Source organism: Schistocerca serialis, chromosome 5 (genome assembly GCF_023864345.2).
Source record: "Schistocerca serialis cubense isolate TAMUIC-IGC-003099 chromosome 5, iqSchSeri2.2, whole genome shotgun sequence".
Classification (NCBI taxonomy): Eukaryota; Metazoa; Arthropoda; class Insecta; order Orthoptera; family Acrididae; genus Schistocerca; species Schistocerca serialis.
In genome coordinates, this window is record NC_064642.1 from 174,594,422 (window position 1) to 174,738,600 (window position 144,179).

Here is a 144,179-nt window from a genome sequence, read left to right on the forward strand (position 1 = left end):
GTTCAAGTGTGTTGTGGACTATCATCGACGGGGCTTTGGACCCTTTCTCTTTGATGCTACTGTCACTGGATAAGTGTACCTGGAAATATTAGGCACATCAATTTTGCCAGGTTTACGTGCGCTTTATGGAACTGATAAAGAGGTCTTCTACCAACAGGACGGGGCGCCACCACACTGCCAACTAGCCGTGCACTCCACTTTCCGACCCCCTATACAAACTCGTCTCCGTCCATCAAAACTTTCATTAATAATTTCCTCCAGATAGATATTGGACAGTGTTGGTGATAAACAACAACCTTGTCTTACACCTCTTCCCAGTTCAATTGCTTCATAATCACACATTCTGTTCTTACTCCTGCTCTCTGGTTCAAATACAAATTTCTAATTAGCCATCTATTCCTCCAGTCAACTCTACATTTCCTTGGGATTTCCATCACTTTGTCCCATTTGACACAGTTAAAATCCTTCTCAGGAACAATGTACGCAACATACACCTTCCTTTTCTTCTTCATATACCTCTCCCTATCACTCTCAGTAACCCAATGGCATCTCTAGTTCCCACTCGTCGCCTGAAACCAAATTGTTCATCTCCTATTACGCAATTCAGCTTTCCATATAGCCTTCTGTTGAGCGTCCTCAGCAAGACTTTGGCTGCATGCGATATCAGGCTTACTGTTCTATGTTCCTCACACTTTTTGCTGTTCTTTTTCCTTTCTATAGGTATTAAGATACTTTCTGTAAAGTCCTTTGGCCACTTTCCTGTCATGTATATCTGATTAGACAATTCAATCAACACCGTTTTCCTTTCTTTCTCCAGTGCCTTTAACAATTCCGGAGGAATCTCATCAATTCCCACTGCCTTTCCATTTTTCATCCCCTTCATAGATTCTTCAATCTCACTAGTTAGTGTCACATTTGCTTTCTCAACATCTGCAACTTTATCTTCTTCTTCTATACCAAGGTCTTCTTCACGAGGTCGGCTGTCTGCAGCGTGTAGCCATTCTATATATTCTTCCCATCTTCTCATTATTTCTTGGTGGTCATTCACCATTTTACCGTCTACTGCCTCTACATCCTTTAGTCGATTATTGTTTATCTTTTCCCTGGGTGTCAAATCCATTGCTTCTTTGTACATCAAATCATATTTTCCTTCTTTCTCTAATTTCTCTGTCTTGTCACACTTTTCTGTCACCTATTTCTCCTTTGCTTTTTCTTTCTCCCTTCTTAATTCATAATTTAACCTCCTGTAATTGCGCTTCCCTTCTTCTGTGTTTACAGTTTTTAATTTCCTGCCATCATCCATCTTGGTTATCATATCTGGTGTTACCTATTCTTTTTTTTACTTTTATCCTCTCCTTGACTCCAACCGTTTCCTTAGCTGCCTTTTTTATCCCATTTTTAAACTGATCCCCTCTTGCTTCTGTGCATTCAGTTTCCTGTCCTTGCATCATGATTTCAAAATATACATTCTCTAATTTTCACAATTGCCTTTGTTTTTCAGTTTCTCAAAGTTAATGAGCTCTCTCTTCTGTCCTTTCCAGGTTCTTTTCAATTTAACTAGAACCTCAGCTATTACTAATATAGGTTCTGAATAAATATCTGCCCCTGAACAACTTTTAACACTCTTTAGGCAATTTCGGTATCTTCGTTGTATCATTATGTAATCAATTTGATATCTTGTATATGTACTATAGGAATTGTTCATGATGCAAATATGCAAAGTACTTCTCAGCAACACGAAAAATGTAGTGTAACAAACACTGAAATCACTGAAGTCCTACGCATAGCATTGAGCATTTCTGCCTTGAAAGGATGCCAAATATATTTTTGAGACTGGAAGAGTCAAGCTGCTTCATTGTGACAATGCGGTTCACTGTAGGGGATCGAGGAATTCATCTAAGTCCGTAGAAGTCCATACTATTCATACTAGTATTGTCAATTCAAAAGTAGCCCTTTCTGTTACACTTTCACAACTAAACCGCTGAACCAGTTTTGATGACACTTGGTTTGGAGATAGTTTGAACATACTTTTGGAAGCGTATAGTGCAAGATACGTATTGTGTGTGTCTGTATGAATTCTGAAGGGACAAAACTGCTGAGATTTACACACTACTTGAACTAACTTACGCTAAGAACAACACACACACACCTCCGGCGGGAGGAGCTCGCAATCCGTGACATAGCGCCTCAAACAATGCGGCCACTCCGTTCGGCGATATTTATTGAGCTAAACAATATAACGCGAAATACGAAACAGTAATTACTATTTGGGAAAGCTATTTACTCTTTGGTTGTTGAACTCTGTCGTATTTGTGAAAAAGCTTTTATTGTTTGATATGTACTACAGAATACAACTCAGCGTAATGAATACAATTCTCACACGTTCCTCCATACTTCCATACTAAGTCACAAGTCTGTCGCATTTTAGCGGTTAAGGGTCAGGCGTCTCTCCTAGCTTCTGACATGCTTGAAGATTCACAATGACGATGTTTACGTATAGAACGCTGCAGGCTTTTAGTGAGGTTGCATTTGGTTATGATATATGAGCACCGCTGTGACTCTTGGAATCGCTCCCGATTACTTTCAGATTCTGGTTACAAAACTATAAAATGGAACAGAGAGCTGGTCACTTGACGGCACAAAACCTGGAGTCTTAATTAGTATGAGACGCAGAAAAGTAAGTGACCATACGATTCAAGGCGAGAAGTCAAGTTTCAAGCAATTGTCATAAAAGTGAAGATAGAACGGAAAATCGACATGAACAGAGAAAATTTTGATAATTGTACATTTCTTCGAAAATGGCTTAACGTCGAAGATGTTTTTACTTCAACAGAATAAATGAAAACCGTGTAATAGATAATATTCTTCTCGGGTGTTTAGCCGGATCATAACATCATCTTGACACAATATTTCAGCGGTCCAACAGGCCACCATCTTCAGGTGAGAGTGCTGGTACACGATCTCGCCGGAACTGACTTCTCAGCGCAATCGGCGGCCCCTATATAGGCCGCTGAAGGCCCACAACGCGTGCGCGAGAAGGTGCCGTAACTGCCCTCTAGTGCAAGTAAACATACAGCGCCCTAGTGGTGGAAACAGGCGAAATCGAGATATCGCTATCAAAAATTAAACATTATTCCGACGATCGAAACACAGACCGTTGTTTTTTAATGTCTGATAACAGCGGGTTCCAAGTCTTACTTAGAAGGTTACCCTTGTCTCTATTAATAAGATTATCAGATAATCGAATCTCTATGGATTCTTTTAAAACACAGTCCCAATAGCGAGATGCAGGGGTAACCATTTGTGTCTCGTCATACAGCATTCTACGTCCCTCGGTGAGACAGTGCTCCACCTCTGCAGATTTCTCAGGCTGAAGCAACCGTGTGTGCCGCTGGTGCTCAACACGTCGGTCCTGATTGGTCCGGATTGTCTGACCAATATAATAAGCCTTGCCACAGTGGCAAGGGATCTTGTAAACAGAGTAACATATTCCGTAACGATTGATATCCTTCTACCACAACACGTTTCTGTTACTGCTTGTACAGAAATATGTAACACCCTATTCTTTCTTCCTATTTTCTTCACAAGTTAAACGGCTAGCTTAATTATTAGGATACTTACCGCGAGAGGTAGATAAATGGAGTCCAGACATGACAAACATTTGAAACTTATTGTAATGTTCACTTGCAACACTTCCAAGAAACGTGATAAGTTATACGTGATTGCTCATTGGAAATGTGTCGCTAATACTATATCACTCAATATTACTACGTGTATGTTTCCATGATTATTTTTTATCGCTCTGGAAAATTTTAAACAGTATTTATCTCGCCGAAGTAACTGTGAATTGATATGCTTCTTCATTAACTTTACTGTAAAATCAATTATCATCTCATCCAAACCATAAGAGGCAGTCACCGTCTTGTCTCACAGTGGAATAATTGCGTTATCAATTGTGACTGTTGATTTTGAAGTAAATAAATTGTTTATTAATTCAAAAGCAGTCTTCATAACTGTTAACACAGTTCTACCACTGTGAGACGAGACAATCAGTGCCTTGATGGAAAAATGTTGGCTATGGAGCAATGATTGTACACAAGCGTCCACCTTTTCGCTCGTAACAAATCGACGGCCACGGATGTGTTTCTTTAGGGCTCCAAAAATATGGAAATAGCATGGGGAGAGATGGCCACAATTGACGAACAGCGCTATGTGGACACTTTGCAAAAACTGAAGCGTGCCGTCGAGTCCAAAAGCCCGGGATAGTTGATGGATGGCATCATTCTGTTGTAGTATAATGTCTGCCACATGTTTCCAAGGTTGTTTCGCCCATGCTGCCCCAGTTTCGTTGGGAAGGACTCACGCATCCTCCTGTAATCCCGATCTTTCGCCATGCAATTACTTTTAGAGCCCTGAAGAAAGATATTTGTCGCCGTCGATTTGTTTCGGGAGAAGAGGTGGACGCCTGGGTAGAATCATGGTTCCGTAGGCAACCACAAACATTTTTCCATGAATGAAGCGATCAACTTGTCTCACAATGGGATGAATGTATTAACAGTTAAGGCGATTACTTTTTTACAGCTTTCTCCTTTTCATTTGACTGCTCCTTACACATTAACAAGTTTTTCCTTTACGAAGGAATAAGTGGCAGAGTTTGTAAGTAGCACGGCACTTGCTGGATAGAAATAGAATTGCTGTTCGGTATTTATTAATTACTTTGGGTCTCTCACACCATCCTGGTTTGACTAATATCTAGTTTGATTCAGCACTAATACTGCAACTGTGATCTTATGTCAATTTTTAGACTTCTTAGTTTTGGAAGAACTTGAAGTGGTAGTACTGAGCCGCTTCTACGCTCTGCCGACGACCCGGTGCTTAGGGGCGGAACACAAGCCTGTATAGGGGGAAGATAGGAAGCAAAATGGCCTTGTGTTCTTTCCAAGGGAATGATCCTGACATTGACCTAAAGCGACTCAGGGAGATCACAGAGAATATACTGTGGACTGCCGGACGGAGATTTTAATCTCAGTCCACCCGAATGTGAGCCCACGGTCTTATTACTGTGCTACTCCATTCGGTGTTTCTGTGGAGTAACAGAAGCTTGGTACACAGTGTTTCTTATCTATTGTAACCATGCATTCCATGAACATGCATTCCACGAACACTCCTTGCAATTTGTTACCATATCGTGGCGAAGAAGTGCCGTAAAACGCTACACATCTAGTTTATTCACTGTTTGCTTTCATGTTTATTCAGCAGCTGAATAGTTTTAATAGAAGATGACGCTTATACAGTATTCACACAATTCCGCCAAAACTGATCCTGATACCTAACAGGATATTGAGCCTAATTCCAGATCCCAGGAAGCTGTACATGCGAACTAATTTCTGCCTGATGGGAAAATATTATTTCCCACTTGTGAGATAAATGACTAAATTAGAATTATATTAATACCTTCAGCTGCTGACGTGGGTTGATATATAATAACAGGGAGAGGTGAAAATGTGTGTCCCGACCAGGACTCGAACCCAACATCTCCTGCTTACATGGCAAGCGCTATGTCCAGCCGAGCCACTGAGGACCCAGAGAAGAGTACGACTGCAGGGACTATCTCGCTCACCACATTCTCACTTTGTATGTCCACACACTACATTCGTAGTGTCACACCACAACACACTCATTACTCGTGGAAGACATTCTTACCAAATTCCGTAAGAGTTCGGGGAATATATGTGCATCCGCAGAGAGGAAGACATGTCCGGAAGAACAGACACCGTATACATATAAGTATATAGTTCTGGCAACACCGGCCATGACCTTGTTCTTCTGTGCGGATGCACACATATTCATATTCCCCGAACTCTATCGGGACTTGGTAAGAATGTCTTCCAAAAGCAATGAGTGTGTTCTGGTGGGACACTACAAGTGTAGTGTGGGAACATACAAGGTGAGAATGTGGCTTTCGCAGGAAACGTGCGAGAGATACTTTCTGCACTCGCACTATCCGTTGTGTCATCGGTGGCTCAGCTGGCTAGAGCGTCTGCCACGTAAGCAGGATACCCCGGGTTCGAGTCGCGGTCGGGACACGCATTTTCACCTGTCCTCGTTGATATATATCAACGCCCGTCAGCAGCTGAAGGTATTAATATAATTTTAATTTCGTTCTAGACGGCTTCAGGTCATGAATGGTGTCTGCTCTTTCGGACATGTCCGGAAGAACAGACACCATAAATGACTTACACACGGGGATATCTGAAATAATAATAAGCAAATGAGTCATGTTCTTGTACCCACACAAAGGCATCTGCGACAACAGCAACATAGTGAATATTACGGATATTCTGATTTAAAGTAAAGTAATGCGTGATCAAAAGGTTTCCGTTCGAATGCCGTGCACTCCAGAATCGGTATGCCAATCAGGCAAAATCGCCGTAGTACTGAGGTAACCATCCCATCGAAGAGCCAGGCTGAAGATACCCGTTTAGTAAAACACCGTTTCCTGCTTCGTGAAATATGTACCTGGTGCCCATCCCCTTCCGACAGGAATCGTCGATCCTTCAGCGCCTTTCTTAAGGGACCGAAGGCATGATGATCGCGTGGGGAGCGTCTCGCACTTGAGTTGGCGTAACTTCTGCATCACGACATTTGCGATATGGGGACGTGCGTTGTCATGGAGCAGCAAAACCTGCTGATGCAGTCGTCTCGGATGCTAGATCAAGTGGGAGACACTCGAGGACCTGCCCTATAGTCCTATTCACACTTTCGGTCCCTTAAAAAAGGCCTTGAACAGTCGACGATTGCTGTCGGACAAGGATGTGCGGTAGGCAATTACGGACTTCTTCACGTAGCAGCTCAAGGTGTTTAAGAAAACGGATATTTTCAGCTTGGTGCATCGATGAGGTGACTGACTCATTGTGCACGACGATTTTGCCTGATTGGCTTACCTATTCTGTACGATCTTCTAGCTGAAGTCTTTAGATGCCCCTGATAAGTAGCCAGCGGCGTGGGAAAAATAAAAATTTTTACGATAAGACTGACGCAGGATTGACCCTCGTCAATGAGCATCAGAGGAGATGTTGGAAATTACAACCGTTCACGTCGATGCATCTGGGGGAAAGCATCAGTAGCGTTTTCGTTGTTCTGCTGTAGCTCTTCCAGTGAGTGAGAATCATTTGAGTGCACTTTACCCATCTATTTGCCCCACTGATAAAAATCACAGGTACGATACCGAACGATCGAGGTGGCCAGGGGACTTCACTGTTGTGAAGTGCGGTTTAAAATAGGCTGCAATTATATTTATGATTGCTGCTTCTACTAGCATACTATTTTCTTGTTTTATGATTTTTTTGGTGGGCTTCATCCAGGGTTTCAGTAGGATAGATATTCCTCCCACGGGTCGTCCTATTTCTGCATTCTTTGCCATTAGGTGATAATTGTAGAAATCTTTACGTTGCCAGCTGTCTATTAGGAATGTTTCTGTTAGAACTGCAAGATCCAAGTTTTGCAGAATGTCTGTTGGTGTTAGGATAAGAGCACTTTTTACTCGCACTGCATTCCAAAAGACCGCTTTTATTTCTTGCTCTTCTGGTTTTCTTCTTAGTTTAGTTGAGCTCTGCTCCCTCTGCCATTGATAGTTTTGGGAAACGAAATCGACGTACTTTTATGTTTTCTGGCCAGAGCTCTGGTTCTTGTGTGATTTGTAGCTTTTCGAACGGAATGCCTACTTTGAAAGTTTTTTTGTCGCCCACTGTGCGCAGTTCTTCACATTCTAGTTGTCCCAGTATTCCGTTCTTGTTAAGGTATTTCTCTACTGTAGCAGTTGTGGTGGTTCTCTTTAAGTTACCTACATATAGACACGCTGTTGTTTCTACTGCTTGCATTTCTTCGTCTGTCTTAAGGTAAGGCTTTGCCTTTTAAAGTTCTGTTTTGGTTGAGTTTTGCCTAATTAAGAACTGTTTTACGTAAGGCCTATGTTTTTCTTTTAAAAGAAATTAATGTTGTTTAGCCTTAAGTGTTGGGCTTTAAGCGATTTTGAATTCAAATTTTTTGCTCTGAAAACCTCAGATTCTTTGCGCCTTTAGCATAAATAAAGAACAGTCGTAAGATAGTGCTTGCCTTTTAAATTTCTGATTATGCTTGCATTTTAAGTTATTGGCCCTCAGCCGTTTTTAAATTAAAGTGGCTTTCAGCCGGTAATTAAGTTCCAAAGGTTAAAGCTGTGTGTTTAAAAAAAATTTTTTTGGGCTATTGTAACCTTTGATCAAATAATAAAGTTGTATGTTCGAGTGTAACTGACAGCCCCTTGTTTTACTCCCTTTCCACAATTGAAACTACGTGTCCTGTCCTGCAGGTTAAGCGGGGCATCTCACCTGCTTCAGTTCCCTGAGTGTTTCAGTGAGAGAGTACGCGAGTAAAAAATGGTTCAAATGGTGCTAAGCACTATGGGTCTTAACATCTGAGGTCATCAGTCCCTTAGACTTACAACTACTCAAACCTAACTAACCCAAGGACATCACACGCATCCATGCCCGAGGCAGGATTCGAACCTGCGACCGTAGCGGTCGCGCGATTCCAGACTGTAGTGCCTAGAACCGCTCGGCCATCCCGGCCGGCAGAGTACGCGAGTACCAAAATACGGGACATAAATGGCTGTCTCTTCTGACTGCATCGGCTTAGAAGTTTAACACTTTTACACAACCAAGCGACCATACACCTTAGTGTGTGACATAAATTTGAACTTGATATGTCTAACCGTTCCTCAGAAAATGAGTTTTGAACGGCCGGACAGTTGACAGCGGTTTTAACAGTTGGATGGTAAGACAGATAGTCTGATAACGAATGAAAAAAAGTGCCATATACAGTACTCGCCAATAAAATTGCTACACCAAGAAGATATGCAGATGGTAAACGAGTATTCAGTGGACAAATATATTGTAAGTAAGCTGTTTATGTTTTCTCTATGTAAGTAGGCTGTTTATGTTTTCTTATTGGCAACGTTACGTAGCGCTCAATATGAAAATCACTGGCTGTGCTGTGTGCAGTCTGTGGCTGCTTTGCATTGTTGTAATACTCGCCATTGTAGTGTTAGGCAGCTGGCTGTGAACAGCGCGTAGCGTTGCGCAGTTGGAGGTGAGCCGCCAGCAGTGGTGGATGTGGGGAGAGAGATGGCGGAGATTTGTAATTTGTCATGAACTGCTATATTTATATATGATGATATCAAGGTAAATACATTGTTTGTTCTCTATTAATATCTTTCATTTGCTAACTATCCCTATCAGTAGTTAGTGCCTTCAGTAGTTTGAATCTTCTATTTAGCTGGCAGTAGTGGCGCTCGCTGTATTGCAGTAGCTTGAGCAGCGAAGATTTTTGTGAGGTAAGTGATTTGTGAAAGGTATAGTTTAATGTTTGTCAGGGCCATTCTTTAGTAGGGAATTTTGAAAGTCAGATTGCGTTGCGCTAAAAATATTGTGTGTCAGGTTAAGCACAGTCTCGTGCATAATTGTTCAAAGGGGACGTTTCATATGGCGACCCTTAGCCGAGGATACCTCACTGGAATCTTCTGATTTTTTCTTGTAGTTTGTGTAATTAGTGTAGATGTTGTTTATTGCTAGCGCGTAATTGTAGAGAGAATCTCCTTTGTAGTTGTAGTTTTTCATTGTTTTACAGTAAAACAGTTGTGGCATGCATGTAGATTTGCACCAAGTATTTCGCAGCTGCGCTGGCAATTAAGTAGACATTATTTCCATTGCTATGTTATTTTATTTTGCTCTTCAAATTGTGCTTTTCTGTGTTATCGTGTGAAATATTGTGACAATTATGGCGTGTGAAAAACGTAATACTAGGCTCCAAAGTAAACTGAGAAATGACAGTGAAGACGAAAGCAGTGTGTTAGCGCCGCAGAGTAATGAATTAACTGATGTTCAAAGTAGTAATTTGATAATTGTGCATAGGGAAATGGAGCGGGCGGCAAACAATGGCGTGGACAGTGAAACAATTAGTGAAGAGGGAAGCATTATCGATCGATCGGTCGGCAATAGCTCGCCTCAGGAAGCCGAAATGACAGGACACAATTTTGCAAATACTGTAGATTCAGGTTTTGCGTCCTCACCGTTTTCTCAAATGAGTCAAGACACATTTTCCGCTTGTCAAAATGTGAATGTTGCCGGTGTAAATTCACTGCCGAAAAGCACTGAGGAACATGTTTCAGACACCAGTGCATTGTTATTACAGTTAATGCAACAAATGGGACAAAAGCTACAAAAGTTAGACACAACGCTTGAACAAAATCAGAAACAAATGGGACAAAATCTTCAAAAGTTAGACACAATGGAACAAAATCAGAGACAAACACAGCAAAAGCTTCAAAAGTTAGACACAATGGAACAAAATCTTCAAAAGTTAGACACTACACTTGAACAAACACGTGAAGATTAAACCACTGAGTTACATAACATTGAATCGAAATGTCAGAAAGTGTGTAATGACGTAAAAACACAAATTTGTGACCATTTTCAACCTATTTTTTCGCGGCATGAAAATGCATTACAGAATCACGAAGCAGCCATAAAAGAACTGCAAACCATTGTTCATGAAAATCATGAGACCTTGTGGGCTAAAATTGACTCAGTTGCATCTACCGATTCGGTTACGCAACTTGCAAAAACTCAGGAAAACTTAAAGGACACAGTAGATACTCTGAAACTTGGTTCAGAAAAACACACTGAGGATATAAGTACACTATCGGAGAAAGTAGCCGAACTTTCGGATCAGTTCACTAATTTATCTACGAAGGTAGATGATAATCTGAATGACACAAAACCGGTAGTCTTTAATGACACAGAAGAGTGCAAACAAATTAGGAAACTGAAACAAAATCTGAATCAAATTAATACGCAACACCAAAGAGAAATCCGGGAAGTACAAGATCAGCTGACACAGGTAATACAAGAATTACGTATTTCAGAGGACACTCGCGCTCCAATACGGGAAGAGGGACATAGAAATACGGAACAGCCACAAAATAATAACACAGCGCATTTCGGAAATTATGAAAGAAATTGGCAATGTGCACCGAATTTTGAGATTGAACAGCCGACACGACGTAACAATGACCGACATGCGACTCGCCGACATGATGATTTTGACTATAAGCTGTTCATTACTACACGTAAATTCAAAACATTTAAGAATTCTGGCAACGACATTCATCCACAAGCATGGCTCCATCAATTCTCTCATTGTTTTCCTCCCAACTGGTCGTTAGAACACAGATTAGAATTTATGTGTGGCTACTTAGAGAATGAACCAGCTGTAAGAATGCGATCGGTCATTCACGATTGCCACAGTGAGGGAGAATTTTACCATGCCTTCCTCTCAGCATATTGGTCTCAAGCCACACAAGACCGTGTAAAACATAGCATCATGATGATGAACCACTTTGAACAGTCTGAATTTTCCAGTCTTGTGAAATATTTTGAAGACATGTTGCACAAGAATCAGTACCTGACAAACCCATACAGCCCCTCAGAACTCATCCGCATTTGCTTAATCAAACTGCCTGAACATTTACGACATATTATTTTGGCAGGACGTTGCAAAGACGACATTGAAGCATTTCAGGGACTTTTACAAGAATTAGAAATTGACACTGACAATCGCGGAACGCGAAAGCAGGAACACAACAATTACAGGTCACATCCGTCGCAATTCCGCGATGAAAGAAGTAATAACTTGACACGACAAGGCTATTCTCACAACACAAATCGTGACCAAAACAGACACCACCCGTATGACAACCGTTGGCAGAGTAGTAATAACTACAGGGAAAGATCACCTCTCCGTGGTAATGACTATCACAGAGACAATAAGAGAAACAGACAATATGGGAACCAAAATAAATACAATCAAGGGAGACAGAATAACTTTAGACGCAACGGATCAGCGCGCAGTTACGATTCAAGGAGAAATTCTCCACCATGTGACCGACAAGAAAGAAACTATGGAATCTACCGACATGACGACAGACGATATGATCGTAACGACAGACCTGAATTGCATCAGAACTGGCGGGATTCAAACAGAGCTGGGCCCTCTCGGCAAGGCGAATTTGTAGAAGTTAGGTCTCCTAATCCCAATAACGACACGCGCCAACAAAGGAACAGACAATGACTCGCACCGCAGGCAGCCGCGTGCGCCCGCTGGCTCCGAGAAAAATAACATAAGACGCTAGCCTTGAGAAAAATTTTAGCATTCTTTACCGATGTATACAACATGATAATTCTTTGAAGTTGAAACTCTGCGTACTAGGAAGAGTAAAGGTTTACACCACATTTCACATGTAAAACCGTTTATTGAAAGATAATCTGCTTTTTAACTTTGTCTTTGCCATAAAACTTTTCACTTCACATTTCTAGTATGCTTTGTCAGATTTAGAATCTGTTAACATGTAACAATGTTTGAAGTGAAATATCCAGTCAAGAACCAAGACAACTTATTCAAACAGAAATTACGAATGCATTGTTATTGCGAACAGATGACACAGCGGTTAGTTAATGTGACAGCTACACGATTTTATCACGACGCTACTAATGAGTGACAATTTACAATGTTGCTTTTGCGGTGTATCTGTTTTATATCTGCACAGTTTTTCTGAATTCTTCTGGAAAGAAAAACATGTTTTAGTAGTAACTTTTGTGGTATAGCAACAATGAGACAGCCTTTTTTGTGGCACAACAATACGTTACTGTACAGTACTTTCTTCATCACGCCAATAAGCATAATAACTACGATATCTATACGCAAAGCATTTCACTTTTGTTTATCATGTGGTAAGTACATTGACTTCTGTAGAACTTAGCTTTCGGAGGACGATAACTACGACACTTCCACAGAGATTATGTTGCGACAAGATGCACAGTTTAGCGCTACAGTACACGTATTTGAGTGATCAATTTTATACTTCAAACATTTATTTTTAAAGATTTTTGAATTACAAAGAAAGTTTTCCGTGGTATATTTCATTCCATTGGTGTAATCTGTAACACATGAGGGTATAATTACATTAATCCTCAGGGGGGTACACGCTTACTTTGTGTACCATGTGTGTGGCAACCACAAGGAACCCTAGCTAATATGGTATTTGCTTATATAACTTTACACATCGGTACCATATTTCTCTAACACACAATTTACACAGCTATCTGATCATTTAACTGAGAGAGACTAACATTTATTTTTACTATATCAGTGACAGATGTTTACGTAAGTACACAGTTGGATAACTTCACACTTATGAAACTGTATTTGGTCTGTACTTTGTAAACTGTTCATATTTTTTCGGAACCATTGTGATACTATGAGAGCTTTGAATGATGTATTTGGTATGGATTCATGATTTTTAAAGTACGTTTGAGGCAGATGACACTTTTGACATGAGCAGAGAATTTTTTTAATTATTGGAGGAAGCTACGATGATTTTGAGATTTGACTGAGGTGTTATGATGTTATTTTTACGACGACGATGTGTATTATGCTGCTGAGGTATGTTTACAATTAATAGGCTGAGGCTATATGAGTTATTTGAATATGCTTCATATTTATAATGACGAAATATTGACGAGTGTCGATGGATACGTATATGTGTAATAAGGTAAGGAGTAATGAATAGTGGGTAGGGACTCGTGACTTGTGAAAAAGGATGTTGGAAACAAAGAAGCGTACTTTAAGAGTTATGACATGTGTGAATCATGTGTGAATGTATCACAATGCCACTGAAAATTTTTTGGACACTGTTATATTCATAGGATTTTGTTTCTACACATTTGCAAAGTAAATTCTCGACCTGTGCAATTTTGTATATATGACTGTCACTGTAGCGGAAACTGCTGTCGTAAATATTTCCGTACGAAAGTTAAGTGACCACCTGCACGTAACGCGTCGCGGGCACCCAGCTGTGTCAGACGCCTGGAGAAAAAGCCATTATTGCGAGCCCTTTTCAGCGGCACAGGTAGAAAAAAAAAAAGAAAGGGAAGGCCATTGTCCGCGCTACTGACATCTCCTTGTTGAAAGCATACAGTGGAGCTCGTAATTTATGATATTTACTGAAATGCCTAATGAAACGATGAGAAACATTTCACAGCTATTGTCTTGCTAGTTAAGAAAAATGCCATATGGCTTGCTTTATGTATTTATTTACACATTTTGTTTAATATCAAGTTTCTAGCTGCACTGCAGCATTGGTTAAAATAAAATTTAATATATGTACTAATATAAATATTTTATGCCTACAGATCCAGTAAATAATTTTATGATCTATCCAAAACAAATGAGGGAGCACAAAAAGAAATTTCCCTTCACAGGAATTGCATAAATAATTTTTTTACGATTTGGTAACTTATCTACTAGCGTAAGTTTTTGTGATGCATCACTCTAATGTTAAGATGTGACATAGGTATTAGACATGGCCATTTTAGTGTAATATTTTTTCTGCTTGCGCTATGTCATGTTTAGGTATAAGTTGCTGCTGTTTGCCAGGCATAGTGTTATTGAATTTGACTTTTGCTCATTTATGCTGCTAGCTTTCCCAATTTGCATTTTTTGCATTGCTGTTTGTGTTGATTTGTTATGTGATGCTGCATTGCCTCGTCCCTTAGTTTAATATCTGAGCTCAGTAGATTTAAGTTAGCTTAAGAGGGGGTAGACTATAAGAAACGAACTATGGAGAATAGGGGAAGAATGCTTTGAAACTTACATGAAAACGGTTTGGGCCTAAATGAGTATTGTACAATGAGCCATATTTATTTTGAAAGAAATATGAATAGAATACAGAAAGCAGGTATAGATAGGACTTTTTGGGAATAATGACGAATGAAGGGAGATCTCCGAGAAATAATGCAAAATACTGCAGTACAACAAACCCTGTCCTTTCTTTTTGTGTTATCCCACTATATATTTGTGTACCCTTGTATATTTGTTTTCTTCCTGTCTCTGTGTACTGTTTCATAGAATTTTTTTCTCTTCTAATACTAAGCTATATTCACTATGAGGAGGAATACTGTTATCCTCAAATATAAGTTGCATTAATAATATGTTATTTTCTTTGTAAAGTTGTTTACAATTCTGTTCTGTTTCAATGTTCATGTGTGAAATTAATGTTTCGAAAACTATTCTCATTATTTTATGTATGTACTTATGTCACTATTTTTGTAACACTGATGTATATGTTTATTTCTATTCCTTTGTAAAGCCTGTACTACAAATGTTATCTGTATTATTATGTTTTTTAATGATGTATTTTGTACCTTTGTTATTGTATTCTTATGTTATAAAATTGTAATTGTCACCAGTTCATGATATTATTAACATGTAAGTTAGATTTCACTGCACACGTTTCCGTTGGTCATAGTATATGGACAATATGTGAGAAGTAGAGACTGTTAGTGTTTGCACGTGTGTTAATGATTCTGCAATGGACTGGATAACAGCATTGCTGGTTCTAAGGACAATTTCAAAAACTTTGTGAGTGCACAAGTGGTGGTTTATGGACTTGCTTTATTATCCACAAGACTCTTCAACGGTGATTGTGCACCTGCACAGTCACAACAGATGGCTGCTGGCTATCTCTCCAAGGACTACAGTGGGTCTGCATCTTTGATGACCCACCAGTACCATTATTTCTACAAGGACTACAGTGGGTCTGCATCTTTGATGACCCACCAATACCATTATCTCTACAAGGACTACAGTGGGTCTGCACCTCTGGTGGCCCACCAATACCACAATCTCTACCAAGACTCCAGTGGGTCTGCTCTGTGATGACCTACCCACCAATATTCTTCAAAACTTCCGACTGACTCCGCTGTGGGTTTGCTCTGTTGTGGCCCATTACCTGTCAGCATGTCAAGAGTCAGCACTGTCTTTCCGTTGGAAGGACAACACTACTTCTTCAAGACTGCATGGAAATCCACTACTTCTGTGTGCAATTTCTTTTACTAATGAGACTTTGTGAAAAAAACCTGTAATTACTGTTATGATGAATGATCAGGACTATCTTTATGGACTGTGAGAAAATTTTAGCTTTTGACCAACATTGTATCAATAAGTGTGTGCATTTGATTTCTTTGTTATTGTAATTATGAAAAATTTTATCAAATCATTATTGGCCACTGCCCAAAAAAAAATTTGTAAAATTTTTGTGGGGAGCATGGGGGCTATGTAAGTAAGCTGTTTATGTTTTCTCTATGTAAGTAGGCTGTTTATGTTTTCTTATTGGCAACGTTACGTAGCGCTCAATATGAAAATCACTGGCTGTGCTGTGTGCAGTCTGTGGCTGCTTTGCATTGTTGTAATACTCGCCATTGTAGTGTTAGGCAGCTGGCTGTGAACAGCGCGTAGCGTTGCGCAGTTGGAGGTGAGCCGCCAGCAGTGGTGGATGTGGGGAGAGAGATGGCGGAGATTTGTAATTTGTCATGAACTGCTATATTTATATATGATGATATCAAGGTAAATACATTGTTTGTTCTCTATTAATATCTTTCATTTGCTAACTATCCCTATCAGTAGTTAGTGCCTTCAGTAGTTTGAATCTTCTATTTAGCTGGCAGTAGTGGCGCTCGCTGTATTGCAGTAGCTTGAGCAGCGAAGATTTTTGTGAGGTAAGTGATTTGTGAAAGGTATAGTTTAATGTTTGTCAGGGCCATTCTTTAGTAGGGAATTTTGAAAGTCAGATTGCGTTGCGCTAAAAATATTGTGTGTCAGGTTAAGCACAGTCTCGTGCATAATTGTTCAAAGGGGACGTTTCAATATTATACTAGAACTGACAGGTTATTACATTTTCACGCAATTTGGGTGCATAGTTCCTGAGATATCGCTCATCGTGCGGTAGCGTTCTCGCTTCCCACGCCCGGGGTCCCGGGTTCGATTCCCAGCGGGGTCAGGGATTTTCTCCGCCTCGTGATGACTGGGTGTTATGTGATGTCCTTAGGTTAGTTAGGTTTAAGTAGTTCTAAGTTCTAGGGGACTGATGACAATAGATATTAAGTCCCATATTGATCAGAGCCATTTTGAACCTGAGAAATCAGTACCCATAACAACCACCTCTGGATGTAATAACGGCCTTGATTCGCCTAGGCATTGAGTCAAACAGAGCTTGGATGGCGTGTACAGGTACTGCTGCCTATGCAGCTTCAAAACGATACCACAGTACATCAAGAGTAGTTTCTGGCGTATTGTGACGAGCCAGTCGCTCGGCCACCATTGACCAGACGTTTTCAATTGGAGAGAGACCTGGAGAATGTGCTGGCCAGGGCAGCAGTTGAACATTTTCTGCATCAAGAAAGGACGTACAAGACCTGCAACATGCGGTCGTACATTATCCTGCTGAAAGGTAGGGTTTCGCAGAGATCGAATGAAGGGTAGAGCCACGGGTCGTAACACATCTGAAATATAACGTCCACTGTTTAAAGTGCCGTCAATGCGAACAAGAGGTGACAGAGACGTGTAACCAATGGCACCCCATACCATCACGCCTGGTGATACGCCAGTATGGCGATGAAGAATACACTCTTCCAACGTGCGATCACTGCGATGTTGCCAAACACGGATGCGACCATCATGATGCTGTAAACAGAACCTGGATTCATCCGAAAAAATGACGTTTCGACATTCGTCCACCAAGGTTCGTCGTTGAGTACACCATCGCAGGCGCTCCTGTCTGTGATGCAGCGTCAAGGGTAACCGCACCCATGGTCTCCGAGCTGATAGTCCATGCTGCTGTAAACGTCGTCGAACTGTTCGTGCAGATGGTTGTTGTCTTGCAAACGTCCCCATCTGTTGACTCAGGGATCGAGACGTGGTTGGACGATCCGTTACAGCCATGCGGATAAGATACCTGTCATCTCGAGTGCCAGTGATACGAAGCCGTTGGGATCCAGCACGGCGTTCCGTATTACCCTCCTGAACCCACCGATTCCATATTCTGCTAACAGTCATTGGACCTCGACCAACGCGAGCAGAAATGTCGCGATACGATAAACCGCAATCGCGATAGGCTACAATCCGACCTTTATCAAAGTCGGAAACGTGATGGTACGCATTTCTCCTCCTTACACGAGGCATCACAACAACGTTTCACCAGGAAACGCCGGTCGACTGCTGTTAATGTATGGTGGGCTCGCGCGTGCCTGGCCGAAAGGCGAAGGTGGGATCTGGCCGCGTGGCAGAGTTGTCTTGTGACAGCCAGAGCGACAGCACCAGCAGCAGCGAGTAGTGTTTGTATAAAGCGTTTATTTTGCATTTTGTTTACGACCTTCCACTAAGGGAGGGGTTCTATTTGTGTTTATCTGCTCTGCATAGTAACTAACAGTTCTTGATAAAACTTTACGTAGTTTTCGTGTTAGATTTCTTAGTGTTTTCTTGATCGTTTAGAACAGAAAGCGCCCTAAAACCGTCTTTTGTTTGTTTCGCGGCCGTTAGCCACTAGTCACTTGAATCAGCAGTTGTCTTGTGACAGCCAGAGCGACAGCACCAGCAGCAGCGAGTACTGTTTGTATAAAGCGTTTTTGTACTTATTTGCTGCGCTTAGCTTTTAAATAGTTTTTCTGGGAAAACCTAGCGTAGTTTTCGCGTCTCGTATTTCAGTGAGTGTTTCTTGATTATCAGAGTAGCTCATCAGAAGATTATCTTGGGAATTTGTCACCGTATAGAGTAGGGTAAACATAGTCATGTGTAGGGGCTGTGGTTGTTGTGAGCGGACGCAAGGAGAATTGGCCACTCTTCGGGGGCAGGTGGAGGCTTTGTCTGTTAGGCTCATCGAGCTCGAGGCGCAGGCGTCGGCTCGTAGTGGCGTTGGGGCAACTGTGGTGAGACCTATGCCTACTTCGGTGGCCTTGGAATCACATGGAACCCCTGATGTCGCTGCGTCTTCCGGCAGTGAGCATCTTACCGGTCAGCCATCACTCCAGGGTGAATGGCGGACAGTGGTGGGCTCGCGCGTGCCTGGCCGAAAGGCGAAGGTGGGATCTGGCCGCGTGGCAGCTGCCTTACCCCTTTCCAACAGGTACGGGGTGCTTCCTAGTGGTGATGACATCGTTTCCGAGCCACCACAGGGTGCCTCGCCTGTTGGGCCAGTGGCCGATTCTCCGGCAAGGTCCCGACAGTCACAGAGGGCGGGCCTATTAGTTATAGGGAGCTCCAACGTTAGGCGGGTTATGGAGCCCCTCAGGAAAACAGCAGGTAGGTCGGGGAAGAATGCCAGTGTGCACTCGGTGTGCTTGCCGGGGGGTCTCGTCCGTAATGTGGAGGAGGCCCTTCCGGCAGCTATTGAACGCACTGGGTGTGACCGGCTGCAGATAGTAGCACATGTCGGAACGAATGACGCCTGCCGCTTGGGTTCTGAGGCCATCCTTGGTTCCTTCCGGCGGCTGGCTGATTTGGTGAAGACAACCAGCATCGCATGCGGAGTGCAAGCTGAGCTTAATATCTGCAGCATAGTGCCCAGAGTCGATCGCGGTCCTCTGGTTTGGAGCCGTGTGGAGGGTCTAAACCAGAGGCTCAGACGACTCTGCGACTATAATGGTTGCAAATTCATCGACCTCCGTTATTGGGTGGAGAACTGTAGGGCCCCCCTAGACAGGTCAGGCGTGCACTACACACCGAAAGCAGCTACTAGGGTAGCAGAGTACGTGAGGCGTGCACACGCGGGTTTTTTAGGTTAGAGGGACCCCCCTTGGGCGAAACGATAAAATACCTGACGGCTTACCAGAGAGGACATTATCATCGTTGATAAAGAATGTCCGTCCTCAGAGACCAAAAACAGGAAAAGTTAACGTAATATTGGTAAACTGCAGGAGTATCCAGGGCAAGGTTCCTGAATTAGTATCTCTTATTGAAGGAAATAGTGCGCATATAGTATTAGGAACGGAAAGTTGGTTAAAACCGGAAGTGAACAGTAACGAAATCCTAGACACAGAATGGAATATATACCGCAAGGATAGGATAAACGCCAATGGTGGAGGAGTATTTATAGCAGTAAAGAATTCAATAATATCCAGTGAAGTTATTAGCGAATGCGAATGTGAAATAATCTGGGTTAAGTTAAGTATCAAAGGTGGGTCAGATATGATAGTCGGATGCTTCTATAGACCACCTGCATCAGCAACCGTAGTAGTTGAGCGCCTCAGAGAGAACCTGCAGAACGTCGTGAAGAAGTTTCGTGATCATACTATTGTAATAGGGGGAGACTTCAATCTACCAGGTATAGAATGGGATAGTCACACAATCAGAACTGGAGCCAGGGACAGAGACTCTTGTGACATTATCCTGACTGCCTTGTCCGAGAATTACTTCGAGCAGATAGTTAGAGAACCAACTCGTGAAGCTAACGTTTTAGACCTCATAGCAACAAATAGACCGGAACTTTTCGACTCCGTGAATGTAGAAGAGGGTATCAGTGATCATAAGTCAGTGGTTGCATCAATGACTACAAGTGTAATAAGAAATGCCAAGAAAGGAAGGAAAATATATTTGCTTAACAAGAGTGATAGGGCACAAATCGCAGAATATCTGAGTGACCACCATCAAACGTTCATTTCTGAGGAAGAGGATGTGGAACAAAAATGGAAAAAATTCAGAAACATCGTCCAGTACGCCTTAGATAAGTTCGTACCGACTAAGGTCCAAAGCGAGGGGAAAGATCCACCGTGGTATAACAATCATGTACGAAAGGTACTACGGAAACAAAGAAAGCTTCATCATAGGTTTAAGAGCAGTCGAATCATAGCTGATAAGGAAAAGCTGAACGAAGCGAAAAAGAGCGTAAAGAGAGCAATGAGAGAAGCATTCAACGAATTCGAACATAAAACATTGGCAAACAATCTAAACAAGAACCCTAAAAAGTTTTGGTCATATGTAAAATCGGTAAGCGGATCTAAATCCCCTATTCAGTCACTCGTTGACCACGATGGAACCGAAACAGAGGACGACCGAAGAAAGGCAGAAATACTGAATTCAGTGTTCCGAAACTGTTTCACTGCGGAAAATCGTAACACGGTCCCTGACTTCAGCCGTCGCACGGACGCCAAAATGGAAAATATTGAAATAAACGATATCGGAATTGAAAAACAACTGCTATCACTTAGTAGCGGAAAAGCATCCGGACCAGACGAGATACCCTTAAGATTCTACAGTGATTATGCTAAAGAACTTGCCCCCTTTCTATCAGCAATTTATCGTAGATCGCTGGAAGAACGTGAAGTACCTAGCGACTGGAAGAAAGCGCAGGTCGTTCCCATTTTCAAGAAGGGTCATAAATCAGATGCGAATAATTATAGGCCTATTTCGCTTACGTCAATCTGTTGTAGAATAATGGAACATGTTTTGTGTTCTCGTATTATGACGTTCTTAGATAATACAAATCTCCTTCATCATAACCAACATGGATTCCGCAAACAGAGATCATGTGAAACTCAGCTCGCCCTATTTGCCCAAGAAATTCACAGTGCCGTAGACACTGGCGAGCAGATTGATGCCGTATTCCTGGACTTCAGGAAGGCATTTGATACGGTTCCGCACTTACGTTTAGTGAAAAAAATACGAGCTTACGGAATATCGGACCAGGTTTGTGATTGGATTCAGGATTTCCTAGAAGAAAGAACACAACATGTCATTCTTAACGGTTCAAAATCTGCAGATGTAGAGGTAATTTCGGGAGTACCGCAGGGAAGCGTGATAGGACCTTTATTGTTTACAATATACATAAATGACTTAGTTGACAACATCGGTAGCTCCGTGAGGCTATTTGCAGATGACACGGTTGTCTACAAGAAAGTAGCAACATCAGAAGACTCGTACGTACTCCAGGAGGACCTGCAGAGGATTAATGCATGGTGCGACAGCTGGCAGCTTTCCCTAAACGTAGATAAATGTAATATAATGCGCATACATAGGGGCAGAAATCCATTCCAGTACGATTATGCCATAGGTGGTAAATCATTGGAAGCGGTAACGACCGTAAAATACTTAGGAGTTACTATCCGGAGCGATCTGAAGTGGAATGATCACATAAAACAAATAGTGGGAAAAGCAGGCGCCAGGTTGAGATTCATAGGAAGAATTCTAAGAAAATGTGACTCATCGACGAAAGAAGTAGCTTACAAAACGCTTGTTCGTCCGATTCTTGAGTATTGCTCATCAGTATGGGACCCTTACCAGGTTGGATTAATAGAAGAGATAGACATGATCCAGCGAAAAGCAGCGCGATTCGTCATGGGGACATTTAGTCAGCGCGAGAGCGTTACGGAGATGCTGAACAAGCTCCAGTGGCGGACACTTCAAGAAAGGCGTTACGCAATACGGAGAGGTTTATTATCGAAATTACGAGAGAGCACATTCCGGGAAGAGATGGGCAACATATTACTACCGCCCACATATATCTCGCGTAATGATCACAACGAAAAGATCCGAGAAATTAGAGCAAATACGGAGACTTACAAGCAGTCGTTCTTCCCACGCACAATTCGTGAATGGAACAGGGAAGGAGGGATCAGATAGTGGTATAATAAGTACCCTCCGCCACACACCGTAAGGTGGCTCGCGGAGTATAGATGTAGATGTAGATGTAGATGTATAATAAATGGGTTGGAAACTTTCCTCATGTCAGCACGTTGTATGTGTCGCCACCGGCGCCAACCTTGTGTGAATTCTCTGAAAAGTTAATCATTTGCATGTCACAGCATCTTCTTCCTGTCGGTTAAATTTCGCGTCTGTAGCACGTCATCTTCGTGATGTAGCAATTTTAATGAGCAGTAGTGTATAAAACAGAAAACGCCGTATCTTTTGACTCTACTGGGGTGCACTCAGCCCTTGTGAGGCAAACTGTGGAGCTATTCGATTGAGAAGTAGTGGCTCCGGTCTCGTAAACTGACATACGGCCGGGAAAGCGATGTGCTGACCACATGCCGCACCATATCCGTATTCAGTGACACCTGTGGTCTGATGATGACGTGGCGGCCGGTCGGTGCCGCTGGGCCCTCCAAGGTCTGTTTCGACGGAGAGTTTTTGATTGTATTGACTAAGAAACTTCACTTTTTTTACATCGTCAACGGACCGTAGACCTTAATGTGTGACACGAATTTCGGCTTGATGCGTCTACCTCTTAACTGGAAAAGGGGTATTGAACAGTCGTTCAGTACAGACAGACAGACGGATAAAGAAGTGATCCTATAAAGGTCCTTTTTTTTTAACGACCGTGCTACAGAAGCCTATAAATATAGACTATGTAGACGAGAGAGAGAGAGAGAGAGAGAGAGAAAGAGAGAGAATATTCTTGAGAAAATTGAAAGGAATTCGAAAGAGGAATTCGTGAAAATGATCGTTTAGAGAAGGTGGGTAGGAAAGAAAACTAAATGCTGGCATTGCTCATAAATGAAACACGAAAGTCTAATTGTATTTACATATTGCTTAGAAACAAATACATTGCAATACAGGGTTAGATGTTGCAGAATGGAGACGAAAGAAAATGATACAGTAGTAACAAAGAACTTCATTAATGATCAGCTTGCAGCTGCGGACGTTGGGAAATACGCTCGGATATAGCTTCTAAGTTAAGCCCTGCTGAGAGAATGCCACCGGGCGAGGGCAGGTATTTGCCACCGGCAAGGGAGGGGCGAAGTAATTTGTTAATGCTGATGGAAAATCTGATACGTTACCGTCGACCACATAATGACTTTGATGAAGTATTTAGCCCCTCCGGCCATAATGCAGCCGCCGATTGGGGATCGAGTTCGATAGCCGTAGAATATCGGATCGCCGCCACAGACCGCCAAGTATCGGGTGTACGCGAGCGGAGAAGAGGAGGTAATAACGAAGCACATGTCCGGCGGGCAGCGGCCATGCCTGCGGGCCCTCGGCTGATTGGACGCCCGAGGCAGACCGGCTCTGCTGCGAGCTGTTTTGTCACTGCCGCAGTCCCAGCCTCTCTGCCGGTAACACCTGCCACTTTGCGTCGACGTCGTATTACTAAATACTTTTACGTCCGCTCAGTATATTTTACTATGAATAGAAAATTCGCATCGCTCTCTTCATCTTCCCTCTCAAACATTATTACACTGCTGGCCATTAAACTACACCAAGAAGAAATGCAGATGATAAACGGGTATTCATTGGACAGATACATTATACTAGAACTGACATGTGATTACATTTTCACGCAATTTGGTTGCATAGATCCTGAGAAATCAGTACCCACAACAGCCACCTCTGGCCGTAATAATGGCTTTGATACGCCTGGGCATTGAGTCAAACAGAGCTTGAATGGCATGTATAGGCACAGCTTCCCATGCAGCTTCAACACGATACCACAGTTCATCAAGAGTAGTAACTGGCGTATTGTGACGAGCCAGTTGCTCGGCCACCATTGACCAGACGTTTTCAGTTGGTGAGAGATTTGGAGAATGTGCTGGCCAGGGCAGTAGTCCAACATTTTCGGTATCCAGAAAAGCCCGTACAGGACCTGCAACATGCGGTCGTGCATTATCCTGCTGAAATGTAGAGTTCGCAGGGTTCGAATGAAGGTTAGAGCCACGGGTCATAACACATATGAAATGTAACGTCCACTGTCCAAATTGACCGAGACGTGTCACCAATGGCACCCCTTACCATCACGCCAGTATGGCAATGACGAATACACGCTTCCAACGTCCGTTCACCGCGATGTCGCCAAACACGGATGTGACCATCAAGATGCTGTAAACAGAACCTGGATTCATCCGGAAAAATGGCGTTTTGCCTTTCGTGCGCCCAGGTTCGTCGTTGAGTACACCATCGCAGGCGCTCCTGTCTGTGATGCGGCGTCAAGGGTAACCGCACCCATGGTCTCCGAGCTGATAGTCCATGCTGCTGCAAACGTCGTCGAACTGTTCGTGCAGATGGTTGTTGTCTTTCAAACGTCCCCATCTGTTGACTCAGCGATCGACACGTCGCTTGACGATCCGTTACAGCCATGCGGATAAGATGCCTGTCATCTCGACTGCTAGTGATAGGAGGCCGTTGGGATCCAGCACAGCGTTCCGTATTACCCTCCTGAACCCACTGATTCCATATTCTGCTAACAGTCATTGGATCTCGACCAACGCGAGCAGCAATGTCGCGATACGATAAACCGCAATCGCGAAAGGCTACAATCCGAACTTTATCAAAGTCGGAAACGTGATGGTATCCTTATCTTCTCCTTACACGAGGCATCACAACAACGTTTCACTAGGCAACGCCGGTCAACTACTGTTTGTGTATGAGAAATCGGTTGGAAACTTTCCTCACGTCAGCACGTTGTATGTGTCGCCACCGGCGCCAACCTTGTGTGAATTCTCTGAAAAGTTAATCATTTGGATGTCACAGCATCTTCCTCCTGTCGGTTAAATTTCGCGTCTGTAGCACGTCATCTTCGCGATGTAGCAATTTTAATGGCCAATAGTGTATAAGGTGCCGGGTGTGATATTATGTTTGGTAGCATGGAGTGATCTGATGGAAAAGTAGTCATCTGAATCTGATTTTTGGTTGAAAATTCAATCTTTGGATTTATTACCAGTTCCTCTTTCATTAAGGAAATTTTAGCTGTGTGCAAACAATATTCTTAAATGCTACTGTCTCTTAGAAAATGAAGACCTGACAATAACTTAGAAGACAAAGTGATCACAGTGGCGAGTGCCTCCGTGGGAACAAGGGAAAGGATTTCATAAGCTTGTGCGTGATTGAGCATGTTGCAGCAGAGATAAGCATTGCTGAGAGCAAAGAACAAGTGAGAAACTTGCTATTACTGGCCAGAGAAATTAACGGTGCTGATAAACTTGCGATTTCGTTAACCGATTTGCAAAGAACGAGAGCACAGTGAGAGACTTAATGAAGCAAGATAACGAACCCGGTGGTAAACCTAATCACGGTTGTGTAAAGAACTTAACCTACGACACACATGGCAAAGATATCAGAATTTCGGGAAAAGTTTGGTACACAGAATTATGACTACTCACAGCTATGATGCGGCCTAACTACTAGTACTGTAACATCCCCTTAGAAAAATTTATTAGTTACTGTGCTGATAAACTTCTTACATTGTTTGATTTTCAAACAGCTGAGCAGAACCGAACGTACTCAGACATTTCGCTCTTTACCTATTCTGATCAACACTAAACTGACACACAATATTTTTGGCGCAACGCAAACTGACTTCCAATAATCTCTACAAAATAATGGCCCTGACTAACAATAACATATACCTTTCATGAATCACGTACCTCACAAAAATTTTCGTTACTCGATCTACCGCAATACAGCGAGCGCCAATACTGCCAGCTAAATAAAAGACTCTAACTGCTGAAGGCGCTAACTGCTAATAGGCATACTTAGCAAATGAAAGATTTTGATAGAGAACAAACAATGTATTTACCTTATACCTTAATAGTGTTCAAAATTCATAATGTATATAAATCAGTTCATGACATCCAGTCTTCCAAATTTACTATCTCTGATGGACACACGTCCAGATGATCCGCTCTCAAAACTCTGCCATCTCTCTCCCCACGTCCACCACTGCTGGCGGCTCACCTCCAACTGCGCAACGCTGCGCGCTGTTCACATCCAACTGCCCAACACTACAATAGCAACATTCCAACAACACAGCACAGTCGGTGATTTTCATACAGAGCGCTACGTGGCGTTACCAACAAACAAACCTAAACAGCCTACTTACAGTAGTATAGCAAGCAGCTCAGCGTCACTGCCTTGTGGTACAGCTGCTCAGTGTGTCTAGGTCATCCAGACTGCAGCTCGTCCGGTCTTCAACTGCCGACCATTTGCTTCTCAACACCTACGGGAGGACACACTTTTCGGTGCACGTTCTGGCCAGTCAAAGGCCTAGTTTCTGGCCGTAGCACAACGGTCGTATTAGCTTGCTTCAAAAGCGCACCCTAGGGATCCATGGTTCGCCCGGTTTTAACAGACAGCTTTCTAGAAAGATATCGAAGCTTCTACCGTGAATTTCCAGCAGCCAATGGCAACACTCTCCCACGAATTTGGTGGGAAACTTCGTTCCATCTACATGCTCCAACTCACCTTCGCCAAGACAGCAAGGGCCCGGTTCCTGTGCTAATGTTTCTCTTCTTGTTCTTCTGTCATTACCCCTGATATTGCCCTCGTTTTCTAGGTTCAGAGAGAGCAGAAAATTTGCCTTAGCTCAAAGACAAATTAACAGAATGGACTTCACACAATACAGGGTATGTTCATGAAATAGAGGCTGCTGATCATAACGGGAAAGTTAGGATTAAATAAAACACCTACCCAAAAGATCAGTTCCCATAGGCATTGGGGCGATACAAAATGATAAAGATGACATATGAAAATGATTAAAATACCGTATCTTGTTCATACTATATACTCTAACGAAGGATTTACTCATATAACTCTACGTCTTTCAGTATGTCATTTGTTTCACTTGTAAGTAGGCTGTTTATGTTTTCTTATCGGCAACGTTACGTAGCGCTCTGTATGAAAATCACTGGCTGTGCTGTGTGCCGTCTGTGGCTAGTTTGCATTGTTGTTCGCTATTGTAGTGTTGGGCAGTTGGATGTTAACAGCGCGTAGCGCTGTGCAGTTGGAGGTGAGCCGCCAGCAGTGGTGGATGCGGGGAGAGAAATGGCGGAGTTTTGAAATTTGTAAGACTGGATGTCATGAACTGCTATGTATATTATGATTTTTCAACACTATTAAGGTAAATACATTGTTTGTTCTCCATTAAAATCTTTCATTTGCTAACTATGCCTATCAGTAGTTGGGGTGCCTTCCGTAGTTTGAATCTTTTATTTAGCTGGCAGTAGTGGCGCTCGCTGTATTGCAGTAGTTCGAGTAACGAAGATTTTTGTGAGGTAAGTGATTTGTGAAAGGTATAGGTTAATGTTAGTCATGGCCATTCTTTTGTAGGGATTTTTGAAAGTCAGATTGCGTTGCGCTAAAAATATTGTGTGTCAGTTTAAGCACAGTCATGCATAATTTTCTAAGGGACGTTACACACTTAACTGTCTCGTAGCGACTGCCACTGGTGCTGGATGAACACCTCTGTGACTCCTCCGCTTTTCCCAAACAAACTTGTGATGAAACATCCTGCTCTTCTTTTCATCTATTAATCGCACCATTTCGACGTTCCACGCACAAGATCTTTTCGAACGAACGTTTTATAAACCACTTCCACTTCCTTAAATTTTTTCCGATACTACAAAAAAATTTTTCGATTGAGAAAAATGGTCCGAAAAGTGGTGCAGGGTATTCGAAATTCAGAGTAAAATAGGAAGAAGCTGTACAAAAAGGCGAGTAATGCACAATTTATTGTAGAAGAACTAAGAAGGAACAATAAGAGTGGAAGAAAAGAGCGAAGTGCTACTGTTAAAACGGGTTTAAGATAGAGGTGTAGTCACCAAGCAGTACTGTTCAGTCTACTAAATGAAGAAGTTACGACAGAAGTAAAATAAAAGTTCAAGACTGGTACTGAAATTGAGGTTGAAACGATATAAATAATTCGCTGATGATTTTACTGTTCTCAGTGAAAGTGTTGAATGAAAAGAAGAGTCTAAAGAGTACAGAATATGGACTGAGGATAGTCAAAGTAAAGCGAAAGTAATCAGGAGCAGTGGAAATCAGACTGACTGTAAACTTGATGGAATTGGTAAGTAAGATGTAGACGAAGTTGAAAAGTTCTGCTATCATGGACGCAAAGTAAGACAGGAGCAAAGAGAGCATAAAAAGTACACTAATGAGGCAAAATTGAACGTATAGTCTTAAATTTTGAGGAAGAAATTTCTAAAATTTCCGTGTCACTGAAACATGGACTGTGTAAAAACTGCAAATGAAGAGAACCGAAATATTTAAGATGTTGTGCTGTAGAAAGATGTCGGAAATTAGACTCACTGACACGATAAAGAATGAAGAACTTCTCTGCAGAATTGGCGAAGAAAGAAATGCATGATCAAGACTGACAAGAAGAAAGGAGAAGATGCCAGGACAAGTGTTAAAGCACCAAGGAATAAATTCGTTGACAATAGAGTGAGCACCAGGTAAATCTGTAGTGAAAGACAGGTAACGGAATATACAAAATAATTAACTGAAGACGTTGAGTGCTAGTCCTACTGTGAAACGAAGAAGTTGGCACAAGAAAGGAATTCGAAGCTGGCCCCATGAAATCATTAAGAAGCCTGATGGCTAAAAAAAGAAAAACTTTCTTATGATGGTAGCCTGTAGTACAATCTAATATTATTGAGTGTTTTCCCCTATTTATGTTCAATACTCTACATCCGTTTATCTCGAGTGTCAACTGCCAGCTTCCGCAGCGAGCGTTGATATTCTGCAGGTCTCGAGCAACTGAAAACAATTTCCTAGCGTCGGGGCTTTCTTACTTACGACGAGATCATCAGTTAGCAGTCGTAGCGACATACCATCAAAACAATAGCGTTAACGGTCCCGTAACAGCTCCTTGGGCTACACCCAAGATCTGATCTAGTTTCACAAGATTGCTATTAGCGGAATATATGGTCCCTGTATGAGTCATGATTTTCTAATACTTTCAGATTACAGGAGCATTAAAAGCGTTTCAAAAATGGTTCAAATGGCTGTAAGTACTATGGGACTTAACATCTGAGGTCATCAGTCCCCTAGACTTAGAACTACTTAAACCTAACGAACCTAAGGACATCAAACACGTCCATGCCCGAGGCAGGATTCGAGCCTGCGACCGTAGCAGCAGCGCGGTTCCGGACTGAAGTGCCTACAACCGCTCGGCGACAGAGGCCGGGTAAAAGTGTTTCATAAATACACTGCTGTCAAGTGCTTAAGTCTATACTATATTCATCTTCTCGCCGATTCGTACAGGCAAACGAGAATGAACTCGCCTTTAATACTTGGATCGCTTAGTTGCTCCATCGATCTACGACAGCTGCTGCTGGAAAGGGAGCAAGTTATCTCACTTAGGCAATTAACACTGTCCAGTCACATTAATGTGGCCACCTGCCAAAAGCTTGAATAAGCATAATTTGCAGCGTGGAGACCACTGAGAGACGTGCAGGAACAAGGTCAGTGAGTATCTGGAAGTAATCGACTGGGGTGTGGAGCCATACTGATTCCAGTGTCGCGGCCAGCTGCGCTAGACTTATATACTGGGGATCCATGGCACGAAAAGCCCGATTGAGCTGATCCCACAGGTTCTCAACTGAACTGAAATCCGTGGAGTTTGGTGGTCAGAGAAGTACGGTAAACTTAACATGGTGGTGATCTTCGATCCATGCACATACACTGCGAACTGTGTGACACGTTGTATTATCCTATTGGTAGATACCACCGTGCAGGGAAAAATAAACTGCATGTGGCGTTATCATGGTCCCCAAGGGTAGATGCATACTTGTGTTGGTCCACTGTGCATTACAGAATGACGAGATCACCCAGAGAATGAACCGAGTGAGATAGCACAGTGGTTAGAACACTGGACTCGCATTCGGGAGGACGACGGTTCAAACCCGCGTCTGGCCATCCTGATTTATGTTTCCAGCGATTTCCCTAAATCGCTTCATGCAAATGCAGGGATGGTTGCTTTGAAAGCGGATGGCCAACTTCCTTCCACATCCTTCCCTGATCCGATAGGACCGATGACCTCGCTGTTTGGTAACCTCCCCGAATCAACCAACCAACTAACCAGAGAATACGCATCCCCAGCTGTCTTTCACAATTATCATCTGGGGCCCGTGGCGCACCATAGTAGCCCCAGCGCCGTTTTGGGCAGCAACTTCGTGGTATACTTTAACGATGGTTGCACGTCAACAGTTTACTGATTTAGCCGTTTCGGAAACGCTTCCACCCTTGTACCGAAACCCAGTGGTCATACACTTTTCGACGTGAGGTAAATCGCTCCGTGTAGGTATCACTACATAGACTGCACTGTTTCAATGTCCACCCAAGACGCTTTGTATACCTTCCACTCCCAGTGTAGCCACCTGCCGTCTGTGGGTGGTTGCAGCACGTGGACGTCGAAAATATCGAAAGCAGGCGGCGGTGACCGAACCACGTAGAATCATATAAATTCAGTTGACATTCCTTTCTGATTTGTCTATTCCACTATGACTTACATGAATATTTATCATATACGAATTTGTGCGGTGACTGAAAGAAGGGAATGTTTTGTGGTTCATTCTATGGGTGATTTCGTCATTCTGCAAGGCACAAAGAGTATACATCTATCCTTTAGGACTATGTCCACTCCCACATGTAGTTTATTTTTCCCTTGCACAATGGCATCTACCAGTAGGACAATACAACGTGTCACACAGCTCGCAGTGTATGTGCATGGATTGAAGATTACCACTATGAGTTTACTGTATTTCGCACTTCAGTTTGTAATGCTCAGTTTGGATGCTAGTGTAATTGCTCACCGTTTGTTTTGCACAGGACAGAAAGCTAGTTTGGGAATTCTTCAAGGTTTCGGTAGAAAATTTTGTCATGCATTTATTGCCACATTTTTCAACCACACACGCAGCGTGAGTTCCCTAAGAGCTAACGTGCCACGTAGACCCGTGAACTCAGCAGAGACTGTTGTTTCCGGTAGTCTGCTGACAAAACCTGCCACACACGCTGCTATTTCGAGCTAAAAGGAGGCGTGGGAGGGGAATCGCGTGGTTCTTGCTGGCCGTTCCTGGGCGTGCAGAGCCGAGGCCACAAGCGAGACAGCTTTATGCCATCTGCTTCCCTCTCTCGTGCGGATGGGTTCGGCCATGTGTCTCTGGCTCTATTCATCTTGACCAGTTACCAACTAATTCAGAAGTGAACCATTTACTCTCTCTTCCTATTCTTCTGCTCGTTGTGATCACATAGACAGGCTGGCTGCCCCAAAGTTCGCCTGGGGGTGAGCCCTATGTATATCGAAGTGTCAGAATATAGCACAATTCATTTTACTTAACTGTTTCAGTTCAAACCCTTCAGAATTCGATTCTACACAGAGTGCGCGAAAGAACTTGCCCTCCTTCTAACAGCAGTGTACCGCAAGTCTCTAGAGGAAGGGAAGGTTCCAAATGATTGGAAAAGAGCAAAGGTGATTCCAGTTTTCAAGAAGGGTCGTCGAGCAGATGCGCAAAACTATAAGCCTGTATTTCTGAGATCGATCTGTTGTAGAATTTTAGAACACGTTTTTTGCTCGCGTATCATGTCATTTCTGGAAACCCAGAATCTACACTGTAGGATTCGACATGGATTCCGGAAACAGCGATCGTGTGAGATCCAACTCGGTTTATTTGTTCATGAGATCCAGGATATATTAGATACAGGCTCCTAGGTAGATGCCATTTTCCTTGACTTCCGGAAGGCGTTCGATACAATTCCGCACTGTCGTCTGATAAACAAAGTTAAGAGCCTACGTAATATCAGACCAGCTGTGTGGCTGGATTGAAGTGTTGTTAGCAAACAGAACACAGCACATTGTTCTCAATGGAGAGACGTCTACAGACGTTAAAGTAACCTCTGGCGTGCCATAGGGGAGTGTTATGGGACCATTGCTTTTCAAAATATATGCAAATGACCTAGTAGATAGTGTCGGAAGTTTCATGCGGCTTTTCGCGGATGATGCTGTAGTATACAGAGAAGTTGCAGTATTAGAAAATTGCAGCGAAATGCAGGAAGATCTGCAGCGGATAGGCACTTGGTGCAGGGAGTGGCAACTGACACTTAACATAGACAAATGTAATGTATTGCGAATTCATAGAAAGAAGGATCCTTTATTGTATGATAATATAGTAGCGGAACAAACACTGGTAGCAGTTACTTCTGTAAAATATCTGGGAGTATGCGTACGGAACGATTTGAAGTGGAATGACCACATAAAATTAATTATTGGTAAGGTTGATGCCAGGTTGAGATTCATTGGGAGAGTCCTTAGAAAATGTAGTCCATCAACAAAGGAGGTGGCTAACAAAACACTAGTTCGACCTATACTTGAGTATTGCTCATCAGTGTGGGATCCGTACCAGGTCGGATTGAGAGAGGAGATAGAGAAGATCCAAAGAAGAGCGGCGCGTTTCGTCACAGGGTTATTTGGTAAGCGTGATAGCGTTACGGAGATGTTTAGTAAACTCAAGTGGCAGACTCTGCAAGAGAGGCGCTCTGCATCGCGGTGTAGCTTGCTGTCCAGGTTTCGAGAGGGTGCGTTTCTGGATGAGGTATCGAATATATTGCTTCCCCCTACTTATACCTCCCGAGGAGATCACGAATGTAAAATTAGAGAGATTCGAGCGCGCACGGAGGCGTTCCGGCAGTCCGTCTTCCCGTGAACCTTACGCGACTGAAACAGGAGGGGAGGTAATGACAGTGGCGCGTAAAGTGCCCTCCGACACACACCGTTGGGTGGATTGTGGAGTATAAATGTAGATGTAGATGTAGAAGCTTACGCCCTCAACCCCCCTGGACAGGTATCCCTTCTACACTAGAACAGTTTTCTTGATTTTTGCCACTTATCTGACGTCACTGTGGCGACTCAAAAAATCGTCTGTGTTGCGACGTACACGAAATCCCGCACCCGCCCAGTGTCCCTGCGGGCTTTGTGACCTGCGGCACCTGCAAAGTAACAGGGGCCTTGCGAATCCAATCTTCGATCTCTAAGGACCGTCATATGCGCCTACACTCCGCATAGCACCGTTCGTGCGTCCTTTCGTTCCTGTCTGCTTGGTCCGTGTCATCAACAGCGGCAGCTACCATTGAGTGATACAATGTACTAAAGTTGTTTGTTCCTTTAAGGTCGCCGGTTGTTGTCTGTCCAGAGTTGTGGACCCAGGTGTACCTCACGAACTGTGTAGAAGTGCTGAGTGGCCTTGGTAGTTATTCAGTAAGGCCTTTGTTATTATTTGGAAAGCATCTGGTAGTGTTAGCTCAAGAAAGGTTGACCGTCTCAAGAGTTTATGCGCAAGCCGACTCCGGTGTTGTTGCTTCGGTTGTATTTAATCGGCGCTCAGTCATAAGAAATTTTATGAGCAATATTGTATCACTTTTACTTGTCTTAAGCTCTTGTTAAGAGAGAACGGTACTGTTAAGTGCTGATGGCGGTTTGGTGTGCGTAAAATTTGTATAAAGCTAAATGTCACTCATTTCTCTGGAAGTGTTTTATGTGCATGGATACTAGGGGTTTATAGATGATCAGTTTTGAGCATATGGTTTTCTTAAAGACGCTATGATCGTTGTTACGGTGCTTTTCCTTAAATTATTGTAGCTTACATTCTTTTATCTGCCGAGTAAATGTGAAGGCGTATCTATGCAGGCATTTAAAATTATATTTGGCTTTACATTGTAATATCGTTTTTTTGTGAGAGGCTTTTGATGAAATTCAGTTTGAAATAAATGTATTATACCTGCCTCACCTAGCCCTTACACTCATTTAAACCTTCTTAGGATTAGTAGTAAATTCAGTAAATGTATCTGTACTTCAGAGGTAACTGAACGCTTCTCGCACTGCTCGCTTGACAATAATTTTCATAGTGTTACCTATGTAGAGATACTTTTCTATTATACTGTTACGTGGCACCTTACCTCCAGACTGTCATGCACCATATTTTATACTCTTATATGCATATGTCATGGTCTGTTTTGTAATGCTGAATCATAATTACAGACCACATTCAATACTGCAAGGAACTTCCCCGGTAATTACATCTCTTCCCTTCCCTTTATTACAGTGAGGAACCTGTTATTTTGGCCAGCCTTTGAGATCTCTTTATAGCTGGTTTAAAAGGACCAGGAGGGATAAAAAACGTGTTCAGAGCTGAAAACTGACCTTCAGAGCAGGTAGACAGCGCAGAATACGCTTCCGTCCGTCTCCGCACACTGGTAATCTGAGGTCTGTTATCCATCAAGTTCCATTGTCTGAGATGCTTAAGGAAATCCATTTGGAAACATAATATATGAAACAAGGGGCAGACGCCAGAATGATTGTAACATGACACCCACAGTTTCGTGATCTCACCATGCAAACACGTTAGTTTAAAATCCTTTCAACAGGCACAGTGATAGACTCACATGCACTTTCCTGCATGTGGATATGAGTAAGTCATTTGATAGGTCAGTGCTAGAAACCTGTCATGGTGTGGGAGAGGTTTTCTGTCTGCCTCCACACACCAGCCAGTCATTGGTTAATCACAAAATCCACAGGATTAGGCGTTTATTTAAATTATTTCCACATATGCTGACAGACTATCGATATCACAGCACTTTCTGCCAGGTGACTGATGAGACAAAACTTTCTGTCATGCAGAAGGATGTCTCCGTATCAGAACTGATTACAGAGGGTGAACTGGACTCAAAATTTCCAGTCATTACTATTAGTTAGCTAACTGCTTCCATGAAGCAATTTCGTGATTCTGCTTCTGTTTGTATTTATTTTTCTAGGTTCTTTCTTCAAACGACTAACTATTCTTGCAGTCATTGGTAGTATACATGATTTAGTTTCATGATTATGCGTGCATCTTTTTCATCCACCTGTGTCAAGGTTATTTTTCATAGTGACTATCCATTGTCCATTTATTAAATGTTTACGTACTTATTCCAATAAGTAATTCTTGTGTTTGATACTTTGTGGCAATAAACCAAATTGCTACAGTAGCCATTTGTTTCTTTTGGAGATATCCTTTTGTGGTGCAGTAGCCGTATTTTCATGCAAAATGGGGCCACCCCTTTTATTTTTTCTGTAAGATATTTCTGTGTGTGACATCGATTTGTTTTTAAAATTTGTATGATCTTATGGGGAGCTTCCCTTCTCTGTAGATCACTAAGGATCTAACTTATAGCATCTGAGGAGTATGCTAAACAGCTCATTAAGTAAAAGTGTAAGGCTGGTCAATCTGGTGTTTATAGAGCACTCCAGAGAAAGTTTAAGAAACGTTAATTGGGAAGATCTATACAACGAGGCAAATTCCAATGACAAATGCAACATATTTCTTTATAAATTTATATTCCTTTTTGAACACTGTCGTTCTAAAAAATTACTAAATGTAACATCAAACAGTTTTCAATTAAACCTTGGTTACTACAGGTATGAAAGCGTCTTCAGAAAGTAAAAGAAAATTGCATGAGGTAGCAAGAATTCGTATAGACCCAGAAGCAATTTTACACTATAAAAATTATTGTAACTTACTAAGAAAAGTTGTTAGAAAATCAAAAAATACGTATGTTAGAGATGAAAATAACAACTGCGGCAACTAAATCAAATCAGTATGGAATTTTGTTAAAAGAAAGACGGGAAAAGTAACCACTAGGGTACGTAGCATTACTATTAGAGAGAATGAGACCATCTCACAAGTAGCTAATGTATTTAACAACTATTTCTTAAGTGAAGACAAAAAATGGTGGAAGAATCAGTTTTGACAAATCCTTGTCAGAATTATTTTCATCTAACAACCTCTTGTGAAATAGCGAAAATCATTAAATCTTTGAAAAATAAATGTTCTGTTGAAAAAGATGATATCTCTAACAAGATACTAAAACAATGTGGAGCAGTTACAGCTAACGTTCTGAGTCACATCTGTAATGCATCACTAACTCAAGGTATTTTCCCAGACAGGTTAAATTATGCCATTGTCAAGCCTCTCTACAAAAAGGGGACACCACAGACGCCAATAATAACCGAAAATTATCGGCCAGTATCCTTGCTTATAGCATTTTCAAAAATGTCGAGAAAGTAATGTACTCAAGATTAGTTAGTCTTCTCAACAGTAATGGGATACTTAGTAAATCACAGTTTGGCTTTAAAAATGCTGTTCCACTGAGACAGCACTATACAGTTTCACTGCCAATATAAGAGAGTCTGTAAATGGTAAAATGTCACCAATAGGAATTTTCTGTATCTTATCCAAAGCGTTTGAATGTGTGAACTATGACATTATGTTACAGAAATTATAATTCTATGATATAAATTGAACAGCATATGAGTTGTTAAGTCATACCTACAGAACAGGAAGCAAAAAGTTTCTTTATGTGGTTTAAGTGATTTAAGGAAGTTTCCCACTTCATCTAACTGGGGTGAAATCTCATAGATGTTCTATCATAAGTCCCCTTCTGTTTTTGATCTATGTGAATGACCTCTCTTCTTATCTGAAACAGGAAGCTAAACTGACACTTTTTACTGGTGATACGAGCGTCATTATTAATCGAGTAAAAGAAACTCCAATAGAAAATGATACAAACAATGTCTTTCGAAAAGTTATTCATTGGTTTTCTGCTAATGGGCTTGCTCTGAACTTTGAAAAAACACAGTATATCCAATTTTCTACTGCAAGGAGTACAGTTCCTTCAATAAATATAACACTTCAACAGAAGTCAGTAGCCAGGGTAGAGCGTACTAAGTGTTTGGGCGTACATATAGACGAGAATCGTAACTGGAAAATTCATATTTTGGATCTCCTAAAGCGACTAGATCCAGCAACTTTTTCAATTGGAATAACTGCTAATTTTGAGGAGATAGAAATTAGCGAGATAATATATTTTGCATACTTTCACTTTCTAATGTCATAGAAAATAAAATTTTGGGGTAGCTCAACACTTAGGCAAAAAGCATTCACAGCTCAAAAGAAAGTGCGTAGAATAATGTGTGGGACTCACAGTCGTATATCTTGTCGGCACCTATTTAAATGGTTAGGAATTCTTCCAACCGTATCACAGTACATTTACTCGGTAATAAAATTTATTTTCAACAACATGGACCAGTTTAAAAACAACAGTGACCTTCATGATTATAATACCAGAAGAAAGAAAGATTTACATATCCTCTACTCAACCTATCTTTGGCACAGAAAGGGGTAAAATATGCTGCTGTAAAACTTTTCTATGTATCACCAGATGAAATAAAATGTCTGACAGAAAGCAGTAATAGTTTCGAAAATAAATTGAAATCATATCTCCTTGACAACACACCATACCATACACGACATACCAAAGAAGAATTTTTGAATAGGAATAAATAAATATATAGGTTTAATATATGCATTTTGTGCCATTTAAGGGCATGGGGTTAGGTAATAAAAATTTTAAACTTTTTTAAAAGAATAACCTTGATTCATGTGCGCATTTCTTATGCACTTGACACGACCCACATCATAACAGTTACCGTGAGATTGATCAGTGGAACATGTAACTAAGTGACCAACTAAGTAACCTAACTGCACCTCAGAATACTAACCTATTTTTATTGTCCTCTGTCCATACACTCAAACTGTCATCTCTGTTGTGTATGTTCACTCACACTTGTGTGATTCGCGGCACGCAGAAACGCTATTACAGGAGAATCTCCACTCAAAGTATCTGTAGAACAGAGTAACGGCACCAAGGAACTGAGATAGAGTACCGAAAGAGGTGGCACAGTCGTTAGCACACTGTACTCACGTTCGGGAGGACGATGATTCAAACCCGCATCCGGCCATCCTGAGTTAGGTTTTCCGCGGTTTCCCTAAAATTGCTTCAGGCAAATGCCCAGATGGCTTCTTGCAGAGAGCACGCTCGACTATCTTCCCTCCCACGAATCAACCAACCAACCAAATGAGATGGCATACGCTTGAGTCCAACAGTTCTTATAGAATCACGAATGATTAGTTTCCATTTAAACTCTTCCTTCGTTTCTTTCTCGAAGGGTTCTTAGTGTTGCGATAAGTCTCACCTGCAAGGGAATAGGTTCCGCGGGGCTCTTTTCGCACGACACAGTTTATATGACACAAGATTGAAGATTAATTAGGAAGCGTTTATCGATGGGCTCGGATCAGTTTATTGCACCGCTATTGCTTCAAAATAAAAATGAAAACTTCATCAGCTTAACTTTGACACACAAGACAAGGTTATACTTCTCAGTGCTCCAAAAACAGTGGTTATGCTCTGTAGCTACTCGTATATAATTACATTGGCACAGACTCCGAGATCTGACCTATTTGCTGCAAAACACACAATCAATGGTACCGCCCACATCTGGTTCCAAGCGATTACATTACAAGGGAAAACAGGATTATAGTTCAAAGTAACACTCGAATACGAAACGGAAACAGATAATTGCTACACATCATATAGCGAACATGATGAGTTGCAACAGGCACAAGAAAAAGACTGTCAGAAACTGAGCTTTGGGCCAACAAGGCCTTCATAGCAAATAGATAACACACACATACACACACACACATGCACCTGAAAATGCAACTCACACACACATACCATAGCCTCTGGCTGCTGAGGCCAATGTGTGTGCCTGTGTGTGTGTGTGCGCGTGAGTGCGTGTGTGTGATCTATTTTCTATGAAGCGAAAGCTCGATATCTGACAGTGTTTTTGTTGTGCCTTTCTGCGACTCAGCGTCTTCGCTATATGATGACCAGCAACCATCGTTTTCATAATATTGTTACATTATGTCCTGGATTTTTCGTTGTTTGTTGCTGATCGGAAGGCGATGTAATTTACTGAGTTCGATTAGACTTTGCTAAGTACTTCAATTTCATTAAATATTGCCTCCATTTACCAAATAGCTCCACACAGTGGTAAACGGACCGTTTCTGTACAACACTCTTTAAGTGGCAGTATGGAATACCTGCAAATATTTTGTGTTGAGATGTGCCCCTTTAAGTTCTATCTGTTTCAATAAAGAGGTTGTAATAAAACTTTACACAATGTTATCAAATTACAGTAGCACTTCATTATTCCAAATGCAAGGTAATAAATTTACTAGCTGCTGAGGTATAGAAATTTACTTAAAACTTGAAACTATCCATGTTGCATAAAGGGTAGCTTTCTGTAACACTAGTACGACATTTTATGCATGTCATAGAAGAAATCAAGGTTGCATTTCTGTCGAACAGTCAAACTGCAGCCTTTGACAACAAAAGCAAGATATACGTTATTGCAGATCTTTTTGGAACATTATTTTTCATTCCAAGTCCTTCGTTGGAGTCTACGTGATGCCTGAAACTTGTACTCGTAAGTGATTTTGTCTCTATGAAGGAAAAACGTAAAATTGCTGGTACTTACGCACAGAAAGGAATTTCCTTACTTCACTCCTTCAGAGATATAAAGAAAGCGTTAGATGAAGCATGGAATTTTTAGAGCATATTTGGTAGAATAGGCTAATTTGTTTAACGTATGTGATAACAGTCGAGTAGGTGAAGTGCCTAGTTTTGTGAGAGCAGCTACAGCGATTACCGCCGAGAGTTTCTCTCAATCAGATGAGAGCGCAGTCCCGCGTTATGCAGCCTGTAGATCGACTAGGTGGATTGAAGAATCGGAGGAGCTAGGATTCAGTTCCGATAGACTAACGATGTGCCTCTGGGGGCTACTACAATTTCGGTAAAATGTTCAATAACCGGTTTTGTTGAGGGCAATTGTGACATCAGGCAGTAGAGAATCGAACTCAATTATTAATATACTACGTGCATGGTTTTTCTGAGAGTTTTGTTAGCTACAGTAAAATTTTCCTAACTTACAGTTCTTTCGTAACATTGCATGGTATATAATGCAGATTTCGCATAGAGTCACTGGTTTGAAAAGAAATACGGTCACATGTAACATTTTGGTGAGTGTGACTAGTCAATGATATTGTGTGAACATTTGAAAAATAGTAAATGGACATTTTGACGGTTTACAGTAGGAAGGTCGTTGGTTCCATATTGTTAGTGACTATAGTTGGAGTGTCTCGCATGAGTGAACCGAATAGCGAAGGAATAAATGAACATTAACCACGAATAAATGAACATTAACTTCGAATTGTCCATCGTAAGTCTGTCCTTCATTTAGCTACCGGACCAAGGTCCAACGTCTAGAATCAACTTAAATGCAGTCTGACAATAAGAGGAGCTCTAGGAGCGGAAGAATATTCGGTGAATGGAGTGGCTTGCCCTTTGCTCTGACCTAATTTCCAACTAGCACGTGTAGGATGGCTGAGGAGACGTATTTCATCAGGTCCACATGCACTAACGACCATTCATCATCTGCCAACCGCCTTAGTGAAGGAATAGAACGCCGTACTTGAAGATCTCTTACGAACCTTGCGGCCGGCATGTGAGCACGTTACAGAGCATGCACTGCCGTCCATGGTGATCACAGAACCTATTAAAAACCAAGTACTGCGCTTTGTAATGTCCAGGGAACCATCACGAACCGCGATGATTTTAGTGTAATAATTTTATTTCTTTCAGTAACTGTCTGCACCAAAGGGTACCAGGACTTTCTACATATGGTCCAAGTGTCATGGACCTACGTTGCCCGACAGTGACACTTCATGCGAAAGTAACTCTAGTCCTTAAGTTTTGAAAGCCACTGTATATTTCGAACTCGTGCAGTAAATCAGTTGCCTTCATGTGAATATGTCGTGTCCTTAAGACAGCCCCGTAAGTTCAGTCAACAGACCCTTTCAGATGAATTTTGGGAAGATTAGCGTATCAGATACGGTATGGAGAGAAACAAGTCGCCTTCCACTAGACTACCAGAAAGCGCATCTGGCTCCTGCAAAATGATGCCGCAAGGAAGAATGTGTTACACACTACAATTAACGAAAACAGTTTAGCCAAGTCTTGCTAAACACCTCAACTAACAGATATGTTTCAGCGCTTTCTTACTGGTGAAAAGTCGTCACTGGAGCCTCGAAGAGCTTGTAAGAGCAGAAATAAAGCAGTTTTATCAAGCAGTTATTGTAATATCGTGTCGACGACAGTGGTGTCGGGATACAAGCTAAGATTACTTGCAGACCGAAAAGACCGTCTCCACTTTCCTAACCAAAGGAACCATGTTGACATTATCTTTAATCGGTTTGAGGAAACCATTAAAAATATTAAGGGAGGTGAACGGACTGGTATTTTAAACCTGTCGTTCTCGATTGAGAGAGAAACGCCTTGCGCGTCAATGTTATTATTCGACAAGTAACATAAAGTAGTTACTTGCCTTTCGGCATGTGTCGAAAGCGTACTGCAGTAGAGAGGGTTGTGTATTAGATTTCAAAATTCTTATGTACCGGTATCTACAAACGGACTACACCTTTGAGTATTCATTTTAGCTTTTTATATTACTGAATATTACGTTTTAGAAACGTTCTGGAGTTTCAAAACTATCGAAGTTCAGCACCCTTAGCTCTGTGCACGTCATACGACTGCCGCTGGCCTAGCTGTAACTGTAATGTCTCCAGCACTGCGGCTAGCCTCACTGTTACAACTAAACCTTCTGTACGCTCAAATCAACACTGAATGAAGTGTAGGGATCTGGATGATGACTATTAAAGCTTTCTAACCTGAATGGCGAAGATTGATGGTGGCTAGACATGTTGATTAAACTGGTGACGAATTTGGACAAAAATTGTCTTTTGTCGAAACAACACGAACGAGAATACTTTGTGCCGTACTGTTCACTAGTTATGAGTATATCTGGGATGACCTTTCATTGCTACATCACCGTGCGTGCGTCTGTGTAGTGTTAGTTTACAAGATGGTTAAACTTTTGCAGAAGTAAGGAAATGTCGACGGAGTCACACATTCCTGATATACAGGATGCAACGGGCATAAGTGCAGACGTTTTTACATGTGATGCCTCAATATGTGCATATCTCAGTGCGTTAGTCGTTTTTTCTTTGCGTAGAACAGGCGAACCGCGCAACCGCTACGGTGGCAGGTTCTAATCCTGCCTCGGGCATGGATGTGTGTGATGTCCTTAGGTTAGTTAGGTTTAGGCAGTTGTAATTTATAGGGGACTGATGACCTCAGATGTTAGGTCCCATAGTGCTCAGAGCCATTCTGTCTAACAGGCTTTGCACAAACACGTCATAAACTTTACGACCTGATGTTTTCTGTATAGCAGTAACTGCACCACTAAGTGGACTAGGCCTGTCAGTACAGACTAACCATTTTGTGTCTACGTACTGATACTTCAACCCTTGACCTGCTTCCTCGGAGTAAATAAGCATCAATGACTTGCTCTTGCCGCAGATTCTTGGAGAAATTGACCAACCTAAAAGGATACTACTCCTAACAGCTATAATTTATTAGTCAGCAAATGAAATAAATACTGAAGTAATGTTGTTCAGTACATTTCCCTCAGCCAACAGTACAAAATCTGCGGTTATACCCGTTACACCTTGTATCAAGAATAAAGCTGTAAGGTAATCTTCGAAAGCGAAGGTTTTTCTTTTTACTTCTGTCATCTTACTGCAAAATACGGCTTGAAATTATTTTCAGAAGAATGGAAAAACTGGCTTAAGGTGCCTCTGCGGTTTTTGTTTTTGAGAAACATAGAAGCACATGAGGTAATACTGATCCTACTGACTTATCTTACAACGTAGACTAAGAAAGAACGTCCTAATTTTATAAAATATGTAGGTGTAGAAGAAGCTTTTGACAATGTTGACAGTGTTGCTGGGATAAAATAATGGAAGCGAAACATTGTACAGAGACCAGACTGCAGTGATAAGAATCGGACATGAAGGGGAGGCAGTGGTTGAGAAGGGTATAAGACAGGGTTTTAGCCTCTTCCTGATGTCACCTAGTCTGTATTATCCATCTGCATATTGAGGAAGACGTAAAAGAAACCAGTGATAAATAAGGAAGGGATTAACGTTCAGGGAGAAGATATAAAAACTGTAAGTTTTCATCAGTGACGTTCTAGTTCTGCTAGATTGGGAAAGGACAGGGTAGATCAATTGAACGGAACGAATAATGGCTCGAAAAGATACTCAGTAGATGAAGCTCAACAGAAGTGAAACAAGGCTAACAGAATGTGGCAGACCAACTGCAATAGGAACTGGAATGAGAAATGAGACACTAAAAATAGCAGATGAAATTTCGTATCTGGTATCAAAATAACTGATGATGGCCGAAACAAAGAGAGTATGAAATACACGCGTGTGATAGCAAGGAAAACGTTTCTCAGAGAGACAACATGCTTAACAACGAATATAAATTTAAGTGCTGCGAAGCTTTTAGTGAAGGTCTCTGTTGGAATGTAGCCTTGTATAGCAGTGAAACTTCGACAACAAACTATTCAGACAGGAAGAAAATATAAGCTTTTGAAATTTCGCCCAACAGAAGAATGCTGAAGATTAGATGGGTAAATCGAATAATCAGTTAGAAGGTGTGTATGCTTGACATTCTTCAACTATGAGGACGATCTAGATTAATATAAAAACAGAAGTAAAGAATTTCAAACAAGAAAGATCACTGTTTTACAGCATTTATTTAGACCACCAGTATCAGCTAACTGAGTTGCCTTTTTCGGATCTGTAAGGAACAGATCGAAATTGTAAATACAAATGTTCATATATAATAGGATGCGATACACTTTCACATAACAAGGATATATGCAACATATATTATGCAATTCATTTCAATGTATCTCGACCATTTGCACACTACACCGTTTTGCATAATAAAAAAGATATTTCAAGAACATGAAAAGCATGCTCAATCGGCAAGTACAAAACAAACATACAAAATGCCTGATTACTGGACCGTCTGTACATGCTCATGTTCGTACAATAGCTCAATGGAGACAGATGCTAAAGTAGACAGCACAGTTTTTACGATCAGCCAACAGATAGCATTGTAGCAGTAACAAATATAGTACTTCGTACCATGCAATACATAATGGTAGAATAACATACAAGAATTATACAATGCAATTGTACAGTTTGTCTGTAGATATAATGAGAAGTGATGCAAATCAGAGTATGACGTGCTACATCATACAGTCCACGAGTTTTATGTTAAGCACAAATACACACATCAAAAAAAGTTTTGCATCACCTCGGTTTCGAGAGTTTCGGAACCTGTACAGAAAATTGGAATAGAGATCAGCATAAACATCATGTCCGCCCTTTTTATTGTTCACGAAAACAACACATTGCATGTTGTACCACCACACAGCGAGACCTTCAGAGATTACTGTACACACAGGTGCCCATACTATCCAGTAGCACGTCCGCTTGCATTGATGCATGCCTGTATTCGTCGTGGCATATTATCCACAAGTTCATCAAGACACTGTTGGTCCAGATTGTCCCACTTCTGAACGCCGATTTGAAGTAGATCCTTCAGAGTGATTGGTGGGTCACGTCGTCCATAAACGGCCCTTTTCAATCTATCGCAGGTATGTTCGATATGGTTCATGTCAGGAGACCATCCTGGCCACTTTAGTCGAGCGATGTCGTTATCCTGAAGGAGGTCACTCACAAGGTGTGCAGATAGAGGCGCGAATTGTCGTCCATGAAGACGAATGCCTCGCCAGTATGCTGCCGATATGTATGCACTATCGGTCGTAGGATGGCATTCACGGATCGTACAGCTGTTACGGCGCCTTCCATGACCACCAGCGGCGTACGTAGGCCCCACATAACGCCACCCCAAAACAGCAGGGAACCTCCACCTTGCTGCACTCGCTGGGCAGTGTGTCTAAGGCTTTCAACCTGACCGGGTTGCCTCCAAACACATCACCGACGATTGTCTGGTTGAGGAGGAGGAGGAGATTACTGTTTAACGTCCCGTCGACAACGAGGTCATTAGAGACGGAGCACAAGCTCGGATTGGGGAAGGATGCGGAAGGAAATCGGCCGTGCCCTTTCTAAGGAACCATCCCGGCATTTGCCTGAAGCGATTTAGGGAAATCACGCAAAACCTAAATCAGGATGGCCGGACGCGGGATTGAACCGTCGTCCTCCCGAATGCGAGTCCAGTGTGCTAACCACTGCGCCACCTCGCTCTTTTTTTTTCTTTCTTTTTTTTGCAATGTCCTAACCACTTTTTTTTTTTTTTTTTTTTTTTTTACGTGCGGGGCAGGCAGATGGCGGCAAGGAGGGCAGGGGTCAATTAGTCCGAGGCTTGGCCACGGTGCCGCCCTCATACCCGTCATCACTCACATTGATTGTAAAGGAAAATTGACTTTTTTAATTTTTTATTTATTTATTTTATTTATTTATTTATTATTCCTTTTTTTTTTTTGGAAAAGCATCAATATGGGATTGGAGCCAGCTCATTCGGTTGATACATAAACGGGTAAGGTTTTAGAGCTCGAACTGCTATCCAATACCTGTTCTATTGAATGCAATATGAAGCATATTACCGTACTTGCGACGGTGATCCGCGTAGTTTCTAATTTTAGCATATTCCGTTTCCATGTGTAACTGAAACTCGCTGTAATCTTCGCCCGTCAGCCGATTGAAGACACGACTTGTATATTGGCCCAACAGCCACATGACGGCATTATTTTTAGTTGGCGGAAAATATTTGACGTCTGGTCTGTGCAGTAAGTTCGTGTCGATGTTATTTTCAGAAGTCCTAGTTATAAGGGCGACTTTTTGACGAACCCATTGCCAATTGCGCATGCGGTGACTGCAAGTATATCTGTGGGGCACAGTATCCACTTGGTGACAATCTGGACAATGGGCTGTGTCGCTTAGCCCAATCGCATGCAGGCGCTCATTTGTGCTAATAATGTTGTTAACCGTTTTGTACCATGTCGACCTGACCAAGGACGGAAGTACACTGCTGCTGATGTTCGCCCACAGGACATCCCAATTGACTCCAGTGTGCTTTTGTTCGATTTTGTTCTTGCCCTCATATTGTTTCCTGTGCTCCAGAATGTCCTTGGCAGTTAAGGGTCGATGTTGGGGAAGGACCTCGCTCAAGTAGCTCTTTTCCAGATAATATGTGCGGATGTGGGAGAGCTGGTAGTCGATCGTCTGCACATTGATCGGCGGTTCTACGCTTTTCGGCGCGACTGCCTCAAACAACTTTGCCGTAAGGGTGTCAGAGTAGTTTTGGATTAAGGATGTCATCCGTTTAATGTACAAAGCCATTGCTTTGGCGTTCAGATCGGTCAGACCCATACCGCCATGCAGAGGGTCGAGGGTCACAGTCTTCACGTCAACTCGAAATATTTCCCCCCGCCACAGAAAATTGGTCAACTTGCTCATTATCTGTTTGGCTATGACAGTAGGGATTGGAAAGACCTGTGCCACATAATATGCTCGCGACAGGATACATGTATTTATAAATTTAACCCTCTGAATTTGGTCCATACTGCGATAAACGTTATCTATTAAAGCACCCTTGACTTTAAACGAGACATCCCGCCAATTTGCCGTTATCATTCTTTGTGGAGGGACCGTCAGTATCGTCCCAAGACATTTGTGTGCCGTAACATGGGTAGCCCATTCTAGGCCGACATCGTCAAGTCCCCTTATACGTAGAAATTTGCTTTTAGTTTCATTCATTTTGGCGCCAGAAGCGGAACAATAGCTTCTGAGGTCTGCCTCCAGTTGAATCACGTCATCCCTGTTCCTCACGACGATGCCGACATCATCAGCATATGCCCCAACTGCAGTTTTCTTCCCGGCGATCGTTATGCCCGTCATGTGCTCTTGTACTAGCCGCAGCAATGGTTCTAGTGAGATGACAAAGAGCAACATGGAAAGGGGGCTTCCTTGGGGGACACCCCTTGCGATGGTAATTGGTCTTGTGAGCTGGCAGTTGACGGAGATCGTGGCGGCCAGACCAGTGATCATATTGCGCACGACAGCGATGGAGTCATGCCCGAAGCCCATCCTCCGCATCGTTGCGAAGAGGTATTTATGGCTGACACTATCAAATGCTTTATAAAAGTCGACAAAAAGGAGGCCGCAATTAATGGTGCTGGCAGACGACAGAGCGACGATATCTCTATATTGTGCTGTAGTCTGAAATATTGATCGCCTATAAGCACAAGTTTGCTGTTGCCCAATTATGTTTGCGGTCAACGGCATCATTCGATTGTTTAAAGCTCTCGCGATAATCTTATAATCTGAATTAAGAAGAGAAATCGGCCGGAAGTTGTTAATCTTTTTACATCCCTTATTTTTAGGAATCAACACGATTTTACATTCTTTAAGTTCTAATGGTACAAACTTTCCCCGCAGTACGTCGTTAACGGCTTGTGTCAACTTATCACCTATGATACTCCAATATCGTTGATAAAATTCAACCGGAAGGCCATCAGGGCCCGGCGATTTACTTTTAGGGGAGCCACGAATTATTTCAAGAACTTCATCCGGACTAAAAGCTGAAAATAAGCTAGCGTTGTCGTCGGCAGTAATTGTGGAGGTTGTAAACGTAAATAACTCATCCAAATCGTCCTCTTGCGTTGCTTCTGCCTCATACAGGACGCTGTAATACCTATGGATTTCTCTGATGATCTCGTTTTGCACAGTGAGGACAGTACCGTTTTCTAATTTAAGTTCGTCCATGAATATCCGTTGTCGGTTCTTGCGATATTTAATCAGATGATATAACGCAGCCGTTTCGTCCTCGCTAACAGATCTGGCTTTTGACTTAAGTTTAAGACCCTCCAGTTGTTTTCTCTTTAAGCTTAATAATGTCGCTTTAATTTTCTTGATGTCGGACAAGCGCCTGTCTGAGCCATCTGCCTGATCATACAAATCCCTTAAGACCATGTAATAAAATTCCATTGTACGGTGAACTGCCCGAGATCTCTCTATACTATAAGATATAATTACTTTCCGTAATTTAGGCTTCGCCTTGCGGGCCCACCACTCCAAAACACTCGGAAAGTTGTGTACAGAGCGCAAGCAAAATTCCCAAGCTGTCTTTAATTCGACCTCGAGCTCGTCGTCTGTTAAAAGGCCGACATTCATGCTCCACTGATTCCTAAACCAGTGAGTGGGTTGCCGGTCTAAGTTGATGCAGGCACTCACACTACATCTACATCTACATCTATACTCCGCGAGCCACCTTACGGTGTGTGGCGGAGGGTACTTATTGTACCACTATCTGATCCCCCCTTCCCTGTTCCATTCGCGAATTGTGCGTGGAAAGAACGACTGCTTGTAAGTCTCCGTATTTGCTCTAATTTCTCGGATCTTTTCGTTGTGATCATTACGCGAGATATATGTGGGCGGTAGTAATATGTTGCCCATCTCTTCCCGGAATGTGCTCTCTCGTAATTTCGATAATAAACCTCTCCGTATTGCGTAACGCCTTTCTTGAAGTGTCCGCCACTGGAGCTTGTTCAGCATCTCCGTAACGCTCTCGCGCTGACTAAATGTCCCCATGACGAATCGCGCTGCTTTTCGCTGGATCATGTCTATCTCTTCTATTAATCCAACCTGGTAAGGGTCCCATACTGATGAGCAATACTCAAGAATCGGACGAACAAGCGTTTTGTAAGCTACTTCTTTCGTCGATGAGTCACATTTTCTACAGTGATCAGAGAAGCTGACTGGAGTGATTTCCACTTGTAGCAAATTCCTCACTATGTGACTTGACATATAGATTCTATCAATCCTGCTACTGGAATTATGTGAAATGTGCGTGTATTTCACAAGCGTGGGATACTTAACTTCCCACGCGTCCCTCAGTTTCATTTGGGAGACAAGAAAGTTTAATTCAGGGGAATAATTAAAATTGGGGGATTGGTCTTTATGGTGCAATACACAATTAAAATCGCCTGCAATGATCAAGTTTGGAGAGTCTCTCCGCAGTAAGTAAATGATATCCTCCTTAAAAAACTTCGATCTATCAGCGCGCCGAGTACTTCCAGATGGTGCATACAGATTGATTACACTGACGCCCATGATATTCACGCCTATGCCCCGTCCAGAGTCTAACTTTTCGACATCGGTTAGAGGTATTCCTTCCCTGACTAAAATCGCTGTGCCAGCACTGAATTCAGGAGCGAAATTGATTATTGCAACATAGCCGGGAATGTTAAGCTGCCATGTTGCAACCTCTTGTAAAAGGGCAATATCTGTACCAGAGTCAAACAAAAATTGTTTTAATAAAGCAAGTTTTAACTCTGACGTAATCCTATTGATATTAAGGGAAGTGATAGTATAGGCCTGTAGCATATAGGTAATGAGATGTAAAAGTATAACAAAACGATGGCATCGAGCTCAAGAGTGCCGGCTGCAGGATTAAAAAAGGTATAATGTGAGCAGCCACGAGAGGATTATTGAATCAAGAAGCGAAATAGAAACCATAACAAGTGATACACTACGAATCATAGGCCGGTTGTAGCAAAAACGACACAGCGAATGCTGCGAACCATAACCGGGTAAAAGGACAGAAAAAACACGAAGAAGCTTTGCAGCCTTAGGCGACAGCATGGAACAAACTTTGTACCAACGGAATTACTACTGTGGAGGATGGGCTTCGCCGAGTTCTTTGCTGTTGTCATCACCGGATCGTTCCCTCACAATTTCATAACTAATATTTCGGGGTACTACATCCGCTTGCGAGGAAGTGGAATTTCCCTTGTTGCGAGGAGCGGAGAGATTTGGCTGTGGATTGAGCCTTCGTCGTGTGGCGTTTTGAGGTCCCGAAGTTTTTGTGGATTCTTTGAGACGCGGTCGTGTCGTTGTCGCAGCACTGCCGCCGGCAGCTGGCAGGTTGGTAAACACTTTCACTTGTTTACTTCCGCCCGAAGCTTGTTGTCGGGCGTCAGCTGTAGCGCGTTGTTGACACAACACTTCCTCACTGTGTGCGCGTTGTAACGGCTGTTGTCCTTCGGGCGCGGCACTCAAAATTGGAGGTTCCTGTTCATGACCCGGCGTCTCAGAATTCGGCATCCCCTCAAGTCCATCCGCACTGGCTTCAAAATCGACCCGCATAACATCATCTGGTACTAAATCCTCCGCGATTGATGGTTTTGGTTTCCGGGCTGCAGGAGTCGTGTGAGATACTTCCTCATCTGAATGCTCATCACTACGTTCCAGCGGCCTTTTCTTTTGCTGAGATTCACTTTCAAGACAAACTGGCGCAGCAGTTTGCCGTCCTACGAGTGGTGGAAACGCATCAGCGGTTATGGGCGGAGTCTCGGAGGTAGTTGCCTGGGGAGCATCAACATCAGGGTGCGCAGAAGAACCAGAAGTTTCTACTGCCATTACCTCGTTAAGTGTTAATCTACGCCGCGGCTGGAGATTATTTTTTAAGACAAAAACTCGACGGGGGCAGTCCTGGCAAAGATGGCCTAGTTCATTGCAGATATGGCAGGTGGGGGCTTGACCAGAATATATAATGTGAGCCTTATAACCATCAACTGTGATGTGAGAAGGAATGTTCATTTTTACTTCCATGTCCACAGATCTAATCCCATTGAAACATTGTAATTTGTAGCGAGATGACCACTTTTCGTTGACAATTTCTTTAACCTCACCAAACTTAGAAAGTGCATCTTTAATTTTAGCGTTGTCAATCTCTATGGGCAAGTTAAGGACTCGAACTGTCTGAATCGAGGTATCGGCACGTGTTACAGTAACCATACTAGTGGTACCGTCGCGATGAACAAAAGGGACTTGTTTGCCGATTTTTTCAAGAAGTCGATCAACTGCTACTGGACTGAGAAACTTGACAAACACGCAATAACGATCAGAATCTAACTGGGTGGTGTGCACAGAATCAGAAGCGATGCATATTACCTCGGTTAGCCAGTCATGAATCTCGAGGGCGGTCGGTTGAACTCGGCGGGTATCCTTGTCAAAGCCAAAAACCAGGGTGTTTTTCCGGATGGTGGTAGACATGGCGCTGCAGCTGTATGGAATCCGGTCAAGCCCGAATCCCGTACAAGATCGGCAATTTGCTGACGAAAAGGACGACCACAAAAAAGTACAATGCACGTGAATCACTCAGTACACAGAAACACACGACGGCAAACAGTAAACACTGGCAACGACACCGACGACGCGGAGCAACCAGCTAGCACGTCCGACCGTGGCGACAGCGAAAGCCGGAATGCCCTCGGTGTCTGGTTGAAGCCATATGCGACACTCATCGGTGAAGAGAACGTGATGCCAATCCTGAGCGGTCCATTCGGCATGTTTTTGGCCCATCTGTACCACGCTGCGTGACGTCGTGGTTGCAAAGATGGACGTCACCATGGACGTTGGGAGTGAAGTTGCGCCTCATGCAGACTATTGCGCACAGTTTGAGTCGTAACACGACATCCTGTGGCTGCGTGAAAAGCATTATTCAACATGGTGGCGTTGCTATCAGTGTTCCTCCGAGCCATAATCCGTAGGTAGCGGTCATCCACTGCAGTAGTAGCCCTTGGGCGGCCTGAACGAGGCATGTCATCGACAGTTCCTGTCTCTCTGTATCCCCTCCATGTACGAACAACATCGCTTTGGTTCACTCCGAGAGGCCTTGACACTTCCCTTGTTGAGCGCCCTCCCTGACACACAGTAACAATGCGGACGCGATCGAACTGCGGTGTAGACCCTCTACGCGTGGTTTACTTACAGCTAACAAGAGTCGTTTACTTTCTTTCTGGAGAAATGACTGGAACTGATCGGCTGTCGGAGCCCCTCCGCCTAATGGGCGTTGCTCATGCAGTGTTTTTTACATCTTTGGGCGGGTTTAGTGACATCTCTGAACAGTCAAAGAGACTGTGTTTGTGATACAATATCCACAGTCAACGTCTGTCTTCAGGAGTTCGGGGAACCAGGGTGATGCAAAACTTCTTTTGATGTGTAAATGTTAAAAAGGTATATCTACAAGTGACGTAAAAATCAAAAACGCTCCCACTCATGAAAAGACATAGTGTAACAGCAGCTCTAGCTACTGATGTACACAGAGCAAGTTGGCGCAGTGGTAAGCATGCTGGACTCGCATTCGGGATGACGGCGGTTGAAGACCTCCTCCGGCCACCCGTGATTTCCCTAAATCGCTCCAGACAAATGCCGTCATGGTTCCCTTGAAAGAGCACGGCCGATTTCCTTCCCCGTCCTATATACAATCCGAGCTTGTGCTCCGTCTCTAACGGCCTCGACGTCGACGGGACTTTAAACCAAAACTTCATTCTTTGCTACTGATGTAACCTGCTGCATACGTAATTGGGTTGTGTCGTGTGGGGGACGAGACCAAATAGCGAGGTCATCGGTGTAACCGGATTAGGGAAGGACGGGGAGGGAATTCGGCCGTGCCCTTTCAAAGGAGCCATTCCGGCATTTGCCTGAAGCGATTTACGAAAATCACGGAGAATCTAAATCAGGATGGCCGGACGCGGGAGTGAACCGTCGCCTCCCGAATGCGAGTCCAGTGTGCTAACCACTGCGCCACCTCGATCGGTGCATACATTGTTACAGGAGTAATACGGCAAGAGCAATATGAAAATAACGTCATAGAATAAGCAACAATAGGTCGATTATGATTGAAGTAATAAAAGCAGAACTAACGAAGAAGAACATACTATACTGCATGAGCATAACAAGTAGCAGAATTAATGTTACTCTCTTTAATACTTGTACAGATACCGGAGTTATAGATTAAAAGCAAGACAATACAAAATGTAGGTGCTAGTATTCGGTCTGTAAAGTAAGATCGTAATCGGGATAATCAGCGGAACATGTATTTGACAACAAAGAAAAATTCAGTTGCAATCGATAATACGTTCATTCATGTGCAGCTTCGATAACTGCTTACCGCCTCTGAGGCGTGCTTGAAACAAAGTTTTCCACGTATTAACATGGAAGAGATCTCCGAATGAGCCTAACTTGGTTTGATAGATGTTTCAAAGTGAATTCTGCTTGCGCCTGACGCAGTGTTAAGAATCGGTTTCCCAAATAAAAAAAGGTTAAAATAATTTTTTCCACTTTTGGAGTAACTTTACGTAACCACCTTCTTCAAAGTCATCCATGTTTCTTACCAATTTATAGCGTGTTACCCACTTGTGTATAAGTGTCCATGATTGCGCCATAAATGTAGATGCCGCGGCATTACTCATTTTCTGATCTTTGCAATGGCTACAGAGAATCATTGCTTCAAAATGCGACGTGTAAGGTGCACTCATGTCTCTTTTTGTGTCTCTCAGACACGAATTTAGAGACAACTAATGCTTTGTGGACATTGCATGAAGGACGAAGGTCCCCTCTATTGGACTGTGAAAGATTACTATCTGCTTGTAGTACCGACCATGCTCTTACTTTACAGGCCAAACATGATGCTCGAGCATGAAGCTTTTGGGCTTGCAATATCGGTCTATGCTTTTCAGATCTTAAGATGCAACTTAGTCTGGTAAAACCGACAGACTAAATAAATGCTGTAAAATAGCGATCTTCGCTGTCTGAAATACTCTACTTCTGAAACTTCCTGGCAGATTAAAACTGTGTGCCCGACCGAGACTCGTACTCGGGACCTTTGCCTTTCGCGGGAAAGTGCTCTACCATCTGAGCTACCGAAGCACGACTCATGCACCGTACTCACAGCTTTTACTTCTGCCAGTATCTCGTCTCCTATCTCATTCTGGATACTCTACTTCTATTTTCATAATAAGGAGGTCCAGAATTGAAATGGGGAAAAGGAACTTCATTGTACAACTAGACTAAAACCAGGGATGGCTTGACAGGACACATTATGAGGTCTCAAGGAACAGGTGACTTGATAGTGGAAGGACCTGTGGTGGTTGAAAATCATAGAGGGAGACTACGAGTGAATACAGTAACAGGTTCAAACGTTTGTAGACTGCAGTAGTTATCTAAGGGAGAAGAGGTTTGTTCCGAAAGACTAGCCTGTAGATCTGTATCAAATCAGACTGAAGAGCTCAATAAACACTCGGGATACTCAATTAATGGTGCTCGTCCCTTTCGGAAAGCTACTTAGTGCCATATGCAATACAGTGAGGTGACAAAAGGCAAGGGATACTACTAATATCGTGTCGACCTTCTTTTGCCCGGCATAGTGCAGCAAATCGACATGACATGGACTCAACAAGTAATTGGAAGTCCTTGCAAAAATATTTAGTCACACTGCCCCTACAATCGTCCATAATTGCGAAAGCGTTTCCAGTGCAGCATTTTGTGCACGAACTGCCCTCTCGATTATGTCCCATACATGTTCGATGGGATAAATGTCGAACTGTCTGGATGGCCAAATCATTCTCTTGTACTGTCCGGAATGTTCGTGAAATCAGCCGCGAACAATTGGGGCCAAGTGACATGATATCGTTGTTTAGAAATATGAAGTATATGAATGGCTGCAATTTCTAAGTAGCCGAACATAACCGCTTCCAGTCAATTAACGGTTTAGTTTGAGCAGAGGACCGAGTCCATTCCACATAAACACAGCCCACACCATTATGGAGTCACCATCAACTTGCACAGTGCCTTGATGACAAATTGGGTCCACGGATTCTGGAGGGGTGGGGGGCGGGCGGGGGGGATGGGGCTGAGGTCTGCACCACACTCGAAACTTACGATCAGCTCCTACCAACTGAAACTGGGAGTCATCTGACCAGGCCACGGTACTCCAGTCGTTTAGAGCCCAACTGATACGTTCACAAGTCCAGGAGAAGTGCTGCAGGCGATGTCGTGGTGTTAGTAGAGAGACTCGAGTTGGTCTTCTGCTGCCGTAGCCCTTTAGCACCAAATTTTGCCACGCTGTCCTGATGGATAACTACCCTTATGTCTCGTATTGATGCTTGTCTGTTAGCACTGACAACTCTACGCCAACGCCATCGCTTTCGAACGTTAAGTGAACGCCGATAGCCACTGCGTTGTCCGTGGTCTACATCTACATCTACAGCTACATGGATACTCCATAAATTACGCTTAAGTGCCAGGCAGAGGGCTCATCGAATCACCTTTACAATAATTCTCTGTAATTGGAATCTCGAACAGCGCCCTGAAAAACGAACAGCTACGTCTTTCCGTTAGAGCTCTGATTTCCCTTATTATGTTATGGTGATCGTTTCTCCCTATGTAGATCGGAGCCAACAAAATATTTTCGTATTCAGCAATTAAAACTTCCGGGCTAGGAGGCCGTGGTCCAATAGTAGAAATACTTCTCCCTGATGTTTCGTTGCCAGCTGCGGGCAACATCATCTGAGGTGAGTCTACGACTCGTCGTATTTCTACTATTGGACCACGGCCTCTTAGTCCGGAAGTTTTAATTACTGAAGACGCCGGCCGTGAAAACCTACACGCTATATTTTCGTATTCGTTGGAGAAAGATGGTGATCGAAATCTCGTGATAAGATTTCCGAGCTACGAAAAATGCCTTTGCTTTAATGATGTCCACCCTAATTCCTGCATCATGTCAGTGACACTCTCTCACCAATTTCGCGATAATACAAAACGTGCTGCTCTTATTTGAACTTGCTTAACGTATTACGTTAATCCTGTCTGGTAAGGATGCATCGCGCAGTAGTACTTCAGTGCGTGAAATGTGGTATTCTCGGCACAGTTTTGACATTGCGGATCCGCAATACTGAGTTCCTTAAAGATTTTCGAGATGGAATTTCCCATGCGTCTAGCTCCTACTACTATTCCGCGTTCAAAGTCTGTTAACTCCGGTCGTCCAACCACAATCCGTTGGAAAGTTTTTCATATGAATCATTTGAGTATAAAAGACAGCTGTACCAGTGCACTTATAACACTGCAACTGCAACAGATTTACGTAGCTTGTACAATCAAATACCAAGTCTGGCTTATTACGTACTATGCCCCAACAGAACAAAGTAGTCCTGTCACGGTAAAGCCACGTATAACACTCCTGTCCGTTACTGCTATACCATAACCTTAAAGCTGTAGGCAGGTCGTGAAATAAAACAATCTTATTAAAGCAATTATGGTATAAAGCAACAGAGCAGTGTTACCCTCTGAGAGGAATTTTATTATGTTGACCGTGTTGTACCGAACGGAGGTGGCTTATCGGAAGTGAAAGTCAGAATTAAGTAAACATTTAAACAGTAACAAACAATATTTTACCTGAATGAGATTTTCATTCTGCAGCGGAGTGTGCGCTGATATGAAACTTCCTGGCAGATTAAAATTGTGTGCCCGACCGAGACTCGAACTCGTGACCTTTGCCTATCGCGGGCAAGTGCTCTACCATCTGAGCTACCAAAGCACGACTCACGGCCGCTACTCACAGCTTTACTTCTGCCAGTATCTCGTCTCCTACCTTCCAAACTTTACAGAAGCTCTCGTGCGAACCTTGCAGAACTAGCACTCCTGAATGAAAGGATATTGCGGAGACATGGCTTAGCCACAGCCTGGGGGATGTTTCCAGAATGAGATTTTCACTCTGCAGCGGAGTGTGCGCTGATATGAAACTTCCTGGCAGATTAAAATTGTATGCCCGACCGAGACTCGAACTCGGGACCTTTGCTTTTCGCGGGCAAGTGCTCTACCATCTGAGCTACCGAAGCACGACTCACGCCCGGTACTCACAGCTTTACTTCTGCCAGTATCTCGTCTCCTACCTTCCAAACTTTACAGAAGCTCTCCTGCGAACCTTGCAGAACTAGCACTCCTGAAAGAAAGGAATTTAATATTTTACCTATCTACGCTGTTCAAAGAATAAGGAAAACGGTCGCCAGCCTAATTAGGCAAGAGAATAATTGACATTCTTGTTTAAGAAAATAGGTATGAGTAACGTTAACGGGCAGACACAACCTATACTTTGCCATACGCGAGTGCGATGAACTCTGACACCTGAATACAGTATGTTCGGGTTAAAGTTGGAGCTAACATATCAGAACAAACTATTTGCATAAATATAACCTTATAACACTACACACTATTACTTTCAGGGATTATTCAAACTGAATGCTCTTTATAATGTTACTTTTTAATATTCACTGTAGAATCTTAAATTGGACATAGGTTCAGTATTACTTTTAAAACATTTTCCTAGGTGACATAAAATTGTAAATGTAGTTCACTGCAAAATCATGAACTGGTTGCGCGTTAAGTCTCTTTCAGCTAAATACTTTTCTATTTAGAATGAAAGTTAAATGGAATTCACTAACAGGTTACTTCTCACTGTCTTTTGCATATAGAAATTATTGTTTTCATAAATAGTGGTCTTTCTATTAATCGTTATCTAGCATGAGCACAATAGACAACCTATTGGTCCTGTTACGCCATTAATATGCACTTTTGATACACAAGAGGAGCCCAATATTGTACAGAATTTCACTTGAATAACAAGAGTAATTGAAACTTTCTATAATTAAGTAACTTTGTGCACTTGAACTACTTTCAATCGAGGGGGAGGGAGGGCTTAATCTCGACCACTGTAGCAGAGCAAACTAAACACACTTCCAATACACTAGAGAAACAAGTACTTACCCAGCATGAACATATAACTCTCCATAATTGCAGTTTTCAACTTTTACTACAGTGAGACACAAAATTGACATATTTGTAAGATATTGACTCACCTTTTGCAATTTACTGTAGGCACAATATGATCATTTACTAAGCAAAACCTTATAAGCCTCAGTTTTAAGAACTTTTAATTTTGAAGTTGGCAACAAAATATTAATAAGCAGTTTTAACAGAAAAATTATTTTCAGCAAGCATCATTTACTTTAGTTCACCCTCTTGCCACATTAACTTTAACTTTCTTTTTAGTATGTTCGAGAGGCATTAATTAGTAAAACACTGGGCTTTAATGTTCTTTCAATAAGGATACTCAGTAATCACTTTAGCACGGGAAGGACCCTAAGATGAAACGTGACAGGAGGATAAGAAATCAAGGTAGGTATAAGAATTCGAGTATAAGTTACCTTATACTTGCGCGCACTAAAACATCCAATGAACTGATCCTTCACTGTACATTACTCTAGTGTTCCATTACAGTGAATGCCCAATGTGGTGGCGATTGCATGCTGGTAGGAGGATTTGCAGGTAGAATTGCTGGACTCTGTCATTTCTTGGTGGCAATGATAGATACCAATTCCAGAATAGTTCCAGCTCTTTATCCATCCATCCGAGGCATTGGAAAGCATCAGGAAAAGCCTCTCTCGGAACCAGCACAGTACACAACTTTTACATGAGCAGTTGATAGATTGGTAGCTCGTCCCGGACTGACTCTTGGTTCCAGCTTTTCTACCTAGGCCAACCACAATTTGCGCGCGCTACACAGTTCCGTTCCCGAAGGGAACCACAACACTCTTTACATACAGACTAACTAAGAACCCTAAATGAAGGTCAGCAGTTTACGTAACAGCAAACAAACATTTCAAATAAAACAGAACATTTGCATATATTGGTATTTCTACACAAAAATTATTTGAACAAAATTATTCAATCTCAGAGATAACCAATGACATTAAGTGAGAAAGACAAACATATCATTTGCTCATATCGTATTAATTACATAGATCAAACTTCCCACATTCTAAAAGACATCAAAGTTTGTAATATCTCTTTATATTCGATGAATTATTCTGATAAAATTCTACCCTTGAATGACGTTTACTAATTTTCTATCTTCATACTCGCAGAATCCATGCGCAAAGTAGTTTCATACAATAGCTATGCCATGAGCGCATAATTATTCTTTGTAGTATCTCTCTGGTGGTTGTTAGAAAAAAGCTTCCGAGATTTTCTTCGAACCGATTAGCCTGAGCATTGTTTGAAGAATTGTGATCTGAATATTGAGATTTATTACAAAAAATAACTGATACGAAATTGTAAGATTAGAAGGGAAATATATATATATATATATATATATATATATATATATATATATATATATATATATATATATATATTGCTCCTTCATACAAAAGGTGTGTAACAATTTACATTTTTTGACATTTGAGAGTTAATGATATTCATCGATATATTGCGTAGTTGTTAATCAGAGGGGAACTTCCAAAAGACTGGATACGAACCTGCACTTAATAATCCAAGAGCTCCATTACTTCTTCGGAAGGTTAAACTTCATCAAAGCCAAATATCCGCTTGATCTGAGGTTTCCCGACTGATTATACAACGCTCCCAAAAATACGGGGCATTTTATTTGTACAGATTAGCAGACTACCGCAAAGCACGAGCCTGCAGAGAAGAAGAATCATCGCCTGATTTCATTCTAATAAGTAAAATTTCTGAATCGTTTTGAGTGACTGAGTTATGACTGTGTTTCCTGTTACGAATAATTGATTGCTCGAACGAATTGAGAACTACATAACTACTTAATTACATAGATAGGAGGAAAAGTTACAAGTTTATAATAGAGAAAAGAATAAACACACTCATGGTAACGATTCAATCCAACATTTACAGAAACTCAGCGTTATAACATTAAACAAAACAAAAGGCAAAATAAATCAGTACAGCATTAGAGCTATGGTGTTACACGCTGCCCTTCTATACATTGTGTACGCGATACTCCGCTATCTGTATATGTGCGTATCGCTACCCCATGATTTTTGTCCCCTCATTGTATCTCGAATGTTGACACATGTAACGTTAGCGACAACCCCGGACGGTTCAGAAGTCCGGCCCAATCACCCCCCTCCACACCTATCCATATCCTAAGCTCCGCCCATGGTATGCCGCATGTTCCAACATCAAAGTTGTTCGTATCACAGATATACCAGTCATAACAAGGGAGAAAATCAGTAGTTAGTACGAAATACAGTTTTTCCGGTACCATTGTGAAAAGAATTAGAAATATGTTCATTAATATGTGAGTTGAAAAATCATCAATAAGTAAGAAAAATATAAATGGTATCCACACTGTCCTTTTTATTTCATGAGCTTTCATCTGCACTATATCAAAAAATCTGATATTTGTTAACTGCAGTGAGCGCAAATTTCCGTCACCTCGCGTAGTGTATGAAATTCTGTTGGGAAATATTAATTGGTAGTATCGCCAAGGATGCTGTCCATTATCTCGATTGTCTAAAGTCAATGTTGTGCATAAACAAGGCAAAGTCGATGTCTTGGTTTGTTTCTGATTACCTCATTAAGACTAAAGAATATAAGAGTGGGATAATGTAGAAATGCGTAATGCAAGCAGTCAGATATTTATACAGTGACATTCTTCAATAATATTTGCCTGTGTAATGGGTGAATTTTTACTTGTGAACTCTTATGACTGCTTGCTTATAGCAGACACATGATTACTTTGAGTTCTTCTTCAGTGTTTGAGAGCTTTAGAGCTGCCTGTTGTTAAACATATGTACATAATTCCATCAAGTGTCATTCCAACTCATCTTATCGTACTTTAATGTCTGTTAGATATCGCCGCGCGGGATTAGCCGAGCGGTCTAGGGCGCTGCAGACATGAACTGTGCGGCTGGTCCCGGCGGAGGTTCGTGTCCTCCCTCGGGCATGGATGTGTGTTTGTCTTAAGGATAATTTAGGTTAAGTAGTGTGTAAGCTCAGGGACTGATGACCTTAGCAGTTAGGTTCCATAAGATTTCACACACATTTGAACATTTTGATTTTGTTAGATATCAGTTTTGACAGCAGTTGGCCACAACAGTGAAGATTAGGTACCTTGTGTATGATAACTTTATTGAGAGTGCATATCTATGTTTCATTTTGACAGTATTACACAAACTGCTAAGAAGTACTAACAGCACAACTCTGCTAGTATAATCAACCGCGGTAAAACAGAAAACGACGAACAAAAACACGACAGTTACGAGAACTACCAAAGATCATATTGATGCGCCCTTGGTTGATGTGGCGGGGGGGGGGGGGGGGGGTAGGCGTGGAGGGGGGTAAATGGGCGGGGCTTGTGTAAATGTCCGGGGCTGTCGCTAATGTATCCTTGTTGACACCGTCACGTGTTTCGTGTGGCACAGACAAGTGAGCGCGGCAGAATTGCCGACAATGGTGCAGTATCCTCGGTGACGGCGACGGTGGCGACACAGCGGACGTGGTATTGTAGGCGACGGCGACGGTGACGACACAGCGGCCGCCATGTACGACGAGGGGATGGGCTCGATGGGGCTGCCCCCCGAGTCGCCGCGCGGGGTGCGCGCGCTGCCGCCGGCCACAAGCAGGTCAGGGCGCAAGTCGTACTCCATCCGCGAGTCGGCCGAGCTGCCGTCGCCGGCCACGCTCACGACGGAGCTGGCCTACTACCGCGGCGCGCTGGCCGAGGCCATTGACCACGTCAAGAGGAAGGCGCGCTGGCCGCAGGAGGACATCCAGCTGGCCAGCAGGTGGCGCTGCCGGCTGCTCGACAACGCCTACTACTCCACGTCCAGGCTGCGCGACAAGCGCAACAGGTAAACCACTCTCTCTCTCCCCCCTAACGCCCTAACGCCAGCACGAGCAGGACGCCTCCAACACCGACTCAAAGGAAGGCCTCGGCGCTTGTTCGTGACGTCACGTCAGCTAGGCACAGTGAACGCCAGGTCTGTTGCAGGCATACTCATAATTGTGGTGTCTCCTTCTCTGAAACAGGAAAATGTGAAACTGTTGGCGGCAGTTGACCAACACACATTGTTCTGAGATTTCTGCAATCAATTAATTGTACAATTCGTTACACTTCTTAACAAATAGTGTACTCGTGAACTTAAATTTCCACCTGTTTTAAGGATTGACATAGAAAAACAACTTCATGGTCCAGCAGCAATAGAATTCGTGATTCTTTACCTTATTTGTAAATCTGAGGAAGTTACGTTTGTACTGAGTTGCTTTTACAAGAAACTGTGAACATATTGGTGCTCTTCTTTAGGTATCTTGGTTGACTATGGGGTGAGGAGCACTGAATGTTAATGAAATATCTTGCGATTGTACGCGTTGGGGGAGGGGGTGGGGGACAGAAGAAGAGGCAAAAGAGAGATACTTCTTTTATCGAATAAAATTTTTTTATCTTATAAAGTTTCTCCCTTCAGTTGGAAGAGGGGAATATTTATGTTTTCTAATGTGCATGTTTAAAAAAGTTTAAGCTCAGCAGTATTTTAGATGTATGAAGCTATTTTGTTTCCTGTTTAGAATTCCTTTCGTTGAAAACGACTGTAATCTAATGACTGGAAATAGTTGGACATTTACACACGTAAATAAGTTCACATTTCCAGTGACGGTGTCAAACGAAAATAAATAAATAAATAAAACAAACGAGTTAATTGAAAGGGGGTTGGGGTAAGTCTCTATAACAAAATGGATCAAGTAAATATAGTTACTTGAATGTAAAATTTCCGAAGGTTGCAATGGGGTAAAGCATCTTCTCATATTAATCTACGATTGTTTCGACATGATTCAGTAATACAGAACTATGATCTTCATTTGTAGCTTTACGATAGTAAGAAAATCTTTCATGTAAATAAAACTGCAGAATCCAAAACAATACCAAACATTTTGTCCAAAAATAAGAGATTTATAGTGATAAGCACGCCCAGGCGTTTCTGCCTGCAACAGACCTGGCGTTCGCCGTGCCTAGCTGACGTGACGTTACCAACAAGCGCCGAGACCTTCCTTTGAGTCGGTGTTGACGCCTCCCGTGAGTGGTCAAGTCTAGTTAGTGTGTGATTCCAGTTCTCGGCTTTGGCCCACGACTCGTATGTGACGTCACACATTTGCGATGTGAAGGATGCAGGCGGCCTGTTATTAAAAGTTATCTGTGTCTGTCTTATTGTTCTGGTGCAGACTACGCTGTTCGTTGCCGAACGTGGCGCGATGCCCCAGGATGAGGTTAAGCAGGAACCTAAGATTACAGATGAAATTGCTACGAGTGAAACGAATATCGGTAATTTACAAGAATGATAGCCTATCGAAGTCGCGGGGTCCAAACGATACCTATCGAACTTGCGATAGTAAATCGATTATTATGCTACAGGGACAGTTCCCTTTTTCCCATACCCAGGGTAAACTCTGCCAATATCACGCAAGAATATCGGTAGTGTCGCATGCGTTAACTTTCCCGTGCAAACGCAAGTTGTGGAAGTAAGGTACTGAAACAAGTACAGTTCGTCCCTTTGTCCGGGACGCCCTTTTTATGGAAGACTTAACAGATTTCCACAGCCGCTCAATATTCTCGGTGTGCACACTGGGATCATCCGAATACACGAACTCCACCGAATGGTTCACGAATTCGTGGTCGAACCCTTCAGCTTTCAGAGTCTTGTAAGACTGAAACCCGTCTGTAATATATATATATATATATATATATATGAATTCTTCACGGGTTGTCAGCCGAGTAGTATCGTCGTCTCGTAGCAACGTTTCGATGGAATGCGTCTCCATCATCTTCAGGCGAACAGACGGGAGTGCATGCGAAGTTCGCCTGAAGATGATGGAGACGCATTCCATCGAAACGTTTGTACGAGACGACGATGCTACTCGGCTGACAACCCGTGAAGACTACATATATGAAATTCGCCGAGAAAGCCTGCACTCCCGTCTGTAATAACTTTAGTACCAGGCAGTATGAAGTGTTTTATGAAACCCATTAAAGTGACCTTGTCTCGGGACAATACTCTAACAACGAAATACTTCCGGGACTCTCTTTCTATTCCACCGAATACCCAAATGGGATCTATTTCTCTTTTTGAAGGTTGTCCTCTCTGGTTCTTTCGTCCAGCTATATGAGATTCGTCTACTTCTACAACTTTATTCGCTCCACCAATTGGTACACTATCATTTGTCACTACCACGTAACAGATTTCTCGGCAAGACCCGAAGTTGTCACACACCGTATTTGGAGATAACTCAGTTTATCCAGCACGATACAAGAATTACGCTCGTCTGAATGGATAACTTGAAAGAGTCGAACTACGTATTTTTCCTGATACTCTTCCGTTTTCCGCACTCTCCGCAATGGAATTGCAACGGTATTTCAGTATCGACACTTCTCTTACGAAGTTTTACAGACTTTGCAGCACCACAGTCAACACAGTCCCTACTTCACTCGTCCGGCAGAACTCCAAATTTGCGGTAAAAAGTCAAACAACTCTCTATGCTGGATATACATGAGATCAGAGTTTTCCATGTCAGAGAATCTGCGGAAGAAACGCCAGGAACACCAGACATCACACTCGCTATCGACAGAAACCGTCTGGGTTTCCCAATCAAGTCACAAGTAATTAGGGCGGGAATGTAATGTAGACGAACTAAAGGAACGACGGAAAAAAGATAAAAATGATCACAAATAATTGATCATAACACCCGCCACGAGACTCGCGTGATCGATTTACCATCGCACGATCGATATGTATCGTTTGACCCCGCGACTTCGATAGGTAATCATTCTTGGAAATTACCCGAATAGCAATCACATTTATAACCTTGATTCTCGTAAATATTTGGCTTATCCGAATGTGGCACGATTCAAGGGGGTGAGTTTAGACAGATAAAATTTTCTCGAGCTTCTAGCCGCGTCCAGTGGTTTAAAATCCACGAGCTTTCGATCGAGTCCTCCTCGGCCATTATGAAGTGGCGGCTGTCGAATGATTATTGCTGCCGTCATTGTAGAGCCGCGCTGTTTTCAGTGACGTCAATGGTGCTCGCTCCAGCGCCGTATATGGTAATGTTTCCATTGGGCGCTTCCCGCGCCCGCTTCAACTTTCCGATGACCGGGTTCCAAGATCTGCCGAGACATATGTTATTACGCAGACTACTAGTTTTTGGAAAGTGCTTTAAAAGAAGCGATCACGTTAAAAAGTTCGGTAATTTCCAAGAATGATTGCCTATCGAAGTCGCGGGGTCTAAACGATACATATCGAACGTGCGATTGTAAATCGATCATGCGACCTGGTGGCGCGCGTTATGAGTATGTTTACAGTGGTCACTACAGCAACGACTAAAGAAGAACGTTACAAAAATACTTGTAATTAGAAAGGAGACGACTTACCATTCTCGTCGTCGGTGTTGTCGTCATGTGAAAGTCCATGTGATGTGTACGCTACAGGGACAATTCCCTTTTAGCCATAGCCTGGGCACACACTGCCAATATCACGCAAGAATATCGGCAGTGTGTCACATACGTTTACTTTTCCCTGCAAATGCAAGTTGCGGAAATAGAGGTACTGAAACAAGTACAGTTCGTCTCTTTCTCCTGGACGCCCTTCTCTTTTAATAGAAGACTTCACAGACATCCACAGCCACTAAATGTTCTGCGTGTGCACACAGGGGTCATCCAAAGACACAAACTCTACAGAGTGGTTCACAAACTCGCGGTCGAATCATTCAGCTTTCAGAATCTTGTAGGACTGAAACCCATCTGCAATGGCATTAGTATCAGGCAGTATGAAGTGCTTTATCAGACCCATTAAAGTGACCTTGTCTCTGGACAATACTCTCACAACGAAACACTTCCGGGACTCTCTCTCTATTCTAGCGAATACCAAAATATGATCGATTTCACTCTTTGAAGGTCGTCCTATCTGGTTCTTCCTTCTAGCTGTATGAGATTCGACCACTTCCACAACTTTACTCGGTCCACCACGTAACACACTTATCTGCAAAACCCGAAATAGTCACACACGGTATTAGCAGAGAAGTCGGTTTCCGATGCTGTTGCTTGCAAGGTGTAGTCTAAATCCAGCAAGATAGAAGAATTACGCTGGTCTAGATGGATAATTTGGAAGAGTCGAACCACGTATTCTTCCTGATACTCGTTCGTTTTCCGCGCTGTCCGCAATGAAATTGTAACGGTATTTCAGCATCGAAACTCCTCTTACGAAGTTTTAGACACTTCGCACCGCCACAGTCTACACAGTCCCTCCTTTCCTCATCCGGTAGTACTCCATATTTGAGACAAAAAGTCAAACAATTTTCTACGCTGGATAAGCATGGAATTAGATTTTTTCATGAGAGAATCCGCCGAAGAAACGCCAGGAATACCAGAAATCACAATCACTATCGACAGAAATCGTCTGGGTTTCCCAAGCAGCTCACAAATAATTCGCGGAGGTATGTTATTTAGAGCAACTAAAGGAATGACGGAAAACAGATAAAAATGACGATCACAAATAATTGATAATAACGCCCAGCACCAGAGTCGCATGATCGATTTACAATTGCACGTACGATATGTATCGTTTGGACTCCGCGACTGCGATAGGCAGTCATTCTTGGAAATTACCAAAATTTCTAACAACACCCAGAATAAAGACGGCGGCCTGCAGCTAAGCACAGCTTCGAATCCGGCTATCGGGAAGTAGAAGCGGGCGCGGGGAGCGCGCAATGACAGCATTACCACACATGTCTACATCTATACTCCGCGAGCCACCTTACGGTGTGTGGCGGAGGGTACTTATTGTACCACTATCTGATCCCCCCTTCCCTGTTCCATTCACGAATTGTGCGTGGAAAGAACGACTGCTTGTAAGTCTCCGTATTTGCTCTAATTTCTCGGATCTTTTCGTTGTGATCATTACGCGAGATATATGTGGGCGGTAGTAATATGTTGCCCATCTCTTCCCGGAATGTGCTCTCTCGTAATTTCGATAATAAACCTCTCCGTATTGCGTAACGCCTTTCTTGAAGTGTCCGCCACTGGAGCTTGTTCAGCATCTCCGTAACGCTCTCGCGCTGACTAAATGTCCCCATGACGAATCGCGCTGCTTTTCGCTGGATCATGTCTATCTCTTCTATTAATCCAACCTGGTAAGGGTCCCATACTGATGAGCAATACTCAAGAATCGGACGAACAAGCGTTTTGTAAGCTACTTCTTTCGTCGATGAGTCACATTTTCTTAGAATTCTTCCTATGAATCTCAACCTGGCGCCTGCTTTTCCCACTATTTGTTTTATGTGATCATTCCACTTCAGATCGCTCCGGATAGTAACTCCTAAGTATTTTACGGTCGTTACCGCTTCCAATGATTTACCACCTATGGCATAATCGTACTGGAATGGATTTCTGCCCCTATGTATGCGCATTATATTACATTTATCTACGTTTAGGGAAAGCTGCCAGCTGTCGCACCATGCATTAATCCTCTGCAGGTCCTCCTGGAGTACGTACGAGTCTTCTGATGTTGCTACTTTCTTGTAGACAACCGTGTCATCTGCAAATAGCCTCACGGAGCTACCGATGTTGTCAACTAAGTCATTTATGTATATTGTAAACAATAAAGGTCCTATCACGCTTCCCTGCGGTACTCCCGAAATTACCTCTACATCTGCAGATTTTGAACCGTTAAGAATGACATGTTGTGTTCTTTCTTCTAGGAAATCCTGAATCCAATCACAAACCTGGTCCGATATTCCGTAAGCTCGTATTTTTTTCACTAAACGTAAGTGCGGAACCGTATCAAATGCCTTCCTGAAGTCCAGGAATACGGCATCAATCTGCTCGCCAGTGTCTACGGCACTGTGAATTTCTTGGGCAAATAGGGCGAGCTGAGTTTCACATGATCTCTGTTTGCGGAATCCATGTTGGTTATGATGAAGGAGATTTGTATTATCTAAGAACGTCATAATACGAGAACACAAAACATGTTCCATTATTCTACAACAGATTGACGTAAGCGAAATAGGCCTATAATTATTCGCATCTGATTTATGACCCTTCTTGAAAATGGGAACGACCTGCGCTTTCTTCCAGTCGCTAGGTACTTTACGTTCTTCCAGCGATCTACGATAAATTGCTGATAGAAAGGGGGCAAGTTCTTTAGCATAATCACTGTAGAATCTTAAGGGTATCTCGTCTGGTCCGGATGCTTTTCCGCTACTAAGTGATAGCAGTTGTTTTTCAATTCCGATATCGTTTATTTCAATATTTTCCATTTTGGCGTCCGTGCGACGGCTGAAGTCAGGGACCGTGTTACGATTTTCCGCAGTGAAACAGTTTCGGAACACTGAATTCAGTATTTCTGCCTTTCTTCGGTCGTCCTCTGTTTCGGTTCCATGTTGCTGGAGCGAGCACCAGTGACGTCACTAAAGACAGCGCAGCTGCATAAGGACAGCAGCAGTAATCACTCGACAGTCACCACTTGACAACGACCGAGGAGAACTCGGAAGAAATCTCGTGGATTTTAAACCACTGGATGCCCTAGAAAATTTTATGAGTATAAAACATCGCCGCGAAATTATGCATTCGTATGGAACCTACGACAGTTTTACCATTTTGACGAAATGACTAAGGCACATGTAAATCTTATCCGCTGGTGAAAACAGCGCAAAATTTATCTGTCATTTGTCATGCAAATGTGTAGCCTTACACTTACGTAAGTTAGACCTACCATACCAGCTCTTTCTTACACTCTGTCTCGATGTTTTTCAACACATGAAATACCTCTTACTAGAATGGTAACCATAAAAAAAACTTTTAAGATATTTACCTATGGAAACTAGCTATTCCTCGGCTGACGTATGCGATTACCATCCTTAGCACCAACAATTGCCGGCCGAAGTGGCCGTGCGGTTAAAGACGCTGCAGTCTGGAACCGCAAGACCGCTACGGTCGCAGGTTCGAATCCTGCCTCGAGCATGGATGTTTGTGATGTCCTTAGGTTAGTTAGGTTTAACTAGTTCTAAGTTCTAGGGGACTAATGACCTCAGAAGTTGCGTCCCATAGTGCTCAGAGCCATTTGAACCATTTGAACCAACAATTATTCGCAGTTGCTGTTTCAAAGAAGTGATTGCCTAAAAACAAGCAGTGCGAATATTAATGATTGGTCTTAGCCATAAATGTAAGCAATCAGAGTTATAATTATGAAAGCCACGGAACAGTAATTCCAGATTGACACTGTCTTTGGCAAATGAAATTATGAATTGATTGGTCATGTCTCAAGTTACTGCAGTTATTTAAATACGTCATGGTAATATTAAGGTTTGTATATAATTCCGCCAATCTATGAATTTTAGTAATTCGTATGGGGTACAGCATATTCTGAAATCCTAAGTCTTTTTCTGCAAACTTAACATGCATGATATAAATGTTCAAAATAACGTCAGTTTTGATTTGGAGGTGCTATAATATAAGCAAGCGACCCCCACCTCTCTCCCAGCCCCAAGGAAAAATTAATCTTTTTGATTACTGTACACGTGCGTACCGGTAAAATGAAATGGAAATATGTTACTTGCCACATAGCGGAGATGCTGAGTCGAAGACAGGCACAAAAAAGGAAAACACTGTCACAAAAAAGCTTTCGGCCAGCAAGGCCTTCGTCAAAAATAGACGACACACACACACACACACACACACACACACACACACACACACACACACACACACACACACACTCATACACAGACGCAACTCACACACACATGACTGCAGTCACTGGCAACTGAAACCACATTGCCACTTTCATGATATTGTTACATTCCATTCTGGATTTTGCATTGTTCGAAATAGATTGCTTACATGTATATGATACTGAAATGTAGACAGGCAGTATATCTACTACTGTTAACATAAAATTGGCTCTACTATACGTCGAAAATTATGTTTAAGAAAATTATATTAAATATGAGGTAGCATTTGAGAGCGAGAGATTCTGGATAAACCAGAGTCTCGACGACATTACTAGCCGCAAAATGATTTAAAAATGGCGATCAATGACATTAGCTGTTTTCATGTCTCGAAAATATTAACATCAGATACAGTCTCGTACAAATACTTAATAATAAATGTTAAAGCTAATGCGAAAATCATGGGAAATTCTAAAATCAAAAATCTAAAATAGATACTCCAGAATCACGATAACACCAAAGAGTATAAAACTAAACAGCTAGAGAAACAAGATGTGATGTTTGGTTCAGAAACGGAGGAGTAAAATAAGCAAATCATATCGGAAACATCACTTGACCTAAACAAGTCAGCTTAAAAAGACCGCTATCGATACACAAAGCCAAAACCAATAGTAGCACAAAAAGCCATAAACCAACAATAGTACAGACAAGTAGAAATCTCAACACTTAACGAAATGCAGAAACGAAATAATCGTTCGATCTCTATAATTCATCTGAAAAGACTGGCAACAATACATAAAACCCAAAGCCGGATACGAATACAGAAACCTAAAAAGCGACACGAAAACCGAAAACACTCACCCAAAACTCGCGATAACTAACGAAACACAGTATCAAGAACACCACTACACCTACATATTTCAAAATCAAATCCCGAGAGCAACACAAAAAGCCAATAACCGACAGTAGTACAATAAACCAAGAAGCCACACCAATAGAAATCGTTACAATGAAAGAGACGCGTTATCGAAATGAAACGAAGTAGTAACATGTTGACGTCACTATAGCATACAAAGTTAGCATCGATCGAAGAAAATAACAAGACGCACAAGAATTTTATATTCGATAGGGAAACGCATTTATAAACAATTCCAAGTTGACGTAAATTGTAATTACAGTTTACGCTTGATATTTGGACAAACCAAGATAAGATTTAATCTCTGACTGGTTAGGGAATCTGGGCTCGTTATCAAATAACGTCACCCGCCACAATAGCTCTATGCCTCGACTCAAAGCCGACGGGCGGTACTGAAAATTGAAGTTGAGCAGAGTTTTCCACGGACTACCTAAGATGCAGGAATCAATGGCAGAACTGCATTCGATTGACTCCACCGGGAAGTTACCTCTACGAAGATACGCGTTGGTACAATGGAGTATAATAGGTACCCCATGTATAACGGAATGTGCACGTAGCGGCCGGCAGCGAGAATGTGGGACTAAACATGAAGGTTCATGTTGATGGTAATAAGTGCCCCCAATCCAAGGTATGAAAAGCACCCAAAGAAAGTCACAGTCCACTAACGGCCAAAACCACATCCTCCACACACTGCGGGCCACCAGTGCAGTCGTCACCTTGCATCGTCTGATTAGCTGTAAACTCGTTGACAGCACTCTACTTCTCCAGTCCGCTACTACCCATTATCTGTGTTATTCGTCGCACTGAATAATTGCTACTTTATATACCGTTGTGAGCAATCGCCTTTCGCGAGGTACCCGGCTCAAAATGTCCATTCCATACAGTACCCTTAGCGGTGTTTACTGGTTGAAATGGACCTGCATTCACTGACAGCTGCGGATCTCGTTGCAACTGAAACTCAACATTGGTGAGACGTAACACTCGTACGTGGCTGACGGCGGTTAGTACCTTTACATGACCACTGTTCTCACGCCGTGTTACGTGATTGCAGCTGTTGCGGCGTTTGTTGTTCTTAAAATAATTTGGCCGCTTGAGGTATCAGGGACAAAGGGACAGCGGAGGAAGATGTAACGTATTTTATTTTGTGAACGGACCAGGACTTCAGGATTTACGGGAAATGGTAATATCCAGAGGGAACCATAATTCTGTTTCACTGTTAATACTCGTAAGTCTATAAAGTGAGATAATGACGCAAGTGGGAGTGTATACTTTCTTAAAGGCGTTCGAAAGCGTCCGTAAAAACGAGTACAATCATACTAACACTTGTTGGTGTTCAGAAAAATCTAAAATGTTAGCTATCATAGATTGGCAACAACTATAAAATCTATCAGCGTCGATATTTTAAGATTTAGTAGTAGAACAGCTCATAATATACAGTGTGTCCATTAGTAAACTTTCAGCTTCAAGACGCTGTAGAAAGAGAACCATTGCTCAGAATCATGTCACATCTGGGCAGCATATTATTGACGCAGAGGAAACGCCATGGAACAAGAAAAAAATACTAACGAAAATTTGACTAACAGACGGCACTCTTAAGTGTCAGAATGTTGTTGTTGTTGTTGTTGTTGAAGTGGTCTTGAGTCCTGAGACTGGTTTGATGCAGCTCTCCATGCTACCCTATCCTGTGCAAGCTTCTTCATCTCCCAGTACTTACTGCAACCTATATCCTTCTGAATCTGCTTAGTGTATTGATCTCTTGGTCTCCCTCTACAATTTTTACCCTCCACGCTGCCCTCCAATGCTAAATTGGTGATCCCTTGATGCATCAGAACATGTCAGAGTATGCACACCGCTATTCCTCAGTTTGCGTCCGAGCCGTGTGGAGTGGCCACGAGGTTAGGGGCGCCATGTCACTGACAGCTCGGCCACTCCCGTCAGAGGTTCGAGTCCTCCCTCGGGCATGGGTGTGTGTCTCGTTCTTAGCATAAGATAGTTTAAGTAGTGTGTAAGTCTAGTGACCGATGTCCTCAGCAGTTTGCTCCCTCAGAAATTCACACATTTTTGCGTCCGAGACGCCCAACGTGACTGTCTTCATGAAGGATCGTGCGCTGCTGGTACAACTCTTTTACGAGAACGACGACTGCGCCGGTAGCTGTGCGGAAATTCCGGACACTCAAGGGCACGAAAAAAGGCATTGGTCGGATGTCTGACGAGTTTATGGAGAAAAAGATTACAAAATTCGAAAAGTCACATCCTTCTGAAGTGCGATGTGGCAGAGAGGGGAAAGCAGCTGATCCGACATCTGTAGAAGATGTGATCTCAGCCTTGCAGGAGGTGTCTAGAGGTGTTGTGCAAGCATCCAGTGCACGGGGAATTACGCGAACATCGGACAGCCCTGCGAGCTCAGTGCATAAAATCTCACGAAATATCCTGTATTGCTATCCATACAAAGCATCCATGTTCAAGAGTTGCTTCCTGCTGATCTACCGGGAAAACAAACGTTCGCTCTGCAATTTCTTCCTTGCATGGAAGTGGACAGTGAGTGGCTATGGAATTTTCTGTGATCAAACGACGCCCATTTTCATCTGTCAATTCCATATGTCAACTCGAAGAATATTGGAAACGAAAATCCGACGCATATCAACCGGTACCACTTTATTCTGCATAGCTGACTGTGTGATACTGGTTGACGGCATCGTTTGTCGTAGGGCCGTATATTTTTGAGGAGATGAGTCCTGCAGGTCTTGTTAGGTGCAGCGTCTCTGGTGAACGCTATGACAGTCTATTGCGTATCAGTGTCATTCCAACCCTTCAACAGCGTGGATATGTGGTCGAATCATTGTTATGCAAGCTGGAGCTTCTCCGCAGACTGAAAAATCAGTAAAGCATCTGCTGCAGAGGTCTTTCCGAAATTCTAGAATTATCAGCCGTCATTTCCCTACAGCCTGGCTGTGGACATCACCTGATCTTAATTCGTGTGACTTCTGGTGTGGGGTTATCTGAAAGATGTTGTGTTCAGTGCCACAATTACCGACGTAGCTGAATTGAAGACACGAATTGCGCGTCACATTCTGAACGTGACCCCCGAGGCACTCCAACATGTTGTGGAACATACTGTTTCTATGTTTCAACACGTGGCAGAAAACGGTGGAAAGCGTACTGAACATGTCTTGGATCATTCTCAGGACAATTAGTTCCTATCCATTGTGGTACGACCTTGCCGTGGAAGATGGTCCCATCGTACTGACAGTGCCACAACCTTTGACTGCGGGACACGCGTAGGCATACACTTCGAACAGTACGGATGGTATATGGTTCAAATGGCTCTGAGCACTATGCGACTTAACTTCTGAGGTCATCAGGCGCGTAGAGCTTAGAACTAATTAAACCTAACTAACCTAAGGACGTCACACACGTCCATGCCCGAGGCAGGATTCGAACCTGCGACTACGGATGGTATACTGTGCAACTGAAACCATGGCCGTCGTGTCGTGATTCATCTGCCATTTGTAGCCGATCCCATTTACCTTAAGACCCTTACAGAACCGTGTATTGGAAAAATTTCGTTAAGTTTTTTTCCGTGACGTTTCTCCCTGCGTCAGTAATATGCTGTTCAAATTTGACGTCATTCTGAACAGTTTTCCTCTTTCTAAATCGTTTTCGAAATGGGACTTTAATTATGTACGCCCTATAGTAGTCACATGTTCTCCTTCAGTACAACTAGTCGGATGAAATACCGCAACAACCACATCTTAAGGTTATCAGTGAAAACATGGCTTTCTGGGAATGTACATTGTGCTCCGGGCAGGCGCTCAAGCCCTCTCCCTTGCATCTCAAAACAAATCACTCCACGATTCGTCCCAGAACTCTTCACTGCAGAGGCTTCACCCCCAGTTATATGAGGAATATGAAATCGCGTTGGCAGTTTCTCCAAATTTGTGGACAGAGTAGAATAAAAAGTGCTTTTTGAGATGCCCTCACAGGAAGACATCCGAGGAATGCAGGTCAGTTGAAGAAGGGGGACATAACACTGGAATTAAACGACTGAGCAACTTGGCGGAAATACGTTTTTGTAAATTTCGTAGCGCATTTCTTCCTAAGTCCTGGAACCTCTGCAGGACATTAAACTGATTTCTTCCGAGCTGTGGCCGAGCGAGGCGCTCAGTGGTTAGCACTCAGGACTCGCATTCGGGAAGACAGCAGTTCAAAACCATGTCCGACCGCCCTGCTTCAGGTTTTCTGTGGATTTCGCATAACTGCTCCAGACATATCCCGGAATGGTTTCTCTGGAACGGCACGGTCGATTTGCTTCCCCATGCTTGCATGAATGCGAGCCAGTGCTCCGTCTCTAATGACTCCGATGTAGATGAGAACTTACACCCAAACCCTCCTTTCTTGCTAATTCAGCGTGCGTCAGTCAAGTCAGTGTATTAAAACAAAGGCCGCTTAAACACATAAGCGAGCCCATCGCTTCGTTATAATGTATCAAATTATAATACTGTTTGGACATATCTTTACAGGGCCGAAGATTGCCACTGTTTGATGCCCACCTTCTGCCGAAAATATTCACCACATAAAATTTAATTACCCACGTATTTCCATTATAGTTCTCACATCGTTGCAAAGGTGAGTGGGAAACAACTAAAATAAGGAAAAATTAAATATGGGCCCGATCTCGATGTAATATAAGCTATACACTTGTGTGCAAGACTTAAAGACGAAACAACTTTCGTACTACACTCCTGGAAATGGAAAATAGAACACATTGACACCGGTGTGTCAGACCCACCATACTTGCTCCGGACACTGCGAGAGGGCTGTACAAGCAATGATCACACGCACGGCACAGCGGACACACCAGGAACCGCGGTGTTGGCCGTCGAATGGCGCTAGCTGCGCAGCATTTGTGCACCGCCGCCGTCAGTGTCAGCCAGTTTGCCGTGGCATACGGAGCTCCATCGCAGTCTTTAACACTGGTAGCATGCCGCGACAGCGTGGACGTGAACCGTATGTGCAGTTGACGGACTTTGAGCGAGGGCGTATAGTGGGCATGCGGGAGGCCGGGTGGACGTACCGCCGAATTGCTCAACACGTGGGGCGTGAGGTCTCCACAGTACATCGATGTTGTCGCCAGTGGTCGGCGGAAGGTGCACGTGCCCGTCGACCTGGGACCGGACCGCAGCGACGCACGGATGCACGCCAAGACCGTAGGATCCTACGCAGTGCCATAGGGGACCGCACCGCCACTTCCCAGCAAATTAGGGACACTGTTGCTCCTGGAGTATCGGCGAGGACCATTCGCAACCGTCTCCATGAAGCTGGGCTACGGTCCCGCACACCGTTAGGCCGTCTTCCGCTCACGCCCCAACATCGTGCAGCCCGCCTCCAGTGGTGTCGCGACAGGCGTGAATGGAGGGACGAATGGAGACGTGTCGTCTTCAGCGATGAGAGTCGCTTCTGCCTTGGTGCCAATGATGGTCGTATGCGTGTTTGGCGCCGTGCAGGTGAGCGCCACAATCAGGACTGCATACGACCGAGGCACACAGGGCCAACACCCGGCATCATGGTGTGGGGAGCGATCTCCTACACTGGCCGTACACCACTGGTGATCGTCGAGGGGACACTGAATAGTGCACGGTACATCCAAACCGTCATCGAACCCATCGTTCTACCATTCCTAGACCGGCAAGGGAACTTGCTGTTCCAACAGGACAATGCACGTCCGCATGTATCCCGTGCCACCCAACGTGCTCTAGAAGGTGTAAGTCAACTACCCTGGCCAGCAAGATCTCCGGATCTGTCCCCCATTGGGCATGTTTGGGACTGGATGAAGCGTCGTCTCACGCGGTCTGCACGTCCAGCACGAACGCTGGTCCAACTGAGGCGCCAGGTGGAAATGGCATGGCAAGCCGTTCCACAGGACTACATCCAGCATCTCTACGATCGTCTCCATGGGAGAATAGCAGCCTGCATTGCTGCGAAAGGTGGATATACACTGTACTAGTGCCGACATTGTGCATGCTCTGTTACCTGTGTCTATGTGCCTGTGGTTCTGTCAGTGTGATCATGTGATGTATCTGACCCCAGGAATGTGTCAATAAAGTTTCCCCTTCCTGGGACAATGAATTCACGGTGTTCTTATTTCAATTTCCAGGAGTGTATTTGCCACTGCCAAGTAACTTAAATCGATGAAACTTGGGCCATACGTAAAAAAAACACCTGATGGTGTAATGTACAAAAGGTAACTGAAAGAAACAAACAGTGAGACGAGCAGAACTGACATTTTTCTTGGATGACAATAATTACACTGTACTCACCGTATTTTATGATAGTCCCTTGGACGTAACAAAATGCGGGACATGGTTCTTAATAGGGTGTATGAACACTACAGACGGCAGTGCATACTCTGCAACAGACTCCCAAGCTGTCCACAAGGTTGGTAAGGAGTTATTGAGGTAGAGCATTTGATTCCTCCACCAGTGCTGCTGACAGGTTACTGCTGGACAGTCGCTGGTACAAGCGGATGTGCTGCTATGTGTGCCCAACGCATCTCACCAGATTTCCATTGGATTTATGTCGGAGGAAGGACACTCCAATAGTTCTATGTGGTCGCTCGTGGTCATCTATAAAAATGAAGTCAGGGCCGAATGCACTCCTAAAAAGGCGCACAAGAGGAAGGAGTACAGTCACAATAACATTGACTGGTGAGTGTAAAGTGTTCAAGATTTGGAGATCAGTACGTCCTTAAAACATTATGTTTCCCTACAGCATTACACCACTACCACCACAACGACCATGCTCGACTGTGTTCCTGAGTGCTTTATGTAGCGTCATATGCCGAGAGATGGAAACACCAATGAGTCACATTTGGAATCAGTCAGCTCACTCTGTGTAGCAGTTTGTAGGATTATGAACTGGAATGGTCCCATAGGCTCAGTCGTAGGCAAAGCAGGTAGCACACTTGTATTCATTCGAATGAGACGAGGAAAATGTAATCAAATGACAGAGGTGATTGCTTATAAAACATCTCAACAGCGTAGGATTCGTACCAACGAGGGATGAAATTATACAAAGAAGGGCACCGGGTATGGCCACAGATCTGTTTTGCTCATGGGAAAGCGTCAAGAGAATGCCGAAAAACCTCAAATGGCAGATGTTTGTACGTAGATGTCAACTGTACTGCGAAACTGTACTTAGTTTCGAGAAGCAATATTAAATTAAGAATCTAGTAATACACATCTCACTTCGTATGTCCTCGGAGATAATTACAGCGATCGCGGAAGCATTTATGTGGCAGTTCTTCCTGCTCGCCATATGTGCATGGAACGGAGAGAAAATCTGATGTGTGTCGCTTTGCGTCGGTAGAGATTCTCTCTGGTTTCGGACGATTATTTCAACTAGAACAACGGCCACGCTTGGTTGCAAGATAAAGGTAGAGCTCACCGTTGTAACACTGTAAACAAGACTGATTGCAGACTTTTTTTACAGAGATGACTGGAAGGCCTGAATCAAGCTCAGACATTTCTGCGACCGTACAGTCTGCAGACTCCTTGACTTCCGCCATATGGTGTTGGGGTATCGGCATTCACTTAATGTCAGGACCCATTACACGCAAGTGGTGCCTACGCCAATTCAGGGGCTGTGTGGAATGGAATGGTGCTTTTTTAGTTTATAGTGTACCCAGAAAGAGCCCCAAAAGAGCTTCAGTCTCAAAGGGTACAGATCAAACTCAGAGCAAGAGTAGACAGGGTAGACCTAGGAAGTATAGATATTAGAGTAGTGAATTGCAGTAGCTGTGTTTGAAGAGAACCAGAGCTCCAGGCGTTAATAGAAAGCACTGAAGCTCAAACGGAACAGGTACTGAAACCTGGCTGAAGCCGGAGATAAATTCACCGGACATTTTTACAAAGGTCTTAACGACGATCAGAAAGAACAGGTTAAAAACAGTTGGCGGCGGCTTGTTCGTTGCTGTTAGAAGTAGTATATCTTGTAGCGAAATTGAAGTAGTTGATTTCTGTGAGTTAATACGGGTATAAGTCATATTTGACAACCAGAAAAATCAATAGTTGGTTACTTTAACTAACCGCTTGACTCAGATAAGAGAGTTGCTGAAAAGTTCAAAGAAAATTGAATGTCATCTCAAACACATATTCCACGCACACAGTTACATTGGTGGTGGCTTCAGACTACCTTCAATACTTTGAAGAAGATACATGTTCAGAGATGGTCGCAGGTATAAAATATCGTCCGAAATTGTTCTAACTGCTTTCTCCGATAATTATTCTGAGCAGTTATTTCAAGAGCCCATTTGCGTAAATGGTTGCGGCAACATACTTGACCACCTAGCGATAAATGATCCCGAGCAAAAATGGAACATCATGACGGGTACAGGATTTAGTGACCGCAAGGTCATTGCAGTGGGCTGAATATCGCAACATCCATGGATACAGGATTTAGTGACCACAAGGTCATTGTAGTGGGCTGAATATCACAACATCCAAACCTACCAAAATTACACGAAATATATTTACTTAAAAAGGCACATAAAAATTTACTTGATGCCTTCCTCAGAGACAATCTCCTCTCCTCCCGGACCAACTATGTCAGCGTAGACCAGATATGGCTTAAATTCAAAGAAATAATATGGACAGCAGTTGAAAGATTCATACCAAGTAAATTAATAAGAGACGGAATTGATCTACAGTGGTACACTGATTCAGAAGCAACGAAAAAGCATGCCAAATTTAAAAGTGAGCAATATCTCCAAGATTGGCGAAGTTCTACACAAGCTCGAAAGTTAGTGTGTATTTCAATGTACGGTGCTTTTAATGGTTTCTGCAACGAAACCATGTCTCGAAATGGGGCAAATAATCCGAAGAGAATCTGTTCGTATGTAAAGCACACCAACGGCAATACACGATCGATACCTTCGCTGTGCGATAACGACGGTAGTGTTACTGACGTCAGTGCAACTAACGCGAGTTACTAAATACGGTTTTCCGTAATTCCTTTGTATTGGAAAATACAGTAAATATTTCAGAATTTGAATCAAGAACTGCTGCCAACATGAGTAACTTTTTAATTAGATATCCTCGGTGTAGAGAAACAACTCAAATCACTTAATTAAGGAAAGTCTTCTGGGTCAAATTGTATAGGAATAAGATTGCTTTCAAAGTATGTTGCTATAATAGCTTAATGCTTAGCAATCATATACAACCACTCGCCTGACGAAAGATCCGTACCTAAAGAATGGAAAATTTCACAGCTCACACAAACACAAAAGAAAGGAGATAGGAGTAATACGCTGAGCTACAAGTCCACATCACTGACGGCGATTTGCAATAGGATTTAGGAAAATATAGTTTGTTAGAGCATTATGAAGTACCTCGAGGAAAACGATCCATTGACCTATGGTGAACACAGATTAAAATATCTTTCGTGTACAGCAGAACTTGTTCTTTATTCTCATGAAGCAATGAGTGCTATCGACAAGGGACCTCAAATTGATTCCATGTTTTTAAACATCCAGAAGGCTTTTGATACCGTTACTTACATGCGACTTCTAACAAAATTGCGCACTTGTAGATTATCGTCTCAGTTGTGCGACGGTATTCGTGACTGCTTGCCATAACTGTCACAGGTCGCTGGAACTGACGGGAGGTCACCGAGTAAAACAAAAGTGATATCTCGCGTTCATCAATGAAGTTTTATAGCCCCCTGCTGTTACTAATCTATTATCAGCCTCAACTATCATCTCTAAACATACATACGTATGCATACTTAACGCACATCATCTCCTAAGACCTATCCTGTACTCGTCACGACTACAGTGACGGAAAAAAGTCGTAACACCAAGAAGACGTTTTGCGACATGGACATAAGATGGTGGGCGTGTTTCTACAACTGGAAGATAATGTATTTTCATATTCCGCACCAGCCGCGTAGGAGTGAAGCTAATACCGCCACTTTGAGGGTGCAAAACAGGCTTGCTTTAAATACACGCCGTAACGGTCATGAGCGTCAGTTCCCTTTGAGAGAATGCTGATGCATTAGCTCCACACTTAACAAGCATATACAACCGTTCGCTCGACGAAAGATCCGTACCCAAATACTAGAAATTTGCACAGGTCACACCAATATTCGAGAAAGGTAGTATGAGTAATCCACTAAATTACAGGCCCATATCGTTAACGTCAATATGCAGCAGGATCTTCTAACATATATTGTGTTCGAACATTATGAATTACTTCGATGAAAACTGTCTATTGACCCACAGTCAACATGGGTTTAGAAAACATCGATCCTGTGAAACACAACTAGCTCTTTGTTCACTTGAAGTGTTCAGTGCTATTGACAAGGGATTTCAGATTGATTCCGTATTTCTGGAATTCCGGAAGGCTTTTGACACTGTACCACACAAGCGGTTCGTATTGAAATTGCGTGCTTATGGAATATCGTCTTAGTTAAGTGACTGGATTTGTGATTTCCTGTCAGAGAGGTCACAGTTCGTAGTAATTGACGGAAAGTCATCGAGTAAAACAGAACTGATTTCTGGCGTTCCCCAAGGTAGTGTTATAGGCCCTTTGCTGTTCCTTATCTATGTCAACGATTTTCGGAGACAATCTGAGCAGCCGTCTTCGGATGTTTGCAGATAATGCTGTCGTTGATAGACTAATAAAGTCATCAGAAGATCAAAACAAAATGCAAAACGATTTAGAAAAAATAACTGAATGGTGCGAAAAGTGGCAGTTGACCCTAAATAACGAAAAGTGTGAGGTCATCCACACGAGTGCTAAAAGGAACTCGTTAAACTTAGGTTACGCGATAAATAAGTCTAATCTAAAAGCCGTAAATTCAACTAAATACCTAGGTATTACAATTATGAACAACTTCAATTGCAAGGGACATATAGAAAATGTTGTGGGGAAGGCTAACGAAAGACTGTGTTTTATTCGCAGGACACTTAGAAAATGTAACAGACCTACTAAGGAGACTGCCTACACTACGCTTGTCCGTCCTGTTTTAGAATACTGCTGCGTGGTGTGGGATCCTTACCAGATAGGACTGACGGAGTACATCGAAAAAGTTCAAAGAAAGGCAGCACGTTTTGTATTATCGCGAAATATGGGAGACAGTGTCACAGAAATGATACAGGATTTGGACTGGAAATCGTTAAAAGAAAGGCATTTTTCGTTGCGACGGAATCTTCTCACGAAAATCCAATCACCACCTTTCTCCTCCGATTGCCAAAAGTATTTTGTTGGCACCGACCTACATAGGGAGGAACGATCACCACGATAAAATAAGAGAAATCCGAACTCATACTGAAAGATATAGGTGTTCATTCTTTCCGCGCGCTATACGAGATTGGAATAATAGAGAATTGTGAAGGTGGTTCGATGAACCCTCTGCCAGGCACTTAAATGTGATTTGCAGAGTATCCATGTAGATGTAGATGTAGGCTTGACATTGTGAGTTGGTGTTACTCAAGAATGCTTTCAAGGCGACAAAGATGCCATCATCAGCACCTCACTGAGTTAGAACGAGGTCGTGTAATAGGGCTACGAAAAGCTGTATGTTCCTTCTGCGGTATTGGAGGAGGACTTAGCAGGAATATAGCCACTGTACGTGATTTCTGGCAGCGGTGATCACGGGAATCTACGGTCGCAAGATGGCCGGGCTCCGGACGGCCACGTGGCTCTGTCGAGAAGGAAGACCATCGTGATCGTCCTATGGCTCTATGATACCGTACTGCATCTCCAGTAGCAGTTTTTGCAGCAGTTGTCACCACGGTGACACAAAAAACTGTTACAAATCGGTTGCTTCAAGGACAGCTCCGAGCCAGAAGCCTTGTAGTGTGCCTTCCACCGACTCTCTACCGCCATTTGTATCTTCAGTGGTGTCTAGCTATAGCTTATTGGAGAGCAGAATGGAGGTAACCTGTGTTTTATGGCGAGAGCGGGTTCAACCTCGGTGCCAACGACGGGCGCGTGTTGGTTAGAAGGAGGCCAGTTGAGCTCCTACAACCAACTTGTCTGTGTTTTAGACACACTGAATCTACAGCTGGAGTTATCCTACACACTCTGACTGTAAGTTTGTACACGAAACTTCTGATCTGACGTGTTGTGATGTCATTCATGAGCAACCATCCAAGGGTTGTTTTCGAACAAGATAACGCTCGTCCACATACCGTTGTGGTAACCCAACATAATCTACATAGTGTCGACATGTTGCCAAGGCCTGCTCCATCATCAGATCTGTCTTCAATCATGCACATACAGGACATCGTCAGACGAGAACTCGAGCTTCATCCACAAACAGCATTAATCGTTCTCGTATTGACCCACCAAATGCAACATGATGGAAATCCATCCCGTAACTGTACAGCACAACCTGTACAGCACAACAAATGTATGTTTGCATGCTTACATTCAACATTCTAGAGTCTACACCGATTATTAATCTACCAGCATTTCACATTTGCAATGACCTATCTCGCGGTTACGTTAAACTGTGATCTTGCTATGTTAATCACGTAAACATGCTGTCTATAGAATTGCATTCCCGTAATTTCATTGCCTATACATTAATTATTTTTTTGCATTTTTTCTCTAATTGTAGTTATTCCAATCTCTTTGACATTCGACAAGTAGCATAAATTCGCAGTGGACGAACAATGTTTTTGATATATAGACGTAACTGTAGATCTGATATCGTAACTTCATTGAACTGAAAGCTTTTAAAATAAAACAAGCGCTAGGAATATTCTAGAGCTTTATTCTTCATTTCTACATACTTATTTCTCAGCATAGTCACCCTGGTGGCGAACAAATCTCTCCCAATGAGAAACCAGTTTGTTGATACCGTCATCGTTTGACCTTGTTGACGGAGTCACAACCCCAGATATGTTCGCATCCCTATCAAACTGAAGTTCGCGAAGCTTAACTTTCAGTTTTGGAAGCATATGAAAATCGGACGGAGCGAAGTCGGGACTCTATAGAGGATGATCGATGACGGTAAACAGAAGGTGTTGGATTGCCGCAGATGATGCAACGCTCGTGTGTGGTCTGGCATTGTCATGCTGAAGGAGAGACTGCTCCGTGTGTGGACGAACTCTTCGAATTAGGAACTCTGTTACAGCGCGCTGTTTCTTACTTCCCGATATAGCTACGTTACACACAGCCATGTTACATGTTAGAATTCGGATCCCTCTAGCCGCAGATGGCTGGTCATTAAAATTGCTATACCAAGAAGAAATGCAGATGATAAACGGGTATTCATTGGACAAATATATTATACTAGAACTGACATGTGATTACATTTTCACGCAATTTGCGTGCATACATCCTGAGAAATCAGTACCCAGAACTACCACCTCTGGCCGGAATAACGGCCTTGATACGCCTGGGCATTGAGTCAAACACAGCTTGGATGGCGTGTACAGCTACAGCTGCCCATGCAGCTTCAACACGATACCACAGTTCATCAAGAGTAGTGACTGGCGTATTGTGACGAGCCAGTTGCTCGGCCACCATTGACCAGACGTTTTCAGCTGGTGAGAGATCCGGAGAATGCGCTTGCCAGGGCAGCAGTCGAACATTTTCGGTATCCAGAAAGGCCCGTACAGGACCTGCAACGTATGGTCGTGCATTATCCTGCTGAAATGTAGGGTTTCGCAGAGATCGAATGAAGGGTAGAGCCACGGGTCGTAACACATCTCAAATGTAACGTCCACTGTTCAAAGTGCCGTCAATGCGAACAAGAGGTGACCGATACGTGTAACCCGTGGCTCCCCATACCATCACGCTGGGTGATACGCCAGTATGGGGATGACTAATACACGCTTCCAATGTGCGTTCACCGCGATGTCGCCAACACTGATGCGACCATCATGATGCTGTAAACAGAACCTGGATTCATCCGAAAAAATGACGTTTTGCCATTCGTGCACCCACGTTCGTCGTTGAGTACACCACCGCCGGCTCTCCTGTCTGTGATGCAGCGTCAAGGGTAACCGCAACCATGGTCTCCGAGCTGATACCCAATGCTGCTGCAAACGTCGTCGAACTGTTCGTGCAGATGGTTGTTGTCTTGCAAACGTCCCCATCTGTTGACTCACGGATCGAGACGTGGCTGCACGATCCGTTACAGCTATGCGGATGAGATGCCTGTCATCTCGACTGCTAGTGATACGAGGGCGTTGGGATCCAGCACGGCGTTCCGTATTACCCTCCTGAACCCACCGATTCCATATTCTGCTAACAGTCATTGGATCTCGACCAACGCGAGCAGCATTGTCGCGATACGATAAACCGCAATCGCGATAGGCTACAATCCGACCTTTATCAAAGTCGGAAACGTGATAGTACGCATTTCTCCTCCTTACACGGGGCATCACAACAACTTTTCACCAGGCAACGCCGGTCAACTGCTGTTTGTGTATGAGAAATCGGTTGGAAACTTTCCTCATGTCAGCACGTTGTAGGTGTCGCCACCGGCGCCAACATTGTGTGACTGCTCTGAAAAGCTAATCATTTGCATATCACAGCATCTTCTTCCTGTCGGTTAAATTTCACGTCTGTAGCACGTCGTCTTCGTAGTGTAGCTATTTTAGTGTCCAATAGTGTATGTAGGCATGAAGAATAAAGAAGTAGAACTTGCATTGTGTGATTCATAAATTTCGGGCGTATTATAGTATTTGAGAGTGTAGCATCGCGTTTTAGTACCTGAATAGTGTAAATTCGCGTAGTCGTTTGTCTTCTGTTTTTGTTTAGCACGGCCAGTGTCGGTTGGTCAGTCAGTGTGCTCCCTGCCGCCGTTGAATAAGCAGCTGAGCAGCAAGTCGTATACTCCTAGCTCACTCATTTGTTACATAGTTTAATTCTTAATTTCTTTGCGTGGTGTTGGTACTTGCATTGTTTAATTCATAAATTTCGGGTGTATTATAGTATTTGAGAGTGTAGCATCGCGTTTTAGTACCTGAATAGTGTAAATTCGCGTAGTCGTTTGTCTTCTGTTTTTGTTTTGAACGGCCAGTGTCGGTTGGTCAGTCAGTGTGCTCCCTGCCGCCGTTGGATAAGCAGCTGAGCAGCAAGTCGTATACTCCTAGCTGACTCATTTGTTACATAGTTTAATTCTTAATTTCTTTGCGTGTTTTTGGTACTTGCATTGTTTAATTCATAAATTTCGGGCGTATTATAGTATCTGAGAGTGTAGCATCGCGTTTTAGTACCTGAATAGTGTAAATTCGCATAGTCGTTTGTCTTCTGTTTTTGTTTTGAACGGCCAGTGTCGGTTGGTCACAGTCAGTGTGCTCCCTGCCGCCGTTGGATAAGCAGCTGAGCAGCAAGTCGTATACTCCTAGCTCACTCATTTGTTACATAGTTTAATTCTTAATTTCTTTGCGTGTTTTTGGTACTTGCATTGTTTAATTCATAAATTTCGGGCGTATTATATTATTTGAGAGCGTAGCATCGCGTTTTAGTACCTGAATAGTGTAAATTCGCGTAGTCTCCTTCCGCCGCCGAGCAGTGTCAGCAGTGCGCAAGTAGCAGCATTACTGCATTTACTAGGCAATCTTGTATTTTAATAACCGTTTAAATTTTGTTGATTTGTTTGCGCTCTCTGTAGATTAGTTCAGACGTTCTTTGCAAAACAGTTTTTAACATGGATAGGGACTGCAACTGCTGTGTTCGGATGCAGGCTGAGTTGGCATCCCTTCGCTCCCAGCTTCAGGCAGTGTTGGCTTCGGTCACACAGCTTGAGGCTGTTGCCAACGGGCATCACTGTGGGGGTCCGGATGGGGGTTTGTCGGGGACGGCCAGCTCGTCCCACGCATCCCCTGATCGGACTAAGACTGTGGTTGCCCGGGATACTGCCCGCATTGAGGCTGATCCCTCACCTGTGGTAGAGTGGGAGGTCGTCTCAAGGTGTGGCAGGGGGCGAAAGACATTCCGGAGGACTGAACGGAAAGCCTCTCCAGTTTGTCTGACGAACCGGTTTCAGGCTCTGTCTCAGGCTGATACTGATCTTCGGCCTGACATGGCTGCTTGTCCTGTTCCAGAGGTTGCCCCTCAGTCTGCAAGATCCGGGCAGTCGCAGAGGGTGGGCTTACTGGTAGTTGGGAGCTCCAACGTCAGGTGCGTAATGGGGCCCCTTAGGGAAATGGCAGCAAGAGAGGGGAAGAAAACCAATGTGCACTCCGTGTGCATACCGGGGGGAGTCATTCCAGATGTGGAAAGGGTCCTTCCGGATGCCATGAAGGGTACAGGGTGCACCCATCGGCAGGTGGTCGCTCATGTCGGCACCAATGATGTGTGTCGCTATGGAACGGAGGAAATCCTCTCTGGCTTCCGGCGGCTATCTGATTTGGTGAAGACTGCCAGTCTCGCTAGCGGGATGAAAGCAGAGCTCACCATCTGCAGCATCGTCGACAGGACTGACTGCGGACCTTTGGTACAGAGCCGAGTGGAGAGTCTGAATCAGAGGCTGAGACGGTTCTGCGACCGTGTGGGCTGCAGATTCCTCGACTTGCGCCATAGGGTGGTGGGGTTTCGGGTTCCGCTGGATAGGTCAGGAGTCCACTACACGCAACAAGCGGCTACACGGGTAGCAGGGGTTGTGTGGCGTGGGCTGGGCGGTTTTTTTAGGTTAGATGGCCTTGTGCAAGTACAGAAAGGGCAACAGCCTCAACGGGTGCGGGGCAAAGTCAGGACATGCGGGGACCAAGCAGCAATCGGTATTGTAATTGTCAACTGTCGAAGCTGCGTTGGTAAAGTACCAGAACTTCAAGCGCTGATAGAAAGCACCGAAGCTGAAATCGTTATAGGTACAGAAAGCTGGATTAAGCCAGAGATAAATTCTGCCGAAATTTTTACAAAGGTACAGACGGTGTTTAGAAAGGATAGATTGCATGCAACCGGTGGTGGAGTGTTCGTCGCTGTTAGTAGTAGTTTATCCTGTAGTGAAGTAGAAGTGGATAGTTCCTGTGAATTATTATGGGTGGAGGTTACACTCAACAACCGAACTAGGTTAATTATTGGCTCCTTTTACCGACCTCCCGACTCAGCAGCATTAGTGGCAGAAGAACTGAGAGAAAATTTGAAATAAATTTCACATTAATTTTCTCAGCATGTTATAGTCTTAGGTGGAGATTTCAATTTACCAGATATAGACTGGGACACTCAGATGTTTAGGACGGGTGGTAGGGACAGATCATCGAGTGACATTATACTGAGTGCACTATCCGAAAATTACCTCGAGCAATTAAACAGAGAACATCTTGGACCTACTGATAACGAACAGACCCGACCTTTTCGACTCTGTATGCACAGAACAGGGAATCAGTGATCATAAGGCCGTTGCAGCATCCCAGAATATGGAAGTTAATAGGAATATAAAAAAATGAGAGGAAGGTTTATCTGTTTAGCAAGAGTAATAGAAGGCAGATTTCAGACTACCTAACAGATCAAAACGAAAATTTCTGTTCCGACACTGACAATGTTGAGTGTTTATGGAAAAAGTTCAAGGCAATCGTAAAATGCGTTTTAGACAGGTACGTGCCGAGTAAAACTGTGAGGGACGGGAAAAACACACCGTGGTACAACAACAAAGTTAGGAAACTACTGCGAAAGCAAAGAGAGCTCCACTCCAAGTTTAAACGCAGCCAAAACCTCTCAGACAAACAGAAGCTAAACGATGTCAACGTTAGCGTAAGGAGGGCTATACGTGAAGCTTTCAGTGAATTCGAAAGTAAAATTCTATGTACCGACTTGACAGAAAATCCTAGGAAGTTCTGGTCTTACGTTAAATCAGTAAGTGGCTCGAAACAGCATATCCAGACACTACGGGATGATGATGGCATTGAAACAGAGGATGACACGCGTAAAGCTGAAATACTAAACACCTTTTTCCAAAGCTGTTTCACAGAGGAAGACCGCACTGCAGTTCCTTCTCTAAATCCTCGCACAAACGAAAAAATGGCTGACATCGAAATAAGTGTCCAAGGAATAGAAAAGCAACTGGAATCACTCAATAGAGGAAAGTCCACTGGACCTGACGGGATACCAATTCGATTCTACACAGAGTACGCGAAAGAACTTGCCCCCCTTCTAACAGCCGTGTACCGCAAGTCTCTAGAGGAACGGAGGGTTCCAAATGATTGGAAAAGAGCACAGATAGTACCAGTCTTCAAGAAGGGTCGTCGAGCAGATGCGCAAAACTATAGACCTATATCTCTGACGTCGATCTCTTGTAGAATTTTAGAACATGTTTTTTGCTCGAGTATCATGTCGTTTTTGGAAACCCAGAATCTACTATGTAGGAATCAACATGGATTCCGGAAACAGCGATCGTGTGAGACCCAACTCGCTTTATTTGTTCATGAGACCCAGAAAATATTAGATACAGGCTCCCAGGTAGATGCTATTTTTCTTGACTTCCGGAAGGCGTTCGATACAGTTCCGCACTGTCGCCTGATAAACAAAGTAAGAGCCTACGGAATATCAGACCAGCTGTGTGGCTGGATTGAAGAGTTTTTAGCAAACAGAACACAGCATGTTGTTATCAATAGAGAGACGTCTACAGACGTTAAAGTAACCTCTGGCGTGCCACAGGGGAGTGTTATGGGACCATTGCTTTTCACAATATATATAAATGACCTAGTAGATAGTGTCGGAAGTTCCATGCGGCTTTTCGCGGATGATGCTGTAGTATACAGAGAAGTTGCAGCATTAGAAAATTGTAGCGAAATGCAGGAACATCTGCAGCGGATAGGCACTTGGTGCAGGGAGTGGCAACTGACCCTTAACATAGACAAATGTAATGTATTGCGAATACATAGAAAGAAGGATCCTTTATTGTATGATTATATGATAGCGGAGCAAACACTGGTAGCAGTTACTTCTGTAAAATATCTGGGAGTATGCGTGCGGGACGATTTGAAGTGGAATGATCATATAAAATTAATTGTTGGTAAGGCGGGTACCAGGTTGAGATTCATTGGGAGAGTGCTTAGAAAATGTAGTCCATCAACAAAGGAGGTGGCTTACAAAACACTCGTTCGACCTATACTTGAGTATTGCTCATCAGTGTGGGATCCGTACCAGATCGGTCTGACGGAGGAGATAGAGAAGATCCAAAGAAGAGCGGCGCGTTTCGTCACAGGGTTATTTGGTAACCGTGATAGCGTTACGGAGATGTTTAATAAACTCAAGTGGCAGACTCTGCAAGAGAGGCGCTCTGCATCGCGGTGTAGCTTGGTCGCCAGGTTTCGAGAGGGTGCGTTTCTGGATGAGGTATCGAATATATTGCTTCCCCCTACTTATACCTCCCGAGGAGATCACGAATGTAAAATTAGAGAGATTCGAGCGCGCACGGAGGCTTTCAGACAGTCGTTCTTCCCGCGAATCATACGCGACTGGAACAGGAAAGGGAGGTAATGACAGTGGCACGTAAAGTGCCCTCCGCCACACACCGGTGGGTGGCTTGCGGAGTATAAATGTAGATGTAGATGTAATAACGTTTCTTTTATTTAAAAAGCTTTAAGAGTTTCCACAAAGGAACTCAGGGCATTACTTTTCAGCATGCTCTCCTAGAATTAATGGATATAATTCACAAAACAACAGGCCTTAACATGGCTCCGTGTATGCACTAATCTTCTACTACCCACTACACGCAGATCAGTACAGATACAATATTCAGACTGACTCCATTTCCCATTTCATTTCCACATAAATAACATATACGGCTCCTTGTAGAGGTTTGTAACACCATCTACGATCTTTCCGTTCTAACTTGTTGGTCACCTGTGCTTTCCACGAATAATCGTTTATCCATAGAGTATTTGAAAGGTAAATGTATCATCACAAAAGAAATATGGCACGACCATATTCATGTAAATTTTCCTTTTAACTTTAAATAAACAATCTCTTCTCGACTGCACTCCATCTGTAAGCCAAAGTCGTTTTATTCTACAACATTCAGTATTGTTGCAGTCCTGCCACTGTCCTCCGTTTCTAAGAATCACAATAATTACCTTATGTTTCCGTATGTAATGTATTGCTAAAATACTGAGGCATAGCACGATATTCATTGGTAAAGCATCCACAAATCTAACATACAATATGAAATAACATTGCTTATAGATATAAATATAGAAGCAAATTACACAAGTTAAAGAAACTTAATAAAAATCAATCTTAATCTTTTTCATCACTCATTCTCACCAGAGGATGGATTGGATGTCTAAGTGCGTTGCATATTGATAATTTTGGAAATAAACTACAAATAATTGACACAGCATGTAAGCGTAGAGGAAGATTACTTCTGATTTTACTGCAAACCGATGTTCGGTATCTCATTTCCATCTACAGCGGTGTTTTCCCAAAATTTTCCATACACAACCTTTACATAATTCACTGTCGTTACCTCTGACCCATTCGTGCAAATGACATCATATGTGTTTGTTTTTCATAGGAACATGGACTTTGTGCTCTGCGACGTCTCTTTCCAACTGTTCGCTAACATAGTGTTTACGCACATCAACAAACAGCGTAACAAATTTCTCTTGTAGTAACATGTTTCATACAGTTTTGTAGCATATTGTCTGTGAAAAGTGCAATATTGCTGCTAAGGTACTTCTGAAAACGTCCATAGAAGCAGAATTTTCCTGTTTTCTGCTGTAAAATAAATAAAAAGTATCCGCGCAGTTTCACTTGGAAACCTGTGTTACTCTGCGGATTTAACAATCCTTTTGTCCGAATTTAAGACACACCTTTTGTCTCCACTAGGCGTAAAATGTAATTACTTTTAGAAACAGCGTGAATTCTCTCGCATTTTCGTAGCTTTCGTAAATATTTGTTCTACTCAAAATAGCCACGCGCGTTGCTGTTGCAGGTAACTAACTTTATTAGCTTTGTATTACGTGTTCCAGTTTAAAAATTACGTCTTAAACATGAGAAGAAAAATATTCTTTTATTTTTTTTTTGTTTATATATTTTCTATTCAGTTACAATTTGTCTCAGTGACGTAACATTATACGATACGTAGTGTCATACAAAGACATTCATACAGACACACACACACACACACACACACACACACATACACACACACGCACCTACCGACCCACCCACCCACACCAACTCACCCACCCACACACACACACACACACACACACACACACACACACACACACACGCACCTACCCACCCACCCACCCACACCAACTCACCCACCCACACACACACACACACACACACACACACACACACACACACGGCCTACTCAGGCAAAATACTTTAACCCGACTGATCTGGGGGAACCGCGCTACACTTCTAATACGCTGTACATTCACTGCAGTGCATTAACACAACTAATACACGTAAGGGGACTTAACTGTATCCAGCAGAGAATATTTTGCAATAAGAAAGAGTTTCTTCTTAGATTTGAAACTGTATGGTTTGTCACTAACATTGTTCTACTTTTGTGAGAGCTTATTGAAACAGTACGTTATAAATGCTGTACATTGTGAGAACAGTGATTAAGATTGTGCTCACAACATAAAAATTATGCAGATTGTTCTACTGTCTTGTGTTCACTGTTTAGATTCTGCTGATACCTTAAAATAAGGTCATGTAGACTACCACAGATCTCACAAGCCAGTGGACTCTCAGCCACTGTTTGTATGAAGCTACTGGGTTCAATCGCGTATTGTGTGGGTGGTCCGCTCGCTTTTGAGCTAGAATATTCTTAATTTCTGAACTTTGTTGCCCCAAAGTCGTATCGACTAAGACATTAAGAACTGAAAGTATGTGAGGCAGGCAAAGCAAAAATAAATCAGTCCTGGAGCTGAATCTGGGTAATTTGCTACGTGCAACAATAGCTGCGAACTTGTGAAAAGAGTGATGAATATGTACCACTACACTTCTAATACGCTGTACATTCACTGCAGTGCATTAACACAACTAATACACGTAAGGGGACTTAACTGTATCCAGCAGAGAATATTTTGCAATAAGAAAGAGTTTCTTCTTAGATTTGAAACTGTATGGTTTGTCACTAACATTGTTCTACTTTTGTGAGAGCTTATTGAAACAGTACGTTATAAATGCTGTACATTGTGAGAACAGTGATTAAGATTGTGCTCACAACATAAAAATTATGCAGATTGTTCTACTGTCTTGTGTTCACTGTTTAGATTCTGCTGATACCTTAAAATAAGGTCATGTAGACTACCACAGATCTCACAAGCCAGTGGACTCTCAGCCACTGTTTGTATGAAGCTACTGGGTTCAATCGCGTATTGTGTGGGTGGTCCGCTCGCTTTTGAGCTAGAATATTCTTAATTTCTGAACTTTGTTGCCCCAAAGTCGTATCGACTAAGACATTAAGAACTGAAAGTATGTGAGGCAGGCAAAGCAAAAATAAATCAGTCCTGGAGCTGAATCTGGGTAATTTGCTACGTGCAACAGTAGCTGCGAACTTGTGAAAAGAGTGATGAATATGTACCACTACACTTCTAATACGCTGTACATTCACTGCAGTGCATTAACACAACTAATACACGTAAGGGGACTTAACTGTATCCAGCAGAGAATATTTTGCAATAAGAAAGAGTTTCTTCTTAGATTTGAAACTGTATGGTTTGTCACTAACATTGTTCTACTTTTGTGAGAGCTTATTGAAACAGTACGTTATAAATGCTGTACATTGTGAGAACAGTGATTAAGATTGTGCTCACAACATAAAAATTATGCAGATTGTTCTACTGTCTTGTGTTCACTGTTTAGATTCTGCTGATACCTTAAAATAAGGTCATGTAGACTACCACAGATCTCACAAGCCAGTGGACTCTCAGCCACTGTTTGTATGAAGCTACTGGGTTCAATCGCGTATTGTGTGGGTGGTCCGCTCGCTTTTGAGCTAGAATATTCTTAATTTCTGAACTTTGTTGCCCCAAAGTCGTATCGACTAAGACATTAAGAACTGAAAGTATGTGAGGCAGGCAAAGCAAAAATAAATCAGTCCTGGAGCTGAATCTGGGTAATTTGCTACGTGCAACAGTAGCTGCGAACTTGTGAAAAGAGTGATGAATATGTACCATTCATTCAGAATTGCTGACTGGCTCAGAAGTCCGGTGTTCCCTATTTCATTGGTCGTATCAGTCTGCACCTTAGCTCAAAAGAAACTGCGTATCAGGATCTACGTGTACGAGTTCACTATAAGTTGTTAGCTACATTTGGAGGCAAGTCATTAATGTATATCGAGAAAAGAAATTGCTCTAGTGTTGAATCCTAACTCCTAAATCGGATACTAGTTCATTTACAGTTATGCGGCAGTGTATGCTGTAAAGACAACATTCCTACCGTCCTGTTAAGACTGAAACGAATTGAATACCTTACCACTCATAGCACAGACTTCTAATACACTTAGCAGCACACTGTGACCTAGATATTTGAGAGAATTTGTTAAGTGCTGGAAGATACCAAATTACTACTTTTTTCCGTTTTGGTGTTGTAGTATAGAAATAGAAGATTTATTTTTGACAGTGTTTGAGCTAGTGTTGTAATAACTCAGTTTTTATTTGTCATAGCTTTCACGTACCTGATGCGTTTCAGTATCGTAATTATCAGATCACAAGGAAATTTAAGAATTTCTTCAAAATCGGTTCTTCATTTTGATTACTTACATGCCAGACTGCCATTGATACGTTCCTGGTGATCTGAATGAGCTTTAACACCACAAAAAGCAAAATGTTTCCATTTATTTTGCATTATGGTAACTGCTGTTGTAACCAGTTGTTATTTGATGGTAAAATCTTAGATAAATTGTTATAACGCTAAATGATAACAAGATACAACAATTTCCATTAGCTCTACGTAAATTATCATTCTATCCAGAGCTGAAAGTTCCTGGGTGGGTCTTTGCTTGATTGTATTGTAAACGGTGCGCTAGCTTCCTCCAAACTTCGTGTGACTTGGCCCTTATTAATATGGGAATTCAAATTGCCTTCGTCAATATTCATAGGTTATAACGGCCTAAATCCTTTGGATAAGGGAAGGGGTCGATTTAAGTTTGTTTAATGGATCCCTGTGACCTATCAAAGTCAATTTATTTCGAGGAAGCTTGAAAAAATTTTACATGGATGAGCTACAATAGATCTATTCAGTCTCTGGAAATATCGTTTCGAGTGGTAGCTTGTAACACGTGGTACACTTTTTTGGTCTACTGAACTATCACTCTCACACACTAATTACTTTAGAATCTAAAACGTCGCGTATAAAATTTTTGAAACATTGCTGTTATTTTAAACGATAGTTGTTGGCGGTGGGGGCTCACTACGAGAGCACGGCTTTGTTATCCAGCAGTTCGGTTTTTCTTCCTCATTAGTTCGAGGTTTTCTTCTGTCTCTAAATATGCCCTCACTTATGTAAATTATTTGTTATTTGTAATGCTACAAAGTTACCGTAGTGCACATCTGAACTGAAGCTGTAGCTCTTCCCTCAACTGCTTCAGTAAATAATTTCACAGGTGATAGGAAGTTAGGAACCAGAATAACACTGTCAATGATAATCTGACACACAAAATACAGGTTTATGAAGAATTTGCTTGTGGAGGTCGATCCTAATTCATCTCTACTCAATTAGACTGAATAGGTGTTTTTCATGTTGAGCACGACAATTGAAACTAAAGTTAGAAAAAATTCGCGACTTGAGTACATTTAGTAAATAGCGTTATTACCTTTGTGTAGGCTTATTCACTCATAATGATTAATGAAAACCACGTCAGCATGTGGTTTTTATATATCATTAACTTTGAAAAAGCAAACTTTCTAAGTGTTTTTAGGTCACGAATTTTATCTGTGTACACACTAAGCGAAAAAACGACGGACCACGAAGGCATTATCCGAACTGGACGAAAATCGGCAGATGTGTTGTACATTTACGGACAAACACATGATTACAATTTCAGAAAAAAAAGATGTTTATTCAAAAGAAAGAGCTTCATAAATTGAGTAAGTCAACAACACATTGCTCAACCTTTGGCTCCTATGCAAGTAGTTATTAGGTTAGGGATTGATTGAAAGACTTGTTAGATATCCTCCTGAGGGATATCGAGCGAAATTCTGTCCAATTGCCGCTTCAGATCGCCAAAATCCAAAGCTGGCTCGAGTTCCCTGCCCTTGATGCTGCTTTAAGCGTTCTCAGTCGGGGAGAGATCCATCGAACTCTTTAGCCAAGCCAGGGTGTGCAATCTATTTAGACAAGCAGTAGAAATTCTTGCAGTGTGCGGGCGGACGTTATCTTGCTGAAATGTAAGCGCAGGCTGGTTTTATATGAAGCACAATATAACATGCCGTAGAATATGGTCGACATGTGGCTGTGCGCTGGCCGCTGTGGCCGAGTGGTTCTAGGCGCCTCAGTCCGGAACCTCGCTGCTGCTACGGTCGCAGGTTCGTATCCTGCTTCAGGCATGGATGTGTGTGATATCCTTAGGTTAGTTAGGTTTAAGTAGTTCTAAGTCTAGGGGACCTATGACCTCAGATGTTAAGTCCCTTAGTGCTTAGTGTCATTTGAACCATTTTTATGGCTGTGGTGGAAGCGTGCCGCGGATGACAACCAGTGGAGTCTTCCTATGAAAGGAACTGGCAGCTCATACCATGACAGCTTGTTGTCGGGTCGTATGGCGGGCGAGTGAGAAGTTGGTATCCCACCGCTTTCCGCGGTATCTCCAGACACATCTTCGGCCAAGACTCTCATTCATTGGTATAGGGCTGTCGTCCCTGATAAATTCCGCATGGAACTGAGTCCAGAAGACCAGCGAAGACGTGTCTAGAGACACCCCAGACACCGGTGGGATAACGTCCTGAATGTCGCCGACCATACGGCCAGACAACCAGGAATGATGGTCAGAGGTGCCATTTCTTTTCAAAGTAAGATGCCTTTGGTTGTTATCCACAGGAACACCTACGATACAGTGATACGTTGATGATATTCTACACACTGTTTTGTTGCCCTTCTTGGCAAACCATCCTGGGCTTACATTTCAGGGAGAAACTGCCCTCCTGCACACAGCGGGAGTTTCTTCTGCTTGTCTGCGTGCTTGCCAAACCCTACCTTGGCCAGCAAGGTCACCGGGTCTTTCCCCAGTTGAGTGAATTTGGAGCGCAATGGGCAGGACCTACCAACTTGCTCGGGAGTTTGAAGATCTAAGACCTCAAAGGGACTGAATTTCGCACGATATCCCTCAAAAGGACTTCCAACAACCTAGATAGTCAGTGCCAAGCCAAATAACTGCTTGCACTACACTGCCTGCACGACACTGAAAACTATTACTGTATTCTCCATCTCTTCCCACAATCACCGAGCGAGGTGGCGAAGTGGTTAGCTCACTGGACTCGCGTGCGGAGAAGGAGGGGCGCGGTTCAAATGAACGTCTAACCATCTAGACTTAGGTTTTCTGCGATATCCCTAAATCGCTTAAGGCAAATGCTAATCTGAGCTTGCGTGCCGTCTCTCATGACCTCGTTGTCGACGGTACGATAAACATTAATATTCCTTCTTTCCGTGTACACATTGTTGGAGTTACGTTTTTCGAACGCCCTGTCTATTGCTATGATCGCGATAAAGATTTTGCGAGTGCACCGACAGTTTTGAAGTGACTTTTCGTATATGTTAATCGGAACCCCTGCTACTGCCAGACATACTTCGTGTAATGCAACTTCTGCTACGAAGTAAAAGGTCGCGTAAAGACAACAGAGTTTTGATTTATTATCCAGTTTACAATGTATACGTTTAACAACTCGAAAGCTTAACGTAAGAACCTGATAATTCTATATCGACAGTCTCCTTTTTTGTGTAACTCTTTTCCAGAGAACATTTTGAATACTGATGTGAATCCAAAGTCAAGGAACTTCACCATGGAGGAATTTCTGTAGACGACGTAAGCACACCAACTTGAGGTATTTTGTCACCGTACAACATTTCAAGAGCTCCTCGGTCATAAAACAATAACCAAAGAAACACAGAATTGTGTCAGTGCCTTAACTGCTAGCACCCAAAACCATCTGAACGCCCTGTATTTGACCTATTGTCCATTACGAAATGGATTCGCATTTTACGGTTCTGGATTGACGTCGGCTCTTTCTTACACATAAAAATCTATGCCGGACCGGGACTCAAAGCCGGATTTCCGACATATGGTGAGCGGTCGCCTTTTCTACTTCGGCCATCCGTGCACGCCTCCAGGACAGAATAAAACTTTAAAATGTAACGATGTCCACAACCCATAGGCTCGCCCATTTCGTGTTTCCCGCACAGGGAGAGACAAATATTTCATTTCAAATAACTTCCGGGAATTCAGTTATTTGAAAGTTGTATACGCCAGGAGAAACTCAGGTCTCAAATACACTCCTGGAAATTGAAATAAGAACACCGTGAATTCATTGTCCCAGGAAGGGGAAACTTTATTGACACATTCCTGGGGTCAGATACATCACATGATCACACTGACAGAACCACAGGCACATAGGTACAGGCAACAGAGCATGCACAATGTCGGCACTAGTACAGCTTATATCCACCTTTCGCAGCAATGCAGGCTGCTATTCTCCCATGGAGACGACCGTAGAGATGCTGGATGTAGTCCTGTAGAACGGCTTGCCATGCCATTTCCACCTGGCGCCTCAGTTGGACCAGCGTTCGTGCTGGATGTGCAGACCGCGTGAGACGACGCTTCATCCAGTCCCAAACATGCTCAACGGGGGACAGATCCGGAGATCTTGCTGGCCAGGGTAGTTGACTTACACCTTCTAGAGCACGTTGGGTGGCACGGGATACATGCGGACGTGCATTGTCCTGTTGGAACAGCAAGTTCCCTTGCCGGTCTAGGAATGGTAGAACGATGGGTTCGATGACGGTTTGGATGTACCGTGCACTATTCAGTGTCCCCTCGACGATCACCAGTGGTGTACGGCCAGAGTAGGAGATCGCTCCCCACACCATGATGCCGGGTGTTGGCCCTGTGTGCCTCGGTCGTATGCAGTCCTGATTGTGGCGCTCACCTGCACGGCGCCAAACACGCATACGACCATCATTGGCACCAAGGCAGAAGCGACTCTCATCGCTGAAGACGACACGTCTCCATTCGTCCCTCCATTCACGCCTGTCGCGACACCACTGGAGGCGGGCTGCACGATGTTGGGGCGTGAGCGGAAGACGGCCTAACGGTGTGCGGGACCGTAGCCCAGCTTCATGGAGACGGTTGCGAATGGTCCTCGCCGATACCCCAGGAGCAACAGTGTCCCTAATTTGCTGGGAAGTGGCGGTGCGGCTCCCTACGGTACTGCGTAGGATCCTACGGTCTTGGCGTGCATCCGTGCGTCGTTGCGGTCCGGTCCCAGGTCGACGGGCACGTGCACCTTCCGCCGACCACTGGCGACAACATCGATGTACTGTGGAGACCTCACGCCCCACGTGTTGAGCAATTCGGCGGTACGTCCACCCGGCCTCCCGCATGCCCACTATACGCCCTCGCTCAAAGTCCGTCAACTGCACATACGGTTCACGTCCACGCTGTCGCGGAATGCTACCAGTGTTAAAGACTGCGATGGAGCTCCGTATGCCACGGCAAACTGGCTGACACTGACGGCGGCGGTGCACAAATGCTGCGCAGCTAGCGCCATTCGACGGCCAACACCGCGGTTCCTGGTGTGTCCGCTGTGCCGTGCGTGTGATCATTGCTTGTACAGCCCTCTCGCAGTGTCCGGAGCAAGTATGGTGAGTCTGACACACCGGTGTCAATGTGTTCTTTTTTCCATTTCCAGGAGTGTATTTGATTGTCGTTTTAGCCCCTATAGGCACTGATACACAATTGATGGTTACAATATCTGTATTTGTACAGTGTCTGCATCTGCAGTCTACAACGTTTTTCAGACATGCATGCACGTATGAAGAATACTGTAATGTGAATATGGAGACACTGTACAGGTTACCCCACAGGTGTTGGGACAAACTTCAAGGGGTTTAAAAGACGTATTGAAGAACAAATCGAGGATAGGAACCCGTGTCTTGAAACGTCATCGAGTGGTGCTACAGAGTGTCGAAGTTATAGACGCTGGGGCCTGTCACTAGGTTTCTCCTTTGGCAGCAAACGTGACTTTGTCCGCTGACTGACCACTGGCGAGAAGTCTCCCAATACTGTTTAATATTCAGTAATAGCGCCTGATTGCTACCATCGCCAATGCAAAAGATGGAGCCAGCTGCTGAGAATAAAGGCCTTGTCTATTATAATTTGATGCTCTTTGTCTCGGTGGATCACAGTTACGAACGCGGGATTCCTTCTGCGGTTTATACACTGAAGCGCAAAGAAACCGGTATAAGCATGCGTATTCAATTACAGAGATATAGAAACAGTCAGAAAACAGCGCTGCAGTCGGCAACGCCTATATAAGACAACAAGTGCCTGGCGCAGTTGTCAGATCGGTTACTGCTGCTACAATGGCAGGTCATCAAGATTTAAGTGAGTTTGAACGTGCTGTTATAGTCGGCGCACGAGCGATGGGACACAGCATCTCCGAGGTAGCGATGAAGTGGGGTTTTTCCCGTACGACCATTTCACGAGCCTACCGCATCAGGAATTTGGTAAAACATCAAATCTCCAACATCGCTGCGGCTGGAAAAAGATCCTGCAAGAACGGGAACAACGACGACTGAAACGAATCGTTCAACGTGTAAGAAGTACAACCCTTCCGCAAACTGCTGCAGATTTCAATGCTGGGCCATCAAAAGTGTCGTCGTGCGAACCATTCAACGGAGCCGAAGGCCCACTCGTGTACGCTTGATGACTGATGGCACCAAGCTTTACGCCGCGCCCGGGCCCGTCATGACCGACACTAGAATGTTGATGACTGGAAATATGCTGCCTGGCCTGACGAGTTTCGTTTCAAATTCTATCGAGCGGATGGACATGCACGAGTATGGAGACAACCTCATGAATCTATGGACCATACATGCCATAGGGGACTATTTAAGCTGGTGGAGGCTCTATAATGGTGTGGGGCGTGTGCAGTTGGAGTGATATGGGACTCATGGTATGTCCAGATACGACTCTGAGAGGTGACACGTAGGTAAGCATCCTGTCTGATCACCTGCATTCATTCATGACCATTGTGCATGCCGACGGGCTTGGGCAGTTCCGTCAGGGCAATGCGACACCCTGCAATCCCAGAATTGCTGTAGAGTGCCTCGGGGAACGCTCTTATGAGTTTAAGCACTTGCACTGGCCACCAAGCTTCCCAGATATGAACATTATTGAGCATATCTGGGATGTCTTGCAACGTGCTGTTCAGAAGAGGTTACGGATTTATTGACAGCCCTGCAGGATTCGCGGTGTCTGTTCCCTCCAGCACTACTTCAGACATTAGTCGAGTCCATGGTATAGCGTGTTGCGGCATTTCTGCGTCCTCGCAGAACACTACACGATTTTAGGCAGGTGTATCAATTTCTCTGGCTCTTCAGTGTATCAGAGTTGATAGTGTATTCTCAATAACTCAATTATACGTGTTGTCAGGGGTACCTCCCCAGTTCATTAAACACACCTCTGCCGTTACAGTTGGTGTGTTGTTGCTCGACGGCAAACCTATAGGTGGAGGAATGCTTGAGCATGAGTTTGGTAGCATTCGGGCAAGTTGTTGGTGGTGAGGTTGTAATGTTGTTGCTTTAATTTGTTCTGTAAGCGGTGCTGATAGACAATAAAAGCGGGTTAAAAGCTGTGAGCTGTCTGGGGAAGTTAACCTTGCATTACTGAGCAACTGTTTCACCAGGTATCCAGTCTAGCTTACCAAATTCCCAACCAGACTAACATTAATTATAATCTTTAAATAGTCATACGACAACCGGTGATAGAATTTAAATAAAAAGAAATAAATCAGTTTATATTTGGAAATTTATTTTCACATTGATCATTGAAATTTCAGCGCATTAAACCTGATTCATAACTAAACAGGTGCCTTATTTAGGATTGTGAAAATGTGAGTTTGTAATCTTACAGAACACATCAAATATGGAGCCAAGATTGGGAGACTGCATACGACACAGCATTCATAAAATAACACAGGAAGAACGTTGAAAAATATGCAAGAGGAAATTAACAACAACCAACCGATTCAATTTTCACCCAAAGAAGTTACTTTCATAGCGCAATCCTGTCCGTAATTACCACACACTGGTATACTAAATTCATACTAACTCTCTGTGATATCTTCCTGAAAAGAATAGCTGAGGGCTACTTTGATGATTACACCACATGCTTCACGTGGTCAACTTGGTTTATACAAAGAGTGTAACTCCACAATAATTTTGATAATTAAAATAAATTACATCGAAAAGCAATTTACAAAAGAAAAACCTCGAACTGGTTACTATCGTCTTACTATTAACCTGATGGGTCAAACAATTGTGTAAGCACGTGGTACTGGTCTCACAAAGTACACCCCACGTGGGTTGAACATAAAGAAAAGTTGCTATATTGAAAAATATTGTCAAGACGAGACGTTATAATCTCACGCACATTCGCATTTAAGATTGATGATCCTAGAGTTACTGATCAACACGTGGTTCCGCTTTACTCACAAACTAGTGACAAAGCAGCTACTGGAAGATATTCTGAACTTCACACTCGAAATACGCTGCGTTACAATTTAAGATAGCATTAGATATTTTAGATCCAAACCTGAAATAAAGGTGATTAAATTTTCAGTTAGGCTGAACTTAAGAAATCCATTGTCCTACGGACTTAGCAGACACGTGCTTAGCCGGAGATCTTACCACTTCAGACACTCGCCGCGGACAGACTGGCATGGGCTCCTACCGAGCGTGCTTAACAGATACAAATGGAAGTGACCAGAGAGGCAGCTTCCGATACCAACATGACAAGGGACGGACAGGACCATACTAAGAATAGAAACCTCTTTGCTTTCAGAAAGCGTAGCTACCTGTTCCGACGTTGGTCCTACTGTTCTCTAGCAGACAGGTTTGTCTGCTACCATCAAGCAAGCAACTAGAAATACATTTGCTCATTCATCCCCTCACACGCAAGGGAAAGGGGATGACAGTATCATATCAAATACAGTATATAAAAGAAAGCGGATGTAGGTTCCGTATGAGACTGTGTGACATGAATTACATATAAACTGTGTTTTTAAAGTGTAGTAGTGTGACAGATCGTTCTTGTTTATGTGTAAAAGTAACACGTTTCACTGCTCAGTCTCCTCCCAGATAGTCAGAAACGCCATAGTAAATTTAGAAGAGGAATTTATGCCGTAAATGACAACAGATTTAAGAAATTAACATGAAAGGAATCCAACAGAGACCTTTCATAACCCCAACGCTCCGGGAAAAGCCTGTGCAGGGAATTTTCTGGCCATGCTAGGACATTCCTAAGCAGGCTTCTCACACCCAACTTACACCAAAAATGTAAAGAAAAGGCAAAAGGTCACCAGGTACTTGCTAAAACACAATAATTTCAACACATCATTAGAATCTACCAATTTCAAAGAGGAATAAATAATCTGTGACACCTATTTAAAAGATAGTGTAGACCTAATTCGCTCAGCAAGTAAAAACAATGGTCCCTGTGTCATTAATATGAAAACAATTTCTGGTTGTTACCCTTATAGAGTTCACCAGTATTTGCTCATTGCAAGAGCCAACCGATCACAGGAAAATTTATGACTGTTTAAGTAAAATTTATGAAAATAGCAAAGGTGCCACAACAATTGAAAAAAATATGAAAATAACATCAGTATTATAAAGCAGAACATTACAATGCACAATACGCAAAAAAAAAAAAAAGATAAGAGAAATAAGCGTGTTTTACAAAGTGGTTATCGCAAAAAAAATTCTATATCTTATAAAACTAATAATTTGTACAATTAAAATAACTTTGTGGCACTAATTTAATCACTCTACTATATTTCAGTTAGTTAGCAAACAATGATCACTGTGTCATTATACTGAAACTACAATTAATTATGTGATTGTTACCCTTAAGGGGATTCCTCACTATAAATATGCCCCATGCAAAGGCTAATCGATCACAGTCCAATGAGCATGAATAACTATCTGACTGATAAACAAAGCAATGCCACAGAAATGAATTTACGAAACAAAATATCACAAATTTAATACAACACACAAAAACAAACATTGAGAAATAAAACAGCTCTGAAAGTATGTTGATAGGCGTCGTTGAAGTCTGCCAATTTCTCTGGACAGTACGTGTCAAAGGCTCCACGCCCCTTGTGTTATTAAATTCTTGAGTTATCCTCAATTGGCTCGCTGGTTTGATATTCCTGGGCAAGGATGACACTTAGTGGCTCTTCTTTGTGCCACCCTTAGCAACCAGAGAACATCGAACCATGATTTACTGTTGCTTGACAATGGGCTTCCGCCAAGAAATGTTGGTAGTCGTTGTTGACGTCTGCAAGTTTCTCTGGACAGTACCTGTCAAAAGACTCTACGCCCCTTTATCCCCTGTCTTCTGTCATTTCACCGCGGCCATCTCGTCACAGTCGGGTGCGTGTGGTGTGTTGCCAGCAGATGGATTTCTACGCGGTGGACCGCTCGGCCATCCCAGGTCATCGCCTCCACGAAGGGTCGCACTGGTGCGGCCGGCCATTAGCTCCGGGTGCAAGGGAAACTGTTTGTCCCATACCCTTCTTTAGTTGTCGACCGCACTCCCGAAGTGGCCCAGTTGACAGTGTGTCCTGCTGGGAAACCCGCCTGTTTACAATTAGTCCTCCTCCTTGCTGCTCCTGCTGTCTTGTAAGAGTTTAGCCGGTTCGCTTTCACGTTCTCAACTGCATTCACAGAAATTGTTCATCATAGTTATGTGATTACAAAATGTTACACATAATACCACCTAGTATTGTCTTTCAAAATTTTTAAGAACAAAAGTGAGACTTAATTTTTTGTTTAAATAATTGAATTGACAATATAAAAATAAAAGTTAAATGACTTGACAATATAAAAAATAAAAGTGAAATGACTTGTCAGTATAAAAATAAAAATTAAATGAACTGACAATATAATATCTAAATCCACATCACTAACGTGGTTCACTTGCGTTTTAATAAATCAAATGCTACTTATTAATTCACTAAAATGAATAGGATTATGCCTTGTGCAAGTATAGGTCAGGACAGCATAGGGTTCACATGTTATTTACACACACTCATGCATACCTGTCGTCTATTCTACAAACTAACTACCCATAAACATGAATTACTCAAATTTTACTTCAATCCACTACTAGTTAATCCAACAAGCTACTTCAATGCCTCTTCAACACAGTGTTTATACCACTACAACATTGTTCTAATTCGTCCTCTTCCTGACGCTCGCAGCATATGTCTTGTCACATGATAAATCTGGAGAAACTTTCCTTAAACATACACAATAAAAAGAACAATGGTTATTTACACGCCAAAACATTTATACCAGTTGACACACCTGATAAGAGACTCGCAATTGTACATTTATCATACTCATAAGCTCATACATAAATCAGTAAGACAATTTCATCTAAGATTACGTTATCACAAGAATTAATCACGCAGATGACTCTGAGAAGGGTAAAAATATTTTCATCCTACAGGTTATATTACATTTTCTTACCCATCTTGCTCCAATTTCGTTCCTTCTTTAAGTTACCTTTCGCTTCCAAATCAGTTATTTCGCCTGTGGTGGTTATTCTGGATTCATTTCTCATGAATGGCAAAATTGTGGTCTCCCCTATTCTGTAAAACAGTTTCATCTTAACATATTGAACTTACAACACACACAAAAGATCCGAATCCTCCTGTAGTTTAAATGACAAATGTTTTGCTTCATCCTTATTACATTACACCTAGCTTTCCTTCGGTCCCATAATCAAAATTATTTAATCTTCCTCTACCTTCAAGAGGGAAATTTCTTCAGTTCAGCTCATATAGGCTGCAGTGCATCCTGCACCAGCGAAAACAGTAAGCTGTAATGCTCACAGCATCAGCAAAACACATAAACGTCGCTTTCTAGGACAAGTATCAACGGAGAATAATTTTTCAGGCTCTGGCTCAACATCAATCAAGACTACAGAAAGGATCCATATTTCTGTTCCACTCTCCATTTGCTGAAAAACTGCTCGTATTTGACTACAACAATAATATTTCAGGGCCACGCAAATTACACAAACCACAATTCTTCTTTCACCTTGAAAGGAATCAATATACTGACGAAATCCACAGACAGCTCTTCACATACTCAGCTATAAAGAACAAAAAAGACATATATCATCAATATTAACATATCATCGCATATTGGGAAGGAAATGGTTAAACAATCGTATTATTGCATCCTGTTTTCAAGATTCCAAACTTACTCATTCCTTTCTCAGAGTTCTCCAATCTTAAAATATTCATACAGTACGCATACAATAGTAAGAGATCCGCATTTATACTGACAGATATAGAATAGTAATAGATAGATAGTAAGCTAATCAATTCTTTCTCTTTACCGTCCTCTCTACTCCTCACTCTCCTTTCTACTCCATGTATGGTATTGCCATGTCGCTCATTTGTTTCGATTGGGCGCCTTCTGTGCTGATTATTTGTCATTGCCGGTTTTGTTCATTTCCACTTGCCGGATTATGTCTATGGTTGGCCGGCCGAATTCCAATATCATGTGGTGCTGCGCCTACAATCCTGTCCCCACTGTGTTCATCGTAGCATCTATTCTGGTTGCCGTAACTGTTGCGTTCACGATCCTGTCCACGTCCTCGATCATTTCCGTTGTTCCACCTGTGTTCGAGACTGTTACCCCAGTTTCTATACGGCCGGTCCCGATTATTGTTCCGTTCGCGACGCGACGACCAGTCACGCCGTTGATTAGTACTACGGCCACGACTGCGATCGCGCTGCTGTGCCCCGTAATAACTTTGTGCCTGATTAGGCAGGCATTCTCCTGTATAGTATTCCAACTCTTGGAGAAGTGTCTTAAACGTTTCCACGTCCTCTTTACATCGTTCCACAAGAATGACGTGGCGCAAGTGCATTGGCAGTTTGGTGATGCATATCCTAATTAGTTCCGCAGGCCCGTATGGGTCGTATAGAAATTGATTTGCCTGCAGCATGTGGTCGGATAGGCGTGCTGGGCTGCCGAAACCAGACTGGTTCAAATTTGGCAGCATAATTATGCCATGCTTGACTCTATCTTGTGTCGCTTCCGACCATTAGGCGGACAGAAAGGCTTGTCGAAACTCCCGAGTGGAGTTGCAGTGACACGCTGCCGACCTCATGCGAATCGCTGGTTCGCCTTCCAAATGGCCGCACATATATTCTATCTTACGGGAACTTGCCAGTCGGGGGGAAGACAGAACTCAAATTGCTCGAGCCAGGCTCGTGGATGTATTCCTTTTTGCGAATTTCGAAATATCTCAAACTTTCTCACCATAAGGAAATGTTTGAAATCAAATCCTCGCATTTCCTCCCATTTCTATTTTTCTCATGTCTGTCCCTCGAAATACATTCTTCCCTCTCATCAAAATCTCTCTCGTGGCCGGTGTCCCTCTCTCCACTGTTCGTACAGCTATTTTTAGTGCTTATTGTCGAGTTCAGAATCACACCTCATGCAGCTATCCAGATGAGCCACGCGTTCTTGTAATTTGCCTGTTGCAGCTTTGTGCTGCCTGTTCACTTCGAACTGTCCCTTCTGAAATCTAAGAAGCGAACGTACCTCTTCGGTCTCTACGACCGCTACCGGTGTAGTATTGTTATCGCTCTCCGTCACCTTCATCGTGCCTACGATGTACGCTAATGCCGCAATCTTATCATGTATTTGTCTGTTTTCCTCCGCCGCAGTCTGCTTCAATTGTTCTACTTGCTGTTCGAGTGCGTGAATCGCTAGACTGTTGTCCGCTACTGTGTTGCTAATGGATGCGGGACAATGCGTTTCCGCCTCCTGGATCCTGGAGAGTACCTGCTGGTATTCCCTTAGGCACTCTTTTCTCAGTGCGTGGAAATTCCTAAGTAACTGTTCCTCGCTCTCTTTCGATTCCACATCGCGACTCCGCTTGCCCTGTTCTAAGGCTTGCAGATGATCATCGATTTCTTCAAATGTACGGCCTAATTCTTTCATAATATCAGTTTTTATTTCACTTGCCAGATTGTTTATTCTTTGTGAGATATCATCGGACACTCTGTGCATCGACTTGTCGACTTTATTTGTCTGCTGGATTAGTTCTTCGTCTATTTGTTCACCTAGTTCACGGATCAATTTTTCAGATTTCTGTGTCATTTCTTCGCCTAGCTCTCGGATAGATTTTTCGGACGATTCTTTTTGTTCTCGGAACGATTTTTCTGCTTTCTCTGCGTTTTCTATGTTTTGATCCAATAAGGTTTTTATGAGTTCTGCCAAAACAATTTGGTTAGTTGGAGGCAAATTAATTTCTGGCTCTGCTGTGAGCCTGTTCGTCCTGTTTTGCACTTACTCTGTAGTATTCCCCATTGCATTTTCGGATCCGTTCGACGTGTTAATATTCGAAATCAAATTATCTCCTTGGTCCATGTTGCTTAAGTTGTTGGCCCGCCTACTTTTAGCTTGGTTATGTGTATGCATTAGTTCAATTTATACCCGGTACGCAACACACTAATCAGAATAAATGTATCCACCAAAAATTACGACAGTCACACGATAGGTACCCAACTTAGTAAGCACTTTTTCACACGCAAAACAAATTTATATCTTTGATCGAAGTCAGTGCAAATTACAAGCGAGAAGAAAAAGCACATACATATAAAACACACAAATATACACTCCTGGAAATTGAAATAAGAACACCGTGAATTCATTGTCCCAGGAAGGGGAAACTTTATTGACACATTCCTGGGGTCAGATACATCACATGATCACACTGACAGAACCACAGGCACATAGACACAGGCAACAGAGCATGCACAATGTCGGCACTAGTACAGTGTATATCCACCTTTTGCAGCAATGCAGGCTGCTATTCTCCCATGGAGACGATCGTAGAGATGCTGGATGTAGTCCTGTGGAACGGCTTGCCATGCCATTTCCACCTGGCGCCTCAGTTGGACAAGCGTTCGTGCTGGACGTGCAGACCGCGTGAGACGACGCTTCATCCAGTCCCAAACATGCTCAGTGGGGGACAGATCCGGAGATCTCGCTGGCCAGGGTAGTTGACTTACACCTTCTAGAGCACGTTGGGTGGCACGGGATACATGCGGACGTGCATTGTCCTGTTGGAACAGCAAGTTCCCTTGCCGGTCTAGGAATGGTAGAACGATGGGTTTGATGACGGTTTGGATGTACCGTGCACTATTCAGTGTCCCCTCGACGATCACCAGTGGTGTACGGCCAGTATAGGAGATCGCTCCCCACACCATGATGCCGGGTGTTGGCCCTGTGTGCCTCGGTCGTATGCAGTCCTGATTGTGGCGCACACCTGCACGGCGCCAAACACGCATACGACCATCATTGGCACCAAGGCAGAAGCGACTCTCATAGCTGAAGACGACACGTCTCCATTCGTCCCTCCATTCACGCCTGTCGCGACACCACTGGAGGCGGGCTGCACGATGTTGGGGCGTGAGCGGACGACGGCCTAACGGTGTGCAGGACCGTAGCCCAGCTTCATGTAGACGGTTGCGAATGGTCCTCGCCGATACCCCAGGAGCAACAGTGTCCCTAATTTGCTGGGAAGTGGCGGTGCGGTTCCCTACGGCACTGCGTAGGATCCTACGGTCTTGGCGTGCATCCGTGCGTCGCTGCGGTCCGGTCCCAGGTCGACGGGCACGTGCACCTTCCGCCGACCACTGGCGACAACCTCGATGTACTGTGGAGACCTCACGGCCTACGTGTTGAGCAATTCGGCGGTACGCCCACCCGACCTCCCGCATGCCCACTATACGCCCTCGCTCAAAGTCCGTCAACTGCACATACGGTTCACGTCCACGCTGTCGCGGCATGCTACCAGTGTTAAAGACTGCGATGGAGCTCCGTATGCCACGGCAAACTGGCTGACACTGACGGCGGCGGTGCACAAATGCTGCGCAGCTAGCGCCATTCGACGGCCAACACCGCGGTTCCTGGTGTGTCCGCTGTGCCGTGCGTGTGATCATTGCTTGTACAGCCCTCTCGCAGTGTCCGGAGCAAGTATGGTGGGTCTGACACACCGGTGTCAATGTGTTCTTTTTTCCATTTCCAGGAGTGTAGAAAACAAAACAAGACAAACAACACAACATCGCTCAACAATGCCGTGAATCTTTCGAAGTCTGCTCAGAAACAACGCAGAAGTTGTTTGAGCGCTGCAGGAAAAAACATTAAGAGTATATAACGCTCGCAATCTACCGTTTCAGAGATTCCAGAGTCTAGCGGAATCACTGAACAGGGTCGCCATGTGTAATGTTGTTGCATTAATTTGTTCTGAATGCAGTGCAGATATTGAAGACCGTAAAAGTGGGTTAAAAGCTGTCAGCTGTCTGGGAAAGTTAATCTTGCATTACTGAGTAACTGTTTCACCAGGTATCCAGTCTAGCTTACCAAATTCCCAGCCAGACTAACATTAATTATATTCTTTAAATAGTCATATGACAACCGGTGATAGAATTTAAATAAAAAGAAATAAATCAGTTTATATTTGGAAATTTATTTTAACATTGATCATTGAAATTTCAGCGCATTAAACTTGATTCATAACTAAACAGGTGCCTTATTTGGGATTGTGAAAATGTGAGTTTGTAATGTTACAGAACACATCAAATATGGAGCCAAGATTGGGAGACTGCATACAACACTGCATTCATGAAATAACACACGAAGAACGTTGAAACATATGCAAGAGGAAATTAACAACAACCAACCGATTCAATTTTCACCCAAAGAAGTTACGTTCATAGTACAATCCTCTCCGTCATGTAATTACCACACACTGGTATACTAAATTCATACTACCTCTCTGTGATATCTTCCTGAAAAGAATAGCTGAGGGCTACTTTGATGATTTCACCACATGCTTCACGTGGTCAACTTGGTTTACACAAACTCCACAATAATTTTGATAATTAAAATAAATTACATCGAAAAGCAATTTACAAAAGAAAAACCTCGAACTGGTTACTATCATCTTACTATTAACCTGATTAGTCAAACAATTGTATAAGCACGTGGTACTGGTCTCACAAAGTACACCCCACATGGGTTGAACATAAAGAATAGTTGCTATAATGAAAAATATTGTCAAGACGAGACGTTATAATCTCACGCACATTCGCATTTAAGATTGATGAGCTTAGTTAGAGTTAAGGATCATCAACACATGGTTCCACTTTACTCACAAAGTGGTGACAAAGCAACTACTGGAAAATATTCTGAACTTCACATTCGAATTACACTGCGTTGCAGTTTAAGATAACATTAGATATTTTAGATCTAAACCTAAAATAAAGGTGATTAAATTTTCAGTTAGGCTGAACTTAAGAAATCTATTGTCCTACCAACTAAGCAGAGACGCACTTAGACAGAGATCTTACCACTTGACATGCTCGCCGCGGACAGGCTGGTATGGGCCCCTACCGAGGGTGCTTCACAAATACGAATGGAAGTGACCAGAGAGGCAGCATCCTATACCAAAGTGACAAGGGACGGACAGGACCATATCAAGAATAGAAACCTCTTTGCTTTTAGAAAGCATAGCTACCTGTTCCGACGTTGGTCCTACTGTTCTCTAGCAGACAGGCTTGTCTGCTACCCTCAAGCATGCAACTAGAAATACATTTGCTCATTCATCCTTTCACACAGAAGGGTAGGGGGATGACAGAATCTTATCGTATAAAGTATATAAAAGAAAGCGGATGTAGGTTCCGTATGAGACTGTGTGACATGAATTACATAAAAACTGTGTTTTTAAAGTGTAGTAGTGTGACAGATCGTTCTTGTTTATGTGTAAAAGTAACACGTTCCACTGCTCAGTCTCCTCCCATATAGAGTCAGAAACACCACAGTAAATTTGGAAGAGGAATTTATGCCGTAAATGACAACAGATTTAAGAAATTAACATGAAAGGAATCCAACAGCGACCGTACAAGGTACTTTCCTTCTCCCTCGCTGTAGGTAAAAGCTTTGGTACCCAGAAAGTTCAGTGGCTCGACCTAGGCTGTGTTCTGAGTACCACGGTGGCGCAGGTACCTGCTGCGGCTGCTGCTGTGCCTGCTGGGCGGCGAGCTGAGCGGCGTCTTCACGTCCTCGCCGGCGGCCGAGGCACCGCTGCCCAAGCTCCCGGGGGCGCCGCCGCGCGGGGTGGCGCCGGCCGCGTGGGAGGAGGACGCCACGTGGGACGCGGCGCTGGACGCGCTGCCCTGCGAGACGGCGCGCCTGCCCTGCTCCGTGCACCACGGCCGCCGCGCCTGCCCCCAGGTCGACCAGGCCATCACCAAGCAGATGGTGCGTACGCCGACGTACACCTGCCACACCTCCTCCTGCCTAATAAGTCGCATTTCATCGCCAGTTTTAACGTTTACCTATGTCCCCGTTTACACATAAAACTGCATCTGCACTCCGAAAGCCAGTTTTTGGTTTGGTGTATGGCGGAAGATACTAACAAGGAAATTACAATGACTCTTTTCCGGAACAGAGCTAATATTTAAAACATCTACATCTACATCTACATCTACATTTATACTCCGCAAGCCACTCAACAGTATGTAGCGGAGGGCACTTTACGTGCCACTGTCATTACCTCCCTTTCCTGTTCCAGTCGGGAATGGTTCGCGGGAAGAATGACTGTCGGAAAGCCTCTGTGCGCGCTCGAATCTCTCTAATTTTACATTCGTGATCTCCTCGGGAGATATAAGTAGGGGGAAGCAATATATTTCATACGTCATCCAGAAACGCACCCTCTCGAAACCTGGACAGCAAGCTACGCCGCGATGCAGAGCTCCTCTCTAGCAGAGCCTGCACTTGTGTTTGCTAAACATCTCCGTAACGCTCTCACGCTTAACAAATAATCCTGTGACGAAATGCGCCGCCCTTCTTTGGTTCTGTCAACCCGACCTGGTACGGATCCCACACTGATGAGCAATACTCAAATATAGGTTGAACGAGTGTTTTGTAAGCCACCTCCTTTGTTGATGGACTACATTTTCTAAGGACTCTCCCAATGAATCTTAACCTGGTACCCGCCTTACGAACAATTAATTTTATGTGATCATTCCACTTCAAATCGTTCCGCACGCATACTTCCAGATATTTTACAGACGTAACTGCTACCAGTGTTTGTTCTGCTATCATATAATCATACAATAAAGGATCCTTCTTTCTATGTATTCTCAATTCATTACATTTGTCTATGTTAAGGGTCAGTTGCCACTCCCTGCACCAAGTGCCTAACCGCTGCAGATCTTCCTGCATTTCGCAACAATTTTCTAATGCTACAACTTCTCGTATACTACAGCATCATCCGCGAAAAGCCGCATGGAACTTCCGACACTATCTACTAGGTCATTTACATATATTGTGAAAAGCAATGGTCACATAACATTCCCCTGTGGCACGCCAAAAGTTACTTTTTAACGTCAGTAGACGTCTCTCCATTGAGAACAACGTGCTGTGTTCTGTTTGCTAAAAAAGGCTTTGGAAAAAGGTGTTTAGTATTTCAGCTTTACGCGTGTCATCCTCTGTTTCAATGTCATTATCATCCCAGAGTGTCAGGATATGCTGTTTCGAGCCACTTACTGATAACGTAAGACCAGAACTTCCTAGACTTTAAGTCGGTACATAGAATTTTACTTTCGAATTCACTGAACGCTTCACGCATTGCCCTCCTTACGCCAACTTTGACATCGTTTAGTTTCTGTTTGTCTGAGAGGTTTTGGCTGCGTTTAAATTTGCAGTGAAGCTCTCTTTGCTTTCGCAGAACCAATTATCCTCGTCAGCAGCTAAGTGAAAATGGTTCAAATGGCTTTGAGCACTATGGCACTTAACATCTCAGGTCATCAGGCCCCTATAACTCAGAACTACTTAAACCTAACTAACCTAAGGGCATCACACACATCCATGCCCGAGGCAGGATTCGAACCTGCAGCCGTAGCGGTTGCGAGGTTCCAGACTGAAGCGCCTAGATCCGCTTGGCCACACCGTCCGGCAGCTAAGTGCAGATCAGCCCAAAATTTTCCTGAGTCTCCAACACATTGGCTCAGATGGCGAAGCAGCCCGGTGGAGACCGTGGCTCTCAGGGTGGAAATCTGGCAGCGTAAGCTCCCTTTGCCACGTTTTGCGTCTCTCACTAAATCCAGCTTGGCTGAGCTCTAGATCTTCTGAGTGCCGACCGATTAGAATGCTCCTTCGAAAATACTAGTCCTCTTCCTCTAGTAGGTTAACCAATAACGTTCGTCCTACCATCTTTCACAGAAACAATCGTTTCACTCTCTCTCTGTGACCAATGAGATGGTCTCTGTCGTCACTGTTGCATTTCTCTCTCTAAACTGTAAATGATTACGTTAACCAATGCTGGTTGTTCTTACATTGGGTCAACATTTTTTTTTCAGAGTCAGTACATTCAGCGTTGTCTCAAATTTTCAAAGGGCCGAAACTGCAGGTCCCCAATCCTTCTTCGAGATACTTAGCTCTGGTGTCCAGTGCTTTTTGAAGAAAGAATTAGCTTTCTACATTTGAGCACAATAGCGCCTTCTGCTAAAAAGTGAATCTTGTCGCTCCACTCCCAGGGTGTCAAATATTTCCGCCAGTAGTTTGCTCCATGGGAGGTCCTATCTGTGTTCCTTCAGAACAGAGCTAGACGCTCAGTGCAGAACTACAAAAGCATGGCCAATGGCTAGTGGGCTATTGACACTCGCTTCTCCCTTGGCAAGCCTTCTGCAAATGGGATATAGGAGTGGGGGCCAATCCTACTGTTCCTGGTTATCCACATGCTTTTTCCACCACTCAGAATGCTTTTAATATTCTCTCACTTCTACAAGGCATGTAAGTTGGAATGAAGAGTAGGACTGCATTAGCCAGTTACCGACAATTACCTTTTTCGTACCAGATGACGGCTTGCGGCCGAAACCGGCAGTACTAATAAAATCCAGTTAATGAAGTTCAGAATTCAATTGGGTCATATCTGTGAGATGCAGTAGTAAGGGCTTAATTTGTCTGAACAGTATGATATAATGCATTATCAAGGAAAACAGTACTACCGGATGGGATGTTATCAGTCAGTTTTTCTTCTAACCATTTATGATAATTATGACCCGCCAGATTAGCCGAGAGCACTAATCCCCTGCTCCCTGGAATCGGGTAGGTGCGCCGGCCCCGACCCCGGGCCGGTCCGCCGAGTGGATGAACGACAGGGGCCTGTGAGCCGGCCAGCCTGGATGTGGTTTTTTAGGCGGTTTTCCACATCCCACTAGGTGAATACCGGGCTGGTCCCCACGTCCCGCCTCAGTTACACGCCTCACAGACATCTGAAACTCGTTCCCAGTATTTCATGGCTTACACTAGATGCAGACAGTTGGAGGTACACTAATTCTGTCCCGGGGAGTATGGGGTGGAGGAAGGAAGGACATCCGACCACCCCTTAAAAATTAACCGTGCCAAATCCGATTTAACTGTGCCGACCCTGATCAAAGATGAGGGACTAAAGCGCTAGCAATAGAAGAAGAAGATCTATGATAACTATCCCCATTCATATCATGGTGATAGTCTTGGCATATAGATCTGAATGACCGCTCTCTTTATGCAGCCTATTGCTGCTCCAGTGTGGACAACAGTGGCTCTTCGGCATGCGCTGCTATCAGTCATTTCATCCGGAACTTCTTCATGCTAGCAACACCATTTCACAGTACAAAGTGCTGACACCACCGCTTCGTTCGTGATTGCCTTTGGTTTATTTGGCCTCCTTCATTACTTTTGATTGCTTTCAAGTACACTCCTGGAAATGGAAAAAAGAACACATTAACACCGGTGTGTCAGACCCACCATACTTGCTCCGGACACTGCGAGAGGGCTGTACAAGCAATGATCACACGCACGGCACAGCGGACACACCAGGAACCGCGGTGTTGGCCGTCGAATGACGCTAGCTGCGCAGCATTTGTGCACCGCCGCCGTCAGTGTCAGCCAGTTTGCCGTGGCATACGGAGCTCCATTGCAGTCTTTAACACTGGTAGCATGCCGCGTCAGCGTGGACGTGAACCGTATGTGCAGTTGACGGACTTTGAGCGAGGGCGTATAGTGGGCATGCGGGAGGCCGGGTGGACGTACCGCCGAATTGCTCAACACGTGGGGCGTGAGGTCTCCACAGTACATCGATGTTGTCGCCAGTGGTCGGCGGAAGGTGCACGTGCCCGTCGACCTGGGATCGGACCGCAGCGACGCACGGATGCACGCCAAGACCGTAGGATTCTACGCAGTGCCGTAGGGGACCGCACCGCCACATCCCAGCAAATTAGGGACACTGTTGCTCCTGGGGTATCGGCAAGGACCATTCGCAACCGTCTCCATGAAGCTGGGCTACGGTCCCGCACACCGTTAGGCCGTCTTCCGCTCACGCCCCAACATCGTGCAGCCCGCCTCCAGTGGTGTCGCGACAGACGTGAATGGAGGGACGAATGGAGACGTGTCGTCTTCAGCGATGAGAGTCACTTCTGCCTTGGTGCCAGTGATGGTCGTATGCGTGTTTGGCGCCGTGCAGGTGAGCGCCACAATCAGGACTGCATACGACCGAGGCACACAGGGCCAACACCCGGCATCATGGTGTGGGGAGCGATCTCCTACACTGGCCGTACACCACTGGTGATCGTCGAGGGGACACTGAATAGTGCACGGTACATCCAAACCGTCATCGAACCCATCGTTCTACCATTCCTAGACCGGCAAGGGAACTTGCTGTTCCAACAGGACAATGCACGTCCGCATGTATCCCGTGCCACCCAACGTGCTCTAGAAGGTGTAAGTCAACTACCCTGGCCAGCAAGATCTCCGGATCTGTCCCCCACTGAGCATGTTTGGGACTGGATGAAGCGTCGTCTCACGCGGTCTGCACGTCCAGCACGAACGCTGGTCCAACTGAGGCGCCAGGTGGAAATGGCATGGCAAGCCGTTCCACAGGACTACATCCAGCATCTCTACGATCGTCTCCATGGGAGAATAGCAGCCTGCATTGCTGCGAAAGGTGGATATACACTGTACTAGTGCCGACATTGTGCATGCTCTGTTGCCTGTGTCTATGTGCCTGTGGTTCTGTCAGTGTGATCATGTGATGTATCTGACCCCAGGAATGTGTCAATAAAGTTTCCCCTTCCTGGGACAATGAATTCACGGTGTTCTTATTTCAATTTCCAGGAGTGTATTTTGCATGCTCTGAAGCAAAGTCCGAACTTTCTGTTCAGACTGCTCTCTTCCTTTACCTATTTTGAAAAGAAATCGCATCTCTCGCAAAATTTTGGGAGATGTTTCTCTTTCCACCTGAAAATTTATCAGAGTTTTCGAAAATATAAGTAGGTTTTTCAACTCTGAGCTTTCCTTCTTCTTTCGTAGTACTCTACAAATTTTCTCCAAATAAGTGCTTTACGAAGGCATCTAGAGAGGCTTCTGTTCTAGAATGCCTTTATATTATAGATGTTTTAATTTTTTCTTCGGTTTCTTCCACTCTTTTAGAGTCTTTCAAAATGTATTTTACTCTTCTTTCTCTCTATTGTATTATTTTTTTCGCTTTCAAGACTGCTTTAGGTAGAGGGTTCATAACGCGATTTTGCTTTTTCTCTCTTCCAGAAATATGCAGTTTTGAATGCACGACCATTTTTCACCTGAATGTGTCCACTTTCGCGAGATCTTCCTCTGTTTTTCTGTTTCAGCGGCATTCACGATTATGGGTAACACTACACTGCACCACTGGCGATATTTCATGAGAATACGCCGTAGTACATGCGGTAGTACTGCGGCGGTAGTACGTGCACTACTGACCTTACAGCATTGACGGTGCAACGCGTTTTCCTCGGCCGCTGCTGTACGTGTTTACTGTAATGTCACCGCTTGTTTCCGATAACGGCCGCGGGAGGTCAAGTGCAGTAACGCCGTGTTTGGGTGTGCACCCAGGCGTTAAGCGGCTACAGTGAAGCGGAGTGACCGACAAACAACCAGCGCGCGCGATGTTAAAAGCCGTACGTTCGTAAGGTCGCAACTGCGTAATATTAAATTTATGGCTCAAATTTACAAGCAGGATCGACTGCAAGTCTGCTTTTTCTTATTACAACATGAGATCTGTTTGGAGATGTTTCCTAGTAAAAGTACCACTATCAGTGCCCAATTTCCCTACTTGAGTCGTGAATGGTGAGAGGGGTAAAAAAACTAGACTGTTGGTAAAACAGTCGTCACACGGACAGTGCATTCGAAGGTCAACGCACACCATGCCCAGTTGCTGCCGTTATACCGTGGGAGAAAGCAGAACGCGGAATCTTTCGCAACGTTCTGAGCACTATCAAGCATGTAGCATATACTTCACTCGCAGCTGAACTTAGACCAATGAAAGTAAAGGATGCCATCTATGTAACGTGGAGATCATCTCTTTTTGCAGTACAGACTACAGAGTTGGGGTATGGCATATTGGATTTCAGGTGAAGCCCATATTTGTTGAATTTTATATTATAACTTCCGTTCTTTGAATACACGCCGTTTCATAGCACCAACACGTTGAGGTTATTTCGAAACCCGATGTTATTCGTAAGACCTGCTGTAATAAAATTGGGGGGGAAATGTATTGCTGGTTAAATAATGTCCATTTATAACTTGGGTGTTATGAGAGTAAGCCATTTCAAGGCAACGGCACATGAAGATCCAACAAAAACGTGTCGTTCTTGGTACGATTCATTATAAATCAATATGAGTTAATAACCAATCGGCGATTAAAGCGTTCAGTAGACAGTAATACATAAAACATAGTCATCGTTTCCGGAAGCTGACAATCGCATAACGAATAGAGAAGTGGAGTTATTAAGTGGTGTGCGCAGTATATAGCTAGCTTAATTCTTGGTGAATACCTTTCACCTTCACGTTTTCTACATCTACATCTACATCTATACTCCGCGAGCCACCTTACGGTGTGTGGCGGAGGGTACTTATTGTACCACTATCTGATCCCCCCTTCCCTGTTCCATTCACGAATTGTGCGTGGAAAGAACGACTGCTTGTAAGTCTCCGTATTTGCTCTAATTTCTCGGATCTTTTCGTTGTGATCATTACGCGAGATATATGTGGGCGGTAGTAATATGTTGCCCATCTCTTCCCGGAATGTGCTCTCTCGTAATTTCGATAATAAACCTCTCCGTATTGCGTAACGCCTTTCTTGAAGTGTCCGCCACTGGAGCTTGTTCAGCATCTCCGTAACGCTCTCGCGCTGACTAAATGTCCCCATGACGAATCGCGCTGCTTTTCGCTGGATCATGTCTATCTCTTCTATTAATCCAACCTGGTAAGGGTCCCATACTGATGAGCAATACTCAAGAATCGGACGAACAAGCGTTTTGTAAGCTACTTCTTTCGTCGATGAGTCACATTTTCTTAGAATTCTTCCTATGAATCTCAACCTGGCGCCTGCTTTTCCCACTATTTGTTTTATGTGATCATTCCACTTCAGATCACTCCGGATAGTAACTCCTAAGTATTTTACGGTCGTTACCGCTTCCAATGATTTACCACCTATGGCATAATCATACTGGAATGGATTTCTGCCCCTATGTATGCGCATTATATTACATTTATCTACGTTTAGGGAAAGCTGCCAGCTGTCGCACCATGCATTAATCCTCTGCAGGTCCTCCTGGAGTACGTACGAGTCTTCTGATGTTGCTACTTTCTTGTAGACAACCGTGTCATCTGCAAATAGCCTCACGGAGCTACCGATGTTGTCAACTAAGTCATTTATGTATATTGTAAACAATAAAGGTCCTATCACGCTTCCCTGCGGTACTCCCGAAATTACCTCTACATCTGCAGATTTTGAACCGTTAAGAATGACATGTTGTGTTCTTTCTTCTAGGAAATCCTGAATCCAATCACAAACCTGGTCCGATATTCCGTAAGCTCGTATTTTTTTCACTAAACGTAAGTGCGGAACCGTATCGAATGCCTTCCTGAAGTCCAGGAATACGGCATCAATCTGCTCGCCAGTGTCTACGGCACTGTGAATTTCTTGGGCAAATAGGGCGAGCTGAGTTTCACATGATCTCTGTTTGCGGAATCCATGTTGGTTATGATGAAGGAGGTTTGAATTATCTAAGAACGTCATAATACGAGAACACAAAACATGTTCCATTATTCTACAACAGATTGACGTAAGCGAAATAGGCCTATAATTATTCGCATCTGATTTATGACCCTTCTTGAAAATGGGAACGACCTGCGCTTTCTTCCAGTCGCTAGGTACTTTACGTTCTTCCAGCGATCTACGATAAATTGCTGATAGAAAGGGGGCAAGTTCTTTAGCATAATCACTGTAGAATCTTAAGGGTATCTCGTCTGGTCCGGATGCTTTTCCGCTACTAAGTGATAGCAGTTGTTTTTCAATTCCGATATCGTTTATTTCAATATTTTCCATTTTGGCGTCCGTGCGACGGCTGAAGTACAAGATTCTGGGACTTGATCATTAATTTAATAGTGTAATATTCGATAGTATGTAAATGTAAGTGCGCTATCTCTAAGGAGTGAGTTTGTTCGATTGTGTTGATCTACAAGATAGCGTACGCTACTTGCATTATGACATTTTGCACTTTGCTGTTTAAAGTCTTGTATTTCACATGTTCTGGAGATTCTCCTACTGAGTCGAGACAGTGATAAAGGAAGACTGAACCTGGTGCTTTACCAAAAAGTGAGAATAATGAAATAATTCTTATCGTATGTGGAAGAACACTGTAAATTTGTAACGCAATGTTTAAGCTCATGTCCTTACTAACTATATGTGGAAATTCCCTTTCTCTCTTGTAACATATTAAGGGATAGTGAAGTTTTTGCTTTAGTATACTCTTAATACAGAAAGAACAACACGCCTAGCTGATCTACAACGGAGGAAATGTGCGCTTTAATAGAGATAATTCAAGAATTTACACCCGTCTATATCGTAAAAAAATAAAATAGTGTGATTTGAGAGCCAAGAATTATCGCTGAGCGCACTGAGATCGCATATACTACGTATGCACAAGCGTTTCTCGGTGTTCAGCAACACGGTGGAAATCAAGTCCGCGCGTTGCATGTTGAATGCCAAAGCCCGTGTGACGATAGCGTATACCTCCGTACCAGCTCCATTACCTCCAGTATTACCTTGCTGCTGTTTTCACGAGATATGCACAGAAGCACCAAAAAACTGGTATAGACATGCGTATTCAAATACAGCGATATGTAAAGAGGCACAATATGGCGCTGTGGTCAGCAACGCCTATATAAGACAACAAGTGTCTGTCGCAGTTGTTAGATCGCTTACTGCTGCTACAATGGCAAGTTCTGAAGATTTAAGTGAGTTTGAACGTGCTGTTATAGTCGGCGCACGGCCGATGGGACACAGCATCTCCGAGGTAGCGATGAGGTGGGTATTTTCCCCTTCGAGTGTGCCGTAAATATCAGGAATCTGACAGAACTTCAAATCTCCGACATCGCAGCCGCCGGAAAAAGATCCTGTAGGAACGGGATCGACGATGACTGAAGACAATCGTTCAACGTGAAAGAAGTGCAACCCTTCCGAAAATTGCTCAAGTTTTCAATACTGGGCCATCAGCAAGTATTAGCGCGCGAACCATCCAACGAAATATCATCGATATGGACTTTCGGAGCCGAAGACCCACTCGTGTACCCTTAATGACAACAGGGCAGAAAGCTTTACGACTCGTCTGGACCCGTCAATACCGACACTGGACTGTTGATGAGTGGAAACATGTTGCCTCTTCGGACGAGTCTCGTTTCACATTGTACCGAGCGGATGGACGTGTGCGGATACGGAGAAAACTATGCAAATCAGCAGGGACTGTTAAAGCTGGTGGAGGCTCTGTAATGATGAGAGGCGTGTGCAGTTGGAGTGATGTGGGACCCTAATAAGCCTAGATACGACTTTGACAGGTGACACGTACGTGAGCATCCTGTATGGTCACCTGCATACATTCATGTCCATTGTGTATACCGACGGACTTGAACATTTCCAGCAGGACAATGCGACACTCTGCATGTCCAGAATTGCTACAGAGTGGCTCCAGGAACACTCTTCTGAGTTTAAACACTTCCGCTGGCCACCAGACTCCCCAGGAACGAACATTATTGAGTATATCTGGGATGCGGTGCAACGGATTGATGGAAATCCCTGCAGGATTCATGGTGTCATTTCCCTCCAGAACTACTTCGTATATTAGTCGACTTCATGCGACGTTGTGTTTCGGCACTTCTGCGTCCTCGTGGGGGCCCTACACGATTTTAGGCAGGTGTACCTGTTTCTTTGATTCCTCAGTGTATGTAGAAGAGCCTCTAATGAACCACGGACCAGCAATGCTGCTTGCCTCAATAACACCGTAAGTGCAACCACATCAGAGCAGTCCCTGTAGAAAGTCTTGCCGTATCTGTAGAAGGAAGGGAGGAGGAAAGATTACAGAAATCAGAGTCATTAGAGACGGAGGAAAAGCTCGGAACGTTTCGAGGATGGGGAAGGAAATCGGCCTTAACCTGTCTAAGCAATCGTCCCGGTACTTGCCCGGAGCGATTTTGGGAAAAACGAGAAACGCGGACCATGGTCCTCGCGAGTGGAAATCCAGTGTTATAAACACTGCACTCTGTCGCTCAGGTGTATCTGTAGAGACGGCTGACTAATATACTAGCAGTAGCCTAAAATTTTTAATTATCACTCAAAAAACAAAGTTGCGTAACGAATTTGTTTCGTGGTGCGCTTTTGGTGGTTTTGCAGAGTTATGGTTTTCAATTTATCTCTGTATATGTGCAGGCTAATCTCAGAAAGTACTGTAAAGATTTTGGTCCGGAAAATTTCGAAATTTGTGATAAGTTCCTGTGGGATCAAGCTGCTGAGATCATCGGCCCCTAGGCTTACGCACTACTTAAATTACCTTAAACTAACTTACGCCAAGGAAGACACACTCACTCATACCCGAGGGAGGACTCGAACCTCCGACGGGGGGAGCGGCGCGGAACGTGGCTAGGCGATGCAGATCGCGCAGCTACCCCACGCGGCTTTGATCCGGATTAGACTAATAGATACGAAGAACCTTTTTATACAAAATTTATAAATATTTCGTCCAAATCGTCTTAATTATGATTAACTAAAGTTAAGCCGGCTGAAGTGGCCGTGCGGCTAAAGGCGCTGCAGTCTGGAACCGCAAGACCGCTACGGTCGCAGGTTCCAATCCTGCCTCGGGCATGGATGTTTGTGATGTCCGTAGGTTAGTTAGGTTTAACTAGTTCTAAGTTCTAGGGGACTAATGACCTCAGAAGTTGAGTCCCATAGTGCTCAGAGCCATTTGAACCATTTTTGAACTAAAGTTAAATGGTGGAAACGATGCCACTGCCGCCTACCGAACGGTTGCGGTAATTCGAGATAGTAACCATTGCCTAAGAACACAGTAAATTGCATGTGGTGCTCTGGTTCGGGGGTGGCGCGTCTTTATTTTTTAACTATAGAGGTGGAGCCCCTCCACGCCCACCCGAGCATGATGGCCCGTACAAAAGATCTACTGCCATCTCTGCATAAGGGTTAGTTTTCACTAAAGTGATGTCTCGCGGGATGTGGGTACTGCGATGTCTGCGTACGTCTGGTTGAGGTTAACTATTTATACGCGCTCATCTGGAGATAGATTGCGTTGAAAGTTGAGCGAAGGGTAGCGGTTTGTAGGGCAGAGGAGGGAAAAAATTGCTAAGGCAAGCGCCAAGTGAAGAAAAGCCCCTGCGATAGTTGGGTCGGCTTGTAAGAGCAGTAGCTGTTTCCTTGCTGCCTGCGACAGGTCATGCTAGGGTAGGTTTTCTTAGTTGTGGGTATTATGCAGGTCGATACTTTTGTTGTTGTGCGGTGGTGTTACTCGGCGGCTGCCGCTAGGTGCCGGTGTTGATTTCTCGGTCAGCGTCAGCATACCTGTAACACGTTCATCATCGTTTTGTGTCCGATAGGTCATGTTGGCGGTTTGTTTGTGCGTCAGTGTGCGAGCTTGTCGGTTTCCCTACTGTAGCCTGTTAGTCGGTTTTAATAGCAGCTGGCAGATGCAGTCACTGTTGCTGATATACAGGGGCTTGCCGATATCGTCGCTTATGGGTGTATGTTATCTTGCTATAGGTGGTTATGCCCTAGCTAGTAGAGTCTTTGGCTGCTTATGCTTCCACCCATAGTTGTGATCATAGTTTTCCAGAGTAAGAATGAAAGGATTATTCGAGTGTCTCGATTTCCTGTATAGTCGTGTGGCGTGTTTTTTGAATACTTCCTTGAGGGTTTCAAGGCCGTATTCACTGTGGAGATTCACGATTCGTGTGTAGCCTTGGGCGTTGCTAATGACGTGTAGCACTTTGTTCTGCATGATCTGCAGGCGGCGCAGGCATGTAGGAGCTGCGTATCCCCAGACGATTGCTGCGTACGTCATCAGAGATGTAATCAGTGTCATGTACTATATACGTACCTCGAAACCCTCCTATTCAGTGTACTTTCGCTGTTGAGTATTGGGTAGGGTTGTTTGAGCCTCGCGTGCGCTCTGTTGGCAACGTATTCAGTGTGGATCCCCCATGTAAGTTTCCGATCCAGCCAGACGCCGATATATCTGACTTTCTCTTGGAAATGTATGGGGCGCGCATGAAGCGTTACCTGTCGACTGTGTTGATGTCTGCGCAGTAGCTTCGGTCTGCGTGTGGACTTGTCGACGTTTACTTTAATACGCCGTCGTTCCAACCATGGCTCGGCAGCTGTCAGTGCCGTCTGTATTCGTGAATTTATGTTAGACGGTTTCCAATCTTGCGCAAGGACTGTTGTGTCATCCGCGTAGAAGGCTAACGTCGTGATTTGTGTTGTTGGAAAGTTATTGATGTGCAGGTTGAACTACGTGGGCCCCAGGATGACTCCCTGTGGTACTCCAGCTTGGATACCGTGTTGTGTCGACTGTTTGCTCTGCACGTCAGTGTTAAAACATTCGTCCGTGAGATATGAGTGTAAGAGACGTACGAGTCCGTCGGAGAAAACAGCGTCGCCTAATTTGTTCAAATGGTTCAAATGGCTCTGAGCACTATGGGACTATGGGGGTTCCAGACTATAGCGCCTAGAACCGCTCGGCCACTCGGGCCGTCCGGGCTACCGAGGCCGGTCGCTGTGGCCGAGCGATTCTAGGCGCTACAGTCAGGAATTGCGCAACCGCTACGGTCGCAGGTTCGAATCCTGCCTCGGGCATGGATGTGTGTGCTGTCCTTAGCTTGGTTAGGTTTCAGTAGTTCTAAGTTCTAGGAGACTGATGACCTCAGATGTTAAGTCACATAGTGCTCAGAGCCATTTGGACCATTTTATTTGGGCTGCCTAGCTTAACGTCCCGATCCGACTGACAGATCACTACGAACAGTTCACATGCCTTCACCTCATGGGACACTGTGGAAGTGTTTGGAATTTAATCCAGGACACTGGCGCGAAGACTTGTGTTCAGGAACTTCACGCGATCTCCTCTCCTTCCCACGCTAAACAAATACAGGGTGGAGCAGAGGAAACGCAAGTTTTTTACTACTGAATGACTGAGACACAGTTTGATAAAAATAATGAAAACAAATATAAAGTGATAGATTTTTTAATGTAGTTTTGAAAAATACGTACCTTAATTAGGCTCGAAAATAATGTATTGGAGATGACGTCCTTCTTACTGGATACAGATTAGGATCCTCTCCCGAAAGCTATGCATGGCTCTCTCCAACATTTAATTCAGCACGGCTTCAATTCCCTGACGAATGAAATTCTTCAGATCATCGATTGTGCGAGGTTGTTCATGTACACTTTTGATTTTAAATATACTCAAGAAAAGAAGTCGCATATCGACAAATCGGGTGAGCGAGGGGGGCAGTAAACATCACCATATTTCGAAATAACATGTCGTGGGAACATTTGTCGAACCACTTCCATGGTTGCTTTCGCTGTGGCACCGTCCTGCTGAAACCATATTTCTCTCATGTTCACTTGACGCCTTTCAAGTTCTTGACGAAGGAAGTTGTTTAACATTTTAAAGTAGCGCGCTGATGTGACAGTAACTGCAGTTCATTCCTCTTCAAAGAAATAGGGTCCAACAATCCCCATCTTTGAAATGCAGCACCACACTGTTAATGTTAAACTGTGGAGAGGTCTTTGGTGTAATTCATGTGGATTCTCCGGCGCCCAATACCGACTATTTTAACATTGACGTAACCGTTTACATGAAAATGTGCTTCACCATTCATAAAGACTGTAGCATCTGCATCTTCCGTAAAAATTTCGTCCATTACGTGAAAAAACTCTCTGCGCTGCACAAAATCCCCTTCACTAAGCTGCTGGACGATCATTATCTTGTACGGGCGAAACTTAAGTTCATCATCATATAAGATGCGGTGATGCGAACGACGTGACATACTCAACGCTACAGCCTGTCGGCTAGCCGATCGTTTCGGACTAGCAAGAATTGCCGCTCTCACACAGTCTGCATTTTCCGGAGTGTGAACTGAATGGGGAAGACCAGGTGGTTTCTTTTCCTCACAGATCCAGTACTTCTAAAAGCTGCAACCCATCGGAGTACAGTATTTCGATCAGGCACTGCTCATCGACGTCCAACTTTAAAATTTTGACGGAAAAGACGTTGCACTGCGACTACGGAATCATTGTTTCTGAAGTACTGCTCGACGACGAACACACGATGTTCGACTCTCCAACGCTCCATAGCGACTGAAACTACATTTTATGGGCAGTCTGCCAACATTCATTCAAGGTCAATACCCCCTCTCGTCGCCGCGTACTAGCGGTTCAGAAAACATGTGTTTCCTCTACTCTACCCTGTACTTGCTGTGGAAATCACCATAATTCGCTTCTCTTTACCCCTGAATCGAGCGACACATTGCGGGCGTAGTTGGCTACGGAGGGCAAAGTGAATCACCCAAAGCTTCCGCCCCGAACGGCTTAAAAATGGAACGTGCTGTTAATGTGCTGTTTTCACGGAAATGAAGTATAAGTTCTCACCCAGAATTCCAATACAAACACAGATTTTAATTGCCACTAGATTGCGTATTTATTTTAGAATGTTACATTTACCATAAACATGACACAATGATCACTAACATCAACAAAATGATACTAGAGTTAATTGCACTACTGGCCATTAAAATTGCTACACCACGAAGATGACGTGCTGCAGCCGTGAAATTTAACCGACGGGAATAAGATGCTGTGATATGCAAATTATTAGCTTTTCAGAGCATTCAACCAAGGTTGGCGCCGGTGGCGACACTTACAACGTGCTGACATGAGAAAAGTTTCCAACCGTTTCTCGTACACAAACAGCAGTTCACCGGCGTTGCCTGGTGAAACGTTGTTGTGATGCCTCGTGTAAGGAGCAGAAATGCGTACCATCACGTTTCCGACTTTGATAAACGTCGGATTGTAGCCTATTACGATTGCGGTTTATCGTATTGCGACATTGCTGCTCACATTGGTGGAGATCCAATGACTGTTAGCAGAATATGGAATCGGTGGGCTCAAGAGGGTAATACGGAACGCCGTGCTGGATCCCAACGGCCTCGTATCGCTAGCAGTCGAGATGACTGGCATCTTATCCGCATGGCTGTAACGGATCTTGCAGCCACGTCTCGATCTCTTAGTCAAAAGATGGAGACGTTTGCAAAACAACAACCATTTGCACGAACAGTTCGACGACGTTTGCAGCAGCATGGACTATCAGCTCGGAAACCATGGCTGCGGTTACCCTTGACGCTGCATCACAGACGAACCTCGGTGCACGAATGACAAAACGTCATTTTTTCGGATGAATCCAGGTTCTGTTTAGAGCATCGCGGTGAACGCACATTGAAAGCGTGTATTCGTCATCGCCATACTGGCGTATCACCCTGCGTGATGGTATGGGGTGCCATTGGTTACACGTATCGGTCACCTCTTGTTCGCATTGACGGCACTTTGAATAGTGGACGTTACATTTCAGATGTTTTATGACCCGTGGCTCTACCCTTCATTCGATCCCTGCGAAACCCTACATTTCAGCAGGATAATGCACGACCGCATGTTGCGGGTCCTTTACGGGCCTTTCTGGATACTGAAAATGTTCGACTGCTGCCCTGGCCAGCACATTCTCCAGATCTGTCACCAACTGAAAACGTCTGGTCAATGGTGGCCGAGCAACTGGCTCGTCACAATACGCCAGTCACTACTCTTGATGAACTGTGGTATCGTGTTGAAGCTGTATGGGCAGCTGTACGTGAACACGCCATCCAAACTCTGTTTTTCTCGAGGCCCAGGCGTATCAAGGCCGTTATTACGGCCAGAGGTGGTTGTTCTGGGCACTGATTTATCAGGATCTATGCACCCAAATTGCGTGAAAATGTAATTACATGTCAGTTCTAGTATAATAAATTTGTCCAATGAATACCTGTTTATCACCTGCATTTCTTCTTGGTGGAGCGCTTTTAATATCCAGTAGTGTATAATGTCAAATGTGTTTCTTCAGGATTCTAGTACACGTATTCCACAAGCAATCGTAGTTTTAAAATTATGAATACCATCAGTTGTCTGCTTCATGTGTAAGGAAGTAAGGAAAAACAATGAAGAAGGAAATGCCTTCTGTTCCGAAGACGAAAAAGAATATGCCTTCAAAGATGGTGTTTATCGTCTTTAATAGAAGCATCCAGTCTGTCGTGAAAAGACTAATGCACAACAAGTCCTAGAAGTCATCAGGAATTTTTGGCGAACTCGTGGAGAAACATGCTGTTCTTCACCGGATCTTCTCTATATCGTATATGAATGCTACCTAATAATATTTTAAGACTGAGGATCAGTACTCAAGTTTAGGCCGAATGAGGGTTTTTTAGGCTATTTGCTTAAAGGATGGACAACTCTTTCTGAAAAATCTTCTACTTAATATCAGACTGGCATAGTCCTTCACTACGATTACTTTTTATGTGTCGCTCCACTTAAAATCAATCCGTGCGCCTACGACAGATAAACTGTGCAGTGTCATTAATGTGACCATCTGTCAAAAATCTGAATGACCACCTTTTCTAGAGTGAGACATGGAGGAAGAAAGTCAGTGAGATTCTGGAAGGCACCGATTAGGATGTGCAGCCATTCCGTCTCCATTGCCGTGGCCAGCAGAGGTAGTTTTCTTGGTTGAGGATCCATTGCGCAAACAGCCCCATCGATCTGGTCCCACAGATTCTCTGTTGGGTTTAAATTCGGAGAGTTTGGTGGCGTGCGGAGTATGGTAAACTCATCCTGGTGCTCTTCAGAACAGGTCCGTACACTGTGAGCTGTGTGACTCGTTGCATTGTTTTGCTGGTAGATGCCAAAGTGCCGAGGAGAAAAAAAGAATGGCATGTAAGGGAGGACGTGGTCCCCAGGGATGGATTCGTACCTATGTTGATCCACTGTGCCTTCCAGAATGACGAGGTCACCCAGGAAATGCCACGGAAACATTCCTCAGGCCATAACTCTCCGTCTTGGTTGTGGGGTGTTTGCTTCCAGACATATCATGCCGTACACGTCAACGGCTATCAGTCCAATGGAGAATAAAACGTGAATTATCTGAAAAGACTGGCTGTCGTCACTGAATGGACATCCAGTTGTGGTACTGTCGTGCAAATTCCAGCCTTCTTCGTCGATGAATGTGAGCTTTCCAGTAAATAATAAATGAAATGAGGTGGTGTTGGTGTGATGGCCCTCAACTACGTACCCTCCGACTCAACGTTGCAATATTATAAGTTTTGGCCGGTTTCACTGTCTAAGGGCTGGGATACGTAGTTGTCGCATTACAGGCCAAATACTGCTGAGTCTACAGTCTACGATAAGAATGCACATATGAATCGAATAGTCGAAGATTTCTATCACTCGCCAATTGCGAATGATGAAAATAACATATAAATTTAAGAATGAAAGATTGCAATTAAATAAAATCTGCAGGTACTATCTTAATGACTTTAAATGACGAGTACGATAGTAGAAGTACTTTTGAGAAGGCGGTATATTTCTGCAAAACACTTATTGGTGGCGATGATCTAGCAATTACATAAAAAATAAGTTGAATAACAGGGACACAATAGATTCCTACTGGATGTTACTAGTTATGAACAACAACAAAGCTTGCGAGATATTCACTTCTAAACGCACACTACGTCTTGACTGTAGAAGCTACGGAAATCTCACAAGTGCACAAGTCAGCACTACGAAATATTTCTATCTACCGCGACCACGCGTAAACCGCTCCACACTCTCCAATTCCCTCTCGCGACGGTGCGTCCGTCGTGCCGTCGCGTCCAGCACTTTCCCATCCAGTCTCCCCATTCACGAGCCCTGTGATTGGCTAGAGCACTTGAGCCATATTTTCAAGCCAACGCACCCACACACAATTTAAGCACATACGAAATACTGGATTTACATTTAAATACTTGAAATCAAATAAATTTTCGTAAAGCTGGACCATAAACACGCTCTAATACACATTATTAAATACATAAACAATTAAATAAACATATATCAAAAGAAATAGAACAACAGGTAGGCCAGTAGCCTAATGTCTCTGTGCTTTCTAAAACACAGTAAATATTTAACCAATTTCTTCATGAATAGTACATATCGGATATAAACAAAGACATAGATGAATCAATATATATATATAAGCACGCTGATTCCGTTTTTTCGTGTAACTGTGGAGTACTTATGGCCTGACGCGATCGATAGTAATCGTCCATTTTGACATCCAATAACTCATGTACTATTCAAGTTACATGCCTGTAACTCATACCAATTTAAGTTTACACTAATAGCTTTCTAAAGACACGGCGATAGACAGAAACGGGTGAAGGGTTTATATTTTGGAAATTCGTTGCTGGGTGTTACTTGTATAATTTACCGTCAGATACTAAACTTTATGCTAATAAGAATACTGAAAATCTAGTTACACCATCAGAATCATCGTGCAAATAATAGTAATGTGCATGTTTCTTTTGCGGGGTATCATGATTGATATGGTTACTATTAATTTCTATACGAACTGTGAAATGTCTGCCATTAAGGTTTCACAACGTCTGCCATCTTTGGCACTCCGGGCGTGACTCCTTCATCGACATGGAGTCATCATGGAATTCCCAGGACGCGACTGGACCCCTCTTGCTTCGGCCAGCGTCTGCCACCACGTGGTCGGCCTGCCGAGTTGCCCGCGCCCGCCAACTGGCCACTGCTTCCTCTGAAATTATAATACCTCACAAGCCGGCCGGTGTGGCCCTACGGTTCTAGGCGCTTCAGTCTGGAACCGCGTGACCGCTATGGTCGCAGGTTCGAATCCTGCCTCGGGCATGGATGTGTGTGATGTCCTTAGGTTAGTTAGGTGTAAGTAGTTCTAAGTTCTAGGGGACTGATGACCACAGATGTTAAGTCCCATAGTGCTCAGAGCCATTTGAACCATTTTACCTCACAAACAGCAGTCAGCATGCATGCATGAACCAGGCGATTGCTGCGCAACTTTCGCTGAATGGTCGTTGAGGAGACACTGTTTGTAGCCCCTTTGCTCATCTTGGCAGTCAGCTGCTGAACAATTACACGTCTGTTTCCCTGTCCCACCTACGCAGCGGTCGTTGACCAGTGTCGTCTATGGGCCATAATGCACCACGGTTACCTCGTTACCGGTTTTGGCTAGCACCATTTTACCATGCACGGTACACTTTAACCACGGCAGTGAACAATATACACGCTTAACTGTTTAGAAAATGCTTGCAGCTTTCGCCCGAAAGTCAATGATCATGCCTTTTTGGGTGTCAGATAAATCGTCCAGTTTCTGCATTACTACAACGACTGCACTGTTCGCAGCGTCCCCATCACTCTTTATATACCCCCCACCCCCCTTTGCTAGTGCTGCTACCTGCCGTGTGTGAGGGGTTATTGCACGTTGACGTCAAACACAGGCGGTAGTCACGTCACATTACTATTACTGGAATGTTTATGTAACAGCTGCGACTACATTTAGTGACGGTCCGTCAGTCGAGTATTTTAAATCCGTCTCTTTATAACGAATATGAAAGTGTTGTTTACGTACAGGATCAAATGACAATCGCTGCATAAAGTGCTGGTCCTCCGCAAATCTTCTGTATTTCACTCAGTTTGCGTTGTGATTTATCTGTAGATAACCTTCATCATCTGCTAACAGCTTCATGGGTTCAAATGGCTCTAAGCACTATGGGACTTAACATCTGAGGTCATCGGTCCTTAGACTTAGAACTACTTAAACCTAACTAACCTAAGGACATCACAAGCATCCATGGCCGAGGCAGGATTCGAACCTACGACCGTAGCAACCGCGTGGTTCCCGGACTGAAGCGCCTAGAACCGCTCGGTCACAGCGGCCGGCAGCTTCATGGGACATCCAACGTTATCCTGTTGGTCATTTATACATACTGTGAACAAGAATAGTCCTATAACAATCAATCCTGATTTATATCGAGCCATGCAAAGTCAGTAGCAACCCAACGGTAGCCAATTAAAGAATAGGAAAACCGAACCTCGGTCCACCGACAAAGCTTTTAAAATTTTCTTTGATGGTTCAGAAAGACCGTATATTTTGAATGCTGTCTGTTGGTCGCGACCTTTTGTGTAGTGCATACTGGGTCCTGTTTATATTAAGGCAGTGGCTCCTCACCTGGGTTTAAGATGACATTTTCTGAGGGGTGAAAACAATAGGGTTCTTTGTGTTTCGGTCATGAAACTAAACTACATTTATTGGGCTGGTGCATGAGTTCGTGGCGTTTTTCCATAAGTCTAATAAACACAACAGATACACATAACAGAGACTTTAGTCATCAATAATATATTCTACTTCACTGTCTGCAACAGTCTGCTAACGCTGAGGTATAGTTTCGATTTTGTGACTGTAGAAATCAGTAATTTTGAGGCGAAGAACTCGCCGAGCCATGTTCGGAATGCATTTTCACCAGAAAGGAAGCTATTATCTGAGTGCGCTCTTGGGTAATGGTCTCATTAAGGTGGAGAACAACTGTATTAAGGCATATGACTTAAAATCAGCAGAGTTTCTAGCTGGGTGCTCTAATTAGACAAGTTCTCTATCTGCTCCGTGTTTTCCATTTGTAATCTAAAATTTGTGTTTGGAAGATGGTTCGAATGGCTCTGAGCACTATGGGAATTAACATCTGAGGTCATCAGACCCTTATAACTTAGAACTACTTAACTAACCTTAGGACGTAACACACATCCATGCCCGAGGCTGGATTCGAACCTGCGACCGTAGCGGTCGCGCGGTTCCACACTGAAGCGCCTAGAACCGCTCGGCCACAACGGCCGGCTGTGTGGAAGAAATTACTGAATGATGTTGGCTACGAGTATTTTTACCGTCAGTGTTACACGCACATCAGCTTCTCTGTTTTTGTCTGAGGTAAAAATCAAGCAACTAGAAACAAAACAATGATCACCAGAGTTTCAGATTATTTGTGCAAATGGACGCAGACTATTGTTTCGTCCTGTCACCCTCCCACTTGCCCCCTCTTCCCCCTCTCTGCTAAACTTACATTGGGCGCCACACTAAAAACTTTAATTACTTGCTGCGAGCGCTTCCATTATATGGCGCCAATACAAAACTCCGTCACCGACGAAACAATCGTACACTCGTTCCATAACATCAGACGAATATTCTGCTTTTATTTATAGACACATTCCGCACCGATGAAAATTCCATCTGAGTTCATTTTTAGAACTGCCCATGTAAAAATAAGTGACGTCAAAGTATACTCGAATGGAGTAAAGAAATTTGCTTTAAGGCATGTTAGAATGCTGTAATTTTAATATCTACAAGCTATCAGTTTTGTATTCACCATCAGGCCTGCTTGGTGAAATGATTTAATTACGCATATCGACACCTAACCTCCATTTGACAATTTTTACATCCAATATTTCATGTTTCTCAAGAGCTTTCTTCGTAGCCAGTACCACAGCCATCAGTTTATTAAAAGATCAGTTTTTTTCTGTATTAATCTTATTTGTTCAGGTCTATTTTCAGCTTTTTAGGCCATTCTTAAGTGATGTTGTGATTCTGTACAGAATAGAATACTTTACCTCCATTAACACACATATTATATTGTCAATTTAAACGTATATTAAATACATTTATCGGCAATAGAAAACTAAACCTTACATACTGAAATGTCACATATTTGAAATCCGCGTTCTCTATTCGTTTTGGTTCACAAATGTTGTGTGTTGATTAAACTGCTTGACACTTACAAAGGTATTATATGGATCAAACGACAAAGCTACGCATGGAATAATTTCAAGTACTCTGACTTTATATTTACGTGTGTAGATGAGAAAAGTTAAAAAGGTAATAAGAAATAGAAGAGTAAATATATAGTGAGATGGGATTAAATTTCAAATTTCATTTTATCGTGTAGATGATTTCTGATTGGTCATTACCAGAATTTGACTGACGTTATAGAGGAATATTTTGTTCCGAAGATCTATTTCCTCACGAAGAAGTGTATCACGTTGACTTTTTAAATGACTAAAAATTTCGATTTATTCCAATATAGTAATTTGCTTTTCTTTCGTGTCACAATGTAAAATTTGAAGCTTTTCGCTTTTTTTTGGATGTATTGTTTTTTTTTGTTTTTTTAAGGGTCTGTAGTGCGGAGAGACTTACGCTGTTATCGTTAGATTTCATGTGCTCTTTAAAATGTATCCGAAAATTTCTACCAGTTTCTCCGGTGTATATTTTGTCGCAGTCGTCACATCCAATACTGTATAGCTCGGTCTGCTGTAATGGCAGTGTGTCTAATAATATTACCAATATTGTTTGCAGTACAGAACCCAGTCCTGATATTTGTATTTTTGAAAGTTTCTTTTATTTCATTAGCAGTAATTCTGTAAAAGTGCAGAACGACGAATTAAGTTTTTGTTTGGCTTCTTCTCTTTTTAGAGTATTTTTATTTGCATCTGAGTTTTATTTGACTTTCACATTCTGTTCACGCACTGCTGTAAGTATTTGTGGTTTTAAATTACTTAACTTGGTGAACTTCCTTCTGTTTCTGTTTCCTGAAGTTAAAAATTTATTGATTTCCACACCACCGAGTGAAAATATGCTGTTTTATGGGCTTCTCGGTGGCATGATTTGTTATTGATTGATGTGCTTGTAATGGTTGGTTTTCGAAAAATACGCGTGCAGTCCCTTAAACACGCCTCTTGTCATCTCGGAAGTTGGGAGGGCCCACAGCACACTCATCATAAAGATATAACCGAAAAGGCGACACTTTGACCTCGTTAGGAGTCGCCATAATTTGAATGAGTGGGCTTAACTCATGAACGGAAATCTCAGCCAAAACATCACAGAACCATATCCGACCTGAGCTGCAACCTTCCTCACCGCGCCGGCCGCAGTGGCCAAGCGGTACTAGGCGCTTCAATCTGGAACCGTGCGACCGCTACGGTCGCAGGTTCGAACCCTGCCTCGGGCATGGATGTGTGTGATATCCTTAGGTTAGTCAGGTTTAATTAGTTCTAAGTTCTAGGCGACTGATGACCTAAGGAGTTAAGTCCCATAGCGCTCAGAGCCATTTCCTCATTGCCGGTTTAATGCCTCATTGAGCAGCTGGTGCACTCGATGTCTTCCATTCTTTGAAAAGACGCTAACTGACGACTCGACTACACTACACGACTAATAGTCAGCTCCTACCTAGTTTCTGTGCTGCTTGACCCACTGAAGACGTGTCACTGTTTGTGGCTTTGGGAGAAACGGCCTTCTTCGAGGTGCCCGACTCCAAATGCCCATTGTATGCAATTATTATCGCTATTTTCGGTCTGAAATTGGTCGTGATTTACCTCGTCCACCTACTGTAGGCCGCGCGGTCTCAGGCGTCTTGTCACGGTCCGCGCGGCTCCCCTCATCGGTGGTTCGAGTCCTCCCTCGGGCATGGGTCTGTGTGTTGTCCAAAGCGTAAGTTAGTTTAAGTTAGATTAAGTAGTGTGTAAGCTTAGGGACCGATGACCTAAGCAGTTTGGTCCCATATAAAAAAGGAAAAAAAACCTACTGTAGCAATTTCCGCCGGTTACAAATCGATTGTCATTCGAAAGGTACAGGATATCCAGCGAAGGAGTCCCTAATTTCAAAATTAAATACTTCGAAAACTAAGATCGGCAAAGAGTGTAAATAAGGCATGTTTATTGTGAGAGCTGCAAGAATTTTGTACAGAACTTATACAGAAGTTTTGAAATGGTTCGAAAAGGTGCTAACAGATGGCACTGTAATCCGGGGAATTCCTACAGTATTATTTTGCGTAATTAAACTCGTCCTGTGCAAGCAGTCTTTCCATTCACAATACAATATTTTCTGGATGGCCCCCATTCGCAGTACGGGTGTGCTGCAAACATACAATGAAATTTTCCATCACATCCTCGAGTGTCTCAACGAAAATAAAGTCAGATCGCCAGTTTAGCTTCATCTATCGTTGTGGGATGTTTCCAGTAGACAGTGTCTTTCAATGTGCCCCATAACAACTAGTCACAAGGAATCAGACAAGGCGAATACGGAGGCCAATCCATACATACACGTGTAAATTTGCAATAATCCAAGAAAAGAAAATACATGCTCGATGCGACGTTGTTTGACTCCCTCTTGCACGGTCAGTACTCCAGTGCTAGCTGCGTGGCGAGAAATCGTTCCAAAATTGCAGCTAACGTCTACTAGAGTTCGTTTATCACATGAGAAACGGCCAATAATGCCTCTGCTGCATATCGGAGCTCAAAGAGTAACTTCGGGAAAATCCTTGTTCTCAGTGAGCATACATCGGAATTTTTGGGACCTAAAAATCGCCTATTTTGGTTATTAAAGAGTCTGTTCAGCTCCAAGTGGCTTCATCTATGAAACAGATGCAGTGAACATCAAATCCTTCATTACCGGTCGTTTAGAGAATTTGGCTTGCAAAGTCAGCCTTCTGTCGCACAGCTCGGCCTGGTCACTTTGGATTTTGAATGGAAATATGCGTAGGCTCTGTCTCAGTATTTCCTGAGTGCTGGAGCACTTCAAACCAGTCTCTTATGCAATTCCTCGGACGGATTTTCTTGGATTTTGTTGAATAACTCCAGGAAATGTAGCGAAATTTTCAAGAGTAGCTATGGTTTGCCTGATCCTCGCAAGATCGTCAGCCACGCTGTCTGTCAGTTGGAATTTGACGAAGAGCGTGCGAATAGTTTTTTAATGGGGTCCTTTGGAACATTACATGATGTTTGTTTCCGTAGGACGATGTTCTAGCCTGTGGTATTCCAGTACCAGTAAAACATATTTGTTAATGGAATTCACGATTTTAACCTCTTCATTTCACATTTCAACGATGGAGCTGATCGCTCTGAGCTGCGGGGCACTATTTATACAGTCTACATATTGTGATTACAGCGCCAAATTCCTTGTAATTTCTGTGTGAAATTTTTACGGCTTTTACAGTAAACGTACCGTTTATTGCACTCGTCTATCGATCTTGGTTTTCCAAGTTTTTAATTCTGACGCCAGGGACTCCTTCTATGTACACCCTGTGCCTATCTGCAGTCCGTGACCGTTTGGATATTGGACAGTACACGTTGATATGCAGGTAAATGGAGCAATCTCGTTCACGGTGCGGTGATGAACACCTTCAAACATGGTAGTTTGTTTCTTCGAGTCTTTCGCATCTCCACGTCGATCCTCCCTGCTGCGCTAATTCAGAGTAACTGACAGACAAACTCCACTTCACTGCCATGACTTAACATCAGCTGTTGAGGTTCACATCACTGCTCGTACCGGTTATACACTCTCTATAGACCTTCAAAGCTACCAGTGCGCTCCTTCAAGGAGGCGACCAATATTTTGTCCGATGAGCTTTTGTGCCTCGATAGTATTTCTCATTAGCGAAGCACCTTTTTAAACAAGTGTAGTGGTCTAATGGTAAATGACTTTCTCTTTCGATTTAATGACTTATATCAAGTATTTTCCCTTTCAACTGATACAAAGGAATGTTTTTGTTTCAGTTTACTGTGTACTAGCTAATTTGTAAGAAGAGTCCCTTTGTGTTCAGGAAACACTGTAAATAACTTTTCCAGCAGATGAAATTAACTTAACGTCTTTATGTTCACGGTCACTGGGGTGTTCCCACTATACCGATGTTTCGTTTCTGGCATAAGTTTGTTGGAGCCAAGTTTCGTCTACGTCTATGCTCTGAAAACCACTGTGAACCAGCTATTAGGTCTTCTTCCCATTCCGCTCACGTACGGACACAGGAGAAATGGCGGCTCAAACGCCTCTATGCGTGCCGTAATTACTGTAATCTCGTCTTCGAGATCGCTGTGGAATCGATACATAGCGGACGAGGATAGCTGTGTATTTCTCTCTTAGTTATGGCTCTGGTAACTATGAAAGCAGGCTTTCTTAGGACAACCGCTGTCCATTTTTAAGCTCAGTTTCTTCCATATCTCCGTGACGCAGTATCTCCGCGATGATCTCCCGTCAGTCAAACATGCCTGTAATTATTATTTGTGCTATCGTTCCCGCTGTGTGTTCAATATACCTAGTTAGTTCTTTTTGGTAAGCGTCCCACACACTTGAGCAACATTTTAGGATTGGTCTCAAGAGTGTTTTGAACTAATTATATTTTGGCAGTGCACTATCATTAAACGAAATATACCATCTTCTGAATAAACAAACGCATTCGTACATTGTAGCAAGTCAGAGTAAAAAAAACTGTGGGATTCTTTTTCAAGACTGTTCAATCTCCGCCCTGCAATTCGTCACTAATATTTGGCAACTGTATTGACTACGTTGCACTACGATTTCTCATACTTTATTTACTTTTAGAATGAAATATATCACAACCTATCCTCTGATACTCCCAGGATGTCGGGTACTACTAGCAATTTTAATAGCTCATCGTTAGTTTACTATGATGTTCCTTAAAATATTCCGTGTGGGGTGATGCACGTACAAGAAGACAAAGGAGCACAAGTAGTCATACATAATAGAACTTTATTACTATCGAGAAATGCACGATAACATGCAAATAGGAACAAATTCCTACGTAGTTCTTGAAGGTGTAAGTTGAGTACTCGGTCTCTCACGATTGGGAAACACTGGCGTAGGTAAGTTCAGTGTAGGCTGAACTGATGACATCCAAGATTTTGTACTCTTGCGCTGCACTCGGACAAATATAATAGCGGCACTATCAAATTGTGACCTCTATTTCCAGACTGGGAGTCGCATTAGTTGGCGAGCTGCTGGGCTTTGTCTTTTAAAGGCTGCCTGACAGAGAGATAAGTGGTTCAAGGATGGAAGCAAGTACATCTACATCTACATCTACATCCATACTCCGCAAGCCACTTGACGGTGTGTGGCAGAGGGTACTCTGAGTACCTCTATCGGTTGTCCCTTCTATTCCAGTCTCGTATTGTTTGTGGAAAGAAGGATTGTCGGTATGCTTCTGTGTGGGCTCTAATCTCTCTGATCTTATCTCCATGGTCTCTTCGCGAGATATACGTAGGAGGGAGCAATATACTGCTTGACTCCTCGGTGAAGGTATGTTCTCGAAACTTCAACAAAAGCCCGTGCCTAGCTACTGAGCGTCTCTCCTGCAGAGTCTTCCACTGGAGTTTATCTGTCATCTCCGTAACGCTTTCGCGAATACTGAATGATCCTGTAACGAAGCGCGCTGCTCTCCGTTGCATCTTCTCTATCTCTTCTATCAACCCTATCTGGTACGGATCCCACACTGCTGAGCAGTATTCAAGCAGTGGGCGCACAAGCGTACTGTAACCTACTTCCTTTGTTTTCGGATTGCATTTCCTTAGGATTCTTCCAATGAATCTCAGTCTGGCATCTGCTTTACCGACGATCAACTTTATATGATCATTCCATTTTAAATCACTGCTAATGCGTACTCCCAGAGAATCTATGGAATTAACTGCTTCTAGTTGCTGACCCGCTATATTGTAGCTAAATGATAAGGGATCTATCTTTCTCTGTATTCGCAGCACATTAAACTTGCCTACATTGCGATTCAATTGCCATTCCCTGCACTATGCGTCAATTCGCTGCAGATCCTCCTGCATTTCAGTACAATTTTCGATTGTTACAACGTCTCGATACACCACAGCATCATCTGCAAAAAGCCTCAGTGAACTTCCGATGACATCCGCAAGGTCATTTATGTGTGTTGTGAATAGCAACGGTCCTATGACACTCCCCTGCGGCACACCTGAAATCACTCTTACTTCGAAAGACTTCTCTCCATTGAGAATGACATACTGCGTTCTGTTAACTAGGAACTCTTCAATCCAGTCACACAATTGGTCTGATAGTCCATATGCTCTTACTTTGTTCATTAAACGACTGTGGGGAACTGTATCGAACGCCTTGCGGAAGTCAAGAAACACGGCAAGCACCTGGGAACCCGTGTCTATGGCCCTCTGAGTCTCGTGGACGAATAGCGCGAGCTGGGTTTCACACGATCGTCTTTTTCTAAACCCATGCTGATTCCTACAGAGTAGATTTCTAGTCTCCAGAAAAGTCATTATAATCGAACATAATACGTGTTCCAAAATTCTACAACTGATCGACGTTAGAGATATAGGTCTATAGTTCTGCACATCTGTTCGACGTCCCTTCTTGAAAACGGGGATGACCTGTGCCCTTTTCCAATCCTTTGGAACGCTAGGCTCTTCTAGAGACCTACGGTACACCGCTGCAAGAAGGGGGGCAAGTTCCTTCGCGTACTCTGCGTAAAATCGAACTGGTATCCCATCAGGTCCAGCGGCCTTTCCTCTTTTGAGGGATTTTAATTGTTTCTCTATCCCTCTGTCGTCTATTTCGATATCTGCCATTTTGTCATCTGTACGACAATCTAGAGAAGGAACTACAGTGCAGTCTTCCTCTGAAACAGCTTTGGAAAAAGACGTTTAGTATTTCGGCCTTTAGTCTATCATCCTCTGTTTCAGTCCCATTTTGGTCGCAGAGTTTCTGGACATTTTGTTTTGATCCACCTACCGCTTTGACATAAGACAAAAATTTCTTAGTATTTTCTGCGAAGTCAGTACATAGAACTTTACTTTCGAATTCACTGAACGCCTCTCGCATAGCCCTCCTCACACTACATTTCGCATCGCGTAATTTTTGTTTGTCTGCAAGGCTTTGGCTATGTTTATGTTTGATGTGAAGTTCCCTTTGCTCCCGCAGCAGCTTTTTAACTCGGTTGTTGTACCACGGTGGCTCTTTTCCATCTCTTACGATCTTGCATGGCACATACCCACCTAACGCATATTGTACGATGGTTTTGAACTTTGTCCACTGATCCTCAACACTACCTGTACTTGAGACAAAACTTTTGTGTTGAGCCGTCAGGTACTCTGTAATTTGCTTTTTATCACTTTTGCTAAACAGAAAAATCTTCCTACCTTTTTTGATATTTCTATTTAGGCTGAAATCATCGATGCCGTAACCGCTTTATGATCGCTGATTCCCTGTTCTGCGATAACTGTTTCAAATAGTTCGGGTCCGTTTGTCACCAGAAGGCTAATATGTTATCGCCACGAGTCGGTTCTCTGTTCAACTGCTCAAGGTAGTTTTCAGATAAAGCACTTAAAAAAATTTCACTGGATTCTTTGTCCCTGCCACCCGTTATGAACGTTTGAGTCTCCCAGTCTATATCCGGCAAATTAAAATCTCCACCCAGAACTATAACATGGTGGGGAAATCTACTCGAAATATTTTCCAAATTATCCTTCAGGTGCTCAGCCACAACAGCTGCTGAACCAGGGGGCCTATAGAGACATCCAATTACCATGTCTGAGCCTGCTTTAACCGTGACCTTCACCCAAATCATTACACATTTCGAATCTCCGTCAATTTCCTTCGATACTATTGCACTTCTTATCGCTATAAACACGCCTCCCCCTTCACTGTCCAGCATGTCTCTGCGGTATACATTCCAGTCTGAGTTTAGGATTTCATTACTGTTTACGTCTGGCTTCAGCCAACTTTCTGTCCCTAGTACTATATGGGCGTTGTGACCCTTTATTAATGAGAGCAGTTCTGGGACCTTTCTATAGACGCTCCTGCAGTTTACTATTAGCACATTAATATTGTTATTCCCTTTTGCATTTTGCCTACTCCTACCTTGCCGCGTCTCAGGAGGCGTCTTGTCGGGCCTAGGGAGGGAATTCTCTAACCTAAAAAACCCCCATGTGCACTCCACACGTACTCCGCTACCCCTCTAGCCGCTTCCGGCGTGTAGTGCACGCCTGACCTATTCAGGGCGACCCTACATTTCTCCACCCGATAGCGGAGATCGAGAAATTTGCACCCCAGATCTCCGCAGAATCGTCTGAGCCTCTGGTTTAAGCCTTCCACTCGGCTCCAAACCAGAGGACCGCGATAGGTTCTGGGAACGATACTACAAATAGTTAGTTCTGATTCCACCCCGCGCGCGAGGCTTTCCGCCTTCACCAATTCCGCCAGCCGCCTGTACGAACTGAGGATGACCTCTGAACCCAGACGGCAGGAGTCATTGGTGCCGTCATGAGCAACAATTTGCATTCGGGTACACCCAGTGCTCTCTAACGCCGGCGGCAGGGCCTCGTCCATATCTCGGATGAGACCCCCCGGCAAGCAGACAGAGTGAACACTAGCCTTCTTCCCCGACCTTTCCGCTATTTCCCTAAGGGGCTCCATCACCCGCCTAACGTTGGAGCTCCCAATAACTAATAAACCCCTCTCCCCGTGTGCCTGCTCGGACCTTGCTGAACGAGCAGCCACATGTCCACTGACAAGCAGAGCGGGCGCTGCCACACGGCCAGCCTCCATATTTACCCTCCGCCTCGCGCGCCGCGAACGCCGCTGAACCCGCCACTCCCTTGGGGAGGGGGTGGCCCAATCGCGCCCGGTACCCGCGAAGATGTCTCGACAGCAGGGACAGTGGTGAAGCACGTAAACCCTGGGGTGTACCATGCGACGCACCAGACTCCCCATTGCCGCTACACTCTGAGGCAGTAGCCTGAAGACGGCTGACCGCGGCCATCAACACGCTCAGCTGTTCGTGAACAGCGGCCAGCTCCTCCTGCGTCCGTACACAGCAGTCACACATCCTATCCATCCTAAGGAATCAATTTACTGTAGAGAGTTAATCAACTTTTAACTAGACGCGGCTGATAGTTGACTTAACTGTGATTGCTAGCCACTTCTTGTAGAAAACAATGAAAATAGCACTACCTGTCTCTGGACTGTATTGAAAACAAACATTAGCACTACTGGCACTATGGTTGACTAAAGGGACTCTCTCTGACTGTATTCAAAACAAACACGAAATCTATGCAACACTATTACTAGCACTCGACAATTAAAGCTTCCTAAAAGCTAAAACACACGGAAGAAGAAGTGACAAGTAAGAAAAATACAGTTAATACTTAAATTAAGGTAGCTGGCTGCACAGCAGACGTGAAGCAGACAGCAGTTACGACGACACCAGCTGTGTCCGGTGAATGTGGCGCCCTCAGTACTGCAGCGGTTGCCACTTTCAATGAGGACGTGCGCCAGCATGCACGCGCCTGTTAGGGTGGCAACCCGCAGCACTCTGGTGTGTGGCAAGTGGCTTGATCATGAGGCACTGCCCCTTTGCCACATTCCTCCCGGTGTTTCCATCAGTTGCTAAAATTAATTTTTGAAACTAATCACGACTACTTTAAACTGTTTCATTGCGCAGCGTATACCAGTAATACCAAATAAAAATTTCACTGATATGAACGCCATCTCTTTGACAGACTAAGGAAGTTCAATCTTGCCTTCATAAGGGCAAAAAGTAGTAAACTCTTCCTCTGTGTCGACATCGGGATTATTGAACACCAGAGTGGATTGAGAGCTTATTTTTCTGGCCATATGACCGTTGACGTGTTACCGTATGTTAGCATTTTACCGGGAGGAAACAAAGTCGTTAGATAACCTTTATTAGCGATGGAATAATGTCGTATAGAAGAGGACCTGGAATCAAGAAGCCTCCTGTAATTCACGAGAGGCAGCACAACAAGAGAAGTTATAACACTCCGCCTTGCAGTGAAGTAAGTCTCCCATCAAGACAAAATTAACGAATAAACGC